Below are 144,179 nucleotides of genomic sequence, written 5' to 3' on the forward strand. Positions count from 1 at the left end.
GGAACACTTGTGCTTAAATAATTGAGAATATATGGTCCAAACAGGTCTCTATATTACAAATTGAATTTTTGTGGCTTTAAATGTTCCAGATATATAGTATTGCTATTTATCTTCTCAGTATTATATACAGGTATGTGGCAAACCTGTATATAATAAAAGAATAATACTTTATTAATGGCAGAACTAGGAGAGGTGGTAGATGGAACCGAACAGTATGAAATGGGAAAATTGGGAGAAAGGGCTGGAAAAATGATGAAAAGTAGAAATTTTGGAGTTGGACAACTCAGAGTCTCAGCACAAGATAGGCTACGTATAAGCTACATGGTTTAAAATGAAATCATTTATTTTCTAAGGGCCCAATTTCCCACATTCATATAAAAGTGAAATAGATTAACTAATGTAAATGAAAGAGCCTAGCACTTGAAAGAGATTACGGTATTTCTTATAATGGTGCAGGGTGCTACGGTTTGGGTATTAGTTTGGATGTCCTCCAAAGGCCCATGTGTTGAAAGTTTGTTCTTCAAAGTTAGAAGGTTAATTAACTGGATCCAATTATGGCATATAGGAAGAGGAGCCAGTGGGAGGTCTTTAGATCATTGGGGCATGTCACAAGAAGGTAGTTGTTGAGTGAGGGTTGATTATAAAAGCCAAGTTGTGCCAAACTCTCTCTCTCTCTCTCTCTCTCTTTCGCTCTCTCTCTCTGGCTCACCACATAATTCTTCTTCTGTCCTCATTCCTTTCTCTACTGACCTCATCAGGTACCAGACCACTGGGGCTACTCTACCTAAGTTTGGATTGTGATCCTTCAAAACTGTGAGCTAAAATAAACTTTCTTCTTTCATAAACAACAGTTGGATCTTTATTATAGAGACAAGAAGCTGACTAATATGTAAGACAAGCACAAGAAGAGAAGAAACTGTATCTGCATGAACTGATGTTCTTTGCTTTGCTCATCTCATACTGTGCTTTGTTTTTATGTGGAGCCTGAAACTCATTTTTGCCTTTCTCTATCAGTCAATGAAATTTGCATCTAATCTCCAAAGGAAGGAAAATATACATTATTTTTAATTTTAGAAAGACAATTGTCACTCATTGTATATAAGATTTATGTTCTTGTCTAAATTTAGCAAACTTCCCCCACCATCTCTATCTTGTACTTGGAGAAAACGTAGACATACATAGAGAGCTAACTTGACTTTGTTTGAGATATCTGTAACTGTGTTTAAAACAAGCAAACCCAATTATATTGAGGTGAGAACAGGAATTAGTTTGTATAAAGGAGATTTCTCACTAGTTGCAAATACCAAGTCTTATAAAATATTTGAAACGTGGGTTCTTCTGATCAATACATTGCCCAATGCATCCTCCAGCAACATTCAATGTTGGAGTGGGAAGAAGTGTATTGTAGTGTTTTATTGGGCCTCTGATTTATACCAGTGAGTAAATTGTCTCACAGAATTGGACAAACTAGGCCGGCGCCGCGGCTTACTAGGCTAATCCTCCGCCTTGCGGCGCCAGCACACCGGGTTCGAGTCCCGGTCGGGGCACCGGATTCTATCCCGGTTGCTCCTCTTCCAGGCCAGCTCTCTGCTGTGGCCAGGGAGTGCAGTGGAGGATGGCCCAAGTGCTTGGGCCCTGCACCCCATGGGAGACCAGGAGAAGCACCTGGCTCCTGCCATCGGATCAGCACGGTGCACCAGCCGCTGCGTGCCTACCGCGGCGGCCATTGGTGGGTGAACCAACGGCAAAAGGAAGACCTTTCTCTCTCTCTCTCTCTCACTGTCCACTCTGCCTGTCCAAAACAACAACAACAACAAAAAAAGAATTGGACAAACTAAATAGTCATAGTCTGACCAAGATTCTCAGAGTCATTAGTTTGGAGGTAAGTTGGAGAATTTCTTTCATAGAAAATTAATTAATTTTAAAAAAATATTATGTAGGATCTCTGCCTTTAATGTGCTGTACACTCTTATTTAATGCTATAACTAGTATTCCAACAGTATTTTTTTTTTCACTTTGTGTTGCTATATGGGGGCAAACTGTTGAAATCATTACCTAATATATACTAAACTGATCTTTTGTATATAAAGAGAATTGAAAATGAATCATGATGTGATTGGAAGGGGAGAGGGAGCGGGAAAGGGGAGGGTTGTGGGTGGGAGGGAAGTTTTGGGAGGGGGAAGCCATTGTAACCCATAAGCTGTACTTTGGAAATTTATATTCATTAAATAAAAGTTTAATAAAAAAATATCTAAAAAATTATAATCAATAGGCCGGTGCTATGGCTTACTAGGCTAATCCTCTGCCTGCGGCGCCGGCACCCCGGGTTCTAGTCTTGGTCGGGGTGCCAGATTCTGTCGCAGTTGCTCCTCTTCCAGTCCAGCTCTCTGCTGTGGCCCGGGAAGGCAGTGGAGGATGGCCCAAGAGCCAGCATGGGAAACCATGAAAAGCACCTGGCTCCTGGCTTTGGATCAGTGCAGTGCACTGGCCATAGTGGCCATTTGGGGGTGAACCAACGGAAGGAAGACCTTTTTCTCTGTCTCTCTCACTGTCTAACTCTGCCTGTCAAAAAAAAAAGAGGAGAGGGTTGGGGGCAAAGGGGTAAAAAGTAACCCGGAACAACCTCTGCAGGTCTGGGTCTACCTTAAAAAAATTCTGATCAATATAGTAAATCATACATATTTATGTAATACAATCTGATTTTCAATACATATATAAAACATGTAATAATCAGTTAAAGATATTTAATGTATCATCTTAAGCATTCATCATCTCTTTGTTTTGGGAACATTCAAAATCCTCTCTACTAGCTATTTTAAAATGTACAATCTGTTATTGTCACTACAATGATTTAGAACATTAGAAGATTTTCCTCCATCTAACTACCTTTTCTCCATTCCACCCACTCCCCACATCATTTCTGAGCTTTGGTAACCACTATTCTACTTGTGAAAACTTGACTTTTTTATCTCATGTATTTAAGTCAAAGCACATGGTACTTCTTCTTTTCTACTTACGGTAAACAAACAATGCACTTCATATAAACAGATTTAGGAGCATAGTGATACTTCCCACTCTAACTTCCTCCCCACCCCATGCTGTCATGCTTGCTTCCTCCTCCTTCTTTTCTATTTCTTCTCTTACTTTTTACAATGGTCTACTTCAGTTTACTTTATACTCATAAGATTAATCGTACACCAAGTAAAGAGTTCAACAAATAGTAAGAAGAACAAAAACACTGTTCCTAAATAGTAGAGACAAGGGCTATAAACAATCATCAAATCTGAAAATGGCAATTTCACTCCTATACATTACATTTTTGGTTCATATCCTGGCTGCTTCACTTCCAGTCTAGCTCTATGCTAATGGCCTGAGAAAACATAGTCCAAGTACTTAGGTCCCTGCCACCCACGTGGGAGATCCAGAAGAAGCTCCTGTCTCTTGGCTTTGGTCTGGCCCAGCCTCAGCTGTTGCAGCCATTTGGGGAGTGGAACCAGTGAATGGAAAATGTCTGTCTGTCCTTCTCTGCAACTCTTTCAAATAAATATGTAAATATTTTTAAAAAAGACCAATGAATCCATGGTTCAACAGTAGGTGCTTTTACCATGCAAGGAACATAAGAAAGCTTGGGATCTCAGCAGCAATCCCACTACTAGATGGATATATAAATGAAACACATATATAAATGAAATCAATATGACAGAGACATCTATACCCAAGTAATAGCCAAGATACAGAATCAATCTTATGGTATTCATAAATAGAAAAATGGAATTTTAAAGAGTGGCATATGTACCCGATGTAATATTACTAATCAATTAAAAAAGAACTAAATTCTGTCATTTGCAACAACATGAATTAAATTTGAGAACATTATGTTAAATAAAAAGTCAGGCATAGAAGTATCATGTGCATGATAAGATATGGAATCAACTCACATGCCCATCAACTGATAACTGGATAAAGAAATTATTTGTGTGTGTGTGTAACATTTTTGCAACAAAATGGTTGCAACTAGGAACCATTATACTTAGTGAAATAAGGCAATCTCAGAAACACAAATACCATATGTTTTCCCTGATTTGTGGTAACTGATAGAGTACCAAAAATGTAATGTATAGGAGTGAAATTGACGTTTTCAGATTTGATGATTGTTTACAGCTCTTGGACATATGGGCTGCTGGCATTGCAGGCAGCAGCTTACCCACTATGCCACAAGACTGGCCCCCATTAATCATTTTTTTTTGTTTTGTTTTCTTGAGAGACTCTTACCCTAGGAGTTGTTTCAGAACCCCCAATATGGCCCTGTCTTCTGGTAGAAACCCTTTTCTTTATGTATGTTTTTACTGCGCACTTGTTCCTAGGGGCTTGAGGTTCTGCTTTTCTACCTGGAGAAGGTCACCTCTTCCTGAGCACAAGACATCTCTGCCTATCCAAAGCTCACTCTTGGCCTGCCTTTAATCTGGAAAGGCAGAGCTGGTCAAAATGGAAATAAAACGTTTCCACTACAGAGTTGGCCAACTCAGTCAATTCAGCAGGGAAAAGTTTTTATTGCATGCCATTAGACTAAATGGTTATCTGTTGGTATGCACGTTTTAACTTTCCCATCTGATCTAAACACTCCTTTAGTCTATGCCTTATTCAGGTCTTTATCCCCCTTATCTCCCATGATTTCTACTATAATGTTTGAGTTTGTAGTGCTTAATAGCTGTGTACTGAAAGAGAGTTAGAGAAGCAAAATAGATCACCATTTAAAAGATGCTGTGTATTAGTATTTTCATATATGCTATCTACTAAATGCTAACAGAGATTTTTTTTTCCATTTTGCAGATAAGGGAACTTAATTATCTGTAGCCAGGTAGCTAGTATGTAGCAAAACAGATTTTGGAATCTAATAAAGTTGTCTGACACAAGCCTGTATAATTTCTTCAAAATCTCAGCATTGTGGTTTGCTGCTGCAATTTAGTGAGCTCTTTCCCTCTGCAATTTTTATCAATGAACCCTGTATGGACCTTTTTGCTTACAGGACAATGGCAGTGTGAAGAAGATCGCTGGAAGATTAAGGAGTAGATTTTTTTAAAAATGGATTGGCAGAAACAGCAAATGGTTATAATTTAAATCACTCATTTTGTATCCTCTGATTATGATCCTCTGTTCATAGTGATAAAGAAGTATTTTTCAAATTTTGGAAACAGCACTGGCAGTATATTAGGGTAAATAAAATAAAATATATAATGGTAACTCTGATTGTAAGCAGAGAGCTGGATTGGAAGTAGAGGAGCTGGGATATGAACTGGTGTCCATATGGGACACTGGAGTTGCAGGTGGCAGCTTAACCTGCTACTCCACTACGCTGGCCCTATTGGTATTTTTTAAATAAGGAATGTTCCTTAAATATAAATGATGCACACTAAAAATGGTAAAAACATTGTTAAATAGTTAAAATTGGCATTCATGAATGGAAATGAATTTTACATGAAATATAAAATATAAAATAAGAAAACTTTAAATATCATATAAATACTAAAAACACTTTAGGGTACAGAAAATTACTAATACATTAACCATTATTTGAAAATACAACTAAAATCTGAAAAGAAAAATATAAAATTCATGAAGGCATTATTAACTGAGCAAAACGTGAATTGGAGACCTTTCTGAAAAGTAAACCGAAACTTGCTCAAAGACTCAAAAGCAAAACAAAATATTTTTCAAAACATTGCAGGTGACAAAGTCTAAACAAAATTCAAAGGATAATTCCATGTACAAAATGGACCAGATACAAAAAATCAGAGTAAAAATAGCCCATTTAAATTCATTGGTTTTTTGAACACCCAAGGTAGAGAATTTTAATTTTTTCCTCAACAAACATGGGCTTGCTTTAGATTATAGTAGAAGCCATCCGTTGAACTCATCTGAACCTTAGTCTTCCAGCTAGACTAAATTCCAGGGATCTAGAATTTTGAATGAGGTTGGAATCACTCCTCTTGGGTTTTGTTCCTAAATCTATTTTTTTTTTTTTTTTAGCTGCTTAAACTCCATTTCAAGATCTGATGAAACTATTGAATTCTCATCATTTTCCTGTTACCCAGAAACCTCTCCTATCCTATTCAACTGTTCTGTTGTCTGTGTAGTTGAAATAGACGGACCTCGTGTTAGAAATTTGTCTCTGCACTCAGACACATTCCTGGGTGACTGGTTCCTTTTTAAAATTGTAGGTGATTTCATTCTGTTAGACTAATTTCATGCTTTTTGTCTCAGTTCACTTTGTCCTTAAGAAGTCATTTAAGTTTCCTGGTATCTTCACAAGAAATAAATGCTTTATTTGCAGACTAAGGACAGTGGTGACTGTTTCCCGACCTATGAACATATCCATTTGCAAGCCATGCCTTCTTTTAAGAGCCCCCAACAGCATTTGACTTTTGTAACTCACGTGAATTGTTATTTGTTGTTATTTTAAAGATTTATTTTATTTATTTTAATATGAGAGTTACAGAAAGTGAGAGAGAGAGATTTTCCTTCAGCTGCTTCACTCCCCAAATGGCTGCAATGGCTGTGGCCGGGCTAGGTGGAAGCCAGGAGTGAGGAACTTCGTCCCGGTCTCCCACATGGGTTGTAGGGGCCCAAACACTTGGACCATCTTCCGCTACTTTCTCAGGTGTATTGGCAGGGAGCCGGATGGGAAGTGGAGCAGCTGGGACTCGAACTGGTGCCCATAAGGGATGCCAGCATTGCAGGCAGTGGCTTAACCTACCATGCCTCAGTGCTGATCCTGAATTGTTATTTGAACATTGGTGAGTCACACTGATGACTCGATTGTTTTTTCAAAAACGATGATTGCTCCATATTATGACATGAATATGTTTACAATAAAACTTTGTTATTTAATCTAATTTCAGGTGCATGAATTAAGTTAGAGGTGATCAAGAGTTGTGATGATGATATACTTCTGACTTAAACAATTTATGGATGTAAAATTGAGTGAATGATGTCCCAAATAGCTGTATTTCTCTTGCGTTGTCTCCCATGACAACAATGGAACCAGAGACTTTTTGAAGAAGCTACAAAGTTTTCCATTGTTAATGTCACAAGGTAAATCTTGTTGCAGTAGTCATGTTTTACACCAGTGTGTATATGGCTTAAGAACCTGCTATATGTTATGGAAAATATGCTATTTTTTTTAAAGTGCTGTCTACCTTATTAGTGCTTCTCTTAAGAAGAGGCTTATTGAATTCCTCTGCTCCTATTGTGGTGGGAGTTTATCTTTCCCTTCAAGTCTAATAACATTTCCTATATACCTTTCCATTTGATTATTGTTTATAGCCCTTGCCTGTTTTCTTGCTGGCTTATAGTCTTTTCACTTTCTATTTGTTGAATTCTTTATTTAGTAGGGCCATTAAACCTTTCACTATAATGTATACTAAAATATGTTATCTCCAAAAATAAAAGTCTTAAGACATACAAAAAGAAGTCTCACTAAGCGATTAGATAATTCATTTGGAAGAGTTACAAGATTTACCTGGAGACTGAACATGGTGTCAACACTAGTTTGGGTCCAAGTTTTTTGCTTCCATGACAGCAATATATGAAAGGTGTTACGATGTCATAAAAATCAAGAGTTTTCAGTTGTGTCAGTCAGGCTACACTTTAGGCTGCAGTACAAACAAGACTTGTATTTCAGAGGTTTAAGATAATAAAGTTGGGGCCAGCACTGTGGCATAATGGGTAAAACTGCTGCCTGCAGTGCCAGCATCCCATGTGGGTGCTGGTTCGAGTTCCGGCTGCTCTACTTCTGATCCAGTTCTCTGCTATGGCCTGGGAAAGCAGTAGAAGATGGCCCAAGTCCTTGGACCCCTGCACTGGTGTGGGAGACCTGGAAGAAGCTCCTGGCTCCTGGCTTCGAATCGGCACATCTCTGGCCATTGCAACCAATTGGGGATTGAACCAGCAGATGGAAGACCTCTCTCTCTCTCTCTCTCTCTCTCTGCCTCTCCTTCTCTCTTTGTGTAACTCTTTAAGATAAATAAATAAATATTTAAAAAAACGGTAATAAAGTTTATTTCTGTTATGCATCTGTAATGGATTTGGTGAGTATTCTCTCCCAAGTGGCCCTTAATCTCGGACTTGGGCTGATATGGTAGATGTGATATGGAGTATTGGTGGTCTCTATGACAGAAGGAAAAAGAGCACAATATATTGAACATCAGCTCTTCTTTTCATTTCCTGATATTTTTTGGTTTTAAAATTTGTTCAAAACTGTCCATGATCAAAACATACCTTAATGTCTTTGTTAGATAATTCTATTATCATTGTGTCATCTTGGCTTGGCATCTGCTGATAATCTTTTTCACATGAATAATTTTGGATTTTATCCTGAACATTTTGAATACAGAGTTAGAAAGCTTGAGTTTGTTCCTACAATGTTCATGCTCTATAGAACCCTCAAAATACTTAATTCCTTAAAAATGTGTAAATAGGCATATTTATTCAGTATTTATTATGAATATAAGGCAACAGCAAAGGGAAATTCATAGGTAAGGGACTGCCATTATTGATAGACTATTTAATTATTTAGTTTAGTTTATATAGCTATGTAACTAAATATATAGCAGACACATGACAAACATTTCAAATATTCAGCCTTTTTTATATGATTCTTCTGATATCAAAAGACACAAAATCCAAGGAGAGCTTAAGTGGGAAAAAGGGAACATATTGTCTGATGTAATCCAAAAACTCAGGGCACAGAGAGATGGCTTCCCAGTGGCTTACTCAGGGCCTTAACCTATACTATACAACCCCACATGCCCTGATTTGCTGTGGTAGGCAGTGTAGGCTTCCTTCTCATTTCCTTTGCTGTAGGCAAATGGCTCGATACTTCCAGTCTCATCATTATCCAATCCAGAACATGAGTGAAAGCTTCCTTTCCACAGAGCTCCAGGAGATGGCTCACTAAGGCTTTTTAGGAGATTCTGTGTTTTCCATGGTTGTGGGTGGGAAATCCTTATGATGGTGGAAGTCTTCAGACACTGACTATTATAGGCCCCTGGAACTGAAGATCGGAGTCAATGTGCTCAACTCTCACGGAGGTGCCTGGGGAGAGCTAATTCTCCAGGGTGACCTGGGGATAAACTCAGCAAGAGAAGGCTCAGTGTCTATCGGATGGCAAAATAGCTGGTGTCCGCTAGAACCTTCCTCAAATTTTTTGGACCTCATGCATATTTGATGATCGCCATCCTAGTTGGATCATAAAACTATGGCATTTCCTAGGACACCACAGAACTCCTGGAACCACGTGGAGCTCATCTTCATGATGAGGCTTTTTCTTCATCTTATCTACTGTTCTCATATCTCTATGCTCTTATTGGCTTAGATTTCAGTATCCTTTCCACACGTTTCTAGGATTTTAAATTCTCTGGAATTCCTTTTCTGCATATGTGGAAGCATGAACTTTCTTTCCTGAATATTTACCACTTTTCAATCCCTTGTATGGCCATATATAGACAAAGAACACCAATGATGTTTAATCATTCTTTTGAAATTGGAAAATGCATGAAAAGAAAATTGTATATACCAAGAGCATTTCAATTTATTTAAAAAATATTTGTTTGAGATGAGATATACAGATATACAGATATATAGCTATAGCTATAGCTAGAGTGAGATAGAGATATAGGGGATAGAGATAGAGATAGAGATAGAGATAGAGATAGAGAGAGGGAGAGATAGAGAGATAGAGATAGAGATAGAGATAGGTGCCCCAGTGCTGTGGCATAGTGGATAAAGCCACTGTCTGCAGTGCCAGCATCACATATGGGCACCAGTTCAAGTCCCTGCTGCCCCACTTCTGATCCAGTTCTCTGCTACGGCCCAGGAAAGCAGCAGAAGATGGCCCAAGTCCGTGGGCCCCTGCACATGCATGGGAGACCTGGAAGAAGCTCCCGTCTCCTGGCTTTGGATTGGTGTAGCTCCAGCCGTTGTGGTCAGTTGGGGAGTAAACCAGCGGATGAAGACCTTTCTCTCTCTCTCTCTCTCTCTCTCTCTGCCTCTCTTTCTCTCTCTGTGTAACTCTGACTTTCAAATAAATAATTTGATGGCGTCTGGTCATAGATTTAAGTCTTTAATCCATGTTGAGCAAATTTTTGTGTAAGGTGAAAGGTAGGGGTCTTGTTTCATGATTCTGCACGTGGAAATCCAATTTTCCCAGCACCATTTATTGAATAGACTGTCCTTACTCCAGGGATTGGTTTTGGATCCTTGATCAAATATAAGTTGGCTATAGATGTTTGGATTGATTTCTGGTGTTTCTATTCTGTTCCACTGGTCTATCCATCTGTTTCTGTACCAGTACCATGCTGTTTTGATAACAACTGCCCTGTAGTATGTCCTGAAATCTGGTATTGTGATGCCTCTGGCTTTGTTTTTGTTGTACAAGATTGCTTTAGCTATTCGAGGTCTCCTGTGTCTCCATATGAATTTCAGCATCATTTTTTCCAGATCTGAGAAGAATGTCTTCAGTATTTTAATTGATATTGCATTGAATCTATGAATTGCTTTTGGGAGAATGGACATTTTGATGATATTGATTCTCTCAAATAAATAAATAAATCTTTAAAAAAAGAGATGCTAGAGATAGAGAGAGAGAGAGAGAGAGGGAGAGAGAGAGAGAGAGAGAGAGAGAGAGAGAGAGAGAGAGAGAGACTGTTCCCATGTGCTGGTTCACTCTTGCAGTACCCACAATGGGCAGGCTGGGCTGAGGTCAAAGATGGGAGCCAGTACCTCAATCCAGTCTCCTGCATGGATGGAAGAAGCCCAATAACTTGAACTGTCACCTCTACCTTCTAGCACTGTAGTGGCTGGAAATGAGTCAGGAGCAGAGCCAGGTATCAAACCCAAATATTCTTAGATAGGATTTGCGTCTCTTAACTACTGGCTAACCACCTGCTCCCAAGAGTCTTTTGAAATGCAACTAAAGGAAAAATGCCAACTTAATTTTACTGATCTTCCCAGGAGTGCCTATTTTCTGTTCCCATCACTGTCCTCATATCATGTCACATGCTGCAACACATCTGCTTGCAGTTCTCATACTCATCATATGGTTCATGCCTCCAAATCTTCTATTGTTCAGTCTCATCTTGTAGGACTCCATTCCTACCTTTCTTTTCCTGGCTAAATGTTCATGTCTCTTCCACCCATAGTTCAGGCTTTAGAAACATTAAGCTTAAGGTAGCTTCCCCTGAACTCACTTCTTTCTTTCCTTATCTCCTATACACAATTCTCTGAACAATCACCACATTATGTTGACATGTTTGGTTTGTAGATCTATCTCCACACTACCGCACATACTCTTTGAGAATAGAAATTGTCATGTCGAACTCTTAAAATAATGATGGACAAGGAGTATTCAGCCATAAAGTATATATTTATTGATTCATCTGCTGTCACCACTTTGTTTACTTATTAAATTGTAATTTGTTTCATTTATTTGAAATGAAGAGAAAGAGAGACAGAGATACCCCCCACCCCATCTTTTGGTTCTCTTCCAAAATTTTTACAACAGGGAGGGCTGAAATGGGTCAAAGCTAGGAGCTGATAACTCAACCTGGGCCTCCCACATGGGCTGCAGGGTCCCAACTAGTTGAGCTATCATCTTCTGTCTCCTCAGGGAATGCAATAGTAATGCATTAGAAGTAGGAGTGGAGCCAGGACTATAACCAGGCACCCTCACATAGAATGTGGATGTCCTAAGTGGTATATTAACCCCTAGGTGGGACACCAGCTTCTCCATCACTATTTTAAATCATCTGTTTCTTAAAGGCGCAGTTGCATTATAACTTGGTCTAGCATTGCAGATAATACCTGTAACCTATCAATGTGTGATAAATAGCTGCTGCTGCTTTTATCTTTGAAAATATTTTCATGAGTGATTTATGGAAAGAAGATTTAATAATAAACATGAGCTTTTTGGTATTCAGCCTTACCCTTTAAAATATATTATGGGAAGGAAAAAAATAGTGAGATGCAGGGAGAATGGGCCAGAGATAGAGGAAATAAGAGAAAGAGGGAGCAAGAACAAGGAAGATAATAATACAAGGAGACAAAAAATTGAATTAGGATTATTTGAAAAATTGATTTTTAGAATTGTACACATTTTTAACACTGTTTACTTGGAAGTAAAACTAAAAAGAAATTGTCTCAAAAATGACAAATGAGGAGCATAAATACCCCCATTTTCTGCAGCCAGAACATCATCCTGAATGTCTGCAGATGATTTGTATGCCGTATGGCAAGCACGCCCCATTGGGTACAATTATATGATTGTTTATTGAATAATTGCTCTCCTTGTCAAATTTTTGATTGAATATTTGCCTGCTCCCTGTAATATTTTCACTGAGTAATTGTCTGCTATGGGTAATACCTTCACTCAGTAATTGCTTGTTCTGAATAATATTTTCACTGAATCATTTCCCATTCAGCATATTTTATTGAATGATTTTCTTGTTGTGAGTCATGTTACTATAAGTTCGTTGAGAACTGCTTGCTGAATTAAATATTTCCTTTGTATTATTTGGGAACCAGATCTGAGTCTGCCTGAGTCCTTGCCCAGTACCTTTTCTGGGCTGTTGAGAGATTTTGTAATAACTTTCTTTTCTAAGTTGTTTTCTATCGGTATGGAGGTTAGGAACTGTATGCTATGCTCAAAGTCAAATAAGAAGAAATTTCTGCGTCAGTAGGAAAAAGTATGGAGAAAGTTAATTGACATCAGTGGGTAGGTGTAAAATATCATGGGTCTGTCCTTATGGCTCATTTGGAAATTTCTTTAATCAATTTAAAGAGACTGTTTTATTATCAGTTTTACTAAACAATAGGGATTGAGGGATTACACATGAGGATCCACACACAGACACACACACAGACACACACATTAATGTAGCTCAGTGCCATAGAGAAATAAGAGGATTTGAAGTTGAAAGATCTAGATTGAATTTTACAAATCAGTCCCTTACTCTCTGATCTTTGGTATTCTAATCTAAAGTGGATATAAAAGTATTTTCCTTCCTTAATCATTGAATTAATTAAGATAATGTAAGTAAAAACACTTCAACTATGACAATGGATTAGGCCATAGATGAAATGGGAAAGTATATTATTCTCTACATGTTTTTACTGTAGCATGCATTATTTTGAATTCTCTTCTAATGAGTTAATATGTCTTTCAGTATTCCAGCAGTCTCTTGGAAACAAGAACTTTCATATTTTTTTCTATGTCCCCTGTTAGTCCAGTAATTTTTTGAGAAGACATATTATGTCTATTTCCACTGGCTAAGTGTTAATGAGAAATGACAATAAGTGTAGGAAGGGAATGATCCTAGAAGCTAAATTACTTATGCCTGTCTATTGGATTTTCAGATGAAGAGACGGGACACAGGAGCCTCCATGAGAAGAGTGCTGCGGGATAGCTCTCAGCCAGCACTTTTTATTAAGGGAAGACAAACAGGTGCACAGGACCCAAAGCACATACGCCAGGTAAAACTTTAACTAGCACACATCATTAGGAAGGAAATATCGGATAATTAGGGCTTGTGTTCTATGACCAGGACAGTATCATCATCACAATCAACCATCTTGGTACTATCCAGGTTCTGGAAACCAGCATTCTTTCATTAAGCACCCTTGCCCTTCTGCCCACTACTGCCACATTCCATTGAGAGGGTGTGCTCTCACCCTGCCTGCATGAGCAGAGACAGGACTGCCACCACGCCCTATTCCAGGGGCCTATAGCCCCTCTGCAGACACTTAGGCATTATCCTCTACACCTGTCAATCACCAATCTTCCTCATCCTTTCCCTTTCCATGCCTCTTTCCTGGAGTTTATTCATCCATATTTCCTCTGGAGAGAGAAGAGGTGGCTTGCTATTAATATTAAGATATTGATTATTCTCCTGGTTTTATATTTAAATGGCTTAACAGATTAAAAAATTATGGAAGAAAAATTTATAAGCTGCATTGTAGTTAAGATCACCATACTCTGAAGTATAAACAGAAACTCCATACTGAATTTTTAGCCTTTGCAATCTGTAAATATTACCATGTGCACTTCAAAATCTGACATCATCGTTTAAATTTTTATAGGTTTTTAGTGATATGTAACAGACAAGTGTACTTTGAGGCCTCTTATTTAAAAATGTGATTTTTAGAAATCAGTGGAGTAGAAAGATAGGCAAGAAATAATTGCTTTAGAATTTCCCATGTCTTCTTTAAGGTAAGAACCTCAGAAACTATCTTATTAGAAGTCAGTCTTGGATAAAACATTCTTCACTAGAAACAGAAGTTTCCTCTGGTAAATTTCAGACTGACTTTGGTCTCACATTGTCAAGTGAATCGTGTGTGTGTGCTAATACGGTCTTGGATAAAACAACTATTCACTGGATCCCTGCTGCCATGACTCTAGGATAATTTTAATAATGCAGCATTTAGTTTTAAGTTCCCACAATGTTCTTGCTGTGGTTCAGTTCTTTCGGGAGGCTGCCACCCTCATGAGTCCCGCCTGCCACGTACAGGCAGACTTCCTCCCAGGACGCTCTAGAGTCATAGCAGAGCTGATAAGTCTCACCAGGGGAACTCCTCTTGTCATTTCAAACTCTGGATCCATTTTGTTTTGCTTTAAGTTTAAGCCCTGGAGAAATATTGTCGAAGGTTTTTCCGTTAAAAAACAAGAGAGCCAGACACTTGGTGTGGTGGTTCAGACGCTGCTCAGGATGCCTGCATCTAATATCGGAGTGCCTGGGTTTGAGTTCAGGCTCTTCATTGATTTCAGCTTCCTGCTGATATGCTTGGGAGGCAGAAAATGATGGCTCACGTGACTGGGTCTCTGTCACTCACATAATATGGGGTTCTGTGTCGCTGGCCTGTTGCAGACATTGAGAAGAGAACTAGCAGATTTAACATTTCTCTCTCTCTCCTTTTCAAATAAAATGAAAATGAATAAATAAAAAAATAAAAGTAAGCTATTATACCACCTATGGGCTATAGTTGTCAAACATTTTTTAAGAAGTAAGAGAAATATTTCTTTTTTTTTTTTACTTTTTTTTTTAATTTTTGTTTATTTTTTTGACAGGCAGAGTGGACAGTGAGAGAGAGAGACAGAGAGAAAGGTCTTCCTTTTTGCCATTGGTTCACCCTCCAATGGCCGCCACGACCGGGCGCACTGCGCTGATCCGAAGCCAGAAGCCAGGTGCTTCTCCTGGTCTCCCATGCGGGTGCAGGGCCCAAGCACTTGGGCCATCCTCCACTGCCTTCCCGGGTCATAGCAGAGAGCTGGCCTGGAAGAGGGGCAACCAGGATGTAATCCGGCGCCCCAACCGGGACTAGAACCCGGTGTGCCAGCACCGCAAGGCGGAGGATTAGCCTGTTAAGCCACGGCGCCGGCTACTTTTTAAAAATTTGGATAAGGGAACAGATTTCATGTATTTCATATATACAGTTTTAAGAAGATAATACTTCCCACTGTACCCCCTTTTCCCACCCTCCCTCTTCCTTCTTTTCTTATTTTTCTTTTAATTTTTACAATGACATAATTTCAAACTTCCTTATAATCACAAGCTTAACCCTCCACTAAATAAAGAATTCACCAAGTAGTAAGTAGAAAAACTATTCTCCCTCAAAAGTATGTAAGTGCAGTTGCTCCGCATTACTATATGTTACTTTATCATAGTCTCAGGGAGCAGAGAAAAGTTATTTGAGGATCACTCAGGTATTATGTTGGGAAATTAATAGAAGAATAAAATATTTCATCTGAAATAAAATAGAAAGGATCTCTTTTATCATATGAACTTCATCTAAGTATGTGAAGTTTCTATACAAAATAATTAATTCAAACTTTAATAGTACTCTGTATGGGACTTCTGATGATATTTATTCATACTTTGCCATGTCTGTTAGTAACCCATTTTATGTGTCCTCTCTCCTCAAATAAATTGTGACTTTGTCAAGGTCATAGAAGATGCTTTTAAATTATTATTGGATTATTATTCTATTTCTCCTTCCTGAATACATGGATTAATCTATCCTAGTAGATGCAAAGCACATGTCTGTTGACTATTTTGGAGCTATATTTGTACCATATCAGTTCAAGGCATTTACAGCTTGTTTTGATGATAGAAAATACGAATACCATTTTAGTGAGATGATGTGAAGCAGGTAAACCCATTGCTAGTGAAAATACAATGAGATTAAACTTTTTAGCCGGCGCCGCGGCTCACTAGGCTAATCCTCCGCCTTGCGGCGCCGGCACAGCAGGTTCTAGTCCCGGTCGGGGCACCGATCCTGTCCCGGTTGCCCCTCTTCCAGGCCAGCTCTCTGCTGTGGCCAGGGAGTGCAGTGGAGGATGGCCCAAGTCCTTGGGCCCTGCACCCCATGGGAGACCAGGATAAGTACCTGGCTCCTGCCATCGGATCAGCGCACTGCGCTGGCCGCAGCGCGCCTACCGCGGCGGCCATTGGAGGGTGAACCAACGGCAAAAGGAAGACCTTTCTCTCTGTCTCTCTCTCACTGTCCACTCTGCCTGTCAAAAAAAATAAATAAAATAAATAAAAATTAAAAAAAAAAACTTTTTGTAGTGCCATATAACTATATATTTCAGCAGCTGGCCTTAGTCTGTTTTTTGCTGTAATGGAATATCTGAGACTGTGTAACTTTTAAAGGAAAGAGGTTCATTTGTGGATCACAGGTTCTGGAGGCTAAGGATTCCATGACCAAGTGACTGCAGCTGTTGAGGGTCTGGTACTGTTTCAAGTCACAGTGGAAAGTAGAAGGGCTAGGTGGGCACTTGCAGATGATAAAGAGTGCCTGGAGTGGATTTGCATTGTAACAACTTGCTTTCAGGATAACTAATTCCAGTCCCAGGAAAGAATGAACTCATTTACCCAGAAAAGGCATAAATTCATTCTTGAGGATTTTTTCCCATTAACTGAACAACTTCCACTAGGCCCCACTTCCCAGAACTGCTGTACTGGGAACCAAGACTTAATATCATTTTTAGTGTGTGCAAATCTTACTCAAGCCAGATAATGGCTCATAAAATATTTAAGATTTTCATTCCTTCCATTGTGTAAATACAGATTTTAGTCTAAGGAAATAAATGCTACTTATTTATTCAACAAACAATTAATGAGTAGCTCCTTTAGTCCATGCATTGTTTCAGACACTTGGCATATATCATTGAACAAAATGGAGCTTGTATTCTAATAAGGAGTAATAGGAAACAAATAAACATAATAATTATGAATGAGTAAATTATATGTGATTTTAAGTAGTAATGAGAGGTATAGGGGAAATGGAGATCAGAAAAGGGGAATCAAAAGGAAGTTTGGGATAAGCCTTATTTAGAAAAACATGATGATACTTAATAGGGATCACTTTTCAGTTAAATTTAAACACCTAAAATAATTCTGTGTTAATTAAAGAGTTTAACCAAGGTATTAAGTAGAACAAAAAAAATACTAAAAGGAATAAAGCAGTAAGTTGTTCCTCGACAACTGAAAAGTGATTCCTATTAAATATAAGCGTGGGAATAAGAGAGGGAGGTGATGTACAGTTCAGCACACGCTCACTCAGACTTACCCCTAATGGTAGAGTTAGAAACGTGCCAGGGGCCTGGAGCCACGATTCAATAGGCTAATCCTCCACCAGTGGCACCGGGACCCCGGGTTCCAGTCCCAGTCGGGGCGCCAGATTCTGTCCCGGTTGCTCCTCTTCCAGTCCAGCTCTCTGCTGTGGCCCAGGAAGGCAATGGAGGATGGCCCAAGTCCTTGGGGCTTGCACCTGCATGGGAGACCAGGAGAAGCACCTGGCTCCTGCCTTCGGATCAGCGTGGTGCACTGGCCACAGCGCACTAGCTGCAGCGGCAATTGTGGGGTGAACCAATGGAAAAAGGAAGACCTTTCTCTCTATCTCTCTCTTTCACTGTCCACTCTGCCTGTCAAAAAAAAAAAAAAAAAAAAAAAAAAAAAAGAAACGTGCCAGGGGATTCCAATTCAATCTCATCAAAGTGGCATGAACCAATGCCATCTCAACTAGTCTAAGTGATCAATTTCAGTTCACAATTGATCATAATGATAGGTCTAAGAGTCAAAGGGATCACACAAACAAGACTAGCATCTCCTAATACCGATAGAATTAAAAAGGAGAGAAGAATCCAAAATGGGAAGCAGGATACACAGCAGACTCATAGAAGGGCAGATGTCCTAAACAGCACTCTGGCCTCAGAATCAGCCCTTAAGGCATTTGGATCCAGCTAAAACGTCCATGAGAGTATTTCCGGCATAGAAATCCAAGACACTCTGGCAGAAAAAAAAAAAATGACCTAAATGAAAGATCTCAGCAAGTGAGATCCCAGTGGAAAGAACGGGCCATCAAACAAGGAGGTACCTTTCTCTGAAGGGAGGAGAGAACTTCCACTTTGACTATGACCTTGTCTAAATAAGATTGGAGTTGGCAAACTCAAAAGGCTTCCATAGCCTTGGCAACTCATGACAAGAGCCTCAGGTGATTACTGATGCCATAAACAAGAGTGTCAATTGTTAAATCAACAACAGGAGTCACTGTGCACTTACTCCTCATGTAGGATCTCTGTCCTTAATGTGTTGTGCTGTGTGAATTAACGATATAACTAACACTCAAACAGTACTTTATACTTTGTGTTTCTGTGTGGGTGCAAACTGTTGAAATCTTTACTTAGTATATACTAAATTGATCTCCTGTATATAAAGATAATGAAAAATGAATCTTGGTGAAGAATGGGATGGGAGAGGGAGTGGGAGATGGGATGGTTGTGGGTGGGAGGGAGGTCATTGGGGGAAAAAACCGCTATAATCCAAAAGTTTTACTGTGGAAATTTATATTTATTAAATAAAAATTTAAAAAAAGAAAGCATGATGATAGAGATTTTCCACATAGATATGGATGGTAGGGCAGCAAATACAACAGCCCCAATGTATGAGTATCTTGACTACAGGTAGGTTGCCTGCTGGAGAGGGTAGAATGAGAAAGGAGGGACAAAATAGAAGATGAAGCATGGGGGAATGTAGGTATTGTAAAAACAAATTGGCTCTTAGGCTGAATGAAATGAGAATCCATTGCAAGATTTTGAGAAAACATATGAATTGATGTGACATTTTTAAAGATTCTCTCTCATTGCTGTGGCAAGAATAGTTCACAGAAAGGAAATGACTGCAGTTGGGTAACCGGTTAGTAAATGTAGTAGGCTGAATGTTCAAAAGATAAGATGTTCTAATTCCTGAAATCTGCAAATATTGTCTTAAATGGTAAAAATGAGAAGACTTTACAGACTTGACTAAGTTGAGTCTTGAGATTGGCATATTATCCTTAGAGTCTTAACTCTAATCCTGTATATTCATATGGAGTAGGACAGAGAGGGAGACTTGGTCAAGTGTTGGTAATGCATCAGAGGGAGAAAATGTTCTACCACGACTCTGCAGATGAAAAAGGAAGCAACAGGGCAAAGGATATAAGGAGTTGTTGGAAATCACGAGAAAACAGGAAAGATTGAGGCTTGATTCTCCCCTGTAGTCTCTGGAGAGAGTGCATCCTGCCAACACCTTGGTTTTGATTCAATGATATTACAAATTTGGACGTTTAGTCCCAAGAAGTGAGAAGAAATATCTGTTGTTCAAAGCCATCAAGTTTATGGTGACTGATTACAGCAGTCATAGAAAACTAGTTCAGGAAACTGTCTCTGTTATCCAGAAGAGAGATGACAGTAGAACAGACCAGGTAGATAAAACTGGAGACATCAACAAGAATTAAACTTTTAAATAGGTTCTTATTGCAGAACAGTTAGAATTTTAAGGGAGATCAGAAGTGGAATATGAACTAAACAAAGAACTCAAAGTTTTTTATTAGCTGTGATGGAAAGTAATTGCATGAGGGGGTTTTTCCAGTGACAACCAGAAGTTCTGTTTAGGACACATTGAAATTGAATTTTTTCAGGGATAGAAATGGGTATTTGAGTGGGCAGTGGGATATAAAAGTGTGGACCTAGGGAGAAATATCCTTGGCTGTGATCCAAATTTGAGAGTTGGTGACACATATTTAACATTAAAAGCCATGAAATAAAATGAAATCATAAAGGAAGTGATCGAAATAGAGAAGAGAACTACACACTGATCCTTAGGGAACCCACATGGTATTTCTGGAGAGAAGTCTTGTGTCTGAAGAGTTACCATTAAAATATTTATGAAGGTTTGTGAATAATATTCATGTCCAATAATAATGAAGCTCTTATTTCAATGGAATTAACCATTCACTGGAAACAATGGTTATGGTTATAGTAGAAGTAATTATGATAAATTAATAAGCCAAAGAAATAAAAAATAAAAAATAAATATTATGATACATGTATATAATCTCAGAATGAACAAATAAAGGGTATCATATAAAATAAAAATAAGTGTGTTAATTTTTGATTTCTTATACTCAACATTTTTCAACTTATTTGGTCTATAATGCACAAGATTTCCTGTGAGATAGCATTGAATCATTTCATGGTCTTTGTTTAGAAATAACACAATGGAAAACACATAGAAAAGAAATGAACTATTTTAAAATAATATTTCTGTTGAGTCATAGCTACTTTAGAAGTAATTTAAAACATAATAAGTATAACACAATTATCTTTTTCTTGACAGCAACAATTTTTATAGATGAAGTATTATAGAAGATGGTTCAATTACCTAATGGACAATTGGAATTAGAACTATTCCTTCATGTTACTGCCTCAAGGAAACTGCCTGCGAGATAGACTTAACAGAGAAACTTGTTTATGCTATTTTGAGGATAGACTTGAGTGCGGAATTAGACTGATAGAAAGCACTATTTTCGCCTTGCTCATATATTATTTGGTTGCAGAGCAGTTGTTGACCTGATGAGCATCTCCCTCAATTCTTTGGGGGTCTCACAGAATAGCAATGAATGGAAAACCATAGGTCATTGTGGTCATGATGGAAAGTAAAATCTTTGCTATTTTACACTTAGTTGATGATTCATTTTTTTAAAAAAAAGATTTATTAATTGGTTTGAAAGAGTTACAGAGAGGCAGAAGAGAGGCAGAGAGAGAGATCTTCTGTTTGCTGGTTCATTCCTCAAATGGCCATGATGGCCAGAGCTGGGATGATCCAAGCTAGGAGCCAGGAGCTTCTTTCAGGTCCCAGACATGGATGCAGAGTCCCAAACACTTGGGCCATCATTTGCTGTTTCCAGGTCATAGCAGAAAGCTGGATTGGAAATGGAGCAGTCAGATCTTGAATTGGCACCCTTATAGAATGGTGACAGTGCAGGTACAGTTTTACCTGCTACACCACAGCACTGGCCCTGATGATTCATTTTTCATTATCTTGAATTCTGAAAATGAATAAGCATTACTAGTCTATTTAAAAATGATTAGAGGTTATAAAGAAACCCAGAGATCTTTAAAAAAAATTTAATTCAGTCAATATTTACTTGAACCCTTTTTTTCATCCTTATTTCTTAGTGTTTGTGTTTGTTAGCAAAATGGCACAGTTTTATCTATGGCGCGATCTACACCCTGACACCATCGTAGGCTCTAGCCCCCGCCACCACTGCTGGAAGCCAGGTGGCCACATGGCCCAACCACTGGTGTCAGCCCCACCCTCATCCTAATGGGATTCGCTGCTCCTGCTTCCCTGCCCGCCTTCCGGCAAAGCTTTAAAAGGACTTGTCCCTGAACATGTGGCTCTCTTCTCTCCTGCTCTCTCTCTCTTCTCTCGTCTCTCTCTTCTCGCCTCACTAGCTCCTCACTTCTTTGTCTCTCTCTCTTATATTCTCCTTTTCTCCCTTTTTCCCTCTTCACCCCTTCCCTCCGGTCTGCTGGATTTTCCCCAATAAACCCTTTCCCTTACTCCGGTGTTTGGTGTGTTTTGTGATGGCCTAACAGTGTTATTTCTACACTCAAAACACCTATAAAATTTAGGGTTTTCTATAAGAAAACACAAAAATCTATCATGGACATTCAAAAAACATTTTAACAGTATAAATAGAACTGTATTTAAGTTAAAGTTTAGTTATAATAATGAAAGTCCACCTTAGAAGGATCAAAGTTAAACTTTCTTGACATTTATGTCAGTTTTGTATAGATCATTATTTCAAAAAAATTTGGAATGCCTTTGTTAAATGATCCTCTAAACCATTTCTTTTTTGTACTTACACTGTTGATGCAGAGACTCTTACAGCTTAATAAAATCCACTTTGTACAAAAGATGGAAAAGTAAGAAAATGATAGATGGGAGCATTATTAAAGCTTGCATTAGCTATGGGTTTGTTACAAGATATTTTTGGGAAAGATGAGCAAATTGTCAAGAAATACAGTCAACTTGTTTCTGATTCCTAAGAAATATGAGTTTAGGCTGTGGTGAATATGAATGAACTCCAGTCAGATTAGCTGCATGGTGGAAACTTGGTATTACATGGGCAGATGCTAATGGTTTCCTGCCCTAGCAGGTACCAGTGGACAGTCTCTGGACTTACACCATTTCAAGCGGATACTTGTGCCCTCAAGAGGAAGATTTGTTTGAGTACGTATCACCATCAGCTTCCTATGAACCTGATGTATATCCCCAAGATCTCACAGGGCACAGTGATTGAGACCATCAAGTGCCTGCCTGTGTAGCTGAGAGAGTGCTTCTGTTATCTCTTTTACAACCTTGGGCAGAGGACAAGTAAGCACAGGACTGTTTTGGAACTCGTTAGCAGGTGGATGAAACCCAACATTAAGCAGATCCTAATAATCCTTGTCTCCAGGCCAGGGCCAGCTCCAGTGACAAGTATACCTCTGTGGTCCCAGTTCATCAGTCCTGTATCCTAACCAGCATCATCAGTGGCTGGTAGATGTACAATTTGGAAGAAAGCCCAACTTAGTAGGAGACAGACTATACCAAGGTGAGATCTGGTCATACCCCCAGGCTTCACTGGTCTTGGTGGGATGTGGGCTCTGTGAGTGATATAGCATTGCAACATTGATGGACATAAGACAAGGAGTCTGAGCTTATGATAGACAAAGAAAGAACATTGTAGGGATTGAGTACTCCCTTTTAATCACTACCCCAGTTCATACTGAATGACACATCAATTACAGATTTGAAAGTAATTTGAGTTTGGGGAATATAGGGCTGAATCATTAAAATCATATGGACAGTGGACTTGGGAAAAACTGGCTAAGGGAGCTATCAATGCTGACAGAGCAGAAATGTCCATAGGCTCAGAAAAAATAAAGATTGCTTAGAAATTTGAGGATAATGGCCAGAAATGAAACCAGATTACAATCCTTCAGTGCATACGTGGTGTATAGCGCCCAAGAGCTTCCAAGGAATCATGACCTCACTAAAAGACCAAAATATAGTGCCAGAAGCCAGTCCTCTTGGAATTGAAACTTCCAAATGCTTGAATAAAATTTTCAAAATAGCTGTTTTAATAAAATTCAAGAGAATGTGGAGAAATGATTTCATATTCTAACAGAGGTTCTGTACAGAGATGAAACTAAAATTAAACAGAAGTCCTTCAACTGAAAAGTACACTAAGTGAAATAAAAAAAAAAGCTTTAGAAGTTATAAATAGAATACAAGAAAGGATCAGTGAGCTATAAGAGAGGTTCTTGAAAAATATACAGTTTATATAGAAAAAAATCAAGAGGAATGAAGTAAGTATACAGGAATTTTGTGACAGCATGAACAGAGCAAATATCCAAGTGAATGGGTTTCAAGAATGACTTGAGAGCATCAAAGGGGTAGAAAGCATATTCTAAAAGATAATGACACAAAACTTCCTAAAGAGATAAAATTCAACAACGATCGATCCAGATACAAGAAGGTCAAAGGTCACCAGTCAGATTCAATCCAACTAAATCTACTCCAAGACATAACCAAGTCTCATAGTTGAAGATAAAGAGATGATTCTCATAGTTTCAAGAGAAATACAGAAATAAAACATAAAGTTATCTTAGTTGACAGCAGATTTCTCATCAGAAATATTACAGGCTAGGAGGAAATATGATGAGACTTTTATAGTACTAAAGGAAAAAAAATACCAGGCAGGAATACTATACTCACAAAGCTACCCTTCAAATTGACAGAGATATAAAGACATTCCCAGACAAAAACAAAAGCACTAACAAAAAAGAGACCCAGAAGATTTGTTCCCCCCACCCTGACCTGTCTTACAAGAAATACTAAATTGAAAAAGATGCTAATGAGTAGGAAGGAAATATTAGAAGGTAGAAAACTCATTGATAAGAGTAACTATACAAATTCAGAATGCTCTAATACTGTAAACCTGACGTGTAAGCCATTTATATCTTTCCTGAGAAGACTAAAAACAAAAACTACATTAAATGTGAAGAAATAGGTAATATAGAAAGATGTAAAATATAACATCAATGATTCAAAATTGAAGAGGCACACATGTAGAATTATTTATTAGGATTTCTTATCTCTTTACTTTTTTTTGTTTTTCTTCCTCTGTCTTAATAGTCAATATTAAGTAGTTATTATATAACAAACCAACAGCTAACATTGTACTGCATAGGGTAAAGCTGAAGGATTTTTCCCTAAGATCTTGAACAAGACAAGGATATCTACTTCCACCCCATTTTTTCAGCATTGTACTTGAAGTCGTGGCCAGAGCAATTTAGGCAAGAGAAACAAATGAAAGGAATATGAATGAGAAAGCAGGAAGTCCACTGTTTACAGATGACATGGTTTGGGGTATAGAAACCTTCAAAGGTATGACCAAAAAGCTGTTAGAACTAATAAGTTCAGCAAAAATTTAAGATGCAAAATCAATATACCAAATAAGTAGTGTTGTTATGTACTAATAGTGAATCACCTGAGAAAGAAGTCAACAATCACATTTCCAATAGCTACAACCCTCCAAATGAAAATCAAAATACCCTAGAGTACATACTCACCAAAGAGGAAAAAGATATAACTGATAAAAACTATAAATCATTGATGAAATAAATTAAAAAGACACAAACAAATAGAATGACATCCTGTATTCATGGATTGGAGCAATTGACATTATTGAAATATACATGCTACCCAAAGTGAATTACAGATTTGATACATTCTTATCAACATTTCAATGAATATTTTTTCACTTTTGCTCACATGGCTAAACTTCCACCTGCGGCCCCAGCACCCCGGGTTCTAGTCCCAGTCCGGGGCATTGGATTCTGTCACGGTTGCTCCTCTTCCAGTCCAGCTCTCTGCTGTGGACTGCAAGTGCGGTGGAGGACGGCCGAAGTGCCTGGGGCCTGCATCCGCATGGGAGACCAGGAAAAGCACCTGGCTCCTGGCTTTGGATCAGCGCGGTGCGCCGTGCAGTGCAGCAGCCATTAGGGGGGTGAACCAACAGAAAGGAATACCTTTCTCTCTGTCTCGCTCTCTCACTGTCCACTCTGCCTGTCAAAATAAATAAATAATAAATAATAAATAAATAAATAAATAAATAAAAATTTCCAAAGTACAGCTTGTGGATTACAATGGCTTCCCCGCCCCCCATAAATTCCCTCCCACCCAAAACCCTCCCATCTCCTGGTCCCTCTCCCATTCCATTCAAGATTCATTTTCCATTATCTTTATATACAGGAGATCAATTTAGTATATATTTAGTAAAGATTTCAACTGTTTACACCCACACAGAAACACAAAGTGTAAAATACTGTTTGAGTACTAGTTATAACATTAGTTCACACTAGACAACACATTAAGGACAGAGATCCTACATGAGGAGTAAGTACACAGTGACTCCTGTTGTTGATTTAACAATTGACACTCTTGTTTATGGAGTCAGTAATCACCTGAGGCTCTTGTCATGAGTTGCCAAGGCTATGGAAGCCTTTTGAGTTTGCCAACTCCAATCTTATTTAGACAAGGTCATAGTCAAAGTGGAAGTTCTCTCCTCCCTTCAGAGAAAGGTACCTCCTTGTTTGATGGCCCGTTCTTTCCACTGGGTTTTCACTCACAGAGATCTTTCATTTAGGTCCTCTCTTTTTTTTTTTTTTTTGGCCAGAGTGTCTTGGCTTTCCATGCCTGAAATACTCTCATGGGCTCTTCAGCCAGATCTGAATGCCTTAAGGGCTGATTCTGAGGCCAGAGTGCTGTTTAGGGCATCTGCCCTTCTATGAGTCTGCTGTGTATCCTGCTTCCCATGTTGGATCGTTCTCTCCCTTTTTTTATTCTATCCGTTAGTATTAGCAAACACTAGTCTTGTTTGTGTGATCCCTTTGACTCTTAGACCTATCAGTGTGATCAATTGTGAGCTGAAACTGATCACTTTGACTAGTGAGATGACATTGGTTCATGCCACTTTGATGGGATTGAATTGGAATCCCCTGGTATGTTTCTAACTCTACCATTTGGGGCAAGTCAGCTTGAGCCTGTCCCAAATTGTACATCTCCTCCCTCTCTTATTCCCACTCTTAGGTTTAACAATGATCACTTTTCAGTTAAATCTAAACACCTAAGAATAATTGTGTGTTAATTACAGAGTTAAACCAATAGTACTAAGTAGAACAAAAAATACTAAAAGAGTTAAAGTATTAAGTTGTACATCATCAGTCAGGACAAGGGCTGATCAAGTCACTGTTTCTCATAGCGTCCCTTTCATTTCAACAGGTTTCTGTTTTGGTGCTCGTTAAGTTGTCACCAATCAGGGAGAACATATGATATTTGTGCCTTTGGGACTGGCTTATTTCACTCAGCATGATGTTTTCCAGATTCCTCCATTTTGTTGCAAATGACCAGATTTCATTGTTTTTGACTCCTGTATAGTATTCTATAGAGTACATGTCCCATAATTTCTTTATCCAGTCTACTGTTGATGGACATTTAGGTTGATTCCAGGTCTTAGCTATTGTGAATTGAGCCTTAATAAACATTAAAGTGCAGACAGCTTTTTCGTTTGCCAAATTAAAATGAATGTTTCTTACTGAACTAGAAAAAAACACTACTAAAATTTGTATGAGAGCACAAAAGATACTGAATACCCAAAAACATCTTGAGCAAAAAGATCAAAGGAGAAGGCATTCGATACCTGGATTTAAAATATATTACATTGCTACATAAACAGCATGATACTGGCATAAAAACAGATCCTTAGACGAACAGAGCTGAATAGAGACCTTAACAAGTAAACCCACACATCCACAGGCAACTGATCTTTGACAGAGAAGCTAAGAACATGAATTGAAACAACGATTGTCTTTTCAACAAATGGTACTGGGAAAATTGGATATTCACTTGCAGACCAATGAGATTAGACCTCTGGTTCTCTCTGTGTACAAAACTCACTCAAAATAGATTAAAGATGAAAGCATAAGACCTTAAGCTTTGAAAGTACCATAAGGAAACTTGGGAAAATCAGTATAGGGCATTAGAATGGGCAAGGATTTTCTGGGTTAAAGATCAAAAATACAGGAAACAAACAAAAATAGACAATTGAGTTTTCATTAAACTGTGGAGATTCTGTACAGCAAAGAAAACAAAGTGAAGAGTCAAACTACAAAATGAGAGAACATTTTTTGAACAATACATCTGGCAAGGGTAACTCAAACAATTTAATAGCAACAGCAACAAAAAATCCAATTAAAATTCGGGTAGTTAAACTAAACAGACATTTCTATTTTTTTTTCTAAATATTTATTTATTTATTTTTGACAGGCAGAGTGGACAGTGAGAGAGAGAGACAGAGAGAAAGATCTTCCTTTTCCATTGGTTCACCCCCGCAATGGCTGCTGTGGCCAGCGCACCGCACTGATCTGGAGCCAGGAGCCAGGTGCTTCCTCCTGTTCTCCCGTGCAAGTGCAGGGCCCAAGCACTTAGGCCATCCTCCACTGCACTCCCGGGCCACAGCAGAGAGCTGGACTGGAAGAGGAGCAACCGGGGCAGAATCTGGCGCCCCGACCAGTACTAGAGCCTGGGTGCCGGCGCCGTAGGCGAAGGATTAGCCTATTGAGCTGCGGTGCCGGCCTAAACATTTATTTTGTGTGTTTGAAAGAGTTACAGAGAGAGGTAGAGACACAGAGACAATGGCCAGAGCTGAGCAAATCCGAAAACAGGAGCCAAGAGCTTCTTCCAGGTCTCCCATGCGGGTGCAGTGGTTGAAGGACTTGGACCACCTTTCACTGCCTTCCCAGACCACAGCAGAGAACTGGACCCAAAGAGGAGCAGCCAGGACTCGAACCGGCACGCATATGGGATGCCAGCACTTCAGGCTGGGGCTTTAACTCACTGTACCAAAGTGCAGGCCCTAACAGACATTTCTTAAAGGAAGATACACAAATAATCAAGACATACTTGAAAAAAATGTTGAATGTCATCAATCATCAAAGAAATGCAAGTCAAACCTAACTTGAGATTTTACATTAATCCCATTAGATATTGGATATTATAAAAAAGACAAAATGTAACAAGAGTTGATGAAAATGTGGAGAAAAGGGAAGTCTTGCATGTTGTTGCTGGGATACAAATTAATCTAAGTACAGAACTACCATGTGATCCAGCAATCCCACTCCTGGTTATTGCAAGGGAAATGAAACCTATCTGTTGAAAACAATATGTATTCCCAGGTTTATTGTTCACTATGCACAATAGAAAAGAAAGAACAACAATCTGAGTGCCCATCCACTGATGAACAGATAAAGAAAATGTGGTATTCATACACAATAGAATAATAGTTAGCCATAAAATGAATGAAATGTTGTCATTTGCAAATCCTTGGATGGAATTGGAGGCCATTATGTCATGTGAAGTAAACCAAGACAGATATATACACATCGAAGGATCTCACTTATATATAGAGTCTAAAAAATAGCTATATTTGGGGCTTGATGTTGTGGCACAGAGGGTTAAGTCACCACGTGCAATGACAGCACCCCACATCACAATGCTGGTTTGAGTTTTAGGTGCTCTGCTTCTGACCCAGGTCTCTGCTGCTGCACATGAGAAGGCATAAACAGAAGGTTCAAGTACTTGCATTCCTGCCATCCATGTGAGAGACTAGAATGGAGTTCCTGACTCCTGGCTTTGACCTGATCCAGTCCCAGCTATATGGCCACATGGGGTATAAACCAGCAGATGGAAAAACTCTTTCTCTTTCCTTCTCTCTGTAGGTCGGTCTTCAAACAAATAATTTTTTAAAAGTGATCTCATCAAAATTAAAAATATAATTGTAGTAACTAGAGGCTTGGGGGTATAGATGAGGAAAATTTGATTGAGGAATACCAGATTATAGCTAGATAGGAATAAGAAGTTCTGGGTTCAATTACATGGTAGGGTGACTATAGATAATTTTAATATACTGTGTGCCTCCATAAAAAGGCTAAAAGACATGATTTTGAATATTTTTACTATACAGAAATGTTCATTGTTGGAGAGAATTGTATTTACCCTGAATGGACATTCTACAATGTATTCATATATCATCACTTAGTATCTCATTAATATATACAATTTTAATTTTTGAAAACTGTCATTTTTTTAAAAAAAATAAAAATTAAAAAAATTCTCAAGACCCACATCAGAGTACCTAGATTTGATTCCTAGCTTGGTCTTGTCATTCCAGCATCTCATGAATGCAGACCCTGCGAATCTATCTATAATAGCTCAAGTGATTGGGTCATCTATATGGGAGATCTGGAATGAGGTTGCTTTTCCAAACTTTGCCCTTGTCCCGGTCCCCATCAATGCAAACATTTGGAATGTGAACTTCAATGGGAACACTCTTACTCTCTCTCTCTCTCTGCCTCTCAGGTGAATAAATAAAAAAAAAAAATACTGGCCGGAGCCACGGCTCACTAGGCTAATCCTCCGCCTGAGGCACTGGCACACAGGGTTCTAGTCCTGTTCGGGGGCCAGATTCTGTCCCAGTTGCTCCTCTTCCATTCCAGCTCTCTGCTAAGGACCGGGAATGCAGTGGAGGATGGCCCAAGTGCTTGGGCCCTGCACTCACATGGGAAACCAGGAGAAGCACCTGGCTCCTGGCTCTGGATCAGAGCGGTGCAGTGGCCATTGGGGGATGAACCAATGGAAAAGGAAGACCTTTCTCTCTATCTCTCTCTCACACTGTCCACTCTGCCTGTCAAAAAAAAAAAATACCTTAAATAACATTGTTTGAAAATTGTGTTAATTCTATGGAAAAATTTATCCATGTTTCATGACCTATTTTATTATTATAAAGCATCATGCAAAAACTTGGGAGACTTCTGTGCATTTTAAAAGATGAGATAATTTTATAACTTGAAAAAGAATGTTAATATTTCTATTTCTGGCTCTAATGGAGTTGTTTGTAGAAATCTTTTGAAGATTACCTAGAAAAGTCAAATAAAGTACAAACAATATCATTTCTGTAAAGGTACCAGAGAACATTAAAATAAAACAGACTTAAGGGAAAAAATTCTTAGAGAAGTAGGATCCACATTCAGAAATGACATGATAGTCTGCAGCTACTTCTTGTTGTAAGATATTGCTGATTTTAGGTGTGAGCCATATAGATTCAGGCCATGAAGGTGACAATCTAATAAAAAGTTCCTGTAGAGAAGAGTACTGATGAAAGGCAGATAGATGAGCAGACACTTTCTCAGGATATGGAAAACGGAAAACTGGAGACCTGAAATTCTAGGGTCTCAATGATAATAGATGCATAAAAGATGAACACAAATACCACTGATTTTTTCGCTAACAATGTCCATGTGTTTCTGAAGCTGTAGGATGCCAAGCAAAGTAAGAAATTAAGTGGAAAACACATGAAATTCAGTGCAGTGTTGACAGTAGTCATATTACTGAGACTAGGGTTTCAGCTCAGGATATTCAGGGAAAAGATATCGGTGAATATTCCAGGCTGCCATGGACAACAGTGGTGGGTCACCTCTTACAGGCAAGAAATTAATTCATGATATCTTAAGACAAAGTCCTCAAGAGGACTGAGATGTTCAGCGTCACACCATAAGCTTCCTGAGGAAAAATCACACTTTGTACAGAGAAAGACAACAAGTTCCAAAACTTCTAAGAGTTTTCATATACAAGTGAAGCATTACTACTCCCAAATAGAAGAATCTAGAATGCTCTAAATTCTGAAACTGTTTGAATACCAATATGATGCCCTATATGGAGAACACCACATCTGACCTTATAAGACAGGTTGCAAAGTAAGTGCTCGGGAAATTATCTTTGAACTATATATGTATAAGATATACGTAAGATATAAATTTCTTTCTTTTTTTTAAATTTTTTGGACAGGCAGAGTTAGACAGTGAGAGAGAGAGAGACACAGGGAAAAAGGTCTTCCTTCTGTTGGTTCACCCCCCAAATGGCCACTAGGGCTGGTGCGCTGTGCCGATCCAAAGCCAGGAGCCAAGTACTTCCTCCTGGTCTCCCATGCGGGTGCAGGGCCCAAGCACTTGGGCCATCCTCCACTGCATTCCCGGTCCTCAGCAGAGAGCTGGACTGGAAGAGGAGCAACTGGGACAGAATCCGGCCCCCTGACAGGGACTAGAACTCAGGTGCTGGTGCTGCAGGTGGAGGATTAGCCTAGTGAGCCGCTGTGCCAGCAGATATAAAGAAATTTCTTGTTTAAATATTTATCGTATCATCCAGATATCTCAATATATTTAAATATATGCAAATATTCCAATATCTGAATAAAATCCAAAACATATATTATCTCAGAAATTTCAGTTGAGGGATATTCAGCCAATATCATAGTCTGCATTTAATTAAGAAATCGCTACTATTGCTTCTCAACCTTTTGGCTCAGATCAAGTGTAATTAAGACATTACTAGGCTTCCTCTTTTCCAATTTGTATCCTTTTGATTTCTGCTTCTTGCATAATACCTCTGGCTAAAACTATGTTAAAGCAATGGTGAGAATGGGTATCCTTGTCTGGTTCTGGATCTTAGTGGGAATGCTTCCAGCTTTTCCTCATTTAATAGGATGCTGGCTGTGGGTTTGTCATAAATTGCCTTGATTGTGTTGAGGAATGTTCCTTTTACACCCAATTTGCTTAAGGGTTTCATCATGAAAGAATGTTGTATTTTACTAATGCTTTCTCTGCATCTGTTGAAATAACCATATGGTTTTTTTTCTTCAGTTTGTTAATGTGATGTATCACATCTATTGATTAGTGAATGTTGAACCATCTCTACATACCAGGGATAAATCCCACTTGGTCTGGGTGAATGATCTTTTTGAAATGTTGTCGGATTCGATTGGCTAGAATTTCATTGAGTATTTTTGCATCTATGTTCATCAGGAGTGTTGTTCTATAGTTCTCTTTGCCTGTTGTATCTTTTTTTTTTTTTTTGGTTTAAGAATTAAAGTGATTCAGACTTCATAGAAGGAGTTTGGGAGGATTCTCTTCCTTTCAATGATTTTGAATAGCTTAAGAAGATTGGAATTAGTTCTTCCTTAAATGTCTGGTAGAATACAGCAGTGAAGCTGTCCAGTCCTGGGCTTTCTTTTGTTGGGCGGGTCTTTATTATTGATTTAATTTCTGTCTTGGTTTTTGGTCTGTTTCAGTTTTCTGTGTCTTCGTGACTCAATTTTGGTAGATTGTACGTGTCTAGAAATATACCCATTTCTTCTAGATTTCCCAATTTGTTGGCATTCAGCTCTTTGCAGTAATTCCTGATGATTCCTTTTATTTCTGTGGTGTCTGTTGTTACATTTCTTTTTTAATCTCTGATTTAATATATAAACAATGCCATGCTGAGAAAGAATTTTTAAGATCAACTGCATTCACAGCAGCTACAAAAAGAAGTAAATACCTGGGAATAAATTTAACCAAAGAGGTCAAGGATCTCTATGGTGAAAATTACAAAACATTAAAGAAAGAAATAGGAGAAGACATTAAGAAATGGAAAAAATCTTCCACGTTCATGGATTGGAAGAATCAATATCATGAAAATGTCCATTCTACCAGCAGTACTTTACAGGTTCAGTAGGATTCCAATCAAAATACCAATAGCATTCCTCTCAGAAAAAAGGATGCTAAAATTCATATGGAAACACAAGAGACCCAGAATATACAATCTTATACAAAAATCTTATAAAAATCTTATATAATTTTATACAAAAAATCTGAAAGCATCACAATACCAGATTTCAAGATATTCTACAGGGCAGTTATAATCAAAATAGCCTGGTAATGGTACAAATAGAGACCTGTAGAACAATGGAACAGAATAGAAACTCCAGAAATCAACCCACACATCTATAGCCAACTCATCTTTGACAAAAGAGGTAAAATCAATCCCTGGAGCAAGGACAGTCTCCTCAACAAATGGTGCTGGGAAAACTGGATCTCTGCTTGCAGATTATGAAAATAGAACCCACATTTCACCCTACACAAAAAATGAACTCAAAATGGATCAAATGTATAAATCTACAATCTGATACCATCAAATTATTTAGGGAACATTGAGGAAACTCCAGAAGACATTGGCATAGGCAAAGACTTGTTAGAAAATATCCCAGAAATACAGGCAGTCACAGCCAAAATTCACAAATGGGATTACATCAAGCTGAGAATCTTCTACATAGCAAAAGAAACACTCAGCAAAGTGAAGAAGCAACTGACAGAATGGGAGAAAATATTTGAGAACTATGCAACTGATAAAGGGTTAACATCTAGAATCTATAAAGAGTTTAAGAAATACAGCAACAATAAAACGAACAATCCAGATAAGAAATGGAGAAAGGACTTGAACAGGCATTTTTCAAGAGAGGAAATTCAAATGGCCAACAGAGACTTGAAAAAATACTCAGGATCACTAGCCATCAGGGAAATGCAAATCAAAATGACAATGTTTCACCTCAATCCAGTTAGAATGGCTCTTATACAGAAATCAACAAACAACAAATGCTGGCAAGGATGTGGGGAAAAATGTATCTGTTGGTGGGAATGTAAACTGGTGCAGCCACTGTGGAAGATGGTATGAACATACCTCAGAAATCTGAATATAGACCTACCGTATGATCCAGCCATCCCACTCTTGAGAATTACCTAAACCAAAAGAAAGCAGCATCTGAAAGAGTTATCTGTACCCTCGTTTTCACTGCAGCACAATCCACAATAGTAAAGATATGGACTGAACCCAGATTTCCATCAACTGATAAGTGGATAAAGAATTTATGATAAACACACACACACACACACACAGAGTACTATTCAGCTTTAAAAAAATGAAACCCTGTCTTTTGCAACAAAATGGACACAACTGGAAGCCATTATACTTAGTGAAATAAGCCAGTCCCAAAATAGCAGATACCATATGTTTTCCCTGATCTGAGGTAGCTAATAGAGTACCTAAAATGTAATGTATTGGAGTGGAATGGAAATTTTGAGATTTGATGATTGTTTACAGCACTTCTCTCTCTTGTTGAGGAATAGTGTTTTTTTTTCTCTTAATACTGTTTGTTGAACTCTTTACTTAGTGTAGGGTTAACTTTAAGATCATTAGGTAAACTGAAACTAGATCTCTGTAAAAATTAAGAGTAGGAGTTGGAGATGGAGGAGAAAGAAGTGTTGGAGTGTGGGTGGGAGGGAGGGTAGGTTGGGAAGTATCACTATGCTCTGAAATCTGTATGTATGAAATACATGAAACTTGTAAAACTTAAATAAAATTTTTAAAAAAGAAATTACTATGTATGCAGAGTCATAGGATCACATGGCCCAAAACAACAACAATGTATAATAAAAACAAACAGACAATCTTGATATTGGACCAGAACTTTAAAATTACTATGATTAATATGTGGAGAGATATATGCAGAGGTAAACATGAAGAATGCACAATAAACTTGATATCATTAAAGAAGAAAGGATCAGTTTGAGATTATACAAGTGAGCAACACTATCTCTTATTGATGACATAGAAGACATGGTGGTGAATTAGATGTCGGGTTAAACAAAGGACAAAAATGAATAAGTTTTAATAAATTGATTTCAATATGCCAGTTGCCAACAACCCAGAGATCTATTTGTTCCTTACAACGTATGTCCATGTGTGTTTTGTTAGGGGTAGGAGGGCTCTGCAGTATACAGTCCCTCAGACACCATGCTGGTAGCCCCAGTAGAAGAATTAGAATGCAGGAGTCATGTGCTGTGAATTGGGTGCTTTGGCCTGGTAGTCTCACACATCACGACTTCTTCCAGATCTGGACCAGAACTAACAACACATTGCTACCAGGAAGGTAGGATAGCAGAAGAATTTCCTTCTATTAGCACTACTGTATCTTCCGTAAATGACAAGGCGTAGAATAAGTAGTAGGAGCATCAGGGGAAAGGATGATTGGCTGAGTCCTATGAACTTGTGGGAAAGAGAAGAACATGATAATTCAGTTACTCTGCATTGAGATGTGATCTGGCTTAGCTGTAGATAATTCCAAATAGTTCTACAACACAGGTAAAATATTGGAAGCCGAGGGCTGATGTAGTCATAGACCATTGATGTCATGTTTCTTTAACAGAGATGATATCTATCATATATCAGGCCTCAGCAAGAGGGCTGGGACTTAGAAATGCTGTTGCACAAACTTAAGGTTCATATGATTTTCCATTTCATAATCATCAAAATGTCTAAAAGATGCAGAGATTGCCCTCAAAAAATTCTGAAACAACACAATGGATAATCTACCTAGACCAATTGTACTAAGTGTAAAGTATCCAATTAAAAGTATTATTTGAGGAAAGAGAAAGAGAGAGAGAGAGAGAGCAAGAGCCCACTCCCATCCATTGCTAAGCTCTTCAAATGCCCACATTGGCTGGACCTGGGCCCAGGCCAAAGCTGCAAGCTGGGAAATCAATCCAGGTCTCTGTTGGAAGAGCACAATTTCTTGAGCCATTGTGGTTGGCTCTCACGGTCTGCATTAGCAGGAAGCTGGAATCAGGAGCCAGTGGTGGGTATCAAACCCAAGCATACCATATGGGATGTGGGGTCTAAACCTCTAAACACCTGGCCCAGTAGCCAATTTTATATAAAATACTTTAACTATGAATCTGTATGTAACTTTCAGATGAACTACGGTAACCTTGAGTGTCTGCAAGAGAACCTTGTCAATAAACTTCCAGTGTGATGTTCAATATTATTAATTATAATCTTCACCTTCAGATGAGCTTTATTTTAGAAACACAGGACAGTATTTAATTTCACCTTATAATGACCTTATTTGGTAGGGGCTATTATCCCAGAAGAAACACCAGGGGCCTAAGGAGGATAACTGCTTTTTTAAGTTTGAAAAGCATAGCTTTCTGGCTCACACAATTCAATCTAAGACCATCTGCTTTTTTCACATCAGGGGAGTTTTCAAGTTAGGCTATGCATCCCACTGTCTATTTGTGCTGATGAGCCAAAACACTTGAGTTTTTCAGCTAATTTTAAAAAGTGATTGCCTACACGCATTTCATGGTCCGTGCCTGTTGGCCATTTTGTCTTCAGGGAGTTTTGCTGGGCTAAGTGCTGACTGGCATTTGTGACATTCTCCAGGCTCTTGTCTCCAGGCAAGAAGATGATTATACCATTTGACAAATGTGATATGTGAACTTAGCATCCAGCAGAAACAAGCTTTCACAGTGGTAGGACAATTTGAATATCATGTAGGTGTTCTAGTGGGCTGCATGCACTTTATTACTAGCAACAAAATACTAATTTACATGGATGCCGTGTGGTGGCATAACGTTTGCAGAGAAGGTTGAAAAATGGAAGCTTCTTCTATTGCTAACAAGTCAGATGTAATGAGAAAAAATTGAGAAAATGAAAATGGAAATTACTTCCCCTGCAGTGAGCTAAGAAATTGAAAGTTTGCTTTCTCCCTTATTTATTTCTCAAACTTAATTTTATAGTACTTTTGCTCTGCATTAACAAAATACTCTTTTCACCTTAGATGCTATGTTTTCTATTGAAACCACTGTTAGAACCAAAAATACTTTATAGGCATGATGCAAAGAGACACTTAGAAAACAAATTTCATGTCTTCAACATCGTTATTTTATTTTTCACTTTATGAGCCTCATTGTATCGCACAAGAAGCTTTAAATAGAAAGCGAGAGAAACTGAATACAAACTAGCTTAAATTATGTGGAAATGTTTCACTCACTCTCTTCAGGTCAGGCTTCAGGTTTTGTTAAAGAAGGGTATCAATTTTATGTCTCTGTTATACTTTATTGATTAATTTCTCCATGTGATGGCTTTACCCTCAGGCTGACATCCCTCACAGAGGTAGAGTGTCCTAACCTTACATGCACTTATTTGTAAACAGCATGAGAAAAGTCTTCTCTGCCTCCAAACATATGGCAAAGGTTTCCATGTTTGTCTTTAACTAATGAGTTGTGGTTATTGACCTAGGCCAAGATGCGTTCCCATCTCTGCTCCTCTTGCTATGACTTGGAGAGATGGGTAGGAAATATCCCTTCAAACCATGGGCTTTTATTCATACGAAGAGGGAAGGTTTCCTAACACCATGATTTGATGTATGGTGAGAAAGAATGATGTTGCCTGCACAGTGAACACAAGTCTATTACACCCGTCAATAGTAAATTTTAGGTCAAGAAATTGTCTTTACACTGAGACAAAATATTTTTATGAAACATTTCACATGGTGGAATTCTTTTCCAGAATGAAAGGTAAATATCCATACATCAGAAAGTATTAAAGCAGATCATAAGCAGGGCTTGTAGATCTCATGTTTCATCAAGTGTAAGCTACGGACACACCTATGGAGGAAAGAAGTAAAAGAGAGCCAGGCTGGGAGAAAGGCCCAGTCCTGGACATTGCAGTGTTCCAAGGCTTCTGATTTCAGTCTGCTTCCTGGCTTATACCTCTAAAAATGTATCTGGAAGTTTCTTCAACTCACCCACTCATAAAGTACTAGTACAGCTCTCGTGACCTTTTCTGGATTCCTTTTCTTGGTCTACGATTGCACCTGCTTTGGCTCCTGAATATTCCGGTGGTGACTTCCATGCCCTCTGACTTAGTTTCTACCTCTGTGAAACCTTTAGGGAATGCTGTATCCAGCAGTGATTAAATTCCAGGGCAGATGAGTTCCCTTGTGCATTGGCTTACATCTTGATAAACTCCATGTAAATTGAAGATATCATGAATTGAAAATGTACTCAGCACACTTACCCTACCAAGCATGACAGGTGCACAACACAGCACACTGGAGACTCGCAGTGGTTTCCTCTTCTGATAGTAGGGCTCTGTGGGAGCTGTGGTTCACTGCTCACTGCCCAGTCTCACCAGAGAGTATTGCATATCATTAGACAAGGGAAGCATAAAAATTTGAAGAACAGTTTCTCTCTCTACCTCTCTCTGTAACTCTGTCTTCAAAAAAATTATGTATTGAACCATTATATATTATGGATTATTTATATTGTTAATTTTGAATATGTATGTTTTATAATATGAAAGCTCTTTAAAACAGGCACTAAATTTTTTTTTTTTTTGACAGGCAGAGTGGACAGTGAGAGACAGAGACAGAGAGAAAGGTCTTCCTTTTGCCGTTGGTTCACCCTCCAATGGCCGCCGCGGTAGCGCGCTGCGGCCGGCGCACCGCGCTGATCCGATGGCAGGAGCCAGGTGTTTATCCTGGTCTCCCATGCGGGTGCAGGGCCCAAGGGCTTGGGCCATCCTCCACTGCACTCCCTGGCCACAGCAGAGAGCTGGCCTGGAAGAGGGGCAACCGGGACAGGATCGGTGCCCCGACCGGGACTAAAACCCGGTGTGCCGGCGCCGCTAGGCGGAGGATTAGCCTATTGAGCCGCGGCGCCGGCGGCACTAAAATTTTTATAAGTTTATTTTGGTGCAAAAAATTTTCAAATTTGTGCATGTTTTTCATAATATTCATTGCCAATGAATTTTTTGAAGTGCACTCACATGGGATATTCTATGTTCTCATCCCTGGAGTCTGTAAATTTGATGAACTATCACACCTCTGATTCTGTTATGTTATATGGTGTGGTTGATCTTAATTTAAGAGAAGGTGATTTTCTAGGTGTTCCTGATCCCATAACAATCTTAAAAGAAGAAAGCTTCCTCTGACTGGTAGCAAGGAAGGAAGAAGGTAGAGTGGAAGTGAGAGGTATCTCATGCATGTTAAGGGTTGGACTCACTGTTGTTAGCCTGGACAGTTGGGTCGCATGCAAGGACCTGAGAGGCGGCCTAAGCACTGTAACTTCCAACCAACAGCCAGCAAGGAAACAGGGACCTCAGTCTTAAAACTGTGAAAACTTGAATTCTTCCAACAAGCTGAATGAGCCTGCAAGTGGATTCTTCTTTAAAGCCTCAATTTAGCTAACACCTTCATTTTGCCTTGTGACACTCTGAACATAGAACACAAACAAGCCCACCCAAACAGATTTCTGCTTACAAAACTTGTAAGCTAATAAGTAGATGCTGTTTTCAGGTGCTAAGTTTGTGGCAGCTTATTATAGATGGTAAAGTTACAATGAAAGCTGATTTTCTGTAAGTGAGTGGAAGTTTGCTTAAGTTGGGTTGTTCGGTTTCCATAGTGATAAGCAGGTGGTAGTCAAATTACAGAAGGAGACCATCTAAGTGAAAACTTTCCTTAACAAATGGGAATGGTCAATTTCTTGAGCAGATGGGCTTTGATTTCAGAACATGCATTCTGTTTAGTTACCACATTCAAGCCGAAGTTATCTTTCTCTTATCATCACTTACCTGGTTTGTTCCAGACTGCATGTTCTTGTAAATATGAAGGGCCTGTTCTCCTTCTTTCTAGTTGTATACCACACAGAATTCCTGGTCCAATGTATGTGAGTGGTGTTGACCCATTTTGTTCCATTCCTGAGCTCAAGCTATGACTTCAGCATACTATTCATTCCAAAAGCCCTCCTCTGAGATTGAATTTAACACTTGTTATGTCATATACTATTTTTATTCCATTCTACATTCCATTGGTACAGTCCAATTAGCTGCACCAGCACCATCCCTCAAAAATATTATTTTAATGCCAGTTCTCAGAAACTCCTGACATTCACAGTTTTATTTCATTATTAAGTTAACTGTTGAGGTTATTTTACTCTAAATACACAAAAACATTTCTTCCTAGGAAATTGGAGATATTTAAAAGTAGAATGTTGAAATTAGACATGAAGAGGAAGTTGGAATGAATCAGCTGGTGCTAAATATACCATCAGACATCGTGATGCTGAAGCTGCCACAATAAAAGAACAGAGAAAAGAAACTTTGCTTTTCTCTGTTATAGCTCTTAGTTTAATGGGCCTTTGCATTTCAACTAGCTAGTGGGAGGACATATTTCACTTTTGTATATTCTTACTCTTGTTCCTGTGAGCTTTAAACTCATCTCCCACAAGGACAGTAGATTTTTTTCCAACTTGTTATTGGATATTTGCGTTCTTGTCTTCATCCTTAAAGTTCACTGTTTTGGCGGATGATAACTTCAGGTCCATTAGAGGACTTTGGATAGTCACAGGTGAACATCCTTTGGGATTTCCTTCATGTGGGAGTCATTTATGTTAAATTGATGGGAAAAATAAAATACAGTGGACATTTTTTTCTGTACCAGAAAGAGTATTACCAGCCTTCAGAGCCTAATGCTAGGAGGGAGGGAGGTAACAGGTATAACAAAGTCAATATGCATCAGCCTAAATCTGAACTGCAATGAACCAGCCAGGGGAGACCACCAGAACCAGGAGATTTCCCCAGTTAGATTAGCCCATCCTGTACAAACTGGGCCATTTTAGCACTGTTTGAACTTTTTGTATGGAACATCGAACAAAAGAATTTGAGAGTCCAATGCATATAGAAGAAATGCAAATTTTCCTCTTAAGAAAATTATGGAATGATTGAGGATCAAAAGAAAATAACTAATTATAATTAGTATTTTTAATTGGATTTCAACATGTTGTTCTAAGAAAAATAAGTTGAGGAGGCCTGGGTTTTAGTCCTGAGCTTGCCTAACTGGTTGTGTGTAATCTTTGTAATATTATTTAGCCTCCTTTATTCCTCATCTTTAAAGCAATAAAAGAATAAAATACAAGTTTTTTAGGTTTAAAAATTAAGATAAACAACCAAACCCTATAATTTCATTATTGTTAAGAAAAATGTATATGAGTGGTCTTAAAACTTAATGATTCAGGCCTAGAAATTGTTTTTGCACAGACACTGTGAATGCTTAAGAATTATCTAATTTCAATATTTGAATCATTGAGAGATATTAAAATCAGATATGAAGAAATTACTCTAAACTTTATATTTTTTAAAATTGCTTTTGCAAAATTTAAGATCAATTTCTACTTTTAAATGGAATATGGCGATTCAGGCTTTTCTAGATTTTCATTAAAATCTCTCCAAATCAATAGCTGTAACAACAAAGTGAAAACACACAATCACACCCAACACTAGGGCTGCCATACAACTGTATTGCAGCACATAGGTAACATCTCTACTTGCCGTGAAGCAGAGTTTAATTGAACTGACTTGAAGGAAAAAGAATCTAACCTTCATTTTAATGAGTCTGAGAAAATCTAAAGAATGAAAGATAAGAAAGCATCCTTAAATCATCTAAATAGGAGGAGAGAGCTACTGGAAGACACTTATATCCTATGCAATAAACTCATAAAAGAGATAGTGAACGTAAGATTTACAGTAGATGCACATGTGAATTCCTAGTTTTTAACTTAGTCTATAAGTAGAAATTTTCAGTCAGCCAGATGGGAAGGAGACTCTGGTGCCCCAGTGCAACAGATGAGCACTAGGTAAAAACTCGTTAGAAACAGAGTTGGACTCATAATTTTATACCATAAGAAATGTGTGTGGGTCATCCCTAGTGTGGGAGTGGTGACCCAGGGTGCAGACATTATACCTTCTTACTACATACATGGCCATGGATAGATTGCCCTGGCTCTGGTTTCAGAATAAAAATAACCACTATTTTCTTTATTCACTTATTGTGTGCAAAGCATGGTTTTAAGTGTTCAACATGCCTTATCTCATTCAATTCTGTAAACAACCTTATGTATAGGAGCAGTTATTACCTCGCATTATAATTGAGGCATGAACACATTAAGAAGTTTGCTGAGGTTACCTATCTCATACAGGATTCAGATCTGGATAATTTGACCTCAGATATGTTCTCAGAGATGAGATCTGCACAGATGATTTTGTTATTCAACAAGTAGACAGAGGGAAGGACCAAAAGGATCCCAAATCCTCTATGGCAAAAATATTTTCCCTCTTTAAAGAAATCCAGCCTTGATTAAGGCTAAGTGAAGAAAACAGCAAAAACAAGGAAAGCAGCATAGGCCATGTGCAATTCAACAAAAGAGTGGAAAGTTCAAATAAAACATACTTCAAAAAATGATATAACAAAGAATTAAGGGTCCATTTCAGGAGATGAGAATCCTTCATCTCATGAAAGAAGATATGAAAATGGAACAGAAATACATAGAAGAAAACAGACTAGGGTAAAAATATAGTTGAAAGTGAGACAGATGAAATAGAGAAGTACCAAAATGAAAATTAAAACCCCAAACCAGAGTTCAAAGCCTTATTTTAGCCAGTTAGAAGCCAATTATTCCTGAAGAGAACTGAATTAATGGTGTGAGGATCAAGTTGACAACCACTCAGAACTCATAGTGCTACAATGGAATAGGTTTTCATAACAGCACCGGGCTTTCAAGAATTTATTTTAGCATAAATGCCCCATAAGATAGAAAATTGGTTTCTTTTCTCATTTTCAGTTCCTAAGATGGTTGAGGCAGCTTAATTTTTGACAACTTTGATAATTCTTGTATAGTTAATGTTTTGAAGTTTTTTTTTTTATTTAACATTTGTATCTACAGGGTTTTTTTCTTTAACATTTAAGAATAAGTATCATGGCAGATTAAAGTTATTGGGAAATCTGCAATACTAGGAAAAGTGAAATAAAGCACAAAACTTTACCAAGCGGTATGAAAGCAGTTGTCCACTTCTGCTTGCAGCTCCAACATGTAGAGAGCCTCAGTTCATCACCATTGGCCGTATTACAGGGAAGCTGACAAACTGCTGGTCGATGAGTTTTCTTTGACCTCTCAGAGAACTGAAGTTGCTGGGCAAAGCAACTTTCAGTCTGCAGAGACAGGTGCGTCCATGAAACACAGCAGATCTGCTTCCTTTTAGGAGGAGCTGCTCCTTGGCATACATGGTGGGACCACTAGTTATCTGTGGAATTGCTGGAGGCTGAGTGTGGACCACCGTGAAAGTCACACACTAGTAAGTCAATCCCTGGGGACCTCACACTTTTGTGTGCTTTTCTCTCGTTATCCCTAATGGGTTCTCAGACTGAAGATCCAAGAAATATCTCCTTATGGTTTTGGTGTCAAGAAAGGAAAACTACCCATTGTTCAATCTCACCTGATTTTTCTGCATAGCAAAGACCTATTTCATAGAGGAATCTACTTCAGTAGAGGACAGTATTGGAAACATCCCAGCAGGAGATAGTTCCAGTTGTTCCTTTTCACCTAGGGTAGACAAAACAAAACAACCCATAGTCAACAAAGGACAGGCTTCATGGAAATAGAGCTGGAATATTTTAGCCAGGAAAGGTAGTAGGGGATTATCAGGGAGAGCGATATTCCTAGAGAAAAACAGAAACATTTGGAAATGTCAAAAAAATCAAGACACAAGACCACTAAAAACTGAAATTACATCACATTTTGGAAAGCCTCCTTTCATTCCATCCTTCCATCAATAAAAAAAACAAGTCAGTGTTATAACAACCAGTTGTAGCTGAAGCAGCTTCAAGATCAAGACTGTCTCTGAGTAGAACAAAGGGAAAACAGGCCCCAGCCTATAAGGGCCACAGACCAGGCCAGCACAGGAATTCCAACCACTTCTGTAAGTGAATAACACATACCAAATTCATGACCAGATTAACATAAATCTTGATACAAAGACCAATTTAACCTTAGTTTATGTTAAAGATGCAACACTCGAAGTTTTCAACAGAAAATCTACAGAGGATGCCAATAGGCAAAAGTAAAATAGCGCACAGCTTTAAGAATGAACAGAGAGGGCCTGCACTGTGGCATAGTAAGTTAAACTCTGGCCTGTGGCATCATATGGGTGTTGGCTCCTGTTCTGGCTGCTCCTCTTCCCATCTAGCTCTCTGCTACGGCCTGGAAAAGCATCAGAAGATGGCCCAAGTTCTTGTGCCCCTGCACCCACATGAGAGACCTGGAAGAAACTCCTGGCTCCTGGCTTCAGCTCAGTGCAGCTCCAGCAGTGTGGCCATTTAGAAAGTGAACCAGCGGATGCAAGACCTTTCTCTCTATCTCACCCTCTCTCTGCCTGTAACTATCTCTCAAATAAATAAATGAAATCTTAAAATGAAAAAGAATGAACAGAGGGAAAAAAAAAACTTTGAAACATGCTAACATAAGACATGGGTGTGGAATTATCAGAAAAGGAATTTAAAATAACTTTGATTAATATGTTCGTGTCTCTAATGGAAGAAGCATACAACTTTCAAGACTGAATTGGTAATTACCGCTGAGGGATGGAGACTTTAACAAAGAACCAAAAGGAAGTCCTAGATATCAAAACACTGCAACAGATGAAGGATGGCTTCAAAGCATTTATCAGTAAAACAGGAAAAGTTTATTGAAATTGAAAATAGATCAATAGTAACTGGGTGGGAGGGTGGGTATGGGAGACAGACCACTATGTTCCTAAAGTTATATCTGTGAAAAAATGCATTCATTAAATAAAAACTTAAAAAAAAGAAATGCTGAGAGAAAAGGAGAGGGAGATATCTAGAGCAAAACATTTAAGAATGGAGGTATAATATAAAAAAAATCTTAACATAAAAATAACGAATATAAGAAGAAAACTAATAATGATTAAGAACTCTACAAAATTAAGAACACACACCAAACCACTAATCCAGGAAGCTCAGAAAGCAATAAGCATATTATACAACAAGCAAAACTAAAAACAAACTTATGAGTGGGCATATCATACCCAAACTGCAAAGAACTAAGGAGGGTCTTCCAGGAAGCAAGAAGGAGAATATGGATGACTCCTAGTGGACTTCTCATCTGAGATCTGGCAAGCAGGGAGAGAGCTGAACAAAATATTTATAATTTTTGAGACCTTTAGTATGAAAAACAAAGCGGGACCTAAATAGCAGGTTTTCCAATCAGTGCCTTCAGATTTTGGTGGATACTGTCCAGTTATATTTCAAGCATTTTCCTCATTAATCTACCCTTAGGCAGTCAATCCATGTTCTTATTTTTCACAATAGAAGTCATCTCAGGTTTTGTCATATACAAGCAAACAGTACCATAAAACACACGATTTTAACGTGTGGAGATCCACAGTATTATTTTCTGAATATCTTCAGTTCTTTGGTGTGGTTGCAAGCAAAGATGGTCACAGTTCTCCACCTGTCCCTGTATCCACGGTCTTGGCAATGAGATTTTACAGCATCTGTTCTCTCAGATATTAAATATAGGATGACCATGGGACTTAATTTGTTCAATCGAATGCATCATAAGTCATGTTGTACCTAAACTGTACCTGGGTGTTGGATGTCCTTTAGGTTTCTTCATCATCTTTTTGAAAAAATTATGTTTATTAATTTATACAAAGGAAACCAATTTCTTAAATTTCATATATACAGTTTCAAGAACAATGATACACTTCCTAAAAATCAAACTACCAATTTGGAATTCTATGCCAAATGAAATATTCTTCCAGAATAAAGGAGAAATAATTTTTCAGGGAAGGAGATTTTTTTTTTACCAATAGACTAAACATTCATGAAGCGTGGAAACAAGTTTTTTAGGGAGGAGATGAATGTCCCAGCTAGGAAACTTGACTCTATAGGAAAAGAGGAGGAGCATCAAAGAGATACATGAAGATAAAAATACTTTATTTTAAATACTTTAAATGATATAAAAGGAATAGTTTGTTTAAAGTAATAAAAGTAACAGTGTTGTTGCTGATTATAGCTTATAGATAACTGAAGTGGACGATAACAGTGTCACAGAGGGCAGAGGGAAGAAAAAGGAGTACTCTGTTTTACTGCATGTGAAATTGTAGGGTGTTCTTTGAGGTGGAATTTGATTACTTAATTATATATTTTAAATCTTATGCAAACTGTTAAAAAACAAAGATGATCAAATAATATTCTGAAGGAGGAGATTAAATTGAATTAAATGAAACATGAATCAGCCCCAGGTTTTAGGCAAGGAGCCCCTCAGGAAATGTGGGAATGGCTCTGCAACTTGAGCATGTCTCTCTGTCTTCCTTGGTGCTCTGGCCCACTTCCCCAGGAGAGCGGATTATTTTTGTCTTTTATTTCTTTTTATCTTTAGGTGGCGGGGGGGAATAAAGCATCCAGTATATTGTTAATTCTGACTGTATACTGTGAGAATCTCTTCTACTTTATTTGACCTCTAGCTAATAAAATGACTCAATAATATTAGAAAGGACTAATTGTACTGATTGAATCTATTGAACATCTCCCACATTACCATAAAAAAGAGGTAAGGAGAGAGGGCAAAAATCATGAGTCCATAGGGAGCAAAGAGGACAAGGAATGGGGGCCCAAGAATGAATAAATAACATATCCCCAAGGGACAGCTCAAGGTGAAATACTGGCACTTTTCAAAGACATATCATTGTTCTTTTAATCTAAGATATCCAAGGATGCATCAGAAAGTTTGTAGATAAATGGAATTTATCTACAAATCAACATATAGTTCAAACAATAACAAATCATCAGGATTAACTTTCCATGAATATATACCAGTCCTATATTATAGGGGAACATGCAGTAACAAAAGCCTTTACCTGGCCTCAAATGATTATAAATTGTACCTTCCATGGACCCCTTTACAAATGTCCCATTTTTGTGGGTGCATGTGAACACGTTTGTGTTTCATACTAATTTAAAAATGCATGTGGCAATGACCTTGTGCTCTTTTGGTGGGTGTGCATCTAAAAAAAAAAATAGAAACAAAAACCATAGCAAAGACGACTTTACTGGGGTTGGCTCTGTGGCATATTAAGCTAAGCCTCCACCTGCGCAGGCATCCAATGTGGGTGCCTGTTTGTGTCCTGGCTGCTCCTTTTCCAATCCAGATCTCTGCTTATGGCCTGGGAAAGCAGTGGAAGATATCCCAAGTGCTAGGGCCTCTGCACTTGTGTGGGAAACCAGGAAGCAACTCCTGGCTCCTGAATTCAATTGGTTCAGCTCCAGCCATTGGGGTTATTTATGGAGTGAGCCAGTGGATGGAAGACCTTTCTCTGTCTCTCCCTTTCTCTGGCTGTAACTCTACCTCTCAAATAAATAAAATTTTATAAAAAAATGAATGGCAAAAATAAGAAATCAGATCATAAAAATCCATTACAAAAATGTGAATACAGGAGATGTCTTCTCAGAAGGAGGTGACTTCTCCAGTGGGTTGCAGTGTACTTAAAAACCCCAGTGCTACAAGGTTGTTTGGGTTCTTTCCTCTCTTGGAAGTTCCCCTCCATTCCTCTCTGGCTGGAGGTCTTTGACTCTAATAAATTGATTTAAATCTCGGAAAAGAAATGTGAATGAACAAAGAATCTCATACATCTTTGGTAGTAATCAAAGGTCTCTACATCTCAAGCAAATAAATAAAAATCTTTAAAAAACCAGACATTTTGGTGTAAAATTTTTTAAATCCATGTATAGTGTTTCATTATATAACTTTTCCATGAACTTTTTAAAAGCCCTTCATAATGTATCTGTTCTTTTTTATTACACCTTATAATCAATATCTGTAGAAATTTGCTTGTCAGAGAGAGGAGTATGTTTCCACATACTTGTCATTGCCTTCACAGGTGCCACTTTCATTGCCAAAAGTCCTGATTAAATATCAGTTGGATTATCTATAATAATAGACCACATACGGTTAAATTTTTAATAAAATTTTATCTTCATTTTTAAGAAAAATCTTTGCAATTATACTGGTGAGACCACATTAAAATGAAAATGAAATGCGTTCCCAGAAATTTTTCTGTCAAATGCCAGGCAAATAAACTACCATTCATGTGTATTGAAAAATCGCTCACAGGCTCTGCAAAGTCAGAAATTGATGAACCTATTCATAATAGATAAGGATTATTAGACATATTCATAATTTTGTCTATAAATGTTCAAGTTCTTCTTAGAGTATTATTTCTAGCAATTAAGAACAAATAAATAAGAGCAACAGAACTAGCTATTTTCATTAAATGACATTTTCAAGTGAAACTCTAATAATAATTTGTAATATAGTTGGCCATCCATATCTGTGGGTTCCACATCAGTGGGTTCAAATAACTAAAGATCAAAAATATTTTTAAGTAATTGTCTCTTTATTCAACATGTGAAATGTTTCTTCTTGTCATCATTTCCTGAGGAATTGTAGTTGAACAATAATGTACATAACATATCCATTGACACTGACTTAGTTATTATGAGTAATCTGGAGATGATTCAAATTATATAGGTGGATATTTGTAGATCATTGTTTTATGTAAGGAACTTGAGCATCTGTGGATTTTGGTATCCATGGGAGTCCTGGAACCAATCCTCTGTGGATACTGAGGAGGAACTGTACTATTTAAAATTAAGTTGTCAGCCGGCCCCGCGGCTCAATAAGCTAATCCTCCCCTGTGGCACCAGCACCTTGGAGTCTAGTCCTGGTCGGGGCGCTGGATTCTGTCCTGGTCGCTCTTTTTCTAGACCAGCTCTCTGCTGTGGCCTGGGAGTACAGTGGAGGACGGCCCAAGTGCTTGGGCCCTGCACCCTCGTGGGAGACCAGGAGAAGCACCTTGCTCCTGGCTTTGGATTAGTGTGGTGCGCCGGCCGCAGTGCGCCAGCCTCAGCAGCCATTGGGAGGTGAACCAACGGAAAAGGAGGACCTTTCTCTCTGTCTCTCTCACTGTCCACTCTGCCTGACAAAACAAACAAACAAACAAATAAATAAACAAAATTTTAAAAAATTATATTGTCGGCCGGCGCCGTGGCTCACTTGGTTAATCCTCTGCCTGCAGCGCCGGCATCCCATATGGGTGCTGGGTTCTAGTCCGGGCTGCTCCTCTTTCAGTCGGCTCTCTGCTGAGGGCCGGGAATGCAGTGGAGGATGGCCCAAGTGCTTAGGCCCTGCACCCGCATGGGAGACCAGGAGGAAGCACCTGGCTTCTGGCTTTGGATTGGCGCAGCGCACCGGCCATAGTGACCATTTGGGGGGTGAATCAACAGAAAAGGAAGACCTTTCTCTCGGTCTCTCTCTCTCTCTTTCTCTTACTGTCTAACTCTGCCAGTCAAAAATAAATAAATAAAATTATGTTGTCGTATCTAAATGTGATAATAAGGTCAAGATGTACACACAAGTTATGAAATTTTTTCTATCTATCTCTATGCCTCTGTACATATTGTGTGCTTCTAAATGACCCAGAAGGTCTGTAGACTGAGTATCAGCAAGTCTGGGATTCGAAATCTGAATTACATTCAATGGCTAACAATGGCTCTTTACTGTTCTTTGCAGCCTTAAAAGTCAGCATCGTTGACTCAACAGGTGGCACAGAGCAGTGACTATCATTTCTTGACATTTCTAAGGTTCTCACATCTTTGCACCAGTGACCAACTTTTCAGTGTAGTTTTAGAACTACTCTAAAAATGCAATATATTAAAACAACAATATAAACCAGCTAGAAATTTGAGAACATTGTGTTAAATAGTTGAACAGCTTTCTGGGGATTCTCTTCTGGTTATTTTGATGGGATACATTAGCATCCTCATCCTATAACCTCATTGCTTGACTTTTTCTGTGCACGTATTGACCTCACTGACTTCTGCTAGAGAGATTCAATATATCACTTTGTATTTTAAAATCTTTATGCACACACCTTGATGCTTCTATTTAGAGAAAAGAAGGTATAAATATGTTTAGGACTATACCTTGTTATAATTAGTATCTGAAACTACCATAATCTCCTCCATGTAAGGTTATACACAAATAAACTTATTTTGAGTTTTGAAAAACATTTGCATTGAGCATGGAAAAACTTAGGAGGACTGAATAATATTAATGGACTTGAACATTTCTTCTGGCCCTTAAAGTTTGCTTTTCAGTTTCTCAAAAATTATCTAATAGGTCTAAAAAGATAGTACCTATACTACAGAAAATCAGAATTCAAGAATACAAATGGGTGCCAGCACTGTGGCATAAAGTGCCAGCATCCCATGTGGGAACCTGTTGGAGACCTGGTTGCTCCACTTCCAATTACAATTCTCTGTTATGTTCCATGTCCTTGGGCCCCTGCACCCATGTGGGAGACCTGGAAGAAGCTCATGACTCTTGGGTTCAGATCAAATTAGCTCTGAATGGTGTGGCCATTTGGGGAATGAACCAGTGGATGGGAGACCTCTCTCTGCCTCTCCTTTTTTCTCTCTCACCCTCTCTCTCTCCCTCCTTTCCTCCCTTCCTCCCTCCCTCTGCCTCACTGTAACCCTGCCTTTCAAATAAATAAATAAATATTTTTTAAAAAAATGCATACAAACAATGAAGTTCAATCCATATTGCTCTTCTTGCTTGTTGTGTAGTTTTGATCATATGACTATAACCTTCATAATTATCAATATCATGATCTTTATAGTTTTTTCCCAAATTTCATGTTTATTTAATGAGTACAAATTTTATAAGTACAACTTTGGGAATATAATGATTCTTCCCATCATACATATTCTCCCACCCCCACTCCCATCCTACCTCCTCCTCCCTCTCCCATTCCCAGTCCCATTCACCATCCAGAAAAAAAATTAAAACTGTTCCTTGACAGTCAATACAAGAATTATTGAAGTCATTGCTTCTCATAGTGTGAATTTCATTTCCACAGATTCCCTTTTAGGTGCTCCATTAGTTATCACAGATCAGGGAGTTCAAACTGATTTCTATAGTGGTTTTCCCAGTTTACATTCCCACCAACAGAGGATTAGGGTACCTTTTTCCCTACATCCTTCCAGCATTTGTGGGTTGTTGATTTCTGTATGAGCCATTCTAACTGGGGTGAGGTGAAACCTCATTGTGGTTTTGATTTGCATTTCCCTGATGACTAGTGATGTTGAATAATTTTTCATGTATCTGTTTCCTCTTTTGAAAAATACCTGTTTACGTCCTTGGCCCATTTCTTAACTGAGTTGTTTGTTTCGTTGTTGTGGAGTTTCTTGATCTCTCTATATTTTAGTTATTAACCCTTTATCAGTTGTATTGTTTGCAAACAATTTCTCCCATTCTGTTGGTTACCTTTTCGCTTGCCTGAGTGTTTCCTTGTAGTACAGAAGCTTCTCAATCTGGAGTAATCTCATTTGTTAATTTTGGCTTTGATTGCCTGTGCCTCTGGGGTCTTTTCCAATAACTCTTTTTTCCTGTGCCAATATCCTGCAGGGTTTCCCCAATGTTTTCTGGTAGTTTCATGGTATCAGGTCAAAGATTTAGGTCTTTAGTCCATTTGAATTGATATTCGTGTAAGGTGTAAGGTACACATCCTGCTTCATATTCCTGTATGTGGAAATCCACTTTTCCCAGCAACATTTGTTGAAGAGACTACCCTTGCCCCAGGGATTTGTACTAGCTCCTGGGTAAAATATAAGTTGTTTGTAGATGCTTGGATTCATTTCTGGTGTTTTTATTCTGTTCCATTGTTCTGTCCATCTATTTTTGTATCAGTAACAGGCTCTTTTGATTATAACTGCCTTGTAGTATGTCTTGAAATCTGGTTTAGTGATGCCTCCTGCTTTGTTTTCATTGTATAAGATTGCTTTAGATATTTGAGGTCTCCTGTGCCTCTATATGAATTTCAGCATCATTTTTTTAGATCTGAGAAGAATGTCTTTGGTATTTTGATTGGTATTGCATTGAATCTGTGGATTGCTTTTGCAAGAATGGACATTTTGATGATATTCATTCTTCCAGTCCATGAACATGGAAGATTTTTCCATTTTTTTTGCATCTTCTTCTATTTCTTTTTTTAATGTTTTGTAATTATCATCACAGAGATCTTTGACATCCTTAATTAAATTTATTCCAAGGTATTTTACTTTCTTTGTAGCTATTGTGAATGGGATTGATCTTAGAAATTCTTTTTAAGCCATGGTATTGTTTGTGCATACAAAGGCTGTTGATTTTTGTGTATTGATTTGATATCCTGCTACTTTATCAAACTCTTCTATGAGTTCCAATAGTGTCTTGGTGGAGTGTTTTGGATCCCCTACATACAGAATCATGTGATCTGCAAATAGGGATAGTCTGACTTTCTCCTTCCCAATTTAAGTCCCTTTGATTTCTTTTTCTTGCTTAATCATGTTGGCTAATACTTCCAGGACTATATTGAATAGCAATGGTGAGAGTGGCCATCCTTGTCGGGTTCCAGATCTCAGTGGGAATGCTTCCAAATTTTTCCCATTGAATAGAACACTGGCCATGGGCTTGTCATAAATTGCCTTGGTGTGTTGAGGAATGTTCCCTCTATGCCCAGTTTACTTAGAGTTTTTTTTTTAACTTTTATTTAATGAATATAAATTTCCAGTGTACAGCTTATGGATTACAATGGCTTCCCCCTCCCATAACTTCCCTCCCACCCACAACCCTCCCCTCTCCCGCTCCCTCTCCCCTTCCATTTGCATCAAGATTCATTTTCAATTCTCTTTATATACAGAAGATCAATTTAGTATAAAGATTTCAACAGTTTGCACCCACATAGAAACACAAAGTGAAACATACTGTTTGAGTACTAGTTATAACATTAAATTACAATGTATAGCACATTAAGGACAGAGATCCCACATGAGGAGCAAGTGCACAGTGGCTCCTGTTGTTGACCCAACAAATTGACACTCTAGTTTATGGCGCCAGTAACCATCCTAGGCTGTCGTCATGAGTTGCCAAGGCTATGGAAGCCTTCCAAGTTTGCCGACTCTGATCATATTTAGACAAGGTCATAAAAGACAGAGTGAGGATAGTAACCAATGATCCTAAGAGTGGCATTTACCAGGTTTGAACAATTATACAGCATTAAGTGGGGAAGAGGACCATCAGTACACACAGGTTGGGAGTAGAGCCATTGGTGGTAGAGTAGAGGTTATGATTACAAAGGAATGAGGCCCAAGTGCACTAGACAGGGCCTAGAACAAAGGACAGAGTCATTATTAGAGGAGCTAAGAAAGGTGCTGTCTAAGCTACAAGTAATTTTTCTGATTGAGAGGCAAATAGAACCTGATAGAAGGGGCTTGATAATTTAATCTTTAGACCTTATAAAAGAGATGGCTAACATTTTTCTGTAATAGCATAGCCAAAATAAGAACTTAAATAATAATCTCATAGCTAGATTCACTTCGCCATCAGCGAAGTATACAGTAAGTAGAAAAAACCTCCCTTTCAGACCAAAGGGAAAGAAAGTTTTAAAGTGAGAATATAATTTTCCTCATGGGCATTGTCTACCTTAGAAAAACTACTACAGAACATGCCTGTGACTATAGACTTGTAGTTCAGGCCACCGAAGATTAGAGATGGGACACGGGCACTCCCTTGACTTGCATCCTCTGGTCTGCTTTAACACAAACCAGGAGGAAAAGAAAGCTAGGCATCAGAAGCAATGGGTGGCAGGCCTATTAATGGCTGATCTGTACAGTGATCTGCCTCAAAGAGACCCAACAGGCCAGTGCACTGCAGTGGCTTTCAATGTGGTAAGCCTGGGCTTCAGCAGAAGTCAGCTTGTGAAGAGCCCTGGCAGCTCTGCCAAGAGTTGGATTACTTAGAGTTTTCATCATGAAAGGGTGTTGTATTTTATCAAATGCTTTCTCTGCATCTATTGAGATAATCATATGATGTTTATTCTTCAGTTTGCTATTGTGATGCATCACATTAAATTGATTTGCAAATGTTGATCCACCATTGCATACCAGGGATAAATCCCCCTTGGTCCAGGTGAATGATCTTTCTGAAGTGTTGTTGGATTCAACTGGCCAGAATTTTGCTGAGGATTTTTGGGTCTATGTTCATCAGGAAAATTGGTCTGTAGTTCTCTTTCTCTGTTGTGTCTTTTTTCGGTTAAGGAATTAAGGTAATGCTGGCTTCATTGAAAGAATTTGGGAGGATTCCCTCCCTTTCAATTTATTTGAATAACGTGAAAAAAGTGGAGATAGTTCTTCTTTAAATATCTGGTAGAATTCAGCAGTGAAGCTGTCTGGTCCTGGACTTTTCTTACTTGGGAGGGTCTTTATTACTGATTCAATTTCCTCTCTTGGTAATGGGTCTGTTTAGATTTTCTATTTATTCATGGTTCAATTTAGGTAGGTTGTATGTGACCAGGAATCTATCCATTTCTTCTAGGTTTCCCAGTTTGTTGGCATACAGCTCTTCATAGTAACTTCTGATTTCTTTGTTTTTCCCCTGTGGTATCTATTGTTACATTTCCTTTTTCATCTCTATTTTGTTGATTTCAGTCTTCTCTCTCTCTCTCTCTCTCTCTCTCTCTCTCTCTCTCTCTTTTTTTTTTTCTTTTGGTTAGTTGGGCCAATGGTATGTACTCCCATATAGCCTCAGTGTTTTCACAGTCCCAGCACACAAGACTCCCACAGTCAAGGGGCACTTGACTAGCCCCTTGTCAGTTCTCCCCACCAGACTCAGAAGTCTCCACTAGGCTTGTTGTTGGGTGCAGACATGAGCTGGTGCAGTTGTTATGTATGTCCCAAATGGCATTGCCCTCTGTCAGCTTGTTACAGGATGCTTTTGCAGGATGACTGGGAAGAGAGAAACATGCCCTCCCTGTTTTTTCTCCTCTAGTTTGGTGGGTACACTATTTCCACGGGGCTCCAAGCTGGATTCCCTATAGGCTCTTCCTGCAGCATTTTCACCAGTAGCTTAGGCTGTTGCAGTCTGGTCTCATCTTGCTCTACAATGCTGGTGCTCTTGGCCCTGCTGGGGTCCTAAGTTTTGTGCATCTTCACCCTCAACATAGGTCCGCTATGTTCCTCCAATTTACCAAGAGTTTCCTCTGCTGTTTTCTCCCTAACTCTTCCTGAAACTGCACTCTTTCCACTTTTTTTTTTTTTTTTTGACAGGCAGAGTGGACAGTGAGAGAGAGAGAGACAGAGAGAAAGGTCTTCCTTTGCCGTTGGTTCACCCTCCAATGGCCACCGCGGTAGTGCGCTGCGGCCGGCGCACCGCGCTGTTCCGATGGCAGGAGCCAGGTGCTTCTCCTGGTCTCCCATGGGGTGCAGGGCCCAAGCACTTGGGCCATCCTCCACTGCACTCCCTGGCCACAGCAGAGAGCTGGCCTGGAAGAGGGGCAACTGGGACAGGATCGGTGCCCCGACCGGGACTAGAACCCAGTGTGCCGGCGCCGCAAGGCGGAGGATTAGCCTAGTGAGCCATGGCACCGGCTTCTTTCCACTTTTTTTATAACTATCTTCTCCTAGACCAGCAGCAAGCTCCCTCCCTACTCTGCCATATTAATCTACCTTCTCTTCCATGTATTTCATAGGCACAATTCTAAGATAACCATATGTCCATCTCTACCTCTCGCCCTCCCTCAATCCCTTCTTTCCTTCCTTTTTTTTTTTTAGATTTTTTTGCAAAAACATAATTTCAATTCATACTATAATCACAGGCTTAATGTACCACTAATCATAATATTTGACAAGTGAAAGCAGAAAGACCACAATTTCAAAGGAGTATAGCCAAAAGATGTGTATAAAGAAAATTTTTATTTTTTTCAGGTGGTATAAGAATTCCTCACATGGAAAAATCATATTATGTGGAAGATGACTTAATAAACTCACTGATAACATCATGCTATAAACTGAGATTAGAGGTTTTGAGAAGGATTTGAAACAATTGGTGAGAAGGTAAAAGTCTGTGGAGCATCTTATGGGTTTTACCATGACCTTTATTCACAATGATGTGTGTGGATAAATGCTAAAATTACCAAATTCTTAAGATACTTCCTCTAAGTGCGTTTGTTTGTGTTTTTGGAAGAAATCAGTGAAGATTTGGTTCCCTGTGGTGGTTAACATAGGTAAAACCAAGATAGCTGAGAGAAGTCAGGTAGAGATGATGAAGGTGATGATGATGATGAGAAAGGAGCTCTGGAAATGTGCAAAGAGCATGTAAAGATACAATCTCTCTGTGGTGTTAATATCTCAATGGACTTTTAATTAGGGAGCTACATTTCACAAGTTGTACATTTGGGAATTCAATTTAAGCAGAGGTTGTCTGATAATCTAGTAATATGTAAAGATGTATATATACAAAAATGATCATTTACTTCCTTATAAGATGTACATTTGTACAAATGTATAAATATGTGTATGCATATGTTTTAATATACATATTCTAGAATTCCTGGGTCCTCTAAAAAACAAAGACATAGACATAGGCATAGCCTTAAATACAAGACTCTTTAAGATAAATACTGATGCTTAACTGATTAACCTAACAGAGGATTGATATATCCTCAGATTACTGGATTAGCTAACATTAAATTGGGATATTTGGGACAATTACTGCGAACTAGAAAAATCACTGTGTCTTAGTTAAGCATGTCTGATAATTAGTTATATGAGACTCCTCTGGGGTTCAAAAGAATGATTTCAGAATCTGGCGATAGCTTGACAATAGGTTCTGGAAGCATAGATTTTGACATTTGCATTGTGTAAAGTTCAATTTTCCTAAATCCTGAGAACAGATGAAAAAGAATTGAATTGAGACTCATGGTTCTGGCTTTAGCCAGTCATAAAAGCAGATGAAGTCACAAAACTGCAGAAATATTCTGGGGAGTTAGAAAATGATACTCTGGTATGCTTTAGCACAACATTTGTTAACCTTCAGAAGAGGAGAAAAAAATACTTAATATTAGGCCTATAGCTGATCATGATCATTTTCCTTCTAGAAGCTATTTAAATAGCAAACACAGGATGAAGCCAACGAAGTTGAGGTTGGTATTACACAGATCAAGAGGAGAGAAAGAAAGGTAGAACAACAGGAAAGCACAATTACATGACCTTGTTTCTTTGAAGACATGTTTCCCCTCCCCTCTTCGCTGGATAGATTTTGACTACTGTACAAATGTTACTTACACGCTGTCTATCTTTTATGAACATAAAACTTCTATTCTTACTCTCTATCTTAAAGCAAAGGTATTCCAGAGAGAATACAACTCATGTCTTTGGATCAATCTTCACAGTGGCTAAACAACCTGCTTTAAGCTGTCTACTCCAGTCAGCGGGCAATGGGGTTAGAGACTCATTTCTTCTCTAAAATTCACTTGACAGCTGCACACCTGACAGAAACAAGTTTTGTCATCCTTGCTATATATAGAGAAATCCATCTTGCATCGAATTTTTCTGGGACTTCATCTGAATAATGTACAGATTCAGATCAATGGAAAAAGTGTCAAATCATTATAAAAGTGTAGGGTGAGAACTATGCGGATTTGATAATCAAAAGACAAGTACTGAAGTAATGCTATCTTAAAAGGTATCAGGACAGTTAATACATAAGTTATTGAAATTGGTGATGTGCATCTCTTTGTTACACATGAACAAAATGAAATGTTCATAAGACTGTTACTTAAACAGAGAAAAACCCTAAATGTCCATTAAAGAGAATGAATAAATATGTTATAAATAAATGAGTACAACAATTATGTGTGTATGTGTGTGTGTGTATATATGTTTATATGTAGAATCATTTTCAGATTTTAAATAAATGAATGCTGCATTTACCATTGTGAGATTTGAAAATATATAATGTTAGACCACAACATTTTTAGAAGAATACTATTGATTTTTTTCACACAGGCTTATTTCTCATTTTCCAAAAGTGTTCCTGTATTAGCTCTCTTTGTGAAGATTCAATGTTCAAACATCATTCTTCTTTTTTTTATGTTACTTTCTAGAAACTCTTTTACATTTAAAATACATCCCGGCTGGCGCCATGGCTTAACAGGCTAATCCTCCACCTTGCGGCGCCGGCACACCGGGTTCTAGTCCTGGTTGGGGTGCCGGATTCTATCCCAGTTGCCCCTCTTCCAGGCCAGCTCTCTGCTATGGCCCGGGAAGGCAGTGGAGGATGGCCCAAGTCCTTGGACCCTGCACCCGCCTGGGAGACCAGGAGAAGCACCTGGTTCTTGGCTTCAGATCAGCGAGATTCGCCGGCCGCAGCGACCATTAGAGGGTGAACCAACGGCAAAAAGGAAGACCTTTCTCCCTGTCTCTCTCTCTCTCACTATCCACTCTGCCTGTCAAAAATAATAATAATAATAATAAAATAAAATAAAAATACATCCCATACCTGAATGACAGCATCTGAAAAGAAAACACTTTAACATGTTTCTAATGCACCACTGATATAAAATTTAAAATATATAATATACTGATTTGTGCAGTTAAGCATGAATCTTTGGCTTATTATTTGTATGTAGAAAAACTGTAAAATTATGCATTCAAAATGATATTTATTATGGTCAAGGTGGTGTTGGCCTTGAATTGTGTATTGACACACAGTGGATTTTTTTCTCTTTATATATTTTATTTTATTTATTTGAAAGAGTTACAGAAAGAGGTTGCTTGAAATGATGGTTCATCCTCTTCAATTTCAAATTCACTTTGTATTTAGTGATGATGGATATTTGAAGACTTTGGAACAACTGATACACCGGCTAGTAATATATAAGAGTTCCACTGCTTGGAAACACTTGGACTTTTCAGTTTTTATAAGTTTAATTATTGTAATGGGCATACGGTGCTATCTCTTGCATTATTATTTTGCATTTTCCTTTTAATTCTGTTCATTGGACATTTGTATATTTTTCTTGACGTTTTTTCAAGTGCCTCTTCAAGTGCTCTTTAAAGTGCCTCTTCTAGTGTTTTTTTTTTTTTAAACATTAGACTAACAGTTGATTTCCTACACACTTATAGGAATACTTTGTATGTTTGAGAGTACAAATTCTATGTTACCATTGATTAATGCACATACTCATTCTGTGGCTTGTTTTTACTGTCCTAATGTTGTCTTTTGATAAATAAATTGTTCTTAATCCTACTGAAACATAATCATTGTATTTTTCCTTTAATGATTCTTATTTTCCTTACAAAATATTTGCTTACCCAAAGATCATTCCAAAAGCTTTATGGTTTTATACTTAGAACCAAAATTGATTTTTGTGTATAGTATAAGGATCAACATCGATTTTTCCCACATAGATATCCACTTGACCTAGAGCAACTTATTAAAAATCCATCCTTTCTCCACTAAATTTGTGTTACATTGTCATAATCACTATTACTCACATAATTTCTGTAGATTTTAAACAATTTTCGTATTGTGCAGTGTCAGTCTTCCAGTATTATTCTTCCCTCTTTTCCTCTCTCCACCTCTCCCCCAAGATTCTGTTTCTTATTCATACATTTCCATATAACTTTGAATATCAGTTTGCCAGCTTCTACAAATATTTTGAGATTTAAATTGCAGTTTACCCCAAATATAGAGAAATTTACATATTTAAGTGTTACATCTTTAATTGTAAGAATGATAAAAACCTTCATTTCTCTTATTAAATTCCTTGATAATGTTTTGTAACAGTCTCTATAAGATATATTTTCCAGGGCCAGCACTATGGTTTAGTAGGCTAAACTGTAGCCTTTGGCACCGGCATCCATTATGGGTGCAAGTTTGTATCCTAGCTGCTCCACTTCTGAAACAGGTCTCTGCTATTACCTGGGAAAGCAGTGAAGATGGCCCAAATGCTTGGGTCCCTTCAGCAACGTGGGAGACCTGGAAGAAGCTCCTGGCTCCTGACTTTGGATTGGCCCAGCTCTGGCCATTGTAGCCATTTAGGTTGTGAACTGGGTAACGGAAGACATTTTTCTTTGTCTCTCCCCCTCTCCCTAATTCTGTCTCTCAAACAAATGAAATCATTTTTAAAAAGATATATTTTCATTAGATTTGGTATTTTCATATCTAAGTATTTTTAATTTTAGCAATAATGTAAATTACTTTATTTCTAATTACTGCTGTTGTTATAAAATATAAACTTAATAATTCTATAAATCTTGTACCCAGAGATCTTGCTATATTATCTTTCAAACTGTAATAGTTTATTATAGATTCTTTGTGATACCATATATATATGTGTATTATGTATAAATATGTAGCCAATTATGATACCTATAAATGATGATTGCTTATGTCTTCATTCCTTTAGCTCGTTGCAATGGCAAGGATCTTCAGTATCATATTCAATTACACAGGTTTGTGTGAGTAAATGTCTTTCATTCCTGATATTACATGTGGACTTTTCATTTTTCAAATATAAGAATGATGTTTGCTGTAGGTATTTCATAGATATTCTTCACCTATATTATCTAAAAATCAAACATTGATTGTTAGCAGGTTTTTCCCTCATGCACTCATGATTAGATATTGTATATATATATATATATATATATATATATGTTTTTCTCCTATCTTTCCAAAGATGTTCAATATTTTTCTCCTGTTCTATGTTGATGTGGAAAAGTACATTAATTTAAATGGTAACACTACCTTGCTTTCGTGGAATAAATCTAACGTTATCATGATACAGTTTCCTTTTTGTATTTGTGTATCAATAACAGAATTCCATTGGAAAATGTTTGTCTACTTTTTTTGCATTTGAGTTCACATGCAAGATAAGTGTATAATTTACCTTTCTTGCGATGCCTTTGCCAGTTTTTGCTAATAATATTATGTCTGCTTCATAAACTTTTTTTTTTATATAAGTTTAGTGAACTTGCCTGGGCTTGGATACTTTTTGCGAGAAGATATTTAACGGTGGGTTGAATTTCTTTCATAGATACATTAAAGGTTTTAGTTGAAAATTTGGATCATTCACTTACATTTTTCATGTTCTCATAAATGCTGTCATAAATTGTACATGGTATTTATGTATCTTCCAAGCACATTTTAGTTGACTACCACAGGTTTTGGTATATTTATTTCATCAGCATTTGTCTTCTAATTGTCAATATTGTTATCTTTGATTCATGGGCTATTTACAAGCACAGAGCTTAACCTTAATTTCTCAATATGTGGGCATTTCAGACTACACTTTCCTCATTGATTTTTAAATTAATATTACTAATTCCATGGTGTCAGACAACATTCGTGATTTGAAAACTTTAAAAGGTTTCCGGCTTGTTTTATGATCTAGCAGATGGTCAAGTCTCCATAAATTTTCAATGATCAGTCAATAAATTTTAGGTTTAGCTAAAATCAGAATCACAAGACTCAAATAAGTCACACCTGGTTGCCGAGGGAACAGAGCTAAAAAGCTGATCAAGATAAAATCTTCATGCAGAAAAAAAAAGGATTATGTTAACCTATTTTTTATAGTAGACAACATGAAAACATAGAATATTTTTCACTCCATTTACTTTCCATACTGTGGTTCGCTCTCTTGCTTTTCAATTCATGCTCATTCTTTTTTCTCCTTAAACACACACACACACACACACATTTTATAAAGTGTTCATATAATTGGATACCTAAAAATGAGTACGAAGACTTCCCATATATCAACTTCCTAACAAACTCATCAATTGCTTATATTTTTGCTTTGTTCCCTTGATCCCTTGATCATCTACTCTTTATACCTATTGTAAGACCATGGTTCTGTCATAAAGTTCTCAACAGAGATCACATGGATTTCCTAAAATCTCTTCCTTGGGACCTCTGAAACTACATGCTGTCTCCCCTAGAGCTGTCAGGCTACAGAAAACTCTGCTTTGCCATTTGCTGTTGGTTTCTTGATCTCTCTCCCAAGCAGCTTACTCAGATTAAGCCCATATTGGGAAAGGAACACCAGGAGTTGGTTTCCCTTTGTCTCCCTTTTCTAAGGGAGCTTTACTCCTCCAAACTCTGGCCTTGGGCACTCCAAACTTCATCCCCAACTCTACTTATTTTTCTGCATCTTAGCAGCCACCCTCAATCTGATGTGTTTATCCACTTGCTTTGAATTGCAAATTGGCAAACGACCCAAGTGGAAAAGCAGATGCATGAAAGATACATGAGAAAATTTCCATTTCTCTGGGGTCTGGTCTCTTAGGTCTTGACTGCTTCTAATGCTATCAAATAAACATTTATACATACACATTATATATAATATAATAGACATATGTATAGCTTAACATCTTTTTCTGTAGCAGTATTAGCTTATTATATAGCTGGGATCCTTTCTTTTATTTTCATGTTCTAACATGCATAAAAGTTGTGTATTACTTATTACATATGCAATCTGTTGTTTCCTCCAGGGAAAGCAAAGATTTATCTTTCATATTTTCTCACACACACAAAAAAAATGTACCACACACCCGCCACTGCCACAACATATGCATAATGTTTTGTTAAAATTTAAATTTTATTAGAAAAATTTTTATTTTTTGTTAAAAATTATTAAAATATATAAATATCTTATTTTGAACCATATAATTTGTGGGATATTATTTTATGATTATATTTAGGGCTCCCCAGTTGAATGTCTTTCATTTAGTCACATCTGCTAATGCTTTATGCCACATAAAGGAATATATTCATAGAATCTGAGGACCAGGAAATAGATATATTTTGAGGGTCTCCACTGTTGGACCTTCCACACTAATTCAACCTTATACTATCTCATCAAAGTAAAAAAATCTCCTTTCAAAAGTGAGTGATTTCAAAAGTGCTTTCAATTTCACTTCATTCTTGGTGTCCTATTAGCCTGCTGCATTCTGCACTGGTTCTTTTCTTACCTGGTATCACTATCAATGGCTGGGATCTACTTTTGTATCATCCTAGATATACTTTTTTTCTTTTATTTCTATATTCAATGCCTTATTTTTATGAATTGACTCTTATTTTAATGGAGGGAATCTTTCAACAGCTTCCTAGCATGAGCCCATAGAGGAAAATTTTTTTTTTTTTCTTACATAGCTGAAGATGTCTATATCATTTGTTCCCACTTGATTGACAGTGTGGTGGTAGAGACCTCTGGTGGCCATACCTAGATCTTTTCTCACCCAGATGCTAGTGAGGTAACAAATCTCAGCCTTGTGTAGTTAGCTGGGGTCTTGCTATTAATTTTGGAAAATCAGCAGTGAGTAGAGGTGGTGTGTCACTCTGGTCTAAAGCACTGAAGAGCCAGTGCATTCTACTGACTTTCCTTCGCCCATTGCCACAGACTCACTGAACACCATGGTGGAGACTGAACAGCTCATCTTGTGTCACTGATTCACTGCTCTAAAGGTAGCTACCCTGGAGAATCACCCAACTTACAGTAGATGTTGTATGAGTGAGAAATAAACTTAGACATCTAACCTCAGATATTTTGGGGTTGCTTTTTTTACCATAATATAGCCCAGTCTATCCTGCTTAATATAATAATATTAATTTTATATTGGAAATAATTTTCCTTGATAAATTTGAAAATATTTCTTCATTGTCTTCTACTTTCTTATGCTCTGCTGAAGAGCTCAAAATCATTTAGATTTTGAGTTACAGAGCATGTTATTTTTTCTCTTGAAAATACTTAAGATCTCCTTATTCCCTTTGTTGAGAAACATCATGAAAACATGCCTTTCCATGGGTTTTCTCACTCAACTTATGGGTACTCTGTGGGCCCATTTATCCCCGAGAGTAATTTTTTTTTAATTTATAACACATTTTGTTTATTATTTATGAAGAATATTCTTTCTTTCATTTTGCTTCATTGTTTCTTTCTGAAACTTCATATAGTTGTATTTGTACCCCATGAATTATCTCCTCTAATTTTCTTATCTGCTATCCATTTTCTCATCACTTAGTGTTTTATTATGGTACATTTTCTTAATTTGGTACTCTACATATTTCATGCATGTTTTATTGTCTTTATATTTTAATTCCAAAGAGCTTTCTTCTTGTTTTCAGAGTTATTTTTATAGTCATCTTTTGTTTTTTTAGGAATGCAATGTATTCCATTATATTTCTGAGGATGTGATATAGTTTTATAATATACTCTCCAGTTCCCCCATACGCACTATGTTCTCTAAAGTTTTTTCCTTATTTATATTTTGTTTCTGAGAAGTTACTTTCCTTTATATTAAAGTTATTCATCAAGTATTGGCTGCCCCCTTACATTTATAAATAAGGCACTGAAGCTGGTAAGAAACTACTTGTGTTTGGTTGGGACATAATAAGTGAGTGGCTTCAGCACAAATGAAGAAACAAAGATGTAGCCATAGTAGGAGATCTCCAGAAGTTCATAGCTTTAGGTATGTTTTTCTTGGGTGGATGGTTAGTTTATCTGAAAATAAATCCTGTAAATTCCTACTTTAGTGCTATAAACTGGCGATCACTTTTCTGTGGCTGAAGTATGGAAAAACTGTGACTATGAGAATCAGTTGATCCATCTTTTAATAAGATACTACATGAGTCAAGTGCTATTATATCCAGAGTCCCCCTGACTCATCCTTTTAGGGTTCGAACATCCAGCGTTGTTTTGAGGAGAGAGGGCTAAGTAGTAATCTTCTTGCCCTAGGGAAGAAAGCATATTCAGGGTTCAAACTTCTACTTCTTCAACTTCTTGCTTTTAATCCTGTTCACATCTCTGTAGGTAGCTGGTGCCTTCCATTTCTTAGAATATTTGGGGTTCTGTTGTGAGAACAAGCATGTGTCTTGCCCTCTCCATGCTCATGCATTTCTTCCTCCCCACTCTGCACTCCAAGTCTTCAACTTTCTGAGCTTAGCCAAGTTGATTTTTCTACTTTCATCTTATTTTCTGCCTTTCATAACTCTGTTGATGTCATTACTTGGCTCTAGTGTTTTCTCCCATTCTCTTTGTTCTTGGAGGTTTATTCTTCCTTATTTTTGTGAAGATAAATGCATGGAGGAGCTTGAGAGGAGAGGTAGAAGGTACACGTTTAGTCTGACATGCTTCAAATGAAGCCACCAGATCTCACCTCATTATTTGTAAATAATTTCTGTAGAAAGTTTTGAGATCTGGTCATGATATCCTCTATCCCTGTTTACTCTCTTTTTCTTTTAATGTCATGTGAAATCATGTTTAGTATTAAATTAGGAATATCTTACCTTTTTCTTGCCATGAGAGATATGTTCCATGAGAAAATGTACCTGTTTCTAGGATGCTCATCAGACCCTATGATCTCCCACTGTATCATCTTATAGTTAGCACATAGACTTACACATCAGGGGAGATTCAGAAAGCTGGAGGAAAAATGGAGCTAAACGACCATGCAATGGGTTACGCCACTGCTGCAACACCGGTATCCCACATGGGTGCTGATTTTGTCTCAGCTGCACCACTTCTGATTTAGCTCCCTGTTAATGTGCCTGGGAATGCAGTGGAAGATGCCTCAGGACTTGGGCCCCCTGCCACTCATAAGGGAGACTCAGATGATTCTCCTGGCTGGCTTTGGCCTGACTCAGCCCAGACCATTTTGGTCATCTGGGGAATGAAAGAGCCAGTGAAAGATCTCTCTGTCTGTGTCGTTCCCTTACTCATTGTAATTCTGCCTTTCAGATAGATAAATAAATCAATCATTTAAAAATATATACTATTGGGGTAGGAATTTAGCCTAGCATTTAAGATAGTGGTTGCGATGCTCTGTCATATATTAGAATGCCTAAATTTGATTCCAGGCAACTCTCCTGACTCCCACTTCCTGCTAAGGCAGATTTTGGAGGCAGCAGTGGTGGTTCAAGTAACTGGGTACCTTCCACCCATGTGGGAGACCTGGACTGAGTTCCTGTCTATAGGCTTGGACTTGAAGGAATCTTCAGAGTAAGCCAATCAACGAAAACTACAACTCTCTTTCTCATAAATAAATTTTGGTCTAGTGGTTAAGATGCTGCTTGGGACACCAATGTCCCATGTTAGAGGGCCTGGGTTCGAGTTCTTGCTCTGCTCCTGATCCCAGCTTTTTCTTAGATCAGACCCACAGACACTGTGGTGATGGCTTCCTGCCACCTGCCTAGACTGAGACTCAGATTGAGTTCCTGGCTCCTATCTTTGGCTTAGTACTGCCCAGGCTGCTGCAGGCATTTGTGTGGAGTGAATCAGCATATAGCATCTCTCTCAAGCCCTGTCAAATAAATAAAATAAATTTATATTAAAAAGATAATTCAAATTTTCCAAGAATTTTTTGAAACCTCCTCATACAATGATGGACAGAAGTCAGAGGATGCAGCATATATTTAGATAGAATGTCATGTTATACTTAGATAAAATGTGGTGTGTTTTGCTTTCCACATTATTATTTTTAAAAATAGGCATCTTCCCTTTGTAATTATTTTGCTTTTTAAAATATACTCCCATCTCCTATTCACCCTTCGTTTCATATATTCACAGAATAAACCCCTGAATTCAATATATGTGAATAACTGAGATTTGATTGTACTGGGATGGAAAAGACATCATCTAGAGATGAGGGCAAGAACACACTGAAGGTCTATCTTTTCTGCTAAATCAGAAGTGGTGCAGCTGAGACAAAATCAGCACCCATGTGGGATACTGGTGTTGCAGCAGTGGCGTAACCCATTGCATGGTCGTTTAGCTCCATTTTTCCTACAGCTTTCTGAATCCCTTGATGTGTCCTGTCCTTTCATATTTCAGAGCCTGCAGTAAGACTGGATAATTATTTCCTAACATCTTTACATTTGCTCTTTACTTGGGAACTCATCAACCTTTTTGTTGTTGTTTTTTGTGGACATTTTTCAAATCTTTTTTCAAATCTTTCAGCTTTGTTTTTACAAATAATCAAAGAGAAATAAACATTAATACTCTGGTGAATCTCCATTAGGTTTTTGCTAATAAAAAATAAAAAAGGGCTGGCGTTGCGGCATAGCCAATAAAGCCGCCGCACTCGCCACCAGCATTCCATATGGTGCCAGTTTGAGTTTGGCTGCTCCATTTCCAACCCAGCTCCCTACTAATGTGACTGGGAAAGCAGTGGAGGATGGCCACTCACCCAAGCTTGGTTTTCTGCACCCTCGTGGGAGACCCTGAAGAAGCTTCTGGCTCCTGGCTTCTGAGCAGCCCAGCTCTAGCCATTGCAGCCATTTGGGGAGTGAACTGGCAGGTGAAGAGCTCTCTCTTTCTCTCTGCTCCCCTATGATTCTTCCTTTCAAATAAATAAATAAATAAATAAATATTTTAAAAAGATTAAAATGTTTTGGTAACAAATACAGATTCCTAAGTAACTTTTAAAATAAAATAAATTATTACCTTATGTAAATAAAACTTTTTTTTCTTTCCTAAATTGTATACAATTCCATTCAAGAACCAGATTAAAAGCTAATTATGTAACTGATCAATTATTTTCTGATAATTCCTGCAGGTTCTCAAGCACCACATATTTAATATTTATTTTTAGTGTTATTTTTGTTCATGGATTCAAAGTGAGATACCAAATTATTTGCATTGTGAATTGCATAAGGGGTGTTCTTGAAAACAATCAAGACATTTGCCTATGCAACTGATTAAAAATCTAAAAGTGATTTGCAAGAATTTGGTTCTTTTTTATTTAAATTATACAAGTTTTGTGTATTTCATATATACAGATTTAGGAACATAGTGAAAATACTCACCCATCCCTCCCTCCCACCCACACTCCAATCCTTCGTCCTTCTTATTCTAACTCTTAATTTTTACAAAGATCTACTTTCAGTTTGCTTAATGATAGTAAGGTTAACCCTACACTAAGTAAAAGAGTACAACAAATATTATGAGAAAAAATGCACTGCTCCTCAACAGAAGAAACAAGGGTTGCAAATAGTCGTTGAATCTCAAAATGTTCATGTCATTCCAATACATTACATTTTAGGTATTCTATGAGTTACCACAGATCAGGAAAAAAATATGATTAACTGTCTTTTTGGGGCTGGCTTATTTCACTAAGTATAATGGTTTGCAGTTGCATGCATTTTGTTGCAAAAGGCAAGGTTTCATTTGTTTTTAAAGCTGAGTAGTGTATACAAATATATATAATTTCTTTATCCAGTTTTCAGTTGATGGACATCTGGGTTGATTCCATATATTTGCTATTGTGAATTGTGCTGCAATGAACATGGGGGGTATAGATAATTCTTCCAGATGCTGATTTCTTTTGATTTGGTCCAGGAGTGGGATGGCTGGATCATATGGTAGATCTATATTCAGATTTTGGAGGTATGTTCATACTGTCAGTGGCTGGACCAGTTTACGTTCCTACCAATAGTGGATTGGATACATTTTTCCCCACATTTTCACCAGCATTTGTTGTTTTTTGATTTCTGTATGAGAGGCATTCTAACTAAGGTGAGGTGAAATCTCATTATGGCTTTGAGTTGCATTTCCCTGGTGGTTAGTGATCCTAAGCATGTTTTCAAATATTTGTTGGCTATTTGAATTTCATAGTTTGAAAAATACTTGTGCAGGTTCTTTGCCCATTTCTTAATTGGATTGCTTGTATCATTGTTGTTGAATTTCTTGAACTGTTTATAGATTATGGGTATTAACTATTTATGAGTTGTGTAGTTTGTAAATATTTTCTCCCATTCTGTTGGTTGCCTCTTCACTTTTCTGTGTTTCTTTTGCAGTGCAGAAGCTTCTCTGCTTGATGTAATCTCATTTGGCAATTTTGGTTTTGATTGCCTGTACTTCTGGGGTCTTTTCTAACAAGTCTTTGCCTATGCCAGTGTCTTGCAGAGTTTCCTCAATGTTCTCTAGTAATTTGATGGTGTTGGGTTGTAGATTTAGGTCTTTGATCAATTTTGAGTGGATTTTTGTGTAAGGTGTAAGGTAGGAGTTTCACACTTCTGCACATGGAGATCTAGTTTTCTCAGAGGAATCCATGCTCAGAGTGAGGACTGTGCAGATAATTTGCGCAGATATGCAGTGGCACAGATGAGTGTTGTATCCACTCAGGCATTGATCTCCCTGGAGGAAAGGAGGTGAGGGTGTGATCACACCAACAGAGGTGATCATCTGCCCCTCCTGTTAACAAGAGGAGATCTATCATGCCCAAATTGGGTGTTAGCTTGGATACTCAGCCCACCCTGGAGCACTGACCAGAGTTCCCTTGTCATAACCAGTTCACACTTCTTGGTATTCACTGAAAGTGCAGAAATTCCACGAAGCCACAGGAGCATAGTTCAAAGATTAAAGCCATCAGAGGAAATAAACCAACATGTATCTCCACAAATGCCTAAAAATAAATGCAGAAATTCAAGAATCACTCCCATTTGGAAGTGAATGAAAGGTCTGGAGTGTGGTGGGTCCTCTCCTTCTTGTCCTGTGCCTCTGGGCACACAATTTTCTGGCCGCCGTTCTCTGCTTTCTTGCCCACAATACTCCCCCCTTGATTGTTCCTAACTGCACACTTGCTCCACCTGGCTCCTTTCCTGCATGGACTCAATTTAATTTCTAAAAAAAAAAAAAAAAAGAAAAATAAATAAGGCAGTCGTCATGCCCACCCCTCAAAGGAACACAACAAAATTTAAATATTAGAAAGTGAGGATGAAGAGACTAAAGAAATGCTGGGAATGGAATTCAAAAAATAATCATAATATTACTCAAAAGCAATCAGAAGAAAATCCACAAATTGAAGAAACCCATACATGACATGAATGAAAACTTTTCCTATGAATTGAGATTTTGAAGAGAAACCAAAATGAAATATTAGAAATGAAGAATTCAATAGTTAAATTAAAAAGGCAGTGGAAAGCCTGAGCAACAGACTTGGTGTGGCAGAAGAATGGATATCTGAGGTACAAGACAAAGCTTTGGACATTTTTCAGTCAGACCAAAAAAAAAAAAAAGCAGCAAATTTAAAAGCCATATTGGAGACTTATGGGACACTATATTCTATCAAATGACCCAAGATGTGAGTCTTAGGAGTTCATTAAAGCATGGAAAGAGTCAATGGAATAGAAGGTCTATTTAGTGAAATAATTGTAGAAAATGTCCCCAGTTTGGAGAAAGAAACAGACATTCAAGTACAAGGAGGCATATAGAACTCCCAATAGACATGGCGAGAATATACTCTGTGTGTCTGTGGGTGCAGACTGTTGAAATCTTCCCTTAGTATATATATACTAAGTTGATCTTCTGTATATAAAGATAATTAAAAATGAATCTTAATGAAGAATGGGATGGGAGAGGGAGTAGGAGGTGGGATGGTTTGTGGGTGGGAGGGTGGTTACAGGGGAAAAACTGCTATAATCCAAAAGTTGTACTTTCTAAATTTATATTTGTTAAATAAAATTTTCTAAAAAAATCATTTTAATGCATAGCAGACACTAGAGTCAAAAGGCTTGTGTTGTCCAGGTTACCATTTTACAGATAGAAATTTGTTTAAAGCATCTGTAATGATACTAGCTATGTGACACATAACTCCAACAACTCACTAGATCTTAAGTTTCTATGATAAGACACACCATGAAATACATGGGAAAAGTAATAGAAGTTGTCATTTGTTTTATTGAAAGGTAAACTTTCAGCTCTCCTGTCATGCAATAATGTGTCTGCTTAAAGTCTTGGATAAATCACCCCAAATTTGCATACTACATTGTGGATGATGATGGGAATGACACTTTATTTTGATTTCAATGTTGTGTGCTTTTTTTTTTTTTTTTTGACAGGCAGAGTTAGACAGTGAGAGAGAGAGAGAGAGAGACAGAGAGAAAGGTCTTCCTTTTCTGTTGATTCATCCCCCAAATGGCCGCTATGGCTGGTGCACTGCACCAATCCAAAGCCAGGAGCCACGTGCTTCCTCCTGGTCTCCCATGCGAATGCAGGGCCCAAGCACTTGGGCCATCCTCCACTGCCCTCCCAGGCCACAGCAGAGAGCTGGACTGTTATATGCTTTTATTTTTAAAATTCTTACTATTTATTTTATTAACTTGAAAGTGAGAGAGATAAGGTGAAAGAGAGAGAGAGAGAGAGAGAGAGAGAGAGAGAGAGAGATACAGAAATCTTTCTATTGGTTAATTCCTAAATGCCTGCAACAGTCTTCCATGTGAGAGTCAGGGGCTCAACTGCTTGAACCATCAGCTCATCATCTTCCGCTTTTCCAGGGAAAGCTTTAGCAGAAAGCTTAAATTTAAAAGGGAGCCAGGACCTGAACCCAGCACACGGATATAGGATTTTGCATGTCCTAGGCAATTTGGGAAAAGAGAAAAGATAATTTCTAATTCCTGCTGTGCTGTGGAATTTGAATCAGTGGCACAGGAAAGCCACTGATGAGACACATGAAAAAACTGTCTTCAGCATCCACGTGTGTCCACTCTTCAGAGTACTGTGTTAACCTTGTTATGAGCTCAGACCTGGGCGCTACTTCCTATGGGGCTTTGTGGCAGGCACTTACTCATGCTGGGCCCACGATTTCCTGATCTATAAAAAGGCAATCACTAATCGTATCCACCTGAGTTATTTTGAAAGCTAAACCAGAAATCCATGTTAAAAGTTTAACAAAAGCTTGAGAGAATTAGTGCTTCCTAAATATATTTGCTGTTGTGAAAGTATTTAGTTAAAATTAATTTTAAAGATGAAGTTGTATTACAATGTACATAGCAAGAAAAATGTTTGGATATTGCAGTACTTTTTTATGATTCATTTATTTATTTGAAAGTGAGAGTTACACAGAGAGAAGGAGAGGCAGAGAGAGAGGTCTTTCATCAGCTGATTCACTCTCCAACTGGCCGTAATGGCCGGAGCTGCACCAATCCAAAGCCAGGAGCCATGGAGCTTCTTCTGGGTCTCCCACGCAGGTTCAGGAGTCCAAGAACTTGGGCCATCTTCTACTGCTCTCCCAGGCTATAGCAGAGAGCTGGGTTGGAAGTGGAGCATCCGGGTCTCAAACTGGTGCCCATATGGGATGCCGGCACTGCAGGCGGCAGCTTTACCTGCTATGCGACAGTGCCGGGCCCACTTTCCTCTTTCTAATTTAAGCATTTCATGCTAAAAATTTCCTTCTAAATATAGCTTTAGCTACATGTGATTTTTAAAAAATTTTCTACCTTTATATCACTTCGATTATTTTATGTGTAAAAAAGTCTTTTAAACTGAGAACCACTGACTCCTGGCATATTTGGAGTTCTTCATCATTGATTTCATTGCTACTATCCTGGGGCTGCTCTACTACTAACAAATGATTAGATATGGAGCACAAATTCACATTTATCCATAAAATTATATGTAGTCTAAACACTTACTTAAATCTATGGAAAAAAAGCTCAGATTAATAGTAAAATGAGGGGCCTGTGTTGTGGCATGGCAGGTAAAGCCATCGTCTGCGTCGCCAGGATCTTATATGGGTGCCACTTGTGTCCAGCTGCTCTAATTCCAATCCAGCTCCAGCTAATGGCATGGGAAAAGCAGCAGAAGACGACACAGATGCATGTGCCCCCGCCACTCACATGGGAGACCCAGAAGAAGCTCCTGGCTCCTGGCTTTGGCCTGGCCTATCATAGCCCTGGTCATTGTGTCCATTTGGGGAGTGAAGCCGCAGATGGAAGATCTTTCTCCTCTCTCTTTTCTGTTTCTGCTTATCTATGTAACTCTGACTTTCAAATAAGTAAATAAATTTTCTTTTATAAAAGTAGTAAAATGAGGACAATGGTTAAATAGGAGATTTTGATTATTGATGAGAACAGTATGAAGCAGAACATAAAAATTGATTGATTTTATTTTGGTAATCTGGAAAAAAGTGCCATACTCAAACATAGATCTTTGTTTATTCATTCAGTAAATATTTACTGATACTCTACTACATGACAGGCAAAGGACAGGATCCAGGAACTTGAAGAGCTAAAACATTACTGGAAGTAGTGTGCTCTGTGACCTGTGTGTATGTTCTATAGCTAATCCTCTACTAAAATAATATTACATGGAAATATCAAGAGATAATTGTGACAGAACAGTATCTAAAAGCAGTAAGGAGGAAAAACTTGTATCTGCAATGGAGTGCTTGGAATCAAACTAATAATACCACCAAGAACAGATTAAAAATCTAGATAAAAATATCAAAATGAACCAAAAATTCATAGATGTTTACAGGCATTACTGTGATATTACCTTTGACTCATGATTTGTGGAGAACTGTGTTTGTAGCAGGCCGAACGATGACCACTCAAAGATACCAGGTCTTCATCCCTAAAACAGGGATTTTACTTTATGAAGAAAAACAGTCTTTGTGGATGTGATTATGTTTGGGATTTTGGCATATGGAGATTATCTTGGATTTCTTAGAAGTCTCTACATCTAATTCAAGAGAGATAATTATCAGAGAGACTTGATAGAAACAGGGGAAAGAGGGAGAGAGGGGAATGGCGCAATCACAAGTTAGGGCAGCCATCAGAATGCAGCCAGAGAAAGTAAGGAACACCTTCTTCTCTCAAGCCTCTGGAGGCAGAGGGGTTTGCTGGCATCTTGGTTTTGGGCCCCTAAAACTGACACCAGATTTCTTACCCACAAAACTGTGAGAATACATTTCTGTTGTATTCGAGCCATTAAGTTTGAGGTAATTTGTTAGAGCACTCTCAGTAAACTGACATGGTGGTGTTTTAATTTTCAAGAGATTTGAGATCTTAAAAAAAAGCCTTATTTCTATTGTTGCTTGATTATATAATTTCTTTTCTTTTTTCTTTTTTTGACAGAGTGGACAGTGAGAGAGAGAGAGAGACAGAGATAAAGGTCTTCCTTTTTCCGTTGGTTATTTTTTGTGAGAAGAGAGCATACGCTACATGATGTCAAACTTAGTGTGTTTTTGGAGTATTTTTATGGCCTAAAATATGGTTTATCCTTATGAATATGTCATATGCTCTGCAGTGGTTGGGCGGTGTGGACTATTTCATAAATCTCAATTAGGCCTAATTGACCAATTACAGTTAATTTTTTGAAGCATCTACTCTCGCCTTGTATGCAGCAACCCGTTGGAGAACAGGTGCTCTGCCTGGAATGTGTTGAGAAATGCAAAATAAGTGACTTTCCTGCAATACTGTTATAATTATCTTGATAGAAGACAGCTAGCTGGCGCCGTGGCTCAACAGGCTAGTGCTCCACCTAGCGGCGCCGGCACACTGGGTTCTAGTCCCGGTCGGGGCGCCGGATTCTGTCCCGGTTGCCCTCTTCCAGGCCAGCTCTCTGCTATGGCCCAGGAGTGCAGTGGAGGATGGCCCAAGTGCTTGGGCCCTGCACCCCATGGGAGACCAGGAGAAGCACCTGGCTCCTGCCTTCGGATCAGCGTGGTGCGCTGGCCACGGTGGCCATTGGAGGGTGAACCAACGGCAAAGGAAGACCTTTCTCTCTGTCTCTCTCTCTCTCACTGTCCACTCTGCCTGTCAAAAAAAAAAAAAAAAAAAAAAAAAAAAAAAAAGACAGCATTGGCAATTCATACATTTGGACAAAATGCCAAGATGCATGGTATAAAATAATAGCATTCTTCAGATTCAGATATCATTAGAAAGTTGCTATTATTTCTTTTGAGCAATAAATGAATTGTAAATTATTTGAAGAACTAAGAATGATTCACTTATTCAGAATTTCATTTAATTAAGAATATTTACTAGGAATTAACTACATATAAGAAAGTACATTTTTAGACATTTATAGAGATAGTTACACATTAGTTTTTCAAAATGTTTATTATTTGCTCATAAATGCTTCAGGAACATAATGGAATTATCTAGTTGTATAAGGGAATGAAATCAAAGAAAATTATTGAGACCTTAAGTTATACAAATATTTATTTATTTATTTTTAAAAGATTTTTATTTATTTATTTGAAAGAGTTACACAGAGGGAGGAGAGGCAGAGAGAGAGAGGGAAGTCTTCCGTCTGCTGGTTCACTCCCCAGATAGCCGCAACGGCTGGAGCTGCGCTGATCCGAAGCCAGGAGCCAGGAGCTTCCTTTGTGTTTCCCATGTAGGTGCAGAGGTCCAAGAACTTGGGCCATCTTCTATTGCTTTCCCAGGCAATAGCATAGAGCTGGATCAGAAGTGGAGCATCTGGGACTAGAACTGGAGCCCATATGGGATGCCGGCGCTTCAGGCCAGGGCGTTAACCTGCTGCGCCACAGCGCCGGCCCCACAAATATCTACTGTTTATATTTATTTTCCTATTTTAGATAGTATCACACAGCATTACACCATTGCTTGTATTTATGTCATTTTGTCTTCAGTGAGAGAAGAATATTTATTAGACGTTTAAATTTTGGGGGAAGTATCCTTTGTTGAATTTTCTAAATAAATAATACTCATTTTTTATTTCCCTCATTCAAAAATTAGTTGAGTATCTTAAAGAATTTAAGTGGTACAAGAGTTAATAAAAATATTTTAACTTGAAACCTATACTAAATAATAAAAAATCAAAATATATCTTAGAGTAAAAATATAGTCACAACCTTTGCAATTCTATTTCTCAACTTGTAAGAGAAAGATTATTTGAATACAACACTTCCATAATGGTTTTGTCAGTTCAATTAAAGGAACACTACAAAGCCAATTAAATAATTTTTAAAGAAAAAAAAAAAACTGTGTACCCCCAAGACTCCAAAAATAGATTCACTTGTGAGAATGTTATTACAGTTCAAATAGTAATGTAAATAATGGAGTAAGACAGTTGTTTTTCATTATAAAATTTTCAAGATGCAAATATAGCAAAAGAAAATAATATGATGATCCAGATTAAAAATTCCACTGAAATTTACTGAAGATTTCCTAATAGTAATACATCACTGATAGATTGGAATCCATGCTATGACTATTTCTGAACTGTTACCATTTCTGTTTTCCTGGAGTTAGTCATTATCATAAGGTTGATACTATATTTTTGATGTTCTCTATATATATATCAATAAACGTAACATTTTTAAAAATTACATAAATGTTATAATAATCATGTATTATTTAGGATCCTATTTTATTTTCTTTACCTTACAGTTAAGATTCATTCACATTTTCATATGTTAGCTCTGGCTCATTTATTCCACCACAACTTACTGAGTTTTCTACTGATATTTATTTCATGTATATTGTTTTCTATGGTAATCAAGTTTGAATAAATTTCATGGGTACTACCTCTTGTGAAATTGAAAAAAAGCTAGAGTTTCTTTAAAAATTTTTTTTAAACATGCCTAATCTGTGCATCATCAACTTTGTTGTGGCTGCCATTATATGTGCATGTGTCATTATTATATTAAGTGGACATTTTATCTATAGTGCTTATTTTCTCCAAGGTGTTTATATGAATTTATTCTCCCTATCATAAAATATTAAATGTCATTTTTCCACATTCCTGTCAACATTTGATATAATTAAATTTTGATATTTGCCAACTTGATGTAAAACAATACTTTATCATAGTTTTAATTTGCATTCCTCTGGTAACTAGTGATTACTGATTAATTGTTTTCTGTGAATCGTTTGTTAAACTTGCCATTTATCATTTTTTTAATTTGTAAGACATTATAAACTATATCATGGATAATAACGTTTTGATGTTTCATGGTTCTAAAATATCTTCTGTTACTCAATATCTTGTAATTTAACTTTGTCAGTGAATCTTTTCTCTTTATATTCCAATGTTGTAAAAATTATCATTTATGTTCATTTTGTATCTTGCTTAATGTGCTTTTTTAAATCCTGAGATTTCATGTTCTATGTTTTACTTTTTCTATTAAAATTATTAATGTCTCTGGAACTTATACTTATTCATACTAACTTATAAGTTCTTTTTTTTGGCTGGCGCCATGGCTCAATAGGCTAATCCTCTGCCTTGCGACGCCGGCACAACGGGTTCTAGTCCCGGTCGGGGCGCCAGATTCTGTCCCGGTTGCCTCTCCTCCAGGCCAGCTCTCTGCTGTGGCCAGGGAGTGCAGTGGAGGATGGCCCAAGTCCTTGGGCCCTGCACCCGCATGGGAGACCAGGAGAAGCACCTGGCTCCTGCCATCGGAACAGCGCGGTGCGCCGGCCGCAGCGCACTACCGCGGCGGCCATTGGAGGGTGAACCAATGGCAAAGGAAGACCTTTCTCTCTGTCTCTCTCTCTCACTGTCCACTCTGCCTGTCAAAAAAAAAAAAAAAGTTCTTTTTTCTTTTTTTGTTTCTGTATGTGTAGGCAATTGACCAGGTATTTTGGAATATTTTGTATGTACACCACCCCAATCCTTCCCCCCCAATAGAATTACTATCTTTAATACAACTTAATATTTGTTATTTAATTTTCTTGAAAATATTTGTGACTGCTATTGGGATTTTAGTATTCTATAAGAATTTCAGGACCAACTTTTAAGTTCTGTTATTAGGATTGCATTCATGTCTGGAGGATCAGTGGATGTAATTATGACATTGAGTGTTCTATATATATTTATTGTCTTAGTGTCCTTCAAAATAGTACTACCACTTTCTCAATTGAACCTGTTGTTTCCTACCATGGTTTTCTCTTTCTTTCCCTTTCTCCTTCCATCCTTTCCTGTCCTCTCTTCTTCCTTCCTTTTACTAGAATACCCCTGTTTTTACACACTTTGTCTTTCCAACTCTTTTTCATTGACATAGATAGATATAGATATTTTCCTAGAGTTTTCAGTGTAGGTAATTAATAATAACAACACATTTTTATTCCTCATTAAATTTTGTGTCTTGTTTCATTAACCAGATGTTTGACTAATATCTGATTTTATTGTGAATGTTGTGATTTTGCCAACAGTCTCTAGTTGGTGAGAACTATGCATAATCTAGCTTTATTTTTCAGGTATGTCTGCCTCATGTCTGAAATACATCTACCACATGTGTCATTTGAATTCCCTTCCATGTAGATAAGATTTTAACAGTGTCTCCTTCCTTTTGTGTACCTTTCTGTTTACTTTTGGTTATTGGAGTCCTATATATTTTAAAACTTGGCCATAATTATATTAAGCTTTCTTTCGTTTTTCCATCCCACTTCCTTCAGCAAGCTAAAAATTTTGGACATTAATTTAAGAATTGACTTTTATTGTACCCTGAGCCACTCTGGAAAACTGGAAAGAAAAACCACTATGGACATTTTCCTAATCATGCTTTCAGATGCAGCCAATAATACATGTAAAATGTCAAAGAAACTAATTATACCAAAAGCAGTTAACAAAATAATAGAAAACAATTTGTGGATAAAGACATGTATGTGATATGTGTGCCAATGAATTGTTAGCAAATAAAAGGTACAATGGCAAGTGAAATGACTTTTGTAACTACGAAGTAGTGAAAGTGTAAATGATATTTTGATATATAAGCAAAAACTACTATTTGACTTAAATAGGTGTGTTTTCTATTATCGAAGGTAGTCACAGGCACTGCACTGCTAACTGCTATAGTTTGTGGACTATGGATAGATTGCTAGATTTCATAAGAGCTGATTATTTCTTCCCCATCTCTGAATCCTACCCATGGACAAATGCAGAGCCGAAGTCCTTGTTTGATCAGTCTCTTTCCTCACAACGGATTCCATTTCTTTGCCCCCCTTTTTTTTATCTTTGCAGTTGAGGAAGAAATAGAACAGAAGTAAATTAGAGATCTTTGAGAGACTTCAGAAGACCAAATAAATTATTTTCAAGTTGGAGTTGATATTTCTCCCAGAATATAGAATAAAAAGACCTGAAACAAGGATAAAAACATGAAAGTCTTTAAGAACAGAGAACTAAGATATATTTATAAATAATAATATAATATATAATTATATAATATATATTATATAATATAAGAATATTATATATGTGTTAAAGTATAGTAAAATGAACAAAGAATCTAAAATATAGCTAAATAACATAAATAAAAGGTGATACAAGGAAGTCAACAAATTATGTAAGAAAATTCTAAACATCTCACATTTTCCAAATGAAGGGACTTCCCATATTCAGAGATAAAATAATTAAAATATAAGCACTGGCATTGTCCTAGCTGGTTGGCTTGTGATACAGCTTCCTGCTAACGCATAGGAAGGCAGCCTGTGATAGTCTGAGTGCTTGGGTCTTTGACATGTCTTTGTCTGTCTGTTTCTGTCTCTCTCTTGCTCTGTATTTCTCCCTCCATCTCTGTGACTCTGTCTTTCAAACAAATAAATAATAAATAAATCATTAAAATTATTAAAATATATTCAAAGTTTGGCATTTTTGCCACTCATTTATCCTGCAAGATTAAAAAAAAAACTGTACAAAGCTATAGTTATAAACAAATAATTTATTCATCATGAAGATGTAAAAATTGGAGCATGATTTCTGTATTTAAAACATATGTACAAAAAACATATGTACATGCATACATAGCAAGACAGGCAAATACTCATATTTCCAGATGAAGATGATGCAACGCCTATAAAATTTTAGGGAAAAGAAGCATTGTGAGATAAATTTCTTCAGACACTCAAATTACAAAATAAGCATGTAAGGAAAGATAAACATATCCTAACTTTTGGTAGAAAGAGACATACTAGCTTCAGTGAATTTTCTTGCAAGCTTCTAGCAGGTTAAAAAAAGATTAATAAATAGAGCCAGATTTAGAAATTAGACTCCCCTGTTTATTCTGAGCCTCTACTTTCATTCAGTCTACCAGGTGCCTTGTTTTACTTGAATTTATCAATCAATATGAGTGAACTTTCTCGTTTTCCCCACTATATAATGCAGTATGAATTTCCTACTGCACTATATTATACAGTGTTTAGGCATTGTGAATTTCAGCCCAAATTTTATATAAAAAACTATGGTCAATTGAATTTTCCCTCAAGGTAGACTTTCCTAAAAACGTGCTTTGAAAAAAAGATTTATGACAATGTATATCTCCTCATCTTTCCTAGAAATATTGACAATAATTGCCTTGAACATAGACTCCATGATATTAGTATGTGTTTTGGTGTCCCAGAATCAATTTTTGAGAAAAAATTAAAATCAAGTACTTGCTTGTGAGATAATCCCAAGGATGACAGAGGGAAGTGGGAATGTGAGCCAAGGAAGAGGAGGCTACGAATAAAATGTGCATTGTCAACCTGGTACCCTATTGGAATCTGGTTAATCCTATAAGGTTAACTGGGAGTCAGTGTATGACATGTGCCTCTCAGATTGTTTCCTCACCCAAGAATAGGAGGGAGTTGAGATGTTTTCACACTTGCCCCTATCGGCTTTTTAAAAAGTTCTTATTTATTTATTTTTTATTTTATTTGAAAAAATATTTTATTTATTTTGTTTATTTATTTTAAAGTCAGAGTTACAGAGGAGAGCCAGAGGGAGGGAAAGGGGTGCGGATCTTCCATCTGCTTGTTAACTGGCAATGGCCAGTGCTGGATCATGCTGAAGCCAGAAGCCAGGAGCTTCTTTCAGGTACCCTATGTGGGTGCAGGGGTCCAAGCACTTGGGCTAACTTCTGCTGCTTTCCCAGGCTCATCAGCAGGGAGCTGGATCAGAAGTGGAGCTGCTGGGACTTGCCCATGTGGGTTGCCAGCACTGCAGACGACAGCTTAACATTTTATGCCATAGCATTGCCTCCCCTTCCCCCATCAACTTTTATGAGATTTCTTCCTGAATGGTGGAGGAATCTTCTATCTCCTGGAACTTCTGGCCTTCTGTGGAAGGATGAGGAGACCAATGCCTCCAGGGATAATCTTCAGACAGAGGAAAGAACTTTAAGTCTCATGAGGACATAGATACAGGTCAACCACCTTTAGTACAAACTACTTTGGGTGATTAATGCAAGGACACATTAATAAAGTATTTAAATACAGCTAGCAAAATATAAATGGGTGTGTATATTAAATATTTCTATGGTTGGGATATTCAGGGTACAGAAGACAGAGAGGAAAAGAAAAAGAACTATATAGTTACAGCCATGGAATACAATTCCCAAGCCAGTAACATTTTGTTATGGTGGATATGGTTAATAAAAAAAATATATATGAAAAATCAGCTGTTAGTAATATAGTTAATAATTATTAGTCAAAAAGTCATCTAATTGAACCTATGGATTGGCATACACAATAAGAAACATGTATTTTAGAGGTTTAGAAAATGGGAAATCAATGTTTTGAAATGAGTTTCTCTGATTTTCATGCATACAGAGGATAAAGAACTTGTAATAGCAAGAGTAAGAAGAGACAGTGTGAACGGAATTCTGCCTACTGAAGTTATCATGTCATTCACACAGCTTCAGATTTCAGTGAAGTGGGGAGAGTTGCTTGGAAAGTTACAATGTCAAGCAGGACTGTTAGAAGTGTCAACTAACTCACCATCCTTCCAACTTATTTTATTAAGTGTATAGTATTCACTGCAGACTATAAAAATTCCTGATTTTTCATGCATCACTGAAAATAGGGAAAAAGGTGGATCATTCCAATAGAGCTTCGAAATCTGTGTATACAAATTTAATTTAAAAAGCTCATGTTACTTTTAGTGGCTTTATGAGAATCACCTTGATTTAGGCTTATTTTTTGTTGAGGAGGGGGTAAACCTAACATAATTCTTAGTGTTTGAGTCAGTACAATGATTAGAGCACAGAGCATCATTCCTGGACACTGTAATTGGTAGGGAACTTGGATTCACTTTGCTTTTAGATAATTTAATTCTGAATATAGCTAAAGTGAGATAGTCATGTCCGATAGTAAGTAATGTGCTCCCTTCCTATTCCGCCATCTTGCCGCTCTCAGTAAAGAAAGTTAATTAAAGGGACTGGCGCTGTGGCACAGTGGGTGAGGCTGCTGCCTACAGTGCCAGCATCCCATATGGGTGCCAGTTTGAGTCCCAGCTGTCCCACTTCTGATTCGGGCTCTCTGCTGTGCCCCAGGAAAGCGGTGGAGGCTGGCCCAAGTCCTTAGGCCCCGGAACCTGCATGGGAGACCTGGGGGAAGCTCCTGGCTCCAGGCTTCAGATTGGTGCAGCTCTGGCTGTTGCAGTCAATTGGGAGTGAACCAGCGGATGGAAGACCTCTCTGCCTCTCCTTCTCTTTCTGTGTAACTCTGACTTTAAAATAAATAAATCAATCTTTAAAATAAAAGTTCATTAAAAAGAGATCTCATAGAGCAGCCAGCTGAAATGCGACTTGTGAATTGCATTTTCTGGGCTGTTGGTGAAGAACACACTCATGTCTGAAATGTGAGACCTTTGCTATTCTGAGGCTGAATGTTATTATTTTACTGGGAATACAATTTTCTCAAACAAAGTGAATGCAGGAACTAAATATGACTTCACAACTATTGTAGCCTTTGATTTTTTTTTTCCTTTCTTGACAGGCAGAGAGACAGAGAGAAAGGTCTTCCTTTGCCGTTGGTTCACCCTCCAATGGCCGGTGTGGCCAGCGTGCTGTGGCTGGAGCATCCCGCTGATCCAAAGCCAGGAGCCAGGTGCTTCTCCTGGTCTCCCATGGGGTGCAGGGCCCAAGGAGTTGGGCCATCTTCCATGCACTCCTGGGCCATAGCAGAGAGCTGGACTGGAAGAGTGGCAACCGGGACAGAATCCAGCGCCCCGACAGGGACTAGAACCCGGTGTGCTAGTGCCGCAGGTGGAGGATTAGTCTATTGAGCTGTGGGGCCAGCCTGTAGCCTTTGATATTAAAGACAGGGGTGTGGGTGTGTGGGAAAGTCCTTGATGATTTTGCCTCAGCTGACCAAGACTCCCTACAACAGGTCAGGTGATAAACTGCCCTTCATACAGGAAGCCAAACAGCTGACAAACTGTTCCTAATAGAGCCATTAAATCCCACTCAAGGCTTGGGCCATTCCACTCCCAAGATACGATTACCTGGAACAAAGGAATGAAACATGAAGCAATCTTCAATCTTTTGAACCCCTGTTATATTCTGAGGACTTTTTTGTATTCTTGCTACTTTGTAGTATTTTTGTTTGTTTGTTTGTTGGAGAACTGATGCAAATATATGTTTAGTGCCCCAAATTAGAAAGGATATTTTCTAATGGGGGTGCGATGGCTCTGAGCAATTGCAGAGGCAGTGTTCTGAGTGTGTCCAGGGAAACAGTGCCTGCAGACCTCCTCAGTCTATGCATGTTGCTGTGTAGGGACATCTCAATTCAAGGAATGACATCTCTTGAGCAGAGGGCTCCCAAAATAGTGCTGCTAATATTCGATCATTAATATATTAAATTAAGAACAGCTGTCAAAAAACTCTTAGACTCATGTTTGTCCAGGAGTTTTGAGTCTTTCATTTATTCTCTGGCTTTTGTAATGAACCAATTGATAAATTTAGGATAAAAAGGGAAAAGAGTAACTCCCTTCCCTGACTTTTGACTAAGAATTTCTCCTAAGTGACATGCAATGATAAAATTGTAGTCATTTATTTAATGTATGCTTCCACTTTCATTTTCTCTATCCTGCAATTTGCTGAGATCCTACCTAGAAAAATATTTCACAAGAATAATTGTGAAAAAGCCATGTGATTTACATAAAAATGTGAGTGGCACACATGAGAAAAACTGAATGATAATATTTTCAAAAATCCCACAAAGCTGTTTTTAGGAAAAACAAATCAAATATGGAGATATTTTAAAAATAATGAGAAAATGTAAAAGGAGATATATTTTACAATATCATATCATGCAGATGATGCTATAGATTTAGTTGAGTCTAGCTACAGTCAACATCTAATGAAGAAATGATATAGATAACAAATAAGGAAGTTTGTGAAAAAATAAAAAATAGATGCTGAAATCAAATTTTTTCCTTAAAATAAAGATTGTGCGGGAAATCATTATGAGTGAAAGTTGCAAAATAGTGTATATTAAAACAGAATAAAAGTTACTTTGGGAGTCATATATATGTATCCTCTTTGGAAACAAAAATATCCCTTTCAAAGCTAAAACATACCATTATTGTGACATTATTGGTTGGAAAGTTCTGGAAGCAGGGTTTCAGTAATGTGGCGCTCATGAGTTGGTGGCAGGAGTTTTAAGACAATCTAACCAAAAGGACATTAGAGCTGAAGAAGGACATGTCTCAGATCAGACAGGTTCATTTAACCTGGGGCAACTAGCCCAGATTGAAGGTCTGATTTATAAGAATCATGCTCTATGACTCAGAGCAGAAGCTGCTACAGAAGTTTGATGCTGTTGTAGTGATTGGCTTCATAAGAATGTGAATTGGACTTAACCTTTTACCTGGAGAAATGCAATGATGTGTTGAGTAGAGGGACTTTGTTAGGTACTAAGCAGAAAAGACAATCCTTTCCAGAGATGCCATGAACTTATACTTCTTACTCTTGCTTTTGGTATAGCTTCTTCATGCATGCTTAGAGATCCTATGGGCTTGTGAGTTGAATGTTTTTCTAAGTCTCTGGTCTATCCTTTATCCTCCTTGGAAATTTGCACAGGAAATCATGCAGGCATGCTCATGGTGCATAGAGGTTGCAGGAAAGCAAGAATTCTCCATACTGTCCAAAGTGATGGCAATTGAATGCAATGTCTATAAAAGTCCTAATAGCATCTTTCACAAAAATAGATTAAAATGCATGAAATTGACTGTCAAGAATACATAATGTGAAAATAGAACTTTTTTCAATAAATAGCATTGAGAAAATTGGATCCCACATGCAAAAAATGAAATTAGCACCCTGTTGTATAATATATGCAAACATTAACTCAGAATGGATTAAAGACTTAATTGTAAGATCTAAAATGATAAAATTCTTAAAAGAAAATATAGGAAAATTTTCCTAATTATAGTCTTGGCAATTTTTTTTAGATATAACACCAAAAGTACAGAAAACAAAAGCACAAATAAACAGAGTGGCATGAAGCTAAAAATAAGCTTCTGGCATGGCAGAAGAAATACTGAAAATGAAAGAAACAACCTGTGGTCTGATAAAAATATTTGCCAACTATACTTATACAGCTGATAAGGCTAATACCCAAAATATATAAGGAACTCATACAATTGAACAACAACAAAAGCCCGAAACCAAAGAACTTGATTAGAAAAAGGACAAAGACCCTGAGCAGACATTTATTAAAATAAGAAATATAGGGGCTGGCACTGTGATATAGAAGGTTAAATCTCTACCTGCAGTGCCAACAGTCCTTATGGGCATTGGTTTGAGTCCTGGCTATTCTATTCCAATCCAGCTCTCTGCTAGTGCATCAAGGAAAGCAGCGGAGGATGGTCCAAGTCCTTGGGTCCCTGAACCCACATGGGAGACCTGGAAGAAGCTCCTGGCTCCTGGGTACAGCCTGACCCGGCCCTGGCTGTTGAGGTCATTTAGGAGTGAACCAGGAGATTGAAGATCTCTGCTTTTCTCTGTCCTTCTCTTTCTGTGTTTCTGCCTTCCAAATAAAAAAAAAAAAAAATCTTAAAACAAATAAAATATACAAAAGGCAAGCAGGTTTGTATCTAAAAGTGTTCAACATCCCCAATCATCAGGGACATGTAATTCAAAACCACAGTGAGATATTAGAATGTTAGAATGGCCATTATATATATAAAAAAAGGAAAGATAACAAATGTTTACTAGGATGTAGAGAATATGGGACCCTGGCACACTTTCCGTGAGAATACAAATTAGTATGGTAGTTATGAAAAAACAGTATAGGATTTCCTCAGAAACTAAAAGTACTACTCAGACATAAGATCCAGCAAATGCACTAACGGGTACATATACATATACATATGTATACAAAGGAAGTGAAATCAGGATGCCAAAGAGTTCTTGTTCACCAGAGCTCTATCCTAACAGCCAAGATATCAAATAAACCTCAGTGTCCATCAATAGGACAATGGATAAAGCAACTGTGGTATATATACATGATAGAATACTATTTAGCCTTAGCAAAGAAGGAAATTCTGCTATCCGAGACAACATAGGTAAGCCCAGAAGCCATTATACTAAAAAACATAAACCAGATATAGAAAGACAAGTACTTTCCCACGTAACTTAAATGTGAAGCTTCAAAATCAAATGTAGAAACAGAAAATGTAATGGTGGTTGCCAGGGATTGGGGACGGAGGTACACCGGGGAAGGGGCAGGACAAATATTAGTCAAAGGGCCAAAACTTATAGTTACAAGATGGATAAGTTTTGTGAATTTAATGCATAGCACGGTGACTCCAGTTAACAATGCAGTATTTCCTTGAAATTTAATAACAGGTTTTTAAGTGTTTATACTGCTCCCCACTCCCAGTGGGTGGTGATGGATGTCACTGATTCATTGATTTGCTTTTGCTAACTCATAAATATTTATGTACACACACACTATATGTATATATAATGTATATACATAAAGCATAAAATAATCATGTTGTGCACATTGGGTATGTACAATTTTTGTCAGTGTTATATTTTTAAAGATAAAGGGAATTGATAACCACAGGAAAATTCCTGAAAACTTCCATGCCTATTTAAGAGTGTTTTTTTGTTATTGCTATTTTTTATTAAGGGAAAGAGTTTATTGGAGGAAACCCAACAGACTGGAGGGAAGGGGCGAAGAAGGAAAAAAGGGAGAAGGAGAGCATAAGAGAGATAGAGACAGAGACAGAGGTCAGGAGACAGAGAGAAAGAGAGAGAAAGAGAGAGAGAGACATGTGTTCAAAAGCAGGTCCTTTTAAAACATTGCCAGGGGGAGGGCAGGGAGCAGGCAGGGAGTGGGCAGGGAAGTTGGAGCAGCAAATCCCATTAGGGTAGGGGTGGAGCTGACACCGGTGGTTGGGCCATGTGGCCACCTGGCTTCTTCCAGCAATGGCAGCAGGGGCTAGAGCCTAGGATGGTGTCAGGGTGTAGATCGCACCATAGATAAGACTGTGCCATTTTACTAACATTCCCCCTTTTGTTTTTTATAAAGTAGGTATTGTATAGGATTACACTAGTAGCAAAATTCCATAAGGGGTAGAGGACAATGATCTGTCATTAGAGTTACTTCATGCAGACATGGGGTGACCTAGAACAAAAGAGTCATTATTGGAGAACCTAAGAGAGCTGCTGTCTAAACCATGACTAAGTTCTCCGATTGAGAGGCAAATAGAAACTGACAGAAGGGCTTGATAATAATCAGGTGGGCTCCAAGACCTTGCCAGTTATGAGGCCCAGACCTATTTCTTCATGTGGTTACATCATAAGGAAGGTGGGAACCTCCTTGGGAAGGCACCCTTTTAACTTCCATTACCTAGCTGGCCTGAGAGGAGAGCTGGCCAGGTAACGGCGTGTGGCAACTCTAACAGGAAATTTACAGTTCTGCCTGCAACGTTGCTGACCCTACTTGGCCGTCCCCTCCGCAATGGTGGGCACTTTGGAAGCCGGGCCGAGTGAAGGGCTTTTCAGCTTGGAGCCAGCAAGATCTGTGGCTCTGACCTGGGAGTCCTTCAACTCCAGGACAGTTCCATGTCCAGTGATCCAACTCTTGGCTGGCAGAGCTGCCAGAGCTCTTCATAAGCTGGCTACTGCTGAAGCTCAGGCTTTCCACGTCGAAAACCAATGCAGAGGACTAGCCTGTTGGGCCTCCTTGAGGGCAGATCACTGTACAGAGCAGCCTTTAATTGTCCTTCCATCTATCTTTACATTGGTTCTGATGCCTAACTTTCTTTTCCTCCTCACTTTTGTTAAAGCAGACAAGAGGATGCAAATCAAGGGGGTGCTCAAATCCCATCTCTAATCTTCAATGGCCTAAACTAGAAGTCTATAGTCATAGGCATGTTCTGATAGTGGTTTATTTTTGAGGTAGACAATGCCCATGAGGAAAGCTATGTCCTCACTTTAAAACTTTCTCTCCCTTTGTTTGGTCTGAAAGGGAGGTACATCTAGCTTTGAAATTATAATTTAAGCTCTCATTTTGGCTATGCCATTACAGAAAATGTTAGCCATCCCTTTTATAAGATATGAAGATCAAATTGTGCATCTTGGAGAGACCTTCAGAATAGAATTAGTTTCCTACCTTGAAGAGAATAGAGAAATGAGAGAACAAGTAAGGGCTTAGAATAGAGAAATGAGGGAGCAAGTCCCAGATTGCTTACTGACAATAGTAATATCAAGTGAAAACTTAGCAAGCAATTTCAACCATTAGATTAACAACTTCGGAAAACATTTATCAGAAGGTCCAATGCCTTCTATAAATTTTAAGAATACATGTATTTGGAAACATCTCTTAAATATCTAATATGGTGTAGGTTGTTTAACCAGCAAATTCAAACACAAGCATATATTGAAAATAGAAAAAATTCCAGTCAATATAGCTTAAGAGAGAGGAAGAAAGAAAGAAAGAAAGAGAGAGAGAGAGAGAGAGAGAGAGAGAGAGAGAGAGAGAGAGAGAAAGGAAGGAAGGAAAGAAGGAAGGAAGAAAGAGGCCAGTATTAGTGGGTTGAGCCATTGCAATGTTGGCATTTGGAGTGCTGGTTCTACTCCCATTTATGCCACTTATTATCCAGCTTCCTGCTAATGCACCTAGCAAAGCAACAGAAGATGGTCCAAGTGCTTGGGCCCCTACCATCCATTTGAGAGATGAGGATGGAGTTCTGGGTTCCATGTAGGGAGTGGGGAGTGAGCCAGAGATTAGAAGACCTGTCTTTATTTTACTCTCTGTCTTTCCTCCCATTTCTGTGAAGCACTGTCTGATAAATAAATAAATAAATAAATACACATTTAAATAAATAAAAACAGGGAAGATATTTGCAGGGATAACTGATATATCTTCTACAATCCAAATTTTAAGATGCTTGCCATTGATAATCAAAAAAGAAATGGAACAATGAGCAATAGTGTGTGATGGCCCAGGGATTGCTACTGCTTTCCATTTCTTTTCTTTATATCCCTCGGTATAACAGCATATCAGCTTTATCTTACATACATGTGTTTCATCCATTTTATATATAATGAATCAAGTTGATATGTTTATAAAGATGTTCAGTAAACTTTCTGAGCTTAAAAAGTAGAGAAAATATTGTATCAGACAAAGGTATGCTACAATTGTCTACATTGTAGACATAACTATAATTTAGCTTATGTTAGTATTTTGTGGTATTTGTCTAAAATCTCACAAACATGTTTTTTCCTCTGCATCTCTCTGTTGAAATAATAATGATTCTAGATTTCTTTGATAGTATTCTAGTGTATATACCTGTATTTTTCTACAAAGATTGTTATTGTTACTAAGCCACACTTGGAGATATTCAATACTACACAATTGCTGTCACAGAATGGACATCATTTTCCAGTTTGCTTTTTCACACCACATATTACTGCTTTTGAGTGCTTATACTGAGAAGCATAGCTATAGTTTATTCAGATAAAGTAGCATATAATACCTGTTGCATGAATAATGTTTAGCCTGTGTTTTGTTCTCTACTACATTTTGTGATTACAAAGATTGCTGCAGTAAACATCTGGGTGCACCTGTGTGAATATGTTTTCTGGAGAACATCCCAGAATTGAAACTGAAGTCTCTGAAAGTTTGTACCTCTCATCGTCAGCTTTATTAGGGATTTCTAAATCATTCTCTAAAGTGGTTGCCTCAATTTACTTTTCCATCAGCAATATGCGAGTTCTGCCATCTCCATCTCCCCACCCAAACTATATTTTAGAAGGAAATTAGATAACAATTCTAGATAACAATATTAAATAGTTTTTTTATGTCTGTTTATTTGAGATGAGAGAGAGAGAGAGAGGGAGAGAGAGAGAGGTCACAATCCATTGGTTCCCCCCAAAATGTCGAGAATTCAATCCAGATCTCCCATGTAGGCAGCAGTAACTCAACCGCTTGGCAGGAAGCTGGAGTCAGGACCAGAGGCTGAGAATGGAACCCAGGAACTTCAATATGGTGCCTGGGCTTCTTCACCACCAGGCTAAAGGTCTACTCCAACATTTGGTTTTGAATTTTCTCTCTTGCCTGATATCCAGTGAAGTCATTAATGTTTATGAAAAAAAGTATGATTCAAATAATGTATCCCACTGGCAATTGGATAATAAAATTATCAACAATGAAACATTGTATATTAAAATATGTGAATGGAGCTAAAATGCCGAAGAAAGTTATGTTTGATGCATTTTCTCTAGATAAACCAAAGCCTCCACTGAGATTTCTATCTGCAGGTGCTTGCAGGTGTTTGAATTTAAAATGTATTCTACCCATGTGGTCCGGGAACGGTACAGAGGAATAGATAGGATGAGCACAGGAGGGTCCTCCAAGAAGGTTTGGGATCCCAAATAACACAGTGTAAATCTTATACCCTTATCTTGGATATCAAACACCAGACATCCAGGCATCTGCAGAGATAAAGTGCGAGCATTCCCAGACCAGTTGTGAATCAGCTCCAACTTCATGCTTCACACATGCCATGATGGTGGAGTGGGAAATACGTGGAGGGGCACAGGCAGTTCCAGAAGGTGAGACTCTGAGAAAACACAAGAAAAGGTGACAACTGTTTTTCTGGGTTCAGATTTGTTATTTGGGAAGCTACATTCAGTGTAGGATTTAAGAAACATAGAGAGGGCCGGCGTTGTGGCATAGTGGGTAAAGCCGCCACCTGCAGTGCTGGCATCCCATATGGGCATCGGCTGTTCCACCCAATCCTGCTCTTGACTATGGCCTGGGAAGGCAGTAGAAGATAGTTCAAGTCCTTGGGCCCCTGCATCCACATGAGAGACCCAGATGAAGCTCCTGACTCCTGGCTTCGGATTGGTGCAGCTCCGGCTGTTGTGGCCATCTGGGGAGTGAACCAGCGAATGGAAGACCTCACTTTCTCCCCACCCCCACCCCCCATCTCTGCCTCTCTGTAACTCTGCCTTTCAAATTAAAAAAAAATAAATCTTAAAAAAAAGAAACATGGAATATAAGGGCCAGAAAGGAATTTCATACATGTAATCGGAAGAAATTTCTATCATTTTCTTTTACTATTTCAGAAAGACTGATCCTTTCAAAACACAGCATCTGCCTCTTCGGCACACAAACGTATCCACTGTGGTTGGTGACATCTGAGCCTGCACCGAGGAACCCTAAATTACAGAAAATATAAAAGGCGAAATATGCTTCTGTGATGCTGTGTTCACTATCAGAAATTCCCTAGGCCCTGAGTTCCTGGGCCTGTTTCTGTAGCTCTTGGTTTGCTCTCCAGCTCCTGGAAATAGCTTGCTTCCCTTCTCTCTGCCCTCATAGACTGTTTCTGCTGAGACTTTTTTTTTTTTCCTCCTCAGCCTCATTTTTAAATCAGAACAAAACTCTGAGAATGCTGGTTACAGCCTGCTGTGTCCCTCAAGCTATTATACAACTACTTTGGCTTTCCAAAGCTTTTCAAGTTAGCTAAAAAGGCAAGGAAGTAAACTGGTGTGAAAAAAAAGGAGGATGCAGAAATTTGAACAGTTTCAAGAATGACAACAGAACTGGTATGTGAGTTTCAACTTCAGGACTAAAGCAGGTCCATGGGAAGTGACACTTGTAGGGGTGGAGCTAGCACAGTAGCTGTTCACGGAGACACAATAGTTGCTTGTTGAAGATGACAGTGGCACCAATAATAGTGCCATCTCTTATGAGCCATGGATAGCACGGTGGATTTTTTTTTTTTTCATTTTGAAAACAATTTTTATTTGAAAGGCATAGTAGCAGGGAGGGAGAGACAAACACAGCAAGATCTTCCATCTAATGGTTCCATTTCCCAAATGGTCACAAGAGCCAGAGCTGGGCCTGATGAAGCCAGGAGTCAGGAACTCCATCTGGGTGTTCCAGATTAGTGGCAGGGGCCATCATCTGCTGCCTTCCCAGAACAATAGCAGGAAACTGGGTAGGAAGCCGAGCAGCTGGGACTCATATATCATTTCCATCAGTCTGCACAACAATTCCACAATATAAGATGCCATTACAAGGAGAGAAAATAGAGGCCTACTAAGATTAATTCACCTGCTCAACTGCACAGAGCAACTTCGCCATGGATATGGGGAAGGGAGATGGTTACACGAATGCCACACATGTGAGTTAATCTTCTTGTTTTATATCCACTGCAAAATAAACTCTACCTTATTTGGCGAACTAAATCAGTGGGCCAAGTACAGCCTGTGGCCTGTTTCTGTAAATAGTCTTACTGGTGTAAAGCCACCATCATTAATTTACATAATAGCAACAATTGTTTTCTAAAAAAGATTATTTATTTACTTGGAAGGCAGAATGACATAGGGAGAGGGAGTGAGCCAAAGAGAGACAGAGAGAAAGCTTCCCAAACGGCCGTAATGGCTGGGACTGGGCTAGGACGAAGCCAGGAGCCAGGAACTCCATCAGGTCTCCCATATAGGTGGCAGAGGTCCTTGTATTCCATTCATCATCACTGCTGCCATTCCAGGCACATCAGCAGGGGGGAGCTGGATTGGAAGTGCAGTAGCAGGGACTTGCATTGGAGCTCTGGTATGGGATGATGGCTTACAACGGAGTAGCTTAACCTATTGTTCTGCAGCTCTGGCCTCATGCACAATCATTTTCACAATCTAATAAAGATTTCGACAGAGACTATTTGGCCTGAGAAGCCGAAAGTATCTATTATACAGCTCGTATAGAAAAAAAGTTTTAGCCTTGTCCTAGTGTCCACTTCCTTGAGAGCTTTTGGAGTAATCTTGCTCTTCTTTCTTCTCTGATTCCTTCATGTTGGATTCTAGTGTCGAGCCTATACTAAGAAGCTGAGCACTCTTTCTAGATGTTCTCAAGCAATTTTTAGAGTATTAGTTCTGCACAAGATGGTTCAAGTTTGGCAAGTGCCCTCTTCCAATCTAGCCCCCTACTTTTTCCTAAGGCTTCAAGCAAAAGTATATTTTCCCAACACAGAGTTGTTGTGTGATCTGGGCCTCTCAAGAAAAGTGCTTTAAAAGTTTGGATGTCCGGGCCGGCGCCGTGGCTCAACAGGCTAATCCTCCGCCTTGCGGCGCCGGCACACTGGGTTCTAGTCCCGGTTGGGGCACCGATCCTGTCCCGGTTGCCCCTCTTCCAGGCCAGCTCTCTGCTGTGGCCAGGGAGTGCAGTGGAGGATGGTCCAAGTGTTTGGGCTCTGCACCCCATGGGAGACCAGGATAAGCACCTGGCTCCTGCCATCGGAACAGCGCGGTGCGCCGGCCGCAGCGCGCTACCGCGGCGGCCATTGGAGGGTGAACCAACGGCAAAGGAAGACCTTTCTCTCTGTCTCTCTCTCACTGTCCACTCTGCCTGTCAAAAAAAAAAAAAAAAAGTTTGGATGTCCATGTTATTTTGCTCTTTGCTACACTATTCTGTAGCTCATTCTTTTTTTTTTTTTTTTTAAATGATGGGGATTATAAGAATCAATAATCAGATCATGAAATCCTGATTTTATCACTGAATGAAATGAAATGTGGCACATTTTGGGAGTCTACCAAATATCTCTTAGCATGAGTAGGTAATTCTGAGCTAGAAACTGAGGAGAGTATTACAAGCAGAGCGGTTCACACTAGCTCTATGAAGTATGATTCACAGTTCTATGAGATCAGTATCTTAACCATCATATCCATATCTCTGTCTCTAGCATTAAGTATTCTCTCTTACTAAGTATTTGCTGAATGAATGTCAAAACTAGAGGTGACCAAGTTGTCTTTTTCTAAAATTCCACTAATTCTCAAATTTCTTGTTCAGCATCTTACCAAATTCTAGAACCAAAATAACTTCTAAGCAGAAGAAATATACAAAGTTTCAGTTATCTTGTTCTATAGGTTGGCAATGTCTTATTTTTGCTATTGATACTATTTTAATATTCCGGGATCTACACCTTGTGACCAAACACCACCTTGACCTACTATGTCAAATCTATAAGAACAGGTATACTCCCATTGCTGCTGTAGTCATTGATGACACAATTGGTGGCTTAGAGCAATGCAATTGATTATCTGGGAGTTAAAAGTCTGAACTGGGTCTCCCTGGTCTAAAATCAAGTTGTCAGCAGGGCTGTGTTCTTCAAGGAGTCTCAAGAGAAAATCTGCTTCCTTGTCTTTTCCAGTTCTTAGAAGTCCTCTGCATTCCTCCACTCGTAATCCCTTTCCTTCACCTCCAAAGCTGGAAATGTAAACTTGCAGGTTCTCGTTTGCTCTTTGCCTCTCTCTGACCTCTCCTTTGTCACATCTTCTCTGACTTGAAGCCTCCCGTCTCTCTCACAGGGACCTCTGTGTGGACTTTGGGCTCACCAGAATATCTTCCCATCTCAAGATCCCTGCCTTCCTCACACCTGCAAAGTTCCCTATACTCCCTGGGAACTGGGAGGGAGACATCTTTGAGGGAGTTGTATTCAGCCTATGAAATAATCTTTTTTTCCTTAGCTGAATCAGCCCGTGGTTCCTTTCCTGGTAATCCAACACTCACAGAAAAAGGACTGCCACAGAATGAGGCTTCCCCAGACTCCTGCCTACGATCTGCCACAGATCTCCCTGAGACCTGCCTTCCCCTTTGGCGCCCTGCCTCTGGCTGCTGCTGAAGCTCCCTGTGTCTCTGCCTAGAGTGTCACGTGTTGCTACTGCTAAACACTGTCCAGTGGAGGCTTATCTGGCCTCTATGTTCAAAGGCTACATACCCTTGATCCTGACAAAGGCCTGACACTAGAGATAAGAAAGGAGCAACGATTTGGGTACAGAACTGCCATGAAGCGTTTGAGCCAATTAAATTCATTAGGAACGAAGACAGCAGACACCTGTGGAAATTCTGTCTGACACAGTACCTGCTTCAACCTCCTGCCTGATTTTCTCATTGGTAAACCTGGACAACCTGACTGTTTCTAGCTTTGTTTTATCTCTGGATCTTTTCTTCCTCCATCCACGATGTAAATCTCCTGGCTCCCAGATAAAGCATTATTCCCAAACGTGCGCAACAATTATCAGCTTGGTTTGGCCCCAGCATCTGTTACCTCCTCACTCAAGTATCTCAAATCTGTTCTGAAAAGACCTAGGGAGATTGCTACAAGGCTACCTGAGACCTCAAGTGACTATATGAGTTGCAAGGCTCCTGTCTGCAAATGTTAAAAATAAAAGTCAAAAAAACAACACTGAAATCAAACTAGAATCTCTGGTATACTCATATTTCATTAAAAAAAAAAAAACTACCACAGAAATGTTTGACAGGAAGAGTAACAAGAGAATGCTCATTTTAATCACTAGGAGATAAACAGGGCTTTCTGCAGCTTGAAAACAAAGACTAAAAGACAAAAACTTAACCATGTGTTCAGCTGATTCCTTCACCAACTGATTAAAAGTTTGACCCATCATTAATTATTTTCTTGCTGTCTGTTGGTTTTTCGGACTTTACATCACTATCTAAAAATATTCAGAATCCCTGAAACTAATTAAAGCATGGAAGGTTTTGATGAGGCAACTGAAGCTAATGACCTGTAGGCAGGTGCCAGGCTTTCTGGAAGTGTTTATTAGGAGAAGCCCAAGGGAAAGATACAGATGCTCCAGCACTGTTCATTAGATTCTAGGCCATGCTCAGGGATCGAGTGGGACCAGATGCGAGACTTTGGGAGAGGCATCCAGCCAGGGGGCTGTGGAATTTTTAGCCTACATGACAAGAGAAGTACTGACTCCAACCTGGGATACTGAAGGGCCAGGTTCAGGCCTGATAGTCCCAGCTTTAGCAATCTGCCAAGATTGCTTGCCTTCCATACTTGATGGCAGCACCTTTCTCTGGATCATTGCAGGAGGTACCTCTAGGATGTCAACATTCAGGAAATCAGAAACGCAATTTGAACATGTTAAACTTAGGTGCTGGTCCACTCCCTTGATCTCAAAGAGCGTTATTGGACAAAATGGGGTCCATTTACTTAGAGTTCACCAAATAATCAGGCTCAAGTAGAAGTTGCTCAGAGGGAAACTCTTTATTTGTGACAAGACAGGAGGAAGTTATAGGTTCCCAACAATGTAGTTCTTCATGGGAGGCAGTTTGCTAGGACTTTTATTACAAGGCTTGAATAATGTTCTGGATGCAGAAAAGGGGGGTGGGGAGGAGAATCCTTTGGGCCTGCCATTTGCAACTTTATACCTTGTAAGTTCAAAAACTTGACAAACTGGTTTCTTGTACATTTGATCATTCCTTGGTTTTGGTGGTCTGGCTCTTCTCAAGACAAGCTTTCCTGGAACATTCTCTAACAAGCACGTTCTGATGAGTAAATCATTTCGGAATCTCTCCTTGTGTCCCAGTGCCTCCCGTCTGTCTAAATCTGACACCCTTGGTTACAGGAGTGCAAGCTTCAGGTTGGAAACTGTCAGTTTTTGTTGTATGGTTGTCCAGGCTACAGCTGAGCAAAAGCATGTTATAGAGTTGAACATGGCTAACATCCACAGCTAAGCATGAGTTCAAGAAAATGACATAGACTTACATGGGAAAGGAGAAAAGTAAACATTGTTTTAATTAGTTTAAGGATTTTGAAATATTTTAGTCTACAAGTATTACTTTCTTTTTTTTTTTTTTTATTTGACAGACAGTGAGAGGGAGAGAGAGAGAGAGAAAGGTCTTCCTTCCGTTGGCTCATCCCCCAGATGGCCGCCATTGCCGGCGCACTGTGCTGATCCGAAGCCAGGAGCCAGGTGCTTCCTCCTGGTCTCCCATGCGGGTGCAGGGCCCAAGCACCTGGGCCATCCTCCACTGCCTTCCCAGGCCACAGCAGAGAGCTGGCCTGGAAGAGGAGCAACCGAGACTAGAACCCGGTACCCATATGGGATGCCGGCACCGCAGGCGGAGGATTAACCAAGTGAGCCATGGCACCGGCCCCCAGGATTTTGAAATATTTTAGACAGTACCATAAAATTTTTAAAAATATATAAATCAATGGATAGTAAGAAAATTCTAAATGAATGAGTCAAATCTTTTTTCAGCTCTGCTCATTTGGGCCAGCCATGACTGGTCAACAGAGAGTACTGCTTGTAGGTAGGAGTCAACAGCTTGGTGGAGAATGGATTAAGATTTCCCAAGTTCTGGAGGAAAATCACAGTGGGCAGAATTTAAAAAAAAGTGTAGAAGAGAAATTTTGGATGAAGGACAGTTCTTCAGTTGACTGGACGATAACTGAACATTGCAATTCTAAGTTTCCTTGTCGCTCTAATCCTGGAATCAGGCAGAGGACAGAGGAGGACCGATAAAGGAGGAGAATCCAGTTTTGCAGTTGAATTGTCTTCCTTGAAGATTGGCTTTCTGTCACTAATCTTTGTGTTGACTCTCTGTTTTGCTATCTATCTCAGCATCATTTTAAAAAGTATCAATCAAGTCTAGAAAAGCAAGCAAATCTTTTCAAAAGACATTTACTATTTATTTATTCAAAAGCCAGAGTAGTAACATACACACACACGCGCACACACACACACAGAGAGAAAGAGAGAGAGAGAGAGATAAGAGGAGATCTTCTATGTGCCGTTCACTTCTCAAATGCCTGCAATAGCTAGGACTAGATCAGGCTGAAGCCAGAAGCCAGGAACTCCATCTGGGTCTCCCACATGTGTGGCAAGAACCCAAGTACTTGGGTCATCATCTGCTGTCTGCCAGGCACATTAGCAAGAAGCTGATGGGCAGCAGAAGAGAGACGTGATCTTACACACTCTGAAATGAGATTCAGGCATCCCAAGCAGTAGCTTAAACTGCTGGGTCACAATGCCAACTCTAAGTGAGCTTTTAATAAAAGGAGCTCTGTTAATCAACAAATTAAAACCAGAAGTGTGTTCCCCAAATAAAGGAAAAGAAGTTTTTATATAGAGGAATTTTCTCTCCAAATTCTCCATGAGGTCTGCTTATGCAAATTAAGGATTCAAGGTTACTGAGTTCTGATTGGCTTATGCAAATGAACTGTGTGATTTGTTCAGTTATATTGGTTTACTAGAGTTTGCAGTCCGTTGGTCAAATCTGGCTCTTCAGAAACAGTAACTGAGTGAAGTCCTAGCACTTGTTAAGCAGTTTAGTGGTTTTTACAGAAAAAGGGTAGTGATAGCTTGCTTTGGCCAAATGGTATATAGATTCCCTTTCTTTCTTTCTTTTTTTAAAAATGTTTATTTTATTTATTTGAAAGGCAGAGTTACAAAAAGAGAGGGAGAGACACCAAAAGAGAGGTCTTTCATCTGTTGGTTCACTCCTCAAATGGCCTCAACAACCAAGGCTGAGCCAAGCTGAAGCCAGGAGCAAGGAGCTTATTTTTGGTCTCCCATGTTGGTGCAGGATCCCTGGCAACTGAGCCAACTTCCGCTGCTTTTCCAGGTGCATTAGCAGGGAATTGGATCAGAAGTGGAGCAGCCAGGACTCAAAGCAGTGCCCATATGGGATGCTGGCGCCGCAGGCAGTTGCTTAATCTTCTATGCCACAGCTCGGGCCCCAATTCCATTTTTTGTTAGGCTTTTACTTAGAGGGGAATCCATTCTATAAAGAATGTTGCAGTGCGGATCCCCAGCATCCTCACTTTCTGGATATTCTTTATCCTATGCATCATGACTTGGCTTGAGTGTTTCTTTCCCTTTAATGCTCATGGAGAATGCTTCCCGTGTCCTCTCATTGATATTTTTTAAAAAAAAAACAAGCGTTTTACTGAGACAGCATCTATTTTCTTATATCTGACTTTCAAAATAAATAATTCTTTTAAAAAAGAAATTCTATGAGAAGTTCAAAGTTGGCTTCCTTTAAATAAAAAGTTGCTGCAAAACTGGTAGGTTGAACATACTGCTGCAAAGAATTTCCCTGATTCTGAGATTTTACTCAGAAACTCAAGCAAGGGTTAAGCATCTGTCCCTCAAGGCCCTCTGCTCTGCTCTTTTTTTTTTTTTCTTGACAGGCAGAGTGAACAGTGAGAGAGAGAGAGACAGAGAGAAAGGTCTTCCTTTTGCTGTTGCGGCCGGCACATTGCACTGATCCGAAGCCAGGAGCCAGGTGCTTCTCCTGGTCTCCCATGCGAGTGTAGGGCCCAAGCACTTGGGCCATCCTCCACTACCCTCCTGGGCCACAGCAGAGAGCTGGACTGGAAGCGGAACAACCAGGACAGAATCCGGCACCTGACTGGGACTAGAACCCAAGGTGCCGGCGCCGCAGGCGGAGGATTAGCCTATTGAGCCGCGGCGCCGGCCAGCTCTCTGCTCTTAAGTCCCTTCTTTTTGAGAGGACAATTGTATTTGTACTATGATCATATGTTTTCTTTAACTAAATACTTTTTTGGTAAAAATAAAACAGTGTATTAGTATACAAGGGAAAACAATAGAGAAATGAAGCGGCAGCAGCCCTGTGGATTCAAATTCAAACACAAGAGAGACAAATGGCGTATCAAGAAGACTTGAACATGGAGAGGGACCAGAAAAGACCTGCATTTTCCGTGTTCTGACATAATCCAGCAGCTAATTTTCTCTTCTTGATCTGCCAAGTACTGAGAGGAAAACCGCAATACAAGTCTGCTTCTGCCTACATCCACTTAAATTCCTGCCTCCTCCTTCCCCTGGCTGTTCTCCACTTCATTTTATTCCTCTCACATCACTTCTGCTTCCTCACAAGTTTTCCTGCAATTTCCATTCACCTCAGCCCAACAATTCTACCCTTGTGTCTCACTAACCTTCACAGAAGTTGTAACATCCAATTTCATTGAAAAGGTAGAGCTGCCTGGGACTGATGGCCTTAAATTTCTTTGTCTCTGCTTCAACATCCCAATCACAAATTTAGTTCTAATCTATTCAAACTCCAATTAATAAGAATTAATCTAATCTTAAATTAGATTTCCCAACTAAGAACATTTTGATAGTTGTCAATATTTTAAAATACCTTTTGTTTTTCAAGTCTGGTTTTCACATTTGGGCTAGATTATATTCAGTTTTTTTAAAACATCATCTGAATTTTGTTCTATTAATTAATTTCCTCTTTTGTTTGTGAATATAGTTGCTTTATTTGAATTAGATCATCCTTCTTTTAAAGGGATCAGTTTTGATTGCCCAAACCTAAACAAACATAACATAAAACAAAACCACTGGGGCTGGCGCTGTGGCATAGTGGGTAAAGCCATCGCCTGCAGTACTGGCATCCCACATAGGCGCCTGTTCAAGTCCCGGCTGCTCCACTTTTGATCCAGCTCTCTGCTATGGTCTGGGAAAGCAGTAGAAGAAGATCCAAGTGCTTGGGTCCCTGCACCTACGTGGGAGACCTGGAGGAAGCTCCTGGCTCCTGGCTTTGGATCTGCACAGCTCTGGCTGTTGCGGCCACTTGAAGAGTGAACCAGCAGATGGAAGACCTCTCTTTCTCTCTCTGCTTCTACCTCTCTGTAATTCTGCCTTTCAAATAAATAAATAAATCTTTTTTTTTAAAAAAAGATAATTATTAAAACAAGACCACAGTAAAAATACTATCTTTAAAAAAATTCTGGGCTGGTGTGTGAATTGTGGAGCAGTGGTTGAAATACTGCCTGGAATGCCTGCATCCCATGTTAGAGGTCCTGGATTCAGGTCTTGGCTCTATGTCTGAGTCCAGCTTCCTGCCAATGCACAGCTTGAGAGGCAGCAGGTGATGGCTCAAGTAGTTGGATCCCTGTCACCCTCGTGTGAGATTTGCAGCAATTCTTGGCTCCTGGCATTTGCCTGGCTCAACTCTGGCTGTTGCAGGCATTTGAGGAGTAAACCAGCAGAATAAAGATCTCAATCTGTCTGTCTCTATATCTCTCTCTTTCTCTCAAATTAAAACAAACAAACAAAACTTGGTCACTGAAAATAGGTTTCTTTATTTCCTTATTTCATTTCATAACTTCATAAGAATATATATATATATATATATATATATATACTACTTCCACTCACTATGTCACTTTCTTTTTTTAAGAAAAATATGTATTTATTTAATTTGAAAGGCAGAGAGAGAGACAGGAAGAGAGAGAGAGAGAGATTCCATTTGCTGGCTCAATCCCTGGATGGCCACAATGGCCAGGTAGAAGACAGGGGCCAGGATCTAGGTGCCATCAACTTCATCCAGATCTCCTTTGTAGTTTGTAGTGGCTCAAATATTTGGACCATCTTCTGTTGCTTTCACAGGCACATTAGCAGGGCGCTGAATCAGAAGTAGGGCAGCCAGGACAGGAACCAGCATCCATATCAGATGCTGGCTTAAGGTGGCTTAACCTCTAACATCACAATGCTGGCCCCATACCCTCTCTCACCTCTCTCACTTTCTATTTTACTTCCTCACTAACATTCAGCATTAAAACATCAGCTGCAACCCTGACAGTTTGTGTGTGTGTGTGTGTGTGTGTGTGAAGATGTATGTGTTTATTTGAAAGGCAGAATTACAGAGAGGGAGTGAGATACACACACACACACACAGAGAGAGAGAGAGAGAGAGAGAGAGAGAAGGAGAGAGAGAGAGAGAGAGAGAGAGAGAGAGAGAGAGAGAGAGAGAAGAGAGCTATCATCCATCCACTGGTTCATTCCCTAAATGGCTAAAACTGCCAAGCCTGGGACAGGCCAAGCCAGGAGTCTGGAACTCCCCAGTTTGTGGCAGGGGAACTAAGTACTTGAGCCATTTTTGCTGCTTTCTCAGGTGCATCAGCTGGCTCTGAACTGCAACAACTGGGAGTTGAGCGCGCTCACATGGGATACTGGCATTACAGGCAGGGGCTTAACTCACTGATGCACTACGCTGGCCCCCAACACTGACAATTGCAGACCAAACAAATATTCCAGAAAAACTAACAAACTATATGGAAAAGAAAAATTGTAATTAGAATCCGAATTTTACAAAGCTGACCTTTTCTTTATCAATACCATGCTTGATCTCTTAGACATTGATTTTAGTCTCTTTAGCTCACTCCCCACTGTTGCCTTGCTTAGCTGAATTTTAGGCTCTAAAGCTACTTCTCCACCTTTTCTTGTTCATAATCATGTCATCATTCTCAGAACCCATGCTGGCTTGATGGGCTTGTCTAGAGTCCTGGGCTTTAGTTCCTCCCCAAAACTTAACTCAGACAAAAACTCTTTGCTCGATAACTCACAATGATCTTCTATTGATGAAATCCCATGGCTTTATTTGTACTTATTTGTTCATCTTGTCTTCTGTATATAATGGCTATTACTGACTAATTGCTCTTGACTTTTGCCATAACTATGATGTTTCCATTTTACTGACCTCTTCATCATTGACTTGGCTTCAGCCATCACATCTTCGCTCAAAATCTTTCTTCACTTCCCTGCTCCCATATTTCCATGTGGTTTCTCTAGGAATTGTCATTTACCTTATAAGCTCCAAATAGCACTCCACAGAGTGCAGGCCCTTGATTGGCCTCCTTACATTTTCTCATTTTCAGCATGCAAATATTTAGGGAACACTTCTCATCTTATACTGCATTCCCTCACCTACTCTTGCTACTTAATTCTAGTTCAGGTTCTCTTTAATGCCTCTTTGTAGCATTGCAATGGCTTCTAAAGGAGTCACACATTACTTCTAATTGTTCTACTCTTCAATTCATCATAACCCTATTGCCAAATTAACTTCCTTAGATCAAGATTTTGATTCCAGACTCTTTTCCTTAAGAATCAAAAATGGATCAAGCTTTCAAAATGTCTACTCAAAATTCCTCACACTACTCTGCCTATTATCATCCCATGGATCTTCCAGCCAGTGGCCAAGCTTGTTCCTATTTCTTCATACCGTGATTTCCAACAATGTTAACTAAATAAAGTTTTCCCTTATTTCTTGCAGTTGAATCCCTACTATTGCATAAGACCCAGACTCAATGCCACCTCATTTGTAATTACTTTCCTAAAATATTTCAATTAAAATCATTCCCTCTTTAAGCTCATATAGTTCTTTGATTTAATTTCTAAAATTTTTATTTATTTATTTTATTTGAGACTCAGAGAGACAGAAAATAAAATATAGAGAAATACAGATAGATGAATCTCTTATCCACTGGTTTACTCTCCAGACACCTGCAATAGGCAGGCCTGGGCCAAATTGAAGCTGAGAACCAGGAATTCAATCCAAGTCTCCCACTTGGGCATCAAGGACTCAATCACTTGAGCCAACAACCTGTTGCCTCCCAGGATAGATTTCAGCTCAAATCCAAGTGCTTTAGTGTGGGATATGGGCATCATATCTGTGTTTTAAGCCCTATGGCAAGCATCTAGCACATTTGAATTATGAAAGGGTCATTTATCACAATGAATTTTGAATTACTAATTTTATGTACATATTAAATCTATTTTATACCTGCAAATCTCCTCCAATGTCTATCAAACTAACATGGAAATAGTAGAGAACAATAAATATTTCTTAAATGCATAATAATTCCTTGTTTTGAAGTGTTGGGCTCATACCTTCTCTGGAAGAGAAGACAGAAGCATAAAAGCTTTATTATCACTTAAAAATCTCTATTCCTGTGAATTAGCATTAATTTATACTGTTACTATTCATTTGGTTTCAATCTAGAATGGCAATTAAACTTGAAATACCCACATGTATCTGAATTGCTCTTTCCCTCTGAAAATTCAATTTAAACACTTCTTTCCATTCTGATCTTCATAACGAGCTTCCTTCCTTCCATTTGTCTGGCAAATTTGGATTTGGTGAAGAGCTTTCCTTCTTGCAGTGTTCATAAATGTAGCTCATTTGTACTCTGCAAAATGCCTTAGTCACACTTTGGCTTCACATTGGTGATAAACCCAGAATTTGACTATCTGTTCACACACACACACACACACACGTGCGTGCGCATACCCTTGATTCTCATAATGAATTGTGCTGCAATGTTCTGAAAAGAGTACCCAAAGCATTTGATAATTAAGTCAAGGTTTGTTTGGGGAGTTTGATTGTTGTCACATTCTCTCAATATAAGCCTAAGACATAAAATAAACTTAAGCTGTCTTGCTCTAAAGTTCAAGTGTTAAAATTCAACAAAGCGTTTCCACAAGGAAAATATTCAGAGCTGTGTAAGACTTTGTTTATTTCCTTTTTGAGAGTTTGTTTATTAATTTGAGCTATTTTGCAATTTGCTGTTTCATGTAGAATTCAGAATCAGCTTTGGGGAATCATCTTTCACAGAAATACAAATGATTTTTCAGTCTAGCACTTCTACAAGCTTTGTATACTCTTTCACACAGGCAAGACTCCAGTGTGAGTTGCTTATTAAAAGTCCCCTGCTGCTTTGTGTTGCTGCAATTACACTCCTACATGCATATAACAGAGGCTGATTCATAGTATGTTGTTAGGAGTACATGATACAGAGGACAAACTGGTAGTTGAGGAGTAAGGCAAAGTGCTGGTTTGTGATTTATGATATCTTAGTGTAATTATTAATTCCTACTCCACCTTCTTCAAAGCAAAACACTGTATGTCTGGTGTAGTTTCAAAAGGTTGTTTCTTTTGCACTGAGAATTTAATTTTGACCATTCTGCCTAATGTTAATGAAGCACATGAAGTAATGAAGCATGTGGGAGTTCTACCTTGATTTTGCGGATCATATTTAAATTTAGGATTATTTTCTATGAGTATAAAACCATACTCATTATAAAACATTTTAAAAAGAATATAAATAATAAATTATATAGTAAGTTTGTCATTATTCACAGCCTAAACATTCAGAACTCTCCAGAACCATAATTGCTGTTAGTATTTTGATTTTCTTCTATACTCATAATTCCACTTACAAGTTTATCCAAGTTCCAGCCAGGAGACACAAACATGATCACATCACGAGTTGCTGCTTTATAGTGTTCCTCTCACTTATCTTATTGTTAGGCCTAAATCTTATATCCAATGGCTCCACCATTCTAGCGTTTTAGGTAGTGCCCAGAGCAAGTCTGGCGTGCTCACACCATGAACGTAAGTTGCTATCCTCACTGCTCTGACTACTCATGGAGCTACTTGTGTTCCATATATCATGTTCAATAGCTGAACCATTGAAGGTTTTACCATTCTGAAGATGTCACAGCAGAATTCTTGGATTGCAAGGTGTTGCACAGGTGAGTCAACCTATTTTGGGGGAGGTAGATTTGATAAATGGCCTTTTCTCCTTAGTGCAGTGAAGCCAATAGTTTGCTCCATTGAGAACAGAATCAATATCCATGAAAAGCCCCTTAATCTGTTCTTCAGCATTCTTGCCTACATTTTCTGAAACTTATCTGGTATACTACTTTAGTGGTCATGACCTTTGTTTTCTGACATTTAGTTGCTTGACTGTGCCTCTGTTTACATAGGTGAGATGTTGGGTGCTCTGATTATCCATTGTGAATGCCTAACTGAAGGGATTCCTGCCATGAAGGAAGAATGAGAAGACAATGGCAAGCAAAAGCATAAGACAATGCTGGTTGAATTTAAAGAATTAGCAAAATTGTATGCAAGAAACTGTATAGGTGCAAATTGGAACTTCTTGGATTTATCCTTTTTTTAAACTTTTATTTAATAACTATAAATTTCCAAAGTACAACTTTTGGATTATAGCCCCCCCCCCCATAACTTCCCACCCACCCACAACCATCCCATCTCCTGCTCCCTCTCCCATCCCATTCACATCAAGATTCATTTTAGATTATCTTTATGTCCCCAAAATAACCATAGGCATGTATCTTCTTAATAAAATATTGTAGTAATTAAGATAAATCCCACATATGTAGTGTTAGATAATATTATGCGAATAAGATTCAGAATAATGACTGTATACTACTGGTGAGACTATTCACAACTTAGAGGGAAATGCACGTTGTGCTGAAGGACTCCATCACCTGCTGTGTCCTGATTTTGTTCTCACTGAAAGTAAGAACATACTCTGAAGCTTTGATGAGTGACTTTACACACCTAGAAGAATACTGATCAGAATAAATAATTGTCAGTGTCCAGTAGGTCAACATTTAATAGTAATAATCTTTTTTTTAAAAGATTAATTTTATTTATTTCAAATACAGACTTACAGAGAGATGTAGAGATGGAGAGAGAGGTCTCCGATCCGCTGGTTTACTCCCCAGATGGCCCCAATGGCTGGAGCTGTGCCAATCCGAAGCCAGGAGCCAGGAGCTTATTCCGGGTCTCCCATGTGGGTGCAGGGGCCCAACGACTTGGGCTATCTTCTACTGCTTTCCCAAGCCATAGCAGAGAGCTGGATCAGAAGAGGAGCAGCCGGGACTAGAACCGGCACCCAGATGGGATGCTGGTGCTTCAGGCCAGTGCTTTAACCTTCTGCACCACAGCACTCGCCCCAGGAATAATCTTTTTACCATTTGATCCAAAGGGTGATTTTACTGGCGTGGCTCAGAAAGGACATAGTTGGCCAGCAAGTTTACTTGTAGAGGGAGGATCTGGAGTATTAATTGGCACAAACATCTGTAGGTTGCAACAGCAGTCATGAAAATCTCAGGTGTGATCAGTGAAAGTATTTTCATCTCAAATGAGTTCTCAACAGACTTTGTGCTGAACAGATCATACCTAGCATATTTTGTTCTGACCTTGACACTACATTTCAAATGGGATGAGAAGTTAAAGAAGCCAAGGTGCTGAACTAGTTCAAAACCAAGGTATATTAAGGAAAAATCAGGGACAGTTGTGAGCCTGAAATTGAAACAAAATAGTGAAAATATAGTTGTCTTCAGGCATCAATATGTGGTATTCTTTATTCTGTATCTCTTCTGAGACAAGATAGAGAATTAACATGCATTTAGTAGCAACCATGTGCCTAGCTTAATTAACTTGTTCCATACACATGAATATAATTTCATTAAAACTCCACAGAAAGTTTATGAGGTAAGGGTTGTTATTTCTATTTACAATCCAGAGTCTTGAAGCATAGAAAGCTTTAGAAACTTCATTAAGGTAAATTTTTACTCTGGGATGTGATGTCTGGGGCAGACAGTGGAGATTCTCTAGTGAAACAACCCCTTACTTTCTCAGTCAATCCTCATTGCTTGGGAGGCTCTGGAGTCCCTGAGTCAGGGGTGGCATGAAGTCCAGTCCCGCTCAACCAGAAAAGAGTGTATCTGGGCTTTAATATTCGCCTTGAGGCAAAGAATGGTGCCAACACCAAAGGAATGCAGAATTTGGAATGCTGTGCTAATTGGTTGTAATACGTTTCAAATTTAGTCTCTAACGTGCATTTAAAGATGATTCCATTACTATATATTTTTAGATTTATTTATTTATTTGAAAGGCAGAGAGTTACAGAGAGGCAGAGTTTGAGGGTTAGAGAAAGAAGTCTTCCGTCCACTGGTTCACTTCCCAAATGGCTGCATTGACCTGAGCTAGGCTGATCTGAAACCAGGAGCCAGGAGCTTATTTTGGATCTCCCACATGGGTGCAAGGGCCCAAGGACTTGGGTCGTCTTCTAGTGCTTTCCCAGGCCATAGTTGAGAGCTGGATTGGAAGTGGAGCAGGTGGAACTTGAACTGGTACCCATAGGGGATGCTGGCACTACAGGCAGCAGCTTTACCTGCTACACAACAGCCGGCTTCTCCACGACTATCTTAAGTTTTCAAGGAACAAAACAGATTTCTTGGCAATATTCAGTTCACAACCTTTAGGAATACCTAAAGAGCCAGGATTCACACTCAGCATTTTCACATTTCTTATTCAGATCTTAAAAATCAAAATGAAACTGACTACATGATCATCCATGGGCCACTTATCTTACCAAATCTGCCTCTAATTATAAAGGTAATTAGATGATTATATTGACAAATTTAGGTGGGGTTGCAAAATGGGAAAAGAAAAAGTTTACATTAGAATTCAAAGAGGTCATTTAGGTAAACCTTTTACTTTTGTAATTTTGCTATTTCTCCTTGTCTGCTGTCAGAAAGCTAAAGAAAACTATTTATTATCTGTTTGCACTGATGATATCAGTGGGTTACAAAAGGCTTACCTTTTGGTTTAGGATTAATTACCAACTGTACATGAATACCTAAGGATGGACAACAGGTGTTAAAACATTACAGATTCCTTGGGAATGATGGGGAAGAGCACTGATTATTCACATATTAAAATGACTTCTGAGTTTCTTTTTCTAATCCATGGATATTTAGCTAAGGGATTCCACACAACAAAGCTAAGGACTCTCTACTCCATGTACAGATAATGTTTCCTTAGATCAAGCTGAAGCTCTTGCTTAATGGTTATGAACCTTTAAGCATTAGCAAAAGGTAAAAGTAAGCAAAGTCTTTATCTAATAAACAAGAAATATTATTGATGTTTTCTTTCCACATAGCATTGAAATCTAAATATCACTACTTTGGTAGCTTGTAATTTGTCACATTTTACCACGTTTGAGCTTGTTCTCTAAAAAAAAATCAATATGTTTTAATATTATGTGGTAGTGAGTGTCCTCATTGACAGCCCATTCATCTATAAGGCATTCGCTTTCCTGGCTCACTCAATAGAGCAGCTTAGGTTGAATTCATTTGAAAATACCAATAATGATAGGATGTGAACTTTGAAGATAGTGACATTAGACATATTCTTTTATTATTCATACAGCTCTAGACAAAAAAAAAAAAAAAGGAATATCACCTGCGAGTATTTGATTTAGAGTTGAAGTACGCTGTGATAACCTTGCTTTCATTATCATTGCATTTACATTTCCTGCCCTCTTGCCTCACAGATCCCCTGCTGCCTTGGGAAACGTCATCGATTCTCCAGTTGTAATTGAAGTATGTCTGCTTTTTCTAAACTTCTGTGGCCAACACCCAACAACTCCAACAACTCTTGGCTAGGCTATTATTACATTTTTCTTACTAGTCTCTCACTTTCTCTGGTGGCCCAATTAGGTTTCCTTCTTCATAGAGCAGCCAGAGCAGTTTTTAAAACAATAAATCACGTTATGTCAAAATCCTATTCAAAACCTTCTGTGCTCCCTGTGGTACAAGTGGCCTTTTTATCCTGTCTTCAAGGTCCTATGTGGTCTTGCCTCCTCTTGCCTTACCAACCGCAGGGCAAGCTTTTCTTCTGCCTAGTCTCTACAGCCTTCTCTCTGCTCTTCAAATAGAACAAGTTCCTTAATGCCCGTAGGCATTTCCATAGGCCTTATCTGCCTGTGATGCTCTTTTCTTAAATCTTCTCATGCTGGGCTCCTTGTCATTCTGATCACAACTTGTACAGCATCTCAGGAGCGATAGCTTTCCTGAATGCCTAACCAAAGCAGCCAGTTCTCTTCCCAGTGCCTTGTTTAATTTTATCAACTGAGTCTGATTTATATTTCTATATTGATTGGTGATGTTGGGCACACAGAACACAAAGAAAAGGTCTCAAATGGTTTTGGTACACAAATGTTTGAAGCAGAATCATTCACAATAGTCCAAAGGTGGATAATCCTAAATGCCCATTGATGGATGAATGGATAAATAAAATGTGGTGATGTGGAAGAACCTTGAAAACATGCTAAGTGAAATAAACAAGGCATAAAAAGACAAATATTGTTCATTCATTAATATTATGCTGTGATCTAAATGTGTGCTCTCCCCCTAGTACATATGCTGAAACGCTAACCCCCACCCCAAGCAATGAAGTTAGGATGGGGGGGGGGTCTTTGTGGAGGAGATTAGATCACCCTTGCGGATGGTTTAATGCCTTCATAAGAGAGGCTCAGGGGAGCTTTACTCCCTCCACCATACTAGGACAAAACTAGAAGGTACCATCCATGAACATGAAGACAGCCCTTTATCAGACATCAAATCTGCTAGAGCTTTAATTTTGGAATTTCAGCCTGCAGAACTGTGAGAAATGTGTTTCTGCTGTTTATAAACTGCCCAGTTTATGGTATTTTCATGTAGTAGTGTGGACAGACTACAACGTATGTGGTGACGGGAACAGCCAAGTTAAAGAAGACAGAGTAGAACAGTTGTTAACAGGGATTGTGGGCAGAGAAATGAGGAGTTATTGTGTAATGTGTGTAAAATTTTACTTTGGTCTGATTAAATGTTCTGGCAATGATAATGGTGACAGTTGCATAACAATATGAAACCACTTAGTGCCACTTAATCATACAAATGCTGAAAAAGATAAATTTTATGTATATTTTATTATGTTGAAAACATTTAACATAAACATAAATTGAAAACCTCAAAGTATAAAATTTCTATATGGAAATATAGTGAAACATTTTATGACTATGAATTAGGCAAGAAATTTCTTAGAGATGACATCAAAAGTGTCTAGTGTATGAGACATTGTTATCCTATTTATCAGTAACACCATATTATGTAGGAGAATGTTTATAACAGCTTTATGTATAATAACCAAAGGTTACAAATTACCAAAATATCCACCAAGAGGTGATTGACTAACACTCTGGTGTGGAATATGGGCATCTTAACAAGTAGATTAAATGCCCTCTTCCAGCCAATTCTTTCTTTAGATAGTTTCTTCTGTGCGTTGTTGAGTGTTGTATAAACCTAACGGAATAGATCATCTTTCCTTGTTTTCCCCCACAACCTGTTCCTTTCTCCCCTTTTTATTCTAGAAAGAATGAGTGATGAACAAAGGCTTGCAGACTTTATATCATAATTTATGTTTATAAATGACTTTTATATGACAAAAAGGATGATAGCTAAACTTTGCCACCCAGTATGGAGACTTTGAAGCTAATTAAAATCAGGTGGCTTCTGAATTAACTTGTGGGTCCCTACAGTGATGGAAATTACTTCTTTCCAGTATTATTGACTGACAAAGCAGGTGATAACTTGTTTGCATCCTTTGAACAAGTCCATTCGTTTCCCATAATGCTGTTGCAGGTAAATACTCCAATATTTAATTAGCACTCTCTCTTTTGGGAGCTTATAAACAATGACTGGACCTTTTCCCTTACACTTGTGTTCAGGACTCAAATGTACTTTTATGGACAGTCTGACTCACCTTCAGTCAATAGTATGTCTGACAGTTGCCATTAATAACTATGAAGTCAACTGCCTACATATTTTTCATGATCTAAAAATAAGATTCCATCAATCTTGAAGATTAACTGTCTGGGTAGCAAAAGTCTTAAGCCTCTTCAATTGAAGTCTTCCAGTTGACATCATTTAATATAAATATTCTATGTCATTGTCTTATACACTGGAGTAGCAAGTAAGGTTTGTAAATTTCTGTAGTTGGCACATTCAGGGTTTCCATTGGCAATGCTCTGGTGCAGGTGGGAACTCAATGGCAACATATACCCAGTGACAGATATAAGCTTGTTTCTCAGTGAGAAATTTATATATTAGCTACTGGGGTTTTGAAGTAGTTCCTAATCAATACTTGTAAAAGGAAAGAGTTAAAGAAAAGGTCATCATAGAATGGAAGACTGAAGACAGCAGTTTTTAATCACGCTTTATGTAAATCTGCAGTTAGAATAAATATTCGTTTACTTATCTTTAATTTTTACCTTATTTATTTTCATTTTATTTGAAAAGCAGAGAGACAGAGATAGAGATATATAGAAAGATCTTCCATCAACTGGTTTACTCCCCCAAGTGCCCAATACACTCTAGGTTAGGCCATGCTAAAGCTAGGAGTTTGGAATGCAACCCAGGTCTTCCAAGAGGTGGCAGGGAACCAAGTACTTAATCCATTATCTGCTGCCTCACACAGTATGCATTAGCAGGAAGCTGGGTAGGAAGCAGAACCAGAACTCAACCAGCAACTCTGATATGGAATGTAAGCAATTTTAAATGGTATCCTAACCCCAGAAATGCCTGCCCCAGGAAAAGAGCTGTTTGAAGAGCATCTTAGGAAATTTTTTTTTTCATAATGCTTCCTCTTAAAACATGAAAACTTATAATAAATGTCTCAGTTATTCCTCAAGAATTTTTGTGTTGGATTGTATTTTTGGAATGTTCACTATGCTCTGATAGATAATTTTCGACTTAATGAGATGTGCATTTTGAAAAAAAATTAGATTTTAGAAATTAGTGATGATTCGGGAAAATTTTGAACAAAATCATAATCCAGTGTTGTGGTTTATGAGTTCAATACTAATAAATCAACAATGTATATTAAATAAGGTGATGATATCCATTCTCTTCACATACATAATCTCACTGAGATAATGGGAGAGAAATGATTTGGTTATATTGGTCATCAATCAGGTAATCTCCATAGCTAATCCAAAAACCAAAGCTACATAAGAATGTGTTTAAAACATCCCTGACATCCTAGAGGCTGGAACATATTTCTCCCTTCAGTGAAGATACAGTGGAGAAGAAAGGACCTGGGAGGACCATAACCCAGGGCATGGAGAATAACAACAACAAAAATAACAAAGCCTCAATCTTCTATCGTGAGTCTGAATGATCACAGGAGAGGGCAGTCTTAACACAGAGTTGAGTCTAAATGCTTAATAATCACACAAGATAGAGTTCAGTGGAAAAGGCAATCAAGAATGGCTTGATGGAAAAAAGCTCTTCTTTATTCCATGAGGGCAGGAGGGCAGGAATTATGCCAGTTTTTTTCCCTAAGATTTGTTTATTTATTTGAAAGTCAGAGTTACAGGGAGAGAAGGGGCAGAGCGGTGGAGAGAGAGAGAGAGAGAGAGAGAGAGAGAGAGAGAGAGCTTTCTTCCCTCCACTTGTATAATTCCCAAATACCAACAATGAACTGGGAACTTGGAACCTCTTCCAGGTCTCCCACGTGGGTGACAAGGGCCCAAATACTTGGTCCATTCTCCATAGCTTTCCCAGAAACATTAGCAGAGAACTGAACCAGCATCCATATGGGATAACAGTGTCTCAGGTGACAGCTTAACTTGCTGTGCCACTATGCTTGCCATAAACATGCCCGTTTGTTTACTACTACAAGCCTGGTATGCCATCCAGTATATAGGACACACTTAACAAATCCCTACTAATTAAATATAAACAATCAACAATCTTATGTTAAAAGTTTTTGAGAATGTATTGTGCATCACAAATGGTACTAGGTATTCATTTAATCTACAAGTGTATGAAGTTTAGTCATCAAATTCCAGATAATGACACTGAGAAGTTAAATTATGCCAGATACACAAGGTTAGTGTGAGGTAGGATTAGAATTTAAACTCAGACCTAACTTTATAATCTACGCTTCAAAGCACAATTCCATAATACACTCATGAGTGTGAATCATAACTTGTGCATGAGGCATGGGCAGGAGAGGAGAAAATATATCTTTGGGTGGTAACCATGAAATACAGGGATCTAGCCACAGGAAGCTGATGAGTAAAAAGGAAGGGAACTAATGGAAATATCAAAAATCAAACATCCAGCTGGAGCTTCCGTAGAATGCTCGAGTAACGCAGTTACAACTTCCCAGATGTTGCAAAAGGGAGATTGGATCAGGTGTATGTAACCAGCCTGCCAACAGCAAAGAACAGTCGCTCTTTCTGTTAGAAACTGAATCAAGAATCCAAACAATGTTTTAAGTCTTCATAAAACTGGAAATGATGGTAAAACAAATAATTTCCTCAATTCATCAATTCAGTCTCACTTTGGGCAGTAATTTAATCAGTATCATTCAGGCATATTTCCAAAACTTCATGAAGTTTCATTTTGTGGACATGTATATAACTGTTACTTTTATTCAAATATCCCTTCAAATTCATAAGGGAATATTTTGTTCCAGCCCCAGTCATGCTTTAATATGTCCTTGGCTTTATCTAGGGTTTTTCTCATGTCATGCTCACATTTTCAAACCAAGTTATGCATTATGAAATCTCCTTCCCTGGGTGGCATTCCCCTTCCTTGTTATTGGAGCAGAGGCCTGGCCAGAGCTCCCCTTTTCTTGTCACGGATACCTGTTTGGCAACATCTGCACAGTTCATAGCAACATTTAATTTGGATTTGAGAAGGAAAAATGGACCAGTGCTCACATTGCCATTGTTGGTTTATCTTAGACAACAAGTGGGGTTTGCTTCTGACCACAAGCAAGGTCAGTTAATTTTCCCATTCTCCTCCTCTAATGCTATGCTAGCAAAAATATCTCAACTCTGTGATACATCCACTTAGAGCTATCCTGATACTCTCATTTTCTTTCCACATTTGCTTTCTCTCCAGACCTATTTGACTACGTCTTCTTTAATGAACAATCTGTGATAACAGACACATTTTATTCTTAGTTATCCCTCTCAACTGATCCTTTCAGTGTTTGGTTTAGTATTTCTCCCATATTCCATATACCACAGAACCAAGAAATCATTTCCTTAGCATTTCATCTTAGCTCTCAGATTCTATTATTATTCCTTCTTTATGCAAAATCTTATCTTTTTAAGAGGCCTATTATCTGCAACCATACAACCATCCTCCGTTCTGGTTTTTGTCATCTTCCTGATTTTAATGGGCATTCTCAGAAATTGTTGAGACTCTTAGCCTTTGATTCCCAGTCTTTCTCTTTATCCACTCCAATGCTTTTGTTCTTTTTACTCTACGTCCCTTATGCATCCTATGATATTTCAGACTTCATGTGCTAATACAGTTGATTCTATAGCATTAAAGTTTTGTGACATTGCAATATATGCTATTGTATTTGATTTAAGAAATACTTTTTTCCAAGATCATAGAAACTTTTTATTTTATAATTTTGCCTTTCACATTTACATCTTAAATCCAGTAGAGTTGAATTTTATATATTATTAGACAAATGGGTCTGATTTCATGTTTTTCTACCAATTCCGAATTTATGCCTCATTTATTTTTATTTTTTAAGATTTATTTATTTATTTGAGAGGCAGAGTTACAGACAGAAAATTTTTCCATCTGCTGGTTCACTCCTCAAATGGTCACAATGGCCAGAACTGGGCCAGTCCAAAGCTAGGAGCTTTATCTGGGTCTCCCATGTGGGTGCAGGGGCACAAGTACCTGAGCCATCCTCCACTGCTTTTCCAGGCCGTCAGTAGGGAGTTGGATCAGAAGTGGCGCAGCCAGGACCTGAACCGGTGCCCATATGGGCAGGCACCACATGCAGGGGCTTAATTTACTATGCCGCAGCACCAGCCCCTGTGCCTCATTTATTGAAAAATCCATCTTTCTCCAGAGGTCTGAAATTGCAGGTATGTGTTCAGCAAGTTTTACCTTCTTTGGATAGATCTGTTTCTGAAATCTTTATTTTATTCCATAGTCCAGTTGTTTATTCTGGTATGAACACTTCACTGGCTTAATTATCATAGTTTTATAGAAATTACTGGTGTCTCTTAAAGCAATTCTCACTATGATGTTCTTTGGCAATTTTTCCTAAGTGGTGGGCAATTTTAGGTCCTTTGTTCTGTTGTATCAATGTTAAAATCACCTTTGAGACTTCATAATCTTGGGATTTTATTAGGGTGGTGCTGAAATTATAGATCAGTTTGGGGAGAATTGACAACTGTACTGATGCTTCTAAGCTGTTAATACAGTATAGCTCTCATCTTATTTAGTCAGTGTTACATGTTTATGAATAAAATTTTGTAATTTTATCTGTAGGGTTCCAGAAATCTTGTGGTTGATATTTCAAAATCATGAATATTAAGGATGTTCAAAAAGTTTATGGAAATGTGTAATACAAAAAATCTATATGGATTTCAACTTTTTTGCACCAACATAAACTTGCCTTTAATTGCATTTTAATGAAGCTTTCGAAGTACTCTAGTGTTTGTGTGTATATGTGTGCAGAGTCTTTTTCAGACATACAAAAGATCTTGCCATTTGCTAAAATATGGATGAATCTGGAGGACATTTTGTCAAGTGAAATAAAGCAGACACAGGAAATGTATTGCATGATTTCAATTTAATGTGGAATCAAAAAGTAAAATAACTGTATGGAGTTAAAGAATAAAATTGTGATTACTAGGGTCAAGGGAAGAGTAAATGGGAGATATAGAGCAAAGGATATAAAGTATATGTAGGATAAATTCTAGAGATCTAACATAACATGAGCGCTCATTACCATACTGTATTATAATTGAGATTTTTGCTAATCGAATAGGTTTTAGCTGCTTTTGCAACATGAAAAAAGGTATCTGTGAGATTATAAATGCATTAATATGCATCACTATGGTAATCATTTTACATCTATACTTATCCTGAAACATCATGTTAAATACCATAAATATACACAATAAAAATCGCTAAACATTTTTACTATAAAAGAATGTCACATTTCTTTTCTAAATTTGTGAATGGAATGAAATGCATGAATACAATTTATAATATTGCCTTATCTTTGTATTCTTAAGTCAAGACATATAATCTGTTTTACATACTGTTGAATTTGGTTGCTAATTTATACAATTAAGTATTTTTCATCTATGTTTGTGTGTGAGGTTGACAAGTAACTTGTCTTACTCTTAACGTCCACATCTAATTTTAGTATTGAGGTTAATCTGAACTCAAAGATAATATCTAAAGTTTCTTTTTTTGCTATAAACTGGTATAAATAATGTAAATTATATTATTATATTTTACTTTCAAAATGTCAGTGAATTTTGAATTTATATATCTATAGGAATAAAGGAAGAGGTCTCTGACTTAGTGGTTAGGCTGTGGTTGGAATACCCAGATCCCATATTGTATTTCCTGAGCTACTATCTTAGTTTCAATTCCAATTCTAGAGTTCTGTTGATGTATACCCTGCAGGCAACAGGTGATAGCTCAAGTAGTTGGGTTCATGACATCTATGTGGGAGATTTAGATTGAATTTCTAGCTCTTCGCTTCAGCCTTGGAGGCCCAAACCATCATGGGCATTTGGGGAATTAACCAATAAATGTAAGTGGTCTGCTTTTTTTTTTTTTTTTTTGGTTTCTTTTAAAGGATTCTCCTTTTATTTAAATTTTCAATTTTATTACTATTTATTTTTTATCAAATTTTGTTCTACTATTAATAGTGGGTTTATTGATTTAATAGTGTTAATATATCCTCTCTACCTCCTCTATTTCTCTTTCTTAATACTTCAGAGATTGGTCAATTTTATCAGTTTTTCTCTTTAGAGCCAACATTTGACTTTGGCAATCTTATTTATTCTGTGTTAGTTTTCTATGCATTCACTGGAAACTCATGCTGTAGCCTGAATTTTCATGTTCTTAATGGTGTACTTCTGAGTATTTTTATTTTATTTATTTCATTAATTATTATTTTATTTTTAAATTTTATTTTACAAGTCATTTTGAAGATGTTTGCTTCTTCTTATGTTGCTAAGAAACCTTTGCTTACTTCAAGATTGGAAAGATTTCCTTCTAAAACTTGTAGAATCCTAACTATTTTGTTTTGGTCAGTGATCCATTTTGAGCTAATGTTAGGTAATGTGAAATAAGGATCAATGTTTATTTTTTTCTTTGTGCATTACCAGTTATCTTGGCATTTATGTGTTAAGAAACACTGTCATTGGGGTGGCTGTTGAGGAGCATTGGATTAAGCAGCCTCTTGGGAAGCCCACATTTCATATGAGAGTGCCTGAGATCGAGTTCCCGCAAATACAGATGGGAGGCAGTAGTGATGGCCCAAGTACTTGAGTTCCAGCCATGTATGTGGGAGACTCGTACTGAATTTGTGGCTGTAGGTTTTAGTCTAGCTCAGTCCTGGCGGTTGCAGGCATTTGAGGAGTAAACGAGCAGATCTCCTTCTCCTTCTCTTTCTCTCCCACTCTCTCTCTCTCTTCCTACCCCCCCCTTCAATCTGCCTTTGAAATAAATAAATAAATATTTTAAAAGAATACTGTCATTTATCAATGCCCAAAATCATTGAGGGCTTTACTGTAAATCATATCATGTATATCTGATCTAATTGTAGTGTTATATTGATTTATTTGCTTACCCCTTTAGAAATACTGTACAGTCTTGACTACTGTAGTTTTATACATTAAATACTTAAAATCAGCATTGAATTTTGTCTTTTTCCATAAAAATTAATTTAGATTTTTGCATCCTTTTCATTTCAATTTAAATTCCATAGTTAGATTGATAATACCTCCAAAAGGCTTATTGATATTTTGATTGGAATTACAATCAACATATGTATTATTCTGGAAAAATTGAATCTTTTTTTTAAATTTTTGACAGGCAGAGTGGACATTGAGAGAGAGAGACAGAGAGAAAGGTCTTCCTTTGCCATTGGTTCACCCTCCAATGGCTGCCGCGGCTGGTGCGCTGTGGTTGGCGCACCGCGCTGATCCAAAGGCAGGAGCCAGGTGCTTCTCCTGGTCTCCCATGGGGTGCAGGGCCCAAGCACTTGGGCCATCCTCCACTGCACTCCCGGGCCATAGCAGAGAGCTGGCCTGGAAGAGGGGCAACCGGGACAGAATCCGGCACCCCGACCGGGACTAGAATCCGGTGGGCCGGTGCCGCTAGGCGGAGGATTAGCCTGTTGAGCCAGAAAAATTGAATCTTTAAATGTACCTACATATCTCTGTACATTTTGTAGGACTACTTATCTTTTCTGAACAGTATTTTATGGATCTATAACTCCTATTACATTTATTGCAAGCTATTTTGTGTATTAATGCTATTCGAAGCTAGCAGCATTTTATTTTTACTTGTTTATTGCTAGTAATGCTAAAAAAATAAAATAAATAAAATAAAATAAATAAAATATTAACAAGGTGCTAGAATTGGTAGTGGAGTCAGAACTCAAACTCAGGTACTCCCATTACAGGATGTGAACTTCTTAACCACGGCACCAAATGCCTATCCCTCCTCTACATTACTAAATAAATTTAATGGTGTTACTTTAAATTCCTTGTGTTTGTTACTGAGATGTGTGCTACATTTTCTGCAAGTTACCCGTGCCTTACCAGAAAGTGTTCAACCATAAAATACAGTTGATTATATAGCTTCAGCTTTCTATCCTAAATTGGTTATAATCTTACCTGGCAAGCCATCCAGGTAGATATATGTATCACCAATTGGGAAAGCTGTTGAAACACGGGGCAAAGGCAAGTACAGATGGAAGATATAAACAAGCTATGTGAATGTATGACTCAGACACCTTCGTCATCAATGCCTGAGGCACTGCCTCCTCTCAATCTATCATCAGAAATGTCTATGACTGGACTGCTGAAGAACAAATAGTTAAAGCTGCAAGAAATGCTGGTATTGACTAAAAATGGATGTCTGCAGTATTGCAGCCCCACTCAAAGGTGATCTTGAAAGACAGCAGTGAAGGAAAATTTTCCCCATAGGTAGAATTTGGTTGAGTGAATTGCTAGAAATATACTTCAACAATGATTTCAGGGCAGTTAGTAATAGTCTGGGTGGTCAAAGACTTGGAAAGTACAGGATTGTAAGTAGGTAAAACACAAGTCTGGGTGATAGGCATTAACCTGGGTTGCTTGGAGGTGGCAAAGATTGTGAAGTCATGTGTGTTTATGTGAATGCTACTAAATGGATCTTATTTAGGGAGCTGATAAAAATGAGAAAGACACAATTGAAGTATACAAAGAATGTCAGTGACCTTTTTCATCAGCCACCTTAGTGCATGCACAGTGGGACCATGGACAAATTAGCATGCTGACAATGATGAAAGCTATACATAAGATCTACAGCATGAGCATCCCTTATAGTAAGTAAAGAGTTCATCGATTTGAATGAAAAAAGGAGAAAACAAATAAAAGAGAAAAAAAGAAGAGAAAAACCTGTTTCTCAACAGTTGAGACAAGGGTGGTTCAAAGTCATTGCATCTTGAAGTTAATTTCACTTCTTTAAAGAAGTTGCTAAGAATGATACATCTTTTGTGAGCACTTAGACATAACGGTAGCTTAAGTGACATAAGAGTATTCTCCACTTAATACATTAAAAGAAAGTAAGTCTTTGGGAATAAGCTTTGTCATAAATTAAAGAAGCACCTAAGAAAACCACCAATGGGGTCAGACACTTTGGCTCAACTAAAATTTATGAGATGTAAACATATCCTCCATTTAATACACTAAAATGGAATAAATCATTGAAAATAAATTTTGCTGCTAACCCTCCTAATACAACTCTTTGAGGGCAGAAGTCCTGCATGGGAGCTTAGTGCACAGTGACTCCTGTTGTTAATTTAACAATTAACACTCTTATGTATGACCTCAGTGATCACCCGGGGACCTTGACATGAGCTGCCTACACTATGAAAGCATTCTGAGTCCACAATCTCCATCAGTGTATAGACAAGGCGATAAGCAAAGTGGAAGTTCTCTTCTCCCTTCAGAGAAAAGTACATCCTTCTTTGATGGCCACTTCTATCCACCGGGATCTCACCCACCGAGGTCCTTCATGTAAGGCATTTTTTGCCACAGTGTCTTGGCTTTCCATGCCTGAAATGCTCTCATGGGCTTTTCAGCCAGATCAGAATGCCCTAAGGGCTGATTCTGAGGTCAGAGTGCTACTTAAAGTGATTGTCATTCTGTGGGTCCACTGTATTTCCTGTTTCCCATGTTGGAGCCTTCACTCCTTTTTATCTTTTTTAAATGGACTTTTTTCTGAGGTCTGGTTACATTGACTCAGAGTAAATGTGGAAATTAAAGTCCAAAAATGTTAAATAATCACTCTTAATGTTACATAGCTGAATAGAAGAGGCAGGTTCAAAATGGACTCATATAAGGAGGATGTGTTACTCCTCAAGTTGCATTGGTAAACCACATAGAAAGAGACGCAATGTTTCAGTGTTAGCAAGAACTTCCTTTTGTCATTTACTTTCATTACCTTCCTAAGTAATTAATTTATCCACTCTGGTTAATTTCGATTTCCTTATACTCAAAATTAGATAAATGATGCCTACATTTCCGACAAATAAAACATGGGTGGGTACATAGTAATTGTTGAATGAGTAAAGGGTAAAAATTTTGAATATTCAACATATAGTACTATTATTGACTATACCACAGAATATTTCATGTGAAATCAATGAATTCTTGAACAAAAACACCATCCAATTTCCTGCCCAGTCATAGGAATCCCCCTCTTTTTGCCTTGTATTAAGTGTGCTATTCAATTCAGGATGCAAAGGAAGCCACACTGCTTTCAAATTCTTTTTTTAAATAACATTTATTAACTCACTCTCTTTCTTTTTAAAATATTTATTTATTTATTTTAAAGACAGATATATATATATATATATATATATATATATATATATATGGAGAGAAGGAAAGAGACAGAAGGAGAGATCTTCTATCCACTGGCTCACTCCCTGAATGGCTGCAATGGCCAGGGCTGGGCCAGGCCAAACCTAGGAACTTGGAGCTTCTTCTGTCTCCCATGTGGCTACAGGGACCCAATTTCTTGGACTATTTTCTGTTGCTTTCCCAGGCACACTAGCAGGGAACTGGATCAGAAGTGGAGCAGCTGGGACTCAAACCTCTGCCCAAATGCAATGCTAGCACTGCATGTGGCAGCCTAACATTCTATGCCACAGCTCAGGCCCCCAGATTATTTTTTAAGATTTATTTACTTATTTTCAAAATCCCTGGGTGAGTGGAGGAGGGAAGGAGGCAACTTGGGCCCAAACGCTTGAGCCATCTCCTCCTGCCTTCTCAGGCCATTAGCAGAGAGCTAGATTGGACTGAGCAGCCTGGACACAAAACAGCAACCGTATGGGATGCTGGTGTCACATATGGCAGCTTTACCATCTATGCCTTAAAATAGATTTAATAGCATAATGATAAATGTAGAATAAGCTATTCTTAGGAAGTAATTATTTATTTGCATATCTGTATCACTAGCATGTAAATTTCATTAGTGCGAGATTCTGATGTAATTATTGTAGTATGCCAGTGACAAGTATGTTGTCCAGTATGTATCTCCTGCTCAGTAAGTTTGGAATAAATCATTTTATTGTAGGAAAATTAAAACAAGGAAATCATATTATTTTATGCCCTTTTAAAACTGTAAACTTATTATCTAAAAAAAAAAAAAAAAAAAAAAAAAACGGGGAAACACACACACATACACACACACATTTGATCCCTGATAAGAAGACTTACAAGATAATGTGAAAAGTATCAGATAGTAATTGTTAAATGAAAGCTTAAAGGCTGTAACATTATAAGGAATATAGAAATTCAACTAAAACTATGATATCCAACATTATATGAATGTGTGTAATTTAAAGTAATGATATCTTCTAACATGATACACACAATTCTTAAATTAGTGAGCTTGAACTTTAAAAACATTTGGCAGATAGTTTTGTTACTTGCTAATTAGTTTCCACATTTTAGTAGCGCATTTGTATATAGAAAAGAAAAATTTCAACAACTTATCAGGTATTTAGTTGTTTTTCTTCTCATTCTCCCTATTTCAGGACACTTTTCTTGCATTTAAGTTATGTAGATAACACTATAAACACTATAAATAACTCTAAAGAGATACTTCCATTTGGCTATTCATGATGAATTCATTTAGTCTCTTTTTATAATACTTCAGTACTACTAAAATATTCAATATGCTTCCTGTTCTGTTGGAAATTTGAATCATCCAGCTTCATTTATTTTTAAATTTATTTCAAATATATTTTGCCCAACATAATTTTTTAAAACATTATTTTTATCAATAATAATTGTACATGTTTGTGAGGGTACAAAGTGACATTTCAATACAAATATTTAGTTCATACCAATCACACAATTTATTGTTTTGGGATTAATTCAGAATTTGGTGTTACTGTTTTTTTCAAGTTTCTAGGTGGCTTCCTCAATTCTGAATTAATTCATCTGTAAAGATTCACACACTGTTCTTTATTTCTATTGAATTTCCTGACTCTTTGATAGACGTGACAAGAGAACTTAATCTTATTTGGAAACAATCCCATCATGTATGACAGGCCAACTATTCTTCTCTTAAGCTGCAAAAATGGTGCTGACAAATTGTAGCATAAAGTTTAAATGTGTATTTGGATTTTTTATGACTTTATTTTGATGGTGTTTTGTTACATGGTAAAATCTTTTTCTAAAATAAAAAGAAAACTGTTTGTTGGAAGAAAATTCTCCATGACTATCTTCACACGCCCTTTGTGTATTCTCTGCCCCATGCCTAGAATTTCTAAGGATGCCTCATTTCTTTTATTAGGGAATATTACTAGGAGCCAAGATCAGGGAGTTGAATGCATTCTCTGCCAATAAGACATCATTGCTTTTCTGCTGTTTTGGGACAACAGAACCAGGAATAGATTATTAATTTCACCTCCTGACATTTCTGCAGGCTATTTTGCCTCTGGATTTTCTTCTGTTCTACTTGTACATATTCTTCTTGGTTTTTAAACATTTAGCTTGAGTTTTAACTTTCATCAAGATATTCTTATCTTTACTATTAATGAATTTTCTCTAGTGACTGTCATTCATTACAGCACTGATTTTTTGCTGATTTACTGATTTGTGTAAGAATATGAGATATAATACTTTTGTATAGTCCAAACTTAAGAGAATTTCAGGCTAGAAAATATGAGTGAGCAGTAAGAATGTACTTAGTGGCTTAATGTGAACTATTTTAGTTCCATTGGCCTTAAAAAGAGTCCTCATGGACAAATCAGAAGCATTTTAGATGGAGCCTTCCAGGGAGACATGGGATATACTGTTTCATTGTTGAAGCCAGAAGAATGACTATTTTTAAAATTCTAAACTCTAGGTAAAGACAACCATTCTGAAGTGATACTACTTTAAATCTTTAAAGCAGAAAATTACAGAAAAAATGAAATGTTTTTTTTTTTTTTTGGCATGGTAGAGTAAAGATGTCTTTACTAATTCCTCTCGTTGGAAATCATTATAAAGGAGAGAGAACAAGAAATGGACATCCATGTTGTCTATGATAAATCCAGGAACGATTTGTAATCCTGAACTATTTAATATAAAAAAGTTATCAAGTGAGGATAAATAAACATACACAGTCTGAACTTTTCTATTGAAGGAAAAAAATCTCAAGTGGGCTAATGAAAAAAACACAGGTCTGTGCTCTATACAAGAGCCAAACTCAGAACATTGTGATTAAATGGGCTAAAATGAAAGAGATTGGCTAAAAATCGAGGTAGATGGTAACCATTAGAGAGCAGAATTTGCAGTAACAGAAAGATCAGAATTAAATGAAGGAAGCCCACTCTGCCTAATATCATTAAATTTTATTCTGGAGTTGGTAACCAATGTAAATAGATAAGAGAAAATAATCAAGGGTATTAAAAATTAGAGAAAATTGCCAGCGCCGCGGCTCACTAGGCTAATCCTCCACCTCGCGGTGCCGGCACACTGGGTTCTAGTCCTGGTCGGGGCACCAGATTCTGTCCTGGTTGCCCCTCTTCCAGGCCGGCTCTCTGCTGTGGCCAGGGAGTGCAGTGGAGGATGGCCCAAGTGCTTGGGCCCTGCACCCTATGGGAGACCAGGATAGGCACCTGGCTCCTGCCATCGGATCAGTGCGGTGCATCGGCCGCAGCGCACCAGCCGCGGCGGCCATTGGAGGGTGAACCAATGGCAAAAGGAAGACCTTTCTCTCTGTCTCTCTCTCTCACTGTCCACTCTGCCTGTCAAAAAAAAAATAGAGAAAATTAAAAAGAAGATACAAGATACTTGCAAATAGTATACCAGTATATCTATATCCCAAGACAACTAAGCTTAAAAACTCAACAATAAAAAAAAATTAGCAGGGATACACCATTAACATACAAAACTTAATAGCATTTATGTACACAAATGACAACTAATTAGACAATATATATGTAAATGAGAAATTTCTATTTTTTTTTCATAGAAAAGTAGAACTAAAAGATGTTTATTTTAGTCCAAAATTTTTTTTTGTATTTTTTTTAACTTTTATTTAATGAATATAAATTTCCAGTATACAGCTTATGGATTACAATGGCTTCCCCTTCCCATAATTATTTTTTTAAAGATTTATTTTATTTATTTGAAAGACAGAGTTACAGAGAGAGAAGCAGCCAGAGAGAGAGAGAGAGAGAGAGAGAGAGGTCTTCCATCTACTGATCACTCCCCAAATGACTGCAACGGCCAAAGCTGAGCTGATCCGAAGCCAGGAGCCAGGAGTCAGGAGCTTCTCTCAGGTCTCCCAGGTGGGTGTAGGAGCCCAAGGACTTGGATCATCCTCCACTGCTTTCCAAGGCCATAGCAGAGAGCTGGATTGGAAGTGGAGCAGCTGGGACACGAACTGGTGCCCATATGTGATTCTGGCCTGCATGGCTTTAACCTGCTGCGCCACAGTGCTGGCCTGAGAAGTTTCTATTTTTAATGAAAAAATGTAAAGCATTAGAGATAAACTTGTCAGGATGTGTTCAAACTGTTTCTGAAGATCACTATCAATTTTACTGAAAGACACAAAAAAGTTGGACTTGAATGTAGCAAAGGGCATTCCTTATTTTAATCTTTGTTAAAATTGTTCTACATCAAGAAGTTAAATCATACTAACACATTTAAAATTGAATACAATCCCAATGTATCCAGCTTCTATTTTCTGAAGCTACAAAATTTGAATCTCAAATTCAAATGGAAAAAATAATAAAGGTGTGGGCACTGGACATGGTGGTCAAGAAACCACTTGGGAAGGCTGTATCCCATGTTGGAGTGCATTGGTTTGATAACTGGCTCTGCTTCCAGTTTTAGCTTCCTGCTAATACTTACACTGAGAGGCAGCAGGTGATGGTTCAAAGTACTTGGGTTCTTGCCACCCACAGACTTGGATTGAGCTCCTGGCTCCTGACCCCAACCTGGATGTTGTGGGCATCCAGGAATTGAACCTGGGGACTGATGATCTCTTTCTGCTTCTGTCTCTGTGGCTTTCAAATAAAATAAAAAATAAGTTTTAAAAAAAACTTAACTAGGTAAACACTAAAAAGGGTGAGCTCCAGGATGTAACTAACTCTGCTATATATAAAAGTATATCACAAAACATTTACTATTAAAATAGTATCGGCGCCAGCGCTGAGGCCTAGAGGGTAAAGACACTGCTTATAGTGCTGCCATCCCACATGGGTGCCAGTTTGAGTCCTGGCTGCTTCACTTATGATCCAACTCTTTGATATGGCTGGAGAAAACAGTAGAAGATGGCCCATGTCCTGGGGCTCCTTCCCCATCGTGGGAGACCTGGAAGAAGATCCTGGCTCCTGGCTTTGGATTGGCCCAGCTCCAGCTGTTGCGGCCACTTGGGGAATTAACCAGCGGATGGAAGACCTCTTTCTCTGTGTCTCTCTCTGCCTCTGCATCTCTGTAACTCTACCTTTCAAATAAATAAATAAGTAAATATTTAAAAATAAATAAAATAATATCATACTTGCACCTGAACAGATCAATGGAATAGAATCCAAAGTCCAGAAACGGACCCTGCTGTAAATAAAAGTCTAGTATGATGAAGATGCCTCTTAAACCAGTGAGGACAATCATAGTCTTTTAAATTAATATTTTCATTGTCAATAGAATAGCCTATTAGAAAAAGATAAAATTAGATCAATTTCTCACACGTTATAAAGTTATAAATTCCACATAGGCTATAGTCCCAAATGCAAAATATAAAACTGTGTAACTACTGCAATTAAACATAGTTGGATCTCTCCTTAGCCTGTGTGAGGATAAATACCTTCAGACTACACTTGATTTCCCAGATGCACTATAGGAAAAGATAGGTGAAGTAATAATAATAAATAATAGTAATGTTTATAATAAACATTTATATCATAAACCCAAACTGGAAAGAAATCAAATGCCTGTCAAATGGTGAATGGCTAAACTCTGTTAAATTCATGGAATTGAATACTTATCAGCAATAAGCAGGAATGTACTATTGGTACATGCTACAATATGGATGGATCTCAAAATATGCTGACTGAAAGAGCTAGACAAAAAGAAGAAACGGTATCTGTATTTATATAAATTCTTTTAAATGTACACTAACTAGTGACAGACACAAGAACAGTGGATGGCTGTGGGTAGGGAGATGATGAAAGAAAGTGGAGTGATTACAAAGAGGCATGAGAAATTTGGGGAGATGTTGGACATGTCCACTATCTTGACTGTGGGGATGATTTCACAGGTGTACAGAAATTTCAAAATTAACCTATCAAATATACACTTTGTATGTTCACAGTTTATTTGCATCCCTGAAATACATCAATATGGCTATCAAGAAAAAAACTGATATTGGAAAATAATTAAATACAAGTTGATAATATGCACTCTGTTCGTGATGCTTCACAAAATCAGGTGCTTTTTTTTAAAAAAAATGCTTATTTATTTAGTTATTTATTTGAAAGGCAGAGTTACATAGAGAGAAGGAGGGACAGAGAAAGAGATTTTCCATCCACTGGTTCACTCCCAACATGGCCAAAATTGTCAGGGCTGAGCCAAGTCAAAGCCAGGAGCTAGGCATTTCATCCAGGTTTCCTACAGGGAAGGCTGGGGCCCAGGTTCTTGGACCATTTTCTGCTGCTTTCCCCAGGCCCGTACCAGGAAGCTGAATTGGAAGTGAAGCAGCCAGGATTTGAACCTATGCCATGTAGGATGCTGACCTCGCGGATGCTGGCTTTACCTGTATGCCTCAATGCTGGCTCCCAAATCAGGCATTCGTACACACTGAAATGCCGATGGAGATGTAAAACATTCCAATCTCTCAGGTGGAGAATATGGCAATATGTAATAAAATGACATATCCATTTGACCCAGAAATCCAATTCTATCAATTGTAACAAGCATGTGGGTCCAGGGAAAACAAAACACGTACACACAAAGTTATTCACTGGAGCCTTATTTACAACTGTGACATACTAAAAACTAGCAAATACCTTTGAATATGATACCAGAGTGCTGTTCAGTTAGAAAGAGGATGAAGATGACCTGTATGAACAGACAAAGGGGTAACATCCAGAGAAATGAAGTGAAAGCAGTAAAAAGCAAGGAGCATATATATCCCATTAACATTGGTAATAGAAGAGTTAAAAACAAACAAAATGCACAAATGTATGCTTATAGGTAAAAAAATCATGGGACCAGCAAATAAGAAAACCTCAAATCTATCTCTATAACAGTTAGGGAGAGCAATTGCAGTGGAAATGAAAAGGGATATGAGAAGTGACACCTTTCTGACACTCCTTAAACAATTTGTATTGTTCTGACTTTTAAAGTGTATCGATTCCACAAAGTGCAGAGATAAGTTTAATCAATATTTTCCATGTGAAAGGGAACAACAAAAAACTGAAAGTAAAATGAGACAAATGAACATCATTGTATTTTAAATAAATGTCACTACCACGGTTAAAAAAAAAAAACAGAGAGAGAGAGAGAGACAGATGGGAAGGAAATAAAAAGAAAGAAAGAAGAAAAAATGATATTGAGTTAATTAATGAATAAAGCATTTGACTGTATTTCCTCAGTCTTGTACTAAGTGGAATGTAAGGTCTGGAGAAAAATTCATGGCAGATCTTGAACTATTTTTACATTTATTTGCTATATGTAATGCATTGAACTGTTTCAGACATGTTAGATTTGAATAAATGTGTTGAAGTTTTTGGGAACCAAATGATCACTGTGGAAGTAACATATTACACTTGGAAGAATGGGGGAGGGGAAGAAAAAGACTAAGGATTATATCAATGTGAAATAACAATTTCTAAAATATTTTGTGTAGATTATGCACATACGTATGATGACTTGCCCAGGTGTATGTGTGTGTGTGTACATTTCCAAACTCTATTCACCAAAAGGACAAAGAACAATGCCACAACAGTAACAATATGTGCATTTTATGAACTTGGTCTCCAAAGCCATTACCAGTGGAAGGAACCAGGAGTCTCCAGAGAAGTGATTGATCCTGGTACTGTAGCAGAACTGTCACAAGATGGGTCTGGAACACTTGGCTAAATCAGAAAAGAAGGATGTGATGTGTTCAAAGAGAAAATATGAGGGCATATGATAAAGACATGGGAGTTAGATTGAAGGGGATGTCATTGGCCATATTGGAGCTGAACACAAAAATATTTGAGGAATGAAATATAAATCATTGAAAAATGAGAACTAATGAATCTGAACTTATAGTAAATAGACACATAAATAAAAGGGGAGAATGGAAGCTTGTCACTTATATTAGGGTGTTGAGGGCCCACTTGTAAACGTGAAGGGCGCTAGAAAATCATCAGTAAAGATGGGATCAGGCAAGCATCACTGCAGCATGCTAAATCTAGGGTATATTTTGAGGAAGAATAGGGTGTTTTCATTATTTCAAAATGTTGCTCCACAGACTGCTTATTAGTTGAAGCTGGGGGAACATTAATGATAAAGTGAATAAAATGAACAATGCAGTGACTGGGTGATGGGCACGAACATTATTTATTAGAATCAGGTGAACCTCTTAGGTCTTTTGATACCATATTGAGAAGTACAAAACATCACTCATGAAGTATTTTGGTTGAAAACATAAAACATCAATAACACGGTGAGGAAATAGCAGATGAAAACCAACTGAAGAAATTCCTATGGAGAACAAAATGAACTTTATTATTAAAAAAAAAGTTAATGTCATAAAATACCAAGAAAGATTGTGGAAATGTTCCTAATTGAATAGTACAGATATGCTGCAGTTAAATACTATACCTGAACCTAGGTTTGATTCTGCATTGAAAAGATCAAACATCTCTACGTCAACTAGTAAAACTGGAATTTACGCACAAGCTTAGAAAAGGAATACCAAGGTAAGTTTGAAAAATTAATAATTGCTCTATTGTCGTGTAAGAGAATTTTGCTATGCTTAGTAAATGTATGTTGAAATATTTAGGGATAAAGGGGTATGCTCTATGTAACTTCAAATGGTTCAGAAAAGTTAAACATGTATATTGCATTGGAGTTTTAAAAAGATTCTTCATATTTAACTGTGGATGGCCTACTATGAGGTCAAGTTTTATAAATCTTCCATGTATGTATGTAAATAATGCATATTCTGCACTTATTGGAATTGTGTCATAAATATCACTTATATCCTCTTTTTCACTGTTGTAAGATTCCCTTTTACCCTTACTGATTTTTTAAAAGATTAATTTATTTGAAATAGATGGGACGGAGAGGGAGAGAGGATGGGTGAGAAGAAGAGTGAGAGTGATTCTATCTGCAGGTGCATTCCCCAAATGGCTGCAATAGCCAGTTCTGAACCAGGCTAAATCCAAGGTTCCAGAACTCCATCTGGGTCTCCCATATGGGTGGTAGAGACCTAAGCTCTTGCAAAAGGTGCTTTAGCAGGAAGCTGAATTGGAATCAAACAACAGGGCCTCATATAGGCACTCCAATATGGGACATTGGAGTGGCAGGTTGCAGCTTACTCCATTGTATTACAATGCTGGCTCCCTTTTTTGATTTTTTATCTCCTTAATCTATCAATTATTGGAAGAGGCATCTTGAAATATACTTTCCTATTATAGAGTATATGGTAAATTATCCAGCTGTCCTGAAAACTTTGGCTTGGTATGTAAGTAGTTGGGGAGCTTTGACATCAGGTGAGCACAAATTTAGAATTGTTACATGGTCTGGATAAGTTGACTATTTTATTTACTAACATTTGATAACCTTCTTTAACTTCGGTAATAATTTTTTTTTGCCATATGGTCCACTTTTTTTTCTGGTGTTTTTGTGAGTTATACAATCTTGGTTGTGCTGTGTGTCTTGTGAACAACATAAAACTGCGTCTATTACCCAGTATGTCTTTTAGTGGGAGACTTAGATCCATTTTCACATTTACAATTGATTAAAAGTTTATAAAGGATTATGATCTATTTATTTTAATTCTGCCATATGTTAAACCATTCTTTTGTCTGATTTTCATACTTTTCTGTTCTTTCCTGTCCAATTGTACCTTCCTTTAAACTAGAATGCATTCTCTTCTCCATTCCATTCTGTTTCATTATTTAGAACACTACCCTAAAAATGTTAATATGCACATTTAGTTTAGATTCTACCCTTAACTGCTATATTCACCCACTTCTCAAGCAGTACAAATTCTCCAGTACAAACACCTACTTTGTTAATGTCTGAAGAAGTATGTGGTTTGCTGATTGAGAAAACCAGAATTGACAAACTGGTTTGAAGAATTCCTAGCTCAGATACAAGTTATGAGATCAAAAGATTCAGATGTGTGAATTCATCCATTTGGGGTTGGATCTGTGGTTGAAGGTTTTACTCCCTGTATGTAATATGATTGTTTATACATTTAAAGAGTTACTTCATTATTCCCAACAAAATATAAAAGAAGATATAATTAAAGATTTTGACAATGCTCTCAGATAGGTCAGATTATGTGAAAAATGGGAGCTTGTGGGTGATGAACCAGAGAAGTCATCAGGCGCCAGGAGGCGGCAGAAGCACAGATTTGGAAAGCGGAGGTGACCCCAAAATGTACTGTGTTGATGATGAGCTTTGCCCAAGAAGTTTTCACAGAGCACTTGAAGCCGAATGTTTGAAGGAAAAGTAATATGCTGAGAAGTAATTAATGTTTTCTTGACTTAACATCAACCCAGAAATTTCAACTTTTTTGTTGCTTTTATAGAATCTAACTGACAAAAAAGTACCACAGATGACAGGCAGATGTGGTCGGCGATCTGACTGGGGTCAGATCTTGATTGCTTTTTTGTTCAGAAGTTCTGGAAATGGATACAGAGGAAATGTCAAAGCACAGGTACAATTACAAAATAAAGCACCATCTATTAAGGACAAAAAGTAAAAGAAATTGAAAAATGTTACCACCACACTGCATTGAAGGTAAACTGCTTGAGCTTATCTTCATTACTAAAGTAGAAGCTACCCAGGGATATCAGGGATATGTTTTTATAGGAATAGGTAGGTACCATCTTTTATGGATGTCATTGTGACTCACAGTAACATTCATTTTTACCTTAGAATAACATTGAGAGAGAGAAATTAGTTATGACTTGATATATTTAAATTTCTAGTAGAGGTTTCCAAAAAACAGGTTTCATAAAGCATAAAGAAATGGGCTTGTAATACTGGAGTAAAGGTCAATCTTTGCTGCTTCTACCTTGACTAAAAATAAGACAGTTGGATATTCTACTTTAAATATGCATTATAAAGTCTAATGTGCAAGAGATTTCTCATAATGATCTGTGGAAATACTGATATTTTTCTTAGATCTATGTTTCTGTTTCTCTTGTTGCTGCTTTAATTAACAATAATTGTCTCTCTCTCTCTCTCTCTCTCTCTATATATATATATATATAACAATAATTGTCTCTTTCTCTCTCTCTCTCTCTCTCTCTCTCTCTCTCTCTCTCTATATATATATATATATATATATATATATGGCCTAAACTGTGAATATGTCAACAGAGGTATGCAATGTGCACTGGATTAAAACAGCATCATCAGAATTTCCCCTTCTGTGATATTGTAGTTGGAGGCTTGGTGTTCATTTATTCTATTTGTGTATATAATACACAATAATTTGTTTGTGAACTATAGTCTCCCCACTATGCAGAGAAACACTAAGAACTTCTTCATTTGGCCTAACTCTTATTGGTAACCATGATCCAAACTCCCTCTATTTCCCTCAACCCTCCCAGCTTCTAGTAATCACCATTCTGCTTTCATATTCTTTTAAATTCTCACATGGGAGGAATAGCAAGTTGTATTTGTCTTTCTCTGTCTGGATTACTTCAATTAACTTGATGTCCTCCAATGCCATTCATTTTCTGAAAGATGACAGGATTTCATTATTTTTTATGTCAGATAATGTCCCAAGCATACATTTTCTTTATTTGCTCATCTGATATTGGACACCATGGTTGATTCCATAACTTAGTTATTGTAAACATGCTGCAGCAAATATGATTGAACAGGTTTTCTCTGATACAATGATTTCATGTCTTCTGGATGTATACATAGTAGTACCTAAAATAGATATAAACAATTCTTGCAATTCAATATTAAAAAATAAATATAATAGCCTGATTAAAAGGCAAGCTAAGCATTCCCATAGCTATTTCTTCAAAGAAGAGTTACAAATGGCCAACAGGCATATAAAGAATCACTCACTGTTATAATAATCAGGGAAATTCAAATCAAACTCAAAATGAGCTATCAACTCCCACTTGTTAAGATGGCTATTATCAGCAAAACAAAGGACAACAAATGTTGACAGGAATGTGCAGAAATTGGATCTATTGTACTCTGTTGATAGGAATGCAAAATGATGTAACTAATACAGAAAACATTATTGAAGGTACTTTAAAAATTACAAATGAGCTGCCATGTGATTTAGCAATCCTCATTCTGGGTATCTGTGTAAAAGAATTGAAATCAAGATCTGAGAGAGTTTTCTGCACATCCATGTTCATAACTGCAACAGTCACTGTAGCCAAGATATAAAAATATCCCAAATGTCCACAACAGATGACGGGCCAAAGAAAAAGTGGCATATGTACAGTGGAGTATTATTCAGCCTTAAAAAATGGAGCATTCAGTAACATACAATGACCTAGATAAACCTTGAGTGCATTATGCTAAGTCACAGAAAGACACACACTGTGCCATTTCACATTTTCATGTATATAAAGCAGTTAAATTAAAAGAATCAGTGAGTATAGTAGTGGTTACTGGGAGCAGGGAGAGAGAGGTATCAGAAATTCCTAAACATTGGGCATAAAATTTGACTTACATTAGATAAGTAAGTTCTAGAGATTTTCTATACAACATCGTAGTCAGCAATGTCAGCAATTCCATATCATACAAGTAAAAGCTTATTCAGATGGTAGAGCTCATGTTAACTACTACCACAATAAAATAAAATAATTAAATAAAAACATAACTGATTGCATGGATTAATTCTTTCAGCTTTCATGAAGCAAAAGCTATTTATGTTATTTTCAATTTTCTATACATAGACATGAATACATTGTATCAAAGAGATACCTGCACCACCGTTTTATAGCAGTATTATTCACAATAGCCAAAGTATGGAATCGATCAACCAAGGTGTCCATCATCACATGAATGAGTAAATAAAATAAAATAAAATATTATTCAGTTATAAAAAAATGAAAATCTTCCATTTGTACCAAAAAGGATGCAACTGGAAGACATCATGTTGAGAAAAATAAGCTGAAACAGAAAGATAAACACCACATGTTCTTCCCTATAAGTGGGAGCTAAAATGAAAAAAAAAATATTACAAACAAAAACAACAAATGAAAGAAATGCTTGTGTGTATCAGTATTGTTGTAAATACAGTTTTGCAAAACTTAATTTTATTTCTTTGTCAAAAAAGGGTTAAGAAATGATAGACTACTATGGTTTTAATGATCTGATTATTTTGAAATCTGCTGTATATGAGTGAAATTGACATCTTTTCATTTGATTATTGTTTACTTCCCTTGTCTATATTCCTGTGGAACTGTGGTATTTTTACTTGTTGAACTCTTTATTTAGTGGAGCACCAAGTTTTTCACTATATTGTAAATTAAAAATATGTTATCTCAAAAATAAGAAAAGGAGGAAAGGAAAGAAGGGGAGGGAGGGATTATTCTTAGAAATGTATCTGTGAACTAGTTGGAATCTTTTCTGTTTGTATTAATAGCACATTAACATGAGAATTGATGAGAATTGCATTGCACTAATTATCATGCATTTGCTGTGACCCTGAGAATCGAATGTATTAATAATTTTTTAAATAAAATATAAACTTTTTAGAGCACAGATTTTAAAAATCATTCATTGTGAAATCTAGAACAAATCAGCAAGAGGAGAAAAGTAGTTCACAAGTAGTTTTTTAAGGATTTTATTTATTATTTGAGAAGTAGAGCTTCAGAGAAAGGAAGAGACAGAGAGAGGTCTTCCATCAGCTGGTTCACTCCCCAAATGGCCACGATGGCTGGAGCTGGACCAATCTGAAGCTAAGAGCCAGGACCTTCTTCTGGGTCTCCCACGTGGGTGTAGGGGCCCAAGGACTTGGGCTTGAACTGTCTTTCACTGCTTTCACAGGCCAGAGCATAGAGCTGAATGGGAAGAAGAGCAGCCAGGATACAAACCCGTGACCATGTGGGACTCCAGTGCTGCAGGCAGAGGCTTAGCCTACTACACCACATTGCCGACCCCTCACAAATAGTTTTATGTCAGTTTTTTCACACTAAGGAATATATGGTTTAGTGGGAAAGCAGAAACAGGCAAGCAGATCATAACTGCAAATTTTGATGAATGCTGTGAATGTTCAATCCATTACTGCCTATATCCTGGATAACTGTTATACATTCCCAATGCAGACACTCTAGGGCCTCAAAGTCACTTCTCACACTTCTGACAAAAGTGTCCACTGCTTGCCTAAAGACCTCATTGTTTCTCTACCATTGTTACAATGATACTTACACTCTTTAAAAGCATCTTAAAGTGGACTCTAGAGACCTGGATGATCTGGGCCCCTTCCTTAATGCAGCATCACTTTATGCTACCCTAGTTCTCCTCTGGGGAGCACAGCCTGGTGGACTCCATCACCTCTCAGTTGACTCCAACTTTGAATGAAACATCCCTGTTCCTGGACCAATGCCTGCTTTCCAGGCTCACTCTCACTGCTTCTGCCCCTTTATCTATGAGCTGTTGATCTCCGTTCAGTGTTCACATCCTCAGAGAAGCCTTTCCTGATCTAGGCTACTTGTTTGAGTCCCAATGCTTTGTAATCCTGTATTTTCCTGTACTTATTCTTAAACACATTTATTATAGTGCTTGATTATACAATTTATCATTTGATGAACGATGTCTTTCTATACAAAACTGAACATTCCATTAGGTCAAAGTCAATGCTTCTTCTTTATTTATTTATTTATTTTTTAACTTTTATTTAATGAATATAAATTTCCAGTGTACAGCTTATGGATTACAATGGCTTCCCCCTCCCATAACTTCCCTCCCACCTGCAACCCTCCCCTCTCCCGCTCCCTCTCCCCTTCCATTTGCATCAAGATTCATTTTCAATTCTCTTTATATACAGAAGATCAATTTAGTATAAAGATTTCAACAGTTTGCACCCACATAGAAACACAAAGTGAAACATACTGTTTGAGTACTAGTTATAGCATTAAATCACAATGTACAGCACATTAAGGACAGAGATCCCACATGAGGAGCAAGTGCACAGTGGCTCCTGTTGTTGACCCAACAAATTGACACTCTAGTTTATGGCGCCAGTAAACATCCTAGGCTGTCGTCATGAGTTGCCAAGGCTATGGAAGCCTTCCAAGTTTGCCGACTCTGATCATATTTAGACAAGGTCATAAAAGACAGAGTGAGGATAGTAACCAATGATCCTAAGAGTGGCATTTACCAGGTTTGAACAATTATACAGCATTAAGTGGGGAAGAGGACCATCAGTACACACAGGTTGGGAGTAGAGCCATTGGTGGTAGAGGTTATGATTACAAAGGAATGAGGCCCAAGTGTGCTAGACGGGGTCTAGAACAAAGGACAGAGTCATTATTAGAGGAGCTAAGAAAGGTGCTGTCTAAGCTACAAGTAATTTTTCTGATTGAGAGGCAAATAGAACCTGATAGAAGGGTCTTGATAATAATCTGTTGGGCTTTAGGCCTTGTAAGTTAAGAGGCCCAGACCTACCTATCTCTTCACATGGGGTACATCCTAAGGGAGGTGTGAACCTCCTAGGGGAAGGCACTCTGTTGACTTTCATTACTTGGCTGGGCTGGGAGGAGAGCTGGCCAGGTAAAGGCAGGGGGCATCTCTAACAAGAAATTGACAGTTCTGCCTGCAATGTTGCTGACCCTACTTGGCCATCCCCTCAGCTGCAGTGGTCACTTTGGAAGTTGGGCTGAGTGAAGGGCTTTTCAGCTTAGAGCCAATAAGATCTGCGGCTCTGACCTGGGCATCCTTCAACTCCAGGGCAGGTCCATTTCCAGTGATCCAACTCTTGGCAGAGCTGCCAGGGCTCTTCACAAGCTGACTTCTGCTGAAGCCCAGGCTTACCACATTGAAAGCCACTGCAGTGGACTGGCCTGTTGGGTCTCCTTGAGGGCAGATCACTGTACAGATCAGCCATTAATAGGCCTGCCACCCATTGCTTCTGATGCCTAGCTTTCTTTTCCTCCTGGTTTGTGTTAAAGCAGACCAGAGGTTGCAAGTCAAGGGAGTGCCCGTGTCCCATCTCTAATCTTCGGTGGCCTGAACTACAAGTCTATAGTCACAGGCATGTTCTGTAGTAGTTTTTCTTAGGTAGACAATGCCCATGAGGAAAATTATATTCTCACTTTAAAACTTTCTTTCCCTTTGGTCTGAAAGGGAGGTTTTTTCTACTTACTGTTTACTTTGCTGATGGCGAAGTGAATCTAGCTATGAGATTATTATTTAAGTTCTTATTTTGGCTATGCTATTACAGAAAAATGTTAGCCATCTGTTTTATAAGGTCTAAAGATTAAATTGTGCATCCTACAAATTCCTTCATAATAGAATTAGTTTCCTACCTTGAAGAGAATAGAGAAATGAAAGAACAAGTTGGGCTTAGAATAGAGAAATGAGGGAGCAAGTCCTAGTTCGCTTGCTGACAATATCAATGCTTCTTCTTTAAAAGCCATTGAATCCCATTCCTAGCACAATGGGACATAATGACTAATAGGAGGATGTTTCAAAATGTTTGCAGAAAAATGGAATTATACTATTATTTTATTTTGTTGCAAAACATTGAAATTCACAGTGTTTTCATAATATATATTTTCCATGTACTTTTTGAAGACTCAACATGTGCAATGATTTCATATATTAGCACCAAAATAAATTTATCTTTTATTTCATTTTTCCAAGAACGTTTTGAAGTGCCTTGTATATACTTGGTAAACATATTTAAAGTTCTTTTGTTTAGATTGTAACTGAGGGGTCTGTACACTGGTAACTTCTACCTTCCCTTATACATTCAAGAGTTTAAATGAAGTCATGGCTATGAAAGGCACAGTTGGGTTGGGTCTTTAAAGGTGAGTAGAATCCAGAGAAGTAGAAACACAAGGTTTAGAAACCTACAATAAAGTGAAACTTGTAATAAATGTATGAAGGCATTGAATTCACCATTCTCTTATGCACAAAAATGCACATTATTTTCTTAGAATAAAGTGTTGTTTATACAGGACAATTTCCTTAGTATAATATCTGTGAGAACCTGTAGGTGTCATCGGTGTACTTTTTTTTTTTTTTTGACAGGCAGAGTGGACAGTGAGAGAGAGAGACAGAGAGAAAGGTCTTCCTTTGCCATTGGTTCACTCTCCAATGGCCACCGCGGCTGGCGCGCTGCGGCCAGGGCATCGCGCTGATCCGATGGCAGGAGCCAGGTGCTTCTCCTGGTCTCCCATGGGGTGCAGGGCCCAAGCACTTGGGCCATCCTCCACTGCACTCCCTGGCCACAGCAGAGAGCTGGCCTGGAAGAGGGGCAACCGGGACAGAATCCGGCTCCCCGACCAGGACTAGAACCCGGTGTGCCGGCGCTGAAAGGTGGAGGATTATCCTGTTGAGCTGCGGCGCCGGCTTCGGTGTACTTTTTATAAAATATATATTTAAGCTATAATTTTATTCAGTCCTAAGTGTATGCCAAACACTAAGTTCATTTAACATATATCATTGCATTTTAATCTCCTGATGTAGATGCTACTGTTATTTGCACTTTTATTAAAAAAAAAATTGAGTCTCAATGTGATACTCTGCCCCAGTTTCATAGCAGTGGCTTTGCTCTTAAGTGGTAGTTACCCATGACTTCATATGATGGTTTCTCACCACTCAGAAACGCAGTGCATTGGAACATTTCCTGAAACTTAAGTACCTATAGGCTTCATGGGATCTGTTGAGCAGGAGGAGATACTTGATCTTGGTCCAGAACCCATAGGGGTAAGGGAGGAGTTATTAGTGCCTGTTTCAACTCTAATGGATGTTTCACATGCTATCCCAGTTAAAGGGCTGGACAGATACTGCAAGATGCTCCAAACTTTGTGGCTCTAAAGTCATTGGCCACCTTGGTTCCATGAGAGCTGCCAAGTGGACAGGGCAATATTTATTTCCTTGGCTTGAGTGATATTAAAACACAGGAATTCTGGTGACTTCAGTTCTTTTTTTTTTATTAAACTTTTATTTAATGAATATAAATTTCCAAAGTATAGCTTATGGGTTACAATGGCTTCCCCCCTCCCATAACTTCCCTCCCGCCCACAACCCTCCCCTTTCCCGCTCCCTTTCCCCTTCCATTCATGTAAAGATTCATTTTCAATTCTCTTTGTATACAGAAGATCAGTTTAGTATATATTAGGTAAAGATTTCAACATTTTGCCCATATAGCAACATAAAGTGAAAAAACTACATTGGATTACTAATTATAGCATTAAATAGCAATGTACAGCACATTAAAGACAGAGATCCTACATAATTTTTTTTCAAATTAATTAATTTTCTATGCCATTTCCATTTTAACACCAGGTTGTTTTTTTTTCATTTCCAGTTCTCTTTATATACAGAAGATCACTTCAGTATGTAATTAGTAAAGACCTCATCAGTTCTTTTTTTAACCAGGGTTCCCCAAACAGGTGTTCACCAGGGCCTGCATATGCACTAAGGAATCTTAAGTCCTTTGTTTAAGTAATTTTTAGGTCAATTGTGCTGCCTTGGCCATACAGTACATAATAGACAAAGAAGGGAAAATCGATCTTTGATCATGAATCTTATGACAGAAAACTCTCTTTATTCTTAAAAGTTTGGTAATACTTTAAGTTTCTGTTTGAGCTTTTTGTTTTTTTCTCCAAGTAGCAGAATGATGATTCACATGCAAAGTGTCATTAAGCAAAAATATTTATTCCCTAAATGGAAATAAATGTGGATAAGAAAGTCAAGTTGGTTTATCCAGAGAGATTATCTTAGAGAATTTTAATCTCATTATTTCTGAATGTTCAATATGAATATCTGAGTTTCCTTTTGTTTGTTTGTTTGTTTAACCTTGAAAAGCAGAGAGACAGAGAGAGATCTTTCATCTGGTGATTCGTTCCCCCAATACCTGCAACAGATGAGGTTAGGACAGACCTAAGCTGGAGTCAGGAACTCAACGCAGATCTCCCATGCTAATTGCAGGTATCCATCTCCTAGGGCCATCAACTGCTGCCTCCAAAGATACACATTAGCAGGCAGCTGGAACTGGAAACAGAATAGGAACTCAAACCCAGATACTCTAATATGGGATGCAGGCATCTTAATCACTGCAGTAAACACCCATCCCTGAATTTATATGCTTTTTGTTAAAGAAGATTTATTTATTCATTTGAAAGACAGTGAGAGAGAGAGAGAGAGAGAGAGAGAGAGAGAGAGAAAGAGAGAGAGAGTTCCTTCATCCGCTGGTTCACTCCCCAAAAGGCTGCAATGGCTAGAGCCAGGCTGGACCAAAGCCAGGAGCCAGGAGCCTCTTCTGGGTCTCCAGCATGGGTACAGGGACCCAGGAACTTGAGTCATCTTCTGCTGCTTTCCCAAGCACAATAGCAGGGAGAAGTACAGGAAATGGAGCAGCTGGAACTCAAATCAGTGCCTATACGGAAGCCAATGTCGCAAGTGGCAGCTTCACCCACTATGTCACAACTCTGGCCCCTGAATTTATATTGCTTATAGATAACTTTGTTTTTACAATTTCCTCCCACAGTGATTCCCAAATGAGTAAAGCAAGAGAGATGGAGAACATTATCAGAATGCACTGTACTTTACTTTCTTGTGATAGATCTATAGCTGTATCTATATTGATATAGATATGTTTTATATCCCTTAACAGCATATGCACTCAAATCTTGGGGAATCAAATGCAATCTCTGGATGCACTTACCATAAATATCCAGTATTTCAAACAACACCACAAATACACACTCAAAGGGAAGACTTATGGTATCTACACAGCTCTGCAGAAAGGGCCAAATAATTTTCCCTACTCAGGGAGAACAAAAATATTTCCAGGTGCGAAGAGTTTTCTGGTAAATTCACCAAAAGTTGAAGCCCCCTTTACCTTCCAGGACCTTAGATGGTGCCCTTCCCTCTCAAAATACCTTGAGAGAGTTTGTTTTCTGGGGTAGTCTTAAATTCATCTTAGTCAATTTGGAATTTCAGAAAGAGAGACAAAGAGTAACTACCAGAAAAGTAATGTCAAAAGCATTATTTCATTTCTGCGTGGAATCTGAAAAAAATTCCTGGCATTTGCTGACAATATCTGTCGTAATTTTCCTCAGTATATTTAACTATAATGAAAGAATATTTAGATGACAGTTCTATATTTGCATTTTAGTTTCTATCTTACACCATCATGTCAATTGCCATAATCTAAAAATTACTGCCTCACAAGATTAGCAGGAACTCTAAAAATGAGTCTTTTAAAACATGTTATTTGAGAGGCAGAGAAACACAAATTGGCAGATATATTTCATCCTCATATGCTTGCAACAACTAGGGGTGGGCAGGACCAAAGTTGGGAGCTAAGAACATAATCCAGATCTCTCCCATGGGTGGCAGGAACCCAATTGCTTGAGTCAGCATCACTGCCTCCCAAGATCTCCGCTGGGAGGGAGCTGGAATCAGGAGCCAGAACTGCAATCAAACCCAGTTACTCCAGTGTGGATTATGAGTGTCTTACCTACTAAGCTGAATGCCTGTACGCAAGCCATTCTAACTGGGGTGAGATGAAACCTCACTGTGGTTTTGATTTGCATTTCCCTGATGGCTAGTGATCCTGAACATTTTTTGCATGTGTCTGTTGGCCGTTTGGATTTCCTCTTTTGAAAAATGTCTGTTTAGGTCCTTGATCCATCTCTTAATTGGGTTGTTTGTTTTGTTGTGGAGTTTCTTGATCTCTTTGTAGATCCTGGTTATTAATCCTTTATCAGTTGCATAATTTGTAAATATTTTTTTCCCCATTCTGTCGGTTGCCTCTTCACTTTCCTGACTGTTTCTTTTGCAGTACAGACACTTCTTGATTTGATGTAATCCCAATTGTTAATTTTGTCTTTGGCTGCCTGTGCCTCTGGGGTCTTTTCCAAGAAGTCTTTGCCTGTGCCTATATCTTGCAGGGTTTCTCCGATGTTCTCTAATAATTTGATGGTGTCGGGTCGTAAATTTAGATCTTTAATCCATGTTGAGTGGATTTTTGTGTAAGGTGTAAGGTAGGGATCTTGCTTCATGCTTTTTGCATGTGGAAATCCAGTTTTCCCAGCACCATCTGTTGAATAGACTGTCCTTGCTCCAGGAATTGGTTTTAGCTCCTTGATCAAATACAATTTGGTTGTAGATGTTTGGATTGATTTCTAGTGTTTCTATTCTGTTCCATTGGTCTATCCATCTGTTTCTGTACCAGTACCATGCTGTTTTGATTATAACTGCCCTGTAGTATATCTTGAAATCTGCTATTGTGAAGAAAGGCATGTTCTAACTAATGAAATGTGAGAACTAATAGCCAACAGAGTAATACTGAAAAGATTTCAAAGTTATCAGTTCAGAGATGAAAATATTGAATTAAAGAAAGGAGGTTGAACAAGGAATTTTGTAAACATGTAGGTAAAATTCACCAAATATTGATTTCTAAAAAGAATATTACTGTACTCAAATTATACTAGTGGAAGTAGGAAAATTAAGACAGAATTAAGATTCTAAGACAGGGCAGTTTTATGAAAGAGAGCCAATGGAATTATTTGAACTCACTTCCATTAAAGACAATTTTATTGAGGTACAATTTCCATACAAAAATACTTGTACCTAATTATACAGTATGCAATTTGGAAATTTGAGACATGTATGCACCTATGAAACTATTACCATAATCAAAAAATCAATGTTAAAAAGAGGAGAGTGAAGAACAAAGATAGAAGAAACACAGTGAAAATGAAAAAGTCAAAATGACAGAAACAAATTCAATTTTATTAAACATAAAAATCATGATAAAGAAACCAAATTTAGCAATTATAGGAATAAATAAGTTAAAGAAAGCAATAATATGTGGCTATATGCTGCGTTTAAGAGTTATGCATAAGAGATAATGAAACATAAAGATTGAAAAGTAGCTGGATGAAAAAGTGCACAGGACAATTATTAACTAAAAGGAAATAATCCATGAGCAGATATTTTGACTAGTGGTCATGATTTCCATACTGAAATTCTACGCTGAAATACTGGTGTTCTATATCCATTTCTGCTTCCTGACTGCATGTTCTTGCCAAAGCAGAACCTGGGAGGCAGCTGTGACAGCTCAAGTAATTGGATTCCGGCCATCTTCATGGAAGACCTGGATTGCATTCCCAACTCCCAGCTTGACTCAGGTTAAGGTCTGGCTGTTGCATACATTTGGAGAGTAAATCATCAAGCAAGAGTGCGCTCTCTCTTCGTTTTTTCGCTCTCTCTCTCTTTCTCTTTCCAACTCCTTACCTCTCAAAAAATAAAAGAAAAATAAAATGAAAAAAGGAAAATCATCCAAAATATGGTCTTGAAAGACATATATATATATATATTTATATTTATAATTAAGACATACATATTACATATGAAAAATCCAAAAATTCAACAGCAATTTGAGCTAATGTTATGCCCAGTTCAGTTGTCCCCAAAGACCACCAAGGAGCCGATACCTCTGTAAAGCACACGAGAGTCTTATTGCAGGTCCGGGCCTGCACTCTCAATCAACAGTGATACAGCAGGTCTGAATTGAGAGCCCCAACCCTTCAGTTAACAGGGTTTTTTTAGGGTTTTCAGAGACATTCTATACATCATGGTACCATTTAGCAAATCATCTCATCCTGCGGGAAATTCAAAGGACATCACTTAGAATTGATTAGTGCATCCAGTGGCGGGAACGGACCTACTAAAGGTGGTTGGATGGCTTTGGGGTTGATGCCTTTCGAATTGATTGGCTGAAGCATAGGGTCCGAGCTGCTGGGGTGTACGTGCCGAACTGCAGGGTCTCAGGAAGCTATTAATGACCTTATCTGCCCTGAGAAGACACCAGGAACTCTAGGTATTTCTCTGTTATCTGCTAATCGACTGTTGCTAGGAGAGTTTATCGCAAGGGGAGTTCATTTATTTACTTTTAGGAGCTTCTGGCTTAGGGTTCAGGGCCTGGTCAGGCCCAAGTTACAAGATGGAGGCCTAATTTAAAATAGTTACACCTTGATCCAGGCTCAGGTCTCACACTAACTCAAAACTTGCATACACCATGTGAAATAAAGAAAGTATGTAAACCAGAATTGACAAAATTTGAAAACAAATTAACATCTCAAAAATCATAGTGGGAGATTTTAGGATATCACTTTTAGTAATTGATAATAATTTAAAAAA

The sequence above is a fragment of the Lepus europaeus genome, chromosome 9 (assembly GCF_033115175.1).
Source record: "Lepus europaeus isolate LE1 chromosome 9, mLepTim1.pri, whole genome shotgun sequence".
In the NCBI taxonomy this organism is placed as follows: Eukaryota; Metazoa; Chordata; class Mammalia; order Lagomorpha; family Leporidae; genus Lepus; species Lepus europaeus.